The sequence below is a fragment of the Phocoena phocoena genome, chromosome 12 (assembly GCF_963924675.1).
Source record: "Phocoena phocoena chromosome 12, mPhoPho1.1, whole genome shotgun sequence".
In the NCBI taxonomy this organism is placed as follows: domain Eukaryota; kingdom Metazoa; phylum Chordata; class Mammalia; order Artiodactyla; family Phocoenidae; genus Phocoena; species Phocoena phocoena.
The window spans coordinates 24,731,671-24,853,566 of NC_089230.1; the positions used below are offsets into that span (position 1 = coordinate 24,731,671).

The 121,896-nt window shown below is 38.5% G+C and overlaps 2 protein-coding genes across 6 annotated transcripts; one reads left to right on the top strand and one right to left on the bottom strand.

The window, feature by feature from the left end:
* Positions 1-5,437: 5,437 nt before the first annotated feature.
* Positions 5,438-17,418, bottom strand: ABRACL (ABRA C-terminal like). The gene is made up of 3 exons (XM_065889071.1): positions 17,315-17,418; positions 12,308-12,374; positions 5,438-6,023 (listed from the first exon to the last, which is right to left on the bottom strand). The coding sequence occupies exons 2-3, from the start codon at positions 12,366-12,368 to the stop codon at positions 5,839-5,841; spliced, it is 246 nt and encodes an 81-aa protein (XP_065745143.1). The 5' UTR covers positions 12,369-12,374; positions 17,315-17,418; the 3' UTR covers positions 5,438-5,838.
* A 30,775-nt stretch (positions 17,419-48,193) lies between these two features.
* On the top strand, positions 48,194-121,396 carry REPS1 (RALBP1 associated Eps domain containing 1). 5 transcript variants are annotated; one of them, XM_065888507.1, is made up of 20 exons: positions 48,194-48,553; positions 80,029-80,152; positions 81,780-81,976; positions 82,108-82,261; positions 82,818-82,942; positions 83,442-83,604; positions 83,882-83,945; positions 85,095-85,249; positions 96,448-96,569; positions 100,046-100,126; positions 106,552-106,639; positions 107,426-107,527; positions 109,606-109,678; positions 111,007-111,125; positions 111,956-112,020; positions 114,361-114,546; positions 115,717-115,812; positions 117,471-117,619; positions 118,733-118,838; positions 121,136-121,396. In XM_065888507.1, the coding sequence occupies exons 1-20, from the start codon at positions 48,401-48,403 to the stop codon at positions 121,202-121,204; spliced, it is 2,391 nt and encodes a 796-aa protein (XP_065744579.1). In that variant the 5' UTR covers positions 48,194-48,400; the 3' UTR covers positions 121,205-121,396. The 5 variants fall into 5 exon arrangements, with proteins under 5 accessions (XP_065744579.1, XP_065744580.1, XP_065744581.1 ...); XM_065888508.1 differs by having other exon boundaries at positions 109,609-109,678; XM_065888509.1 differs by lacking the exon at positions 100,046-100,126 and having other exon boundaries at positions 48,401-48,553.
* The last annotated feature ends 500 nt before the right edge of the window (positions 121,397-121,896 follow it).

A 121,896-nucleotide genomic window follows, 5' to 3' on the forward strand; every position in this document is an offset into this window, starting at 1 on the left:
CTTAGAATGAAACTGACATCACAGAAGGTGGAGTGGAAAAACAGAAAAAAAGCAGGATCTTGGTGACATCACTGAGTTACTTGATCAAGCTATCCCTGAAGCTCTGCCTCCCTCTCAACATTTCATTACTCTTGACAGGTAGCTGCTCTATGGCCATTTAGACCTAGCCTCAGAAACCACTAGCATCATTTCCACAGCATTCTATTTGCTGAAGCAGTCACAAGCCTGTCTAGATACCAGGGGAGGAAAAGCAGAACTACCACTGGCTCTAAGAACTGAAGTTAGTGAGTAGTAAACCCTGAGGCTCAAATGCAGCCTTTCCTGATATAGGACCTGTGCTTAGTGTACCACAGACTCATTCATAACCTGTGGACAGAACACCCCTTAGGAGCCACAGAGTTATTTCAAGGAGTCCAGGAAACCATATGCACCAAGCATTTTCTGTGGATAAATGATGTATCTTATATATGTAAATAACCGTATTATTATCTTTAAAGTGTAAGTACTGTTCTTACAAGTAATAAAATGTAAACTTATTTAAAAATCTTTGCTGAAATTGTAGCTTTTTGTATTTTATATCTTTTGTATTATGCATTTTGTATTATGTATTTTTTAATCATGAATACTAAATGTACAACTAACCTGTGGAGGAAATATTTTTTATGCTTAAAAGGGGTGGTCATATCTTCCAAATTGAAAGTTACTGCTTTCGTATTCTACTATAAATCACAGAGAATCTCCGAGGAAATGGTTAGAACGTAGACACACTGCCTACCTGATCCACAGGCACATCTAAGGCAGCTCAGCTCACAGACCCTGTCGCAGCAGCTCCAGGCAATGTGCCTTCCCTGCCTGCATTTGCAGCACAGTTGATTGGACCAGGGGTGGGCAGCTGACCCAATCAATCCTTAAACTGGCCAATGACCTATGGGGTGGTCTGGCACCATAAGGACAAACTGTGCTACTCTTTTATATTAAGCATTTTCATTTAGACATACAGACATTCAGCATATGAGACAGCCAGCAGCAAGAACTGACGCTAGTAGATCAAGGTAACGAGGGAGCAAACTAATCCTTAAGTAGAAGCTACCAAGAGAGAAAAGATAGAGGAAGAGAAAGCTATTTGCAAGCAGGAGGAGAATCAAATAGAACGAAGTGGATCCAGGAACACAGCTGAGTGGTGTTGACAGAGAAGCTCTTAGGCAGCCAGGAGTGATTCTTCCCCACAGCTGTCCATTAGAATCGGACTGGGAGATGCTACTTTGTGGAAATGCTTGGGGCCCAACCCGGATTTATTCACTCAGAATCTCTGGAATATTTAGATGTTGAAAAAGCTGCAAAAGCCATTCTGATGCCCCCTGGTTAGGAGTCCCTCACCCCCCAGGAGCCCTGCTGTGGTGCATTTTCCAGTCTCCTATTTCAGTGCGTTACTTTATCTTCCTAATTGCCCTGTATGCGTGCTCATAGTTAAGCCCCGTTACCCAGCGAAGAGCCTCCATTCCCTCCAACCAAAAGTGTCTCACTACAACAGTCACTAAAAGGAGAGCTACAGGGGTAAAAAAAGCTAAGAACCCTTTTGTTGAGGCTGCTAGAGATACACAAAAGCTACAAGAGAGAACTTTTCATATAAAATCGTCTTCCATAAAAAATGTGTTTTTTTCTGATTTCTTATCATAAAAGGCTCCTGAGGAGTGAGTTTTCTTTGAAGAGTTATTTATATCTTTTGTTAAGGAAAAAGAAACTCCAAGATTATCCGACGACAAATAAATTAAAGGTACATGCCTTTCTCTTGACTTTTTCTAGATATACGAGGCTATAAATTAATGAGGTCAACCCCGCGTGCCACACAGAAAAGCAGGCTTGTTCCTTTGCCATCACATGTGTTTGTATTTTGTCTGTTAGTCCATAGGCCTTTTTTCCCCTCATTGTCCGGAACTGTAGGAAGCAACTCAGACACCAGGGAAATCTGGGATGTGAGTGTTTAATTAAGACAAATTCCTCAAATCAACATTTCTGTAACTTATTTTAAAATTGTGCCTCCAGCACACGAAGGAGTGCTTGGATTTTCTATGACGGGAACTTAAGGAAATTTGAGTTTGCACAAGTGGTAACATTAATCAATTTTTCAATTAACAGTCATTCACTCTGAAGACAATAGATTGAAGACAATAGATATAGATTGTTTTGTATAATCTCAGTATACAAAATAGCACTGTTATGGATCTTACAAATTAAAGTTACTTCATAATGAGTGGTACTTATCAAATTATTTCATATAAGTTTTTTTTTTTTACAGTTCTTTGTAATTCACTATTATTAAGACATACACTTAGAATTGTTTCTTCTGTCTTAATGGTTCAAACTAATGTCCCAATCCTTTCCAGCCTCACTCCCAATACTCCTCTTTCCTTCCTTACCTTAAGTTACCTGCCTTTCTCTACCTCTGTAGGCAGAAACAACTCCACCAGTAAAGCCCTTCGGATCATCCTCCTGCTTTAAGGCAAACTTCACTTCATCCCAGTCTACCCCGTAACAAGTTATCATTTTTGCACCTGTATCCCTCTATCATTTACCCAAAGCTTCTTCTATATTTAATACATATTGTGCGAATTATTTGGTTCTCTTTGAGAATAATAATAACCCCTAATGCATAGCACAGTGACTTGAACAAAGTAGTTACTGTACATTTTTGTTGCAAGAATGAAGAAATGTTTGTTTATAATTTCTAATTCCCATCCACCTATAGCCAATGACACTCATTACTGAGATGATTAACCGGAATGCAGTTTATGGCCAAGAAAAAGCATTTTCACTGTGATTCTGGGTCAAAAGAAATCAAATTTATGATTTTGAATTTTAAGACCATGATCCAAATAAGAACTATCTATATATTAAATTGTTACAAAGGAATTGACCATCTTGAATCTAAAGGAAAATACATAAAACTATAGTATGGATGTCAGTAGCAGATAGGAATGCTGTTCTATTAATTTTCTCAAAATAACTAAATAACCCCATGGATATATTTTTTCTGGAATATATTTCTTAAATTCTAAGTCATTATGGGTTTGAAACTTTGAAACTCCATTGGATACTCACCAAGAAGATACTTAACAAAGTGACAAACTAAGTAACTATTTCAACTTCTGAAGATTTTTTAAGGAGGTCTTTGACTATGACGTCAACCTGCTCTCAGAAAAATGCCATCAGACATGTGAGTTTCCCAGATTGCTTTCCTTTAAAAATTGCTTCAGCAGCTGCATAGCACAGGGAGATCAGCTCGGTGCTTTGTGACCGCCTGGGGGGGTGGGATAGAGAGGGTGGGAGAGAGGGAGATGCAAGAGGGAAGAGATATGGGAACATATGTATATATATAACTGATTCATTTTGTTGTAAAGCAGAAACTAACACACCATTGTAAAGCAATTATAAAAAAAAAAAAAAAAATTCCTTCAGTTTCTCAGCCCAGCCCTTCACAAAGCCTGTAGATTGTATGTCTTTTGTGTTTTCTAAATGCCTAATAATTAAAATTTCAACTTAAAGATAATAATAGAGGCAGAATTATGATTATCTATACATATCAAAATTGAGATGAAAATCAATCCTGAACCATAATTCTCAGGTCTCTGTCGATATTACTGAACTTTCACCTGAGTTCCAGAACCAAATCCTCACTTGCTTACTACACATTTGCAGTCCAGATACTCCAAGCTCACCATGTCCAAATGTAACTCTCCCTAAAACCAGCCCTCGCGCTCCACTCAATTTCCCTATCTCTGCTAACACGTTATTCTCTCAGTTACTAAGGCCACACAAGTAGTAGCTTTTGACCATTTCTTCTCATTTATCTTTTGTTTTCTGCCACATATATATTATATGGATTCATCCTCAAAAGATCTCTTGTATCTATATTCAACCTGTGTTGTTCCCATGTACTTAGCATCCTTCCCTTTGGGGAACTATCCCTCTCCTATTTGAGGTGAGGCCGTGAAGCACAGTCTCCTACCCAATCCTCACTCAGAAACAAGTATGTGACCCGGGTCATTCAAGATATCTCATCCCTCTGGCAAATGTTATTGATCAGAGGGGTAGATTTATGCTGCAAGTGGAGCCAATCAGAGTTCCCTTCTTTGAATTCATAATTAATATATAATTCTCTCTCTGCTAGAGTTGCTCATCTAGGAGTAGATGAATTTGCAACTACCTGCAGGCATCTATGCAGGAAACATATTTAGAGTAGAAAGAGAATGAGAATAAACCAAAGAAGTCATTAGAGCTGACATGGAAAGTCAGAGTGTTTAAACAACAGTGTTTGAGCCCCTGGAGCCAGCCATGCCTGAATTCCATCCCATCCCTGGACTTGCCAGTTAGATGAGTCAAATTTCAAAATCCTGACTTGCCCACTTTCTGGCTAGGTAAACTTGGAAAAGCTCTTAACTCTTCTGTGTCTCTCTTACCTCATCTATAATATCTTCCTCACAGGGTTATATGAGGATTAGAATAATAAATGCTTGATAAATGTTAGCAATGACCATGAAGTACCAGTGAATTCTGTTGTTCTTTAGTCTAATTTGAATTGGGGTCCTGTCACGAAAGAAAAGGTACTGGTGACAAAGTTTCAATTTCCTTTAAAATGTGCTTAGACTCCATCCTTCCTCTGCCTTCCCATTATCACCACCCCCATGAGATTCTTGAGCAATGTTTTTGCTGGCTTGTCTGACTACCTCTGCACTCTCCACAGTCCACCCTAGTTACCAGTGGCAGAGCTACCTTCACTAAACATCACTTTCATCATGGAATTTCCCTGCTCCAATTTTTCCCCAGACTCCTCTCCCTGGCTTCCCAGGTTTCACCTTAATTAGCCAGACTGAATCACCTCTCTTCCTAACATTCCAGTCAACCTGACATCCTACCTTTCACAAGATCGTGCCTTGCTAATTCATGTCCCTCTGCCTTACCTTGAATCATCACCCTCACCCAACCCATCTTTTTTCCTCTGGATATAATCAGCTCCAATCCTCAAATTCAGCCTCCTCTATACCTCTATACCTCTATGCCTTTCACTGATCTTATCCTCCTTGAGATTCTGTATCATTTTCAGTTCTGTACTACAAGCTGCAACATGCAATCACGGATAATCCTGTATTATTTCAGGTGGGTCTAACTAATCCAATTAGAAAGTGAAGTTTTTAGGTTACATTTCTGGGGGCACGTCCCCTATCCCAGTGGCAAGCACAATATAGGCATCAAAATTAATATTTTTTGTAGGGCCAAATCGTAACACTAACCATCCCTACTTTTCAAATTCTGTAGTTTTAAGAGAATTTTTCTTCAAATCAAGATAACTTTTACTGCAGTTACCTAATCTTGATGCAAAAACTCGATTCTGAGAGATACATAAATCTCAAATGACAAAATAAGGCAATAAGGCAATTTGAAGAGAGTTACATGTTTTTATTACATAAACATTACATTCATTGTGGGAGCTGGTCTTCAAGTTTGCTTCTTGACTTCATAGAATGTCAAATATCTGTAGAAATTATCTAAGAATGATTTATGAAACAAACACTCTTGCATCCCCACCAAAAAAAGCCTCATTGCCTACATTTTCCAGCCGGATTCCTGAGAAAAAATAATAGGTTTTATTTATTTTACAGTGTAATACATAAGTTTACTTTCAAGATATAAAAAAGAACAGGCTTCTAAAATGAGTCTCCTTTTGTTTATAAAGTTCTATAAAAATACATTAAGTTATGCTAATACGTTTGTCCTTTGATGTAATATTCCAGTTTACCAGAAACAAAAAAACCCACAATAAGCAAAGCTATGCAAGCCACATTAATCTTGCAGCAATATAATGTCCACATCATCATGAACACCTTGCAGAAGTAGCTCTCCTGGGTACGTAATCATCTTCCTTCTTTTTGCAGCTTTGAGAGTTCCTACCAGTGCTTCAAAGAGATTGGCACATTTGTCATCTCGGAAGAGGACCCCAAATTTCACACTTAATTTTCCATCAGCATCTAATTTGAGAAAACACAACGTTAGCCAATGCAAAGTCTGTTTCTTGCCACCATGTGTGGCAGATACACATAACCTTTCATAAACATCTAACTGAAGGTTAACCAAGATTACAGTTTAGCAGTCAACAGTCAGAAATTCAGTGTAACCTCTTGCCAGACTCAAAATGTGATAGAATAAAAGCAATGTGTGGTACATCTCCTAGCTTCAGTGTCATCTGGACAGAGAGTGGAAGAGAACTAAGAAACAGTAATAAAAAGTAAACGTGTGGGACTTCCCTGGAGGTCCAGTGGTTAAGATTCTGTGCTTCTACTGCAGGGGACACAGGTTCGATCCCTGGTCTCCCTAGCCGGGGAACTAAGATCCAGCATGCCACACGGTGTGGCAAAAAAAAAGTGAATGTGTTACAGCACTGCAGTGGACAATTCCTCTCTGTCTAAATTTCGATTTTTTAATTGTTAGCTGTTGAATCGATAAAAATAACAAGTACAAGAGAAACCCCAGATCAGGAACAGTGTTTCTCTAAGTGTGTTCTGAACATGCTCAGAATCCCCAGGGAAGGAGTGGTGACCTTAAAAATGAAGAAATCTTTATTTACCAGAATCCCTAGATTATCTAGTTTGAAGGCCAGTTTTTAGTATAGATGTTAAAAGTTAAGGTAAACACTAAAAAGAAGTGAGCTACCAAGTCATGAAAAACGTGGAGGAACCTTAAATATGTATTACTTAGTGAAAGAAAGCAACCTGAAAAAGTTACATGCTGTATGATTCCAACTATGGGATATTCTGGAAAAGGCAAAACTATGGAAAAAGAGAAAACTAAGTAAAAAGATCAGTGGTTTTCAGTGGTTAGGATACGGGAGAGATGAACAGGCAGAGTACAGAGAATTTTTAAAGCAGTGAAGATACTCTATGATACTATAATGATGGAGACACGTCCTTACGCATTAGTCAACCCACAGAATGTACAATACCAAGAGTGAAATGTGATGTAAACCATGGACTCTGGGTGATAATAATATGTCAATGTAGAGTCATCAACTGTAACAAAGGTACCCCTCTGGTGGGGGATATTAATAATGGGGGAGACTATGTATGTGCGGGGGTCAGAGGGTATATGGAAAATCTCTATACCTTCCTCTCAATTTTATTGCAAATCTAAAACTGTTCTAAAAAAAAGTTTTTTTAAATTAAGGTAAACAAAAGGTGGATCTTTGGCTAAAAGTCAATCAACTGAAGTCTCAAAGGGTAATCTAGGACACCTTCCAACTGTTGGCTGTATCCTTTGATCTACCAGGCTGAACCCTTGACCCAGTCCTATCCTACTGCACTGCTCCAAGTTCTTCCCTCCTAAAGCTGCGCCCCCTGTCAAGTAGATGGCCATCACAGTGAGAAGGGTTCTTGAGTTCCTTCACTCCCCTGCTAGAGCTTATAGCCTGCAGCTTAGTAAACTCCTACTGTGGGTGCAGCCCTGTGCTGGGCACTAGAGGCAGAGAGAAGGAAGTATAGAATCACTTTCTAGCTATCAAAGAAATGGCTTCCATTCCCACAAGGAAATAAACATACAGTAAAACAACAGCACAAAGCAGTACGTGACTGGATGTCAAGAACAAGATGACTGGGCTAGAATGGGAAGGGAAGACTTCATGAAGGGCAGTACCTGTTCTGGACTTTAAAGGGAGTATAACACAGAGCTTTTTAAAAAAACTTGACAGTCCTCAGTTGAAATCCTGGCCATCTGCTAGTTGTTTGGCCTTGAGAACTTTTATGGAAGCTCCCTAAGCCTCAGTTTCCTCATCTGTATAATGGGGATCTTAATACCTCCCACACTGTGAGGTTGGGGACACAGTTCTAAAGCACAAAGCACAGTGCCCAGCACATGCTAAGCACTTGATCGGTGATCATTATTGGTTCAATTATTTTTTATGGATATAACACATTTTATTTATCCATTCATCAGTTAACTTTGGTTCAATTACGAATGAGAGAAATGGGGTATGTGCCATTAGGCACAGGTGAAACAATTAAGTGTCTAGGAGAACAGTAATTAGAGTGGCTAATTTACTGACGCAAGTAAACCATCTAAGAGGAGAAGAAGGAAATAAGTTTGTAAAGGAAAACAGAGAATGCTTGGCCTGGAAAGCAAAGATGCACCTGTTTGATTTCCCCTTTTTTTTTTTTGGCCGCACCTCGTGGCTTGCGGGATCTTAGTTCTCCGACCAGGGATTGAACCTGCGCCCTCGGCAGGAAAGCTCAGCGTTCTAACCACTGGTCCACAGGGAATTCCTGCACCTGTTTGATTTCTTAACTTCTAGCTGCACAACCCTCTGTTTGCAATGAGAATCTTTCACTGATTACAGGAATCAGTGCAGCTGCTGGTAACCTGGCAGGTCCTTCAAGCAATCTGAGTTGCAGTTAGGAGGGTAAAAATACCCCTCACACAGCAAGAATACGGAAGAGCTGAGATTCATTCCCAGAGTCTGACTCCAGGGCACACACTCCTTTTTAAAAAAATAAATTTATTTATTTATTTATTTATGGCTGCATTGGGTCTTCGTGGCTGCGCGCAGGCTTTCTCTAGTTGCGGCGAGTGAGGGCTACTCTCCTTTGTGGTGCGCAGGCTTCTCATTGTGGTGGCTTCTCTTGTTGCGGAGCACGGGCTCTAGGCACGTGGGCTCAGTAGTTGTGGCTCGCAGGCTCTAGAGTGCAGGCTCAGTAGTTGTGGCGCACGGGCTTAGTTGCTCCACGACATGTGGGATCTTCCCGCACCAGGGCTTGAACCCATAGTCCCCTACATTGGCAGGTGGATTCTTAACCACTGCGCTACCAGGGAAGTCCCCCAGAACACACACTCTTAACCACTTCCCAATACACGTGTCCAGTTTATCTGTCTTTTCGATACCTAAAGAGGCCCACAAGGTCTGAGATGGAATTTTGTTTATTTTCCCATCTCCAGCACTTGAGCACAAAGGTAGCACTCAAGAAATATTTGTTAAACAAAGGAGTTTAAATCTCCAAATAATCTTTATCCACTTAATTCTTTTCTACAGGATGAAAAATGAGAGACTTTAAAGAACTTTATTTTAAAAGAAACAGGTAAAACTAAATTCATCCAACTTCGGCTGATACATCATATTTAGATTAGTCTAAATATGATTAATCTAAATCATAATTTAGTTTAGTCAGAATTATTCCAGATACAACATAAATAACCATAAGCTGTCAGTAGATAACATATCTCCATAGATGCTTTCCAACTTAAAAAGTCATCTATTACCAGGAACAGGTAAGTCAAGGAGGCCTAGTGAAGTTGCAATGTTCAAAATATTTTCATCTTTATAGAAGTTAGGATAATTACTTTGTAGTCATCTAGTTTGTAAAGCTGCTCATTTTGAAGTGCAGGTTCAGTTTGCCTTAGCAAATAATAACACTGTGCTAGGGATATAGATGTTAGACTTTTAAATGCAATTGAATCTGATCAATAAACACTAAGCTGACATTGAGAAGGATCTAATAAGAAAACCCGACAAATCTTTGGAAATATATGTTTAATATCTTTAACAATCCAAACAATAGTACTACTCCCAAGAGTGCCAGAGCTCGTCACAGAGCTCAGGAGAAACTGAGAATGTAGAAATGAGGAACACAGGTAGGGGCATCACTATCGAAAATAAGACTCACTGAGGGACTTCCCTGGTGGCGCAGTGGTTAAGAATCGCCTGCCAATTCAGGGGACATAGGTTCGATCCCTGGTCCGGGAAGATCCCACATGCGGTGGAGTAACTAAGCCCACGGGCCACAACTACTGAGCCTGTGCTCTAGATCCCACAAGCCACAACTGCTGAGCCCACATGCCACAACTACTGAAGCCTGAGCGCCTAGAGCGAAGGCAGACTGCCTCTAGAAGCTAGAAAAAAGGCTAGGAAACAGATTCTCTAGAGCTTCCAGAAAGGAATGCACCCTGCCAACACCTTGATTTTAGCCCAGGTGACCTTTATCAGACCCTGCTGTGGTCTGAATGGCTGTGTTCTTCCAAAATTCATATGTGGAAATCCTAACCCCACAAGGTAATGATATTAGTAGATGGGGCCTTTGGGAGGTGCCAAAGTCATAGGGGGTGTAAGGGTGTAAAGGCATGAGTCATAAGGATTAATGTCTTATAAAAGAGGCTGCAAGATTTCATCAGCCATAAAAAAAAGATGAAACCTTGCCATTTGTGACAACATGGATGCACCTTGAGGGTATTATGCTAAGTGAAATAAGTCAGAGAAAGACAAATGCCATGTGATTTCACTCATATGTGGAATATAAAAAACAAACAAACAAAACCCCCAAAATAAATGAACAAACCAAACCAAACAGAAGAGCATGCTGTGTTGTATCACATGAAACTTACACAATTTTATAAACCAATGTTACCACAATGATAGATACATAGATAGATAGATAAAAAGGCTACAAAGAGATTCCTGGTCTCTTTCACCACGAGAAGATACAAGAAGTCTGAGACCTGGAAGAGGACTCCAAGCTGACCATGCTGGCACCCTGATCTCAGACCTCCAGCCTTCAGAACTATGAGCAATTAATTTCTGCTGTTTATAAGCCACACAGTCCAGGGTATTTTGCTATAGCAGCCCAAACAGACTGAGACAGACTCCCAACCTACCTGACCATTAAGATATTAAATGTGGACAAAACTATAACTCAAAAAGATACATGCACCTCTATGATCATAGCAGCACTATTCACAATAGCCAAGACATGGAAGCAACCAAAATGTCCATCGACAGATGAATGGATAAAGAAGATGTGGAACATATATGCAATGGAATACTATTCGGCTATAAAAAAGAATGAGATAACACCATCTGCAGCAACATGGATGGACCTAGAGATTATCATACTAAGTGAAGTAAGTCAGAAAGAGAAAGACAAATACCATATGATAACACTTATATGTAGAATCTAAAATATGACACAAATGAACTTATTTACAAAACAGAAACAGACTCACAGACATAGAGAATAGACTTGTGGTTGCCAAGTGGGAGGGTATATTGGGGGAGGAACGGATTGGGAGTTTGGGGTTAGATGCAAACTGTTGTATATAGAATGGGTAAACAACAAGGTCCTACTGTATAACACAGGGAACTATTTCAATATCCTGTGATAAACCATAATGGAAAAGAATATGAAAAAGAATATATACATACATACATATATATATATATATAAAACTGAATCACTTTGCTGTACAGAAGAAATTAATACAATGTTGTAAATCAACTACACTTCAATAAAACATATTTTTTATAAAAGATATTAAATGTGTTGCTTCATGCACAGTTTGTAGTACTGTTACATCAGCAACAGAAAACTACAGGGGACATTTGATACTAATGGCTTAATGGAATTTTCAAGGTACCTCTTGTTATTTCAAATGATTTGTGATTCATAAGTAGACAGAGCTAGAAGTAAGAAGAATCAAGCTATAATGACAAGCAACTCTTTCAAGGTACTTTTTAAAGTTGTTTTTCACTTATATGATGTAATTTTAAAACTTTGGGTTCCATTATCCCAGTTGTTGCTGAACGTATCTACTGCTCTTAACAATTTTCGAAATGCTCCCCAAACTCTCGTATGTCTGGTCTGAGATGCACGAAATACTTATAGCTACAAGCATAACAGTTGCTTTCATTACAACTTAGGAAAAGGACACTAATACTACCAATTTTACATGTCCCAAATTTCACAATAGCTGCTTATATGCTGCTAGGGGGAAAGCTAACTCCAAAAGAAAACTACCTAAAGGATGGCTTCTTTTAGTTATATACACATAAACACCTGATTACACAAAACTCAAAAACTTGGAGAAAATAAAGACAATTTATTAAAATTTCAATCCGAGTCCCTAGTCATTTGGTAATTTGCAAAATGGTGGCAGGGTAATGCAGAAAAAAATGAATTTTAATATTGTGCCAAATAAAAATGTGAACATGATTTAATTACGAGATTTCAATGCAGCTAGGTTACAGAAGCACAGCAATTATCTTTCCATTCAAAGGATAATGAAATATCTCAACCATTCTTTGTATAAATGACAGTGGCTCTGTGTCTCCAGAAATCACTTCAGGGCTAAGAGCAGCTATCACCTGAGGCTGACAGAAGAGCTGCCATTAACTGTGTCCTGAATCCCTAGGTGATCCCTTCATATGCCTCTAAAAGTTAGTCCTACCTGCTCTAACACAAACTCAGAAGAAATTCTGTATCCATGTTATAATACTTACTTCTTGAACCCAGACGATGAATTTCCTCCACTAAGAGGTTAACTTCGTGATCCACATTCATTGCTGCCTGAGGGAGAAAAAAATAAATGTGTATTACTACAGTTTCTACATTTCATTAAACACACCTTGCAAAATCCAAGGGCCCTTTCTTTTTTTCATGTAGCATTTGTAACTATTAATTTACTGTGGCCCTCTTCCTAAAAATACTTGCATGATGTACCCGGCCTTAGAGTACCTCCATTTCCCCAATTTTATAACTGCCCCTCTGGGCTGACCCTACACAGTCTACCGGGCTGAATGAAGCCTTTCTCCTTGCACCCACTATGAACTCTAAGCCTGTGCTCTGGGCACCAAAAATACAAAGGTGAGTGACACAGGACCTGCCCTCAGAGAACTCACCATCCAGACGCAGAGAAAGGCCTGGAATGAATAGCAATGTGACAAGAAAGCACTCTTTTAGTGGTGGGTCCAAGGCATTAAGGGAACACAAAGGAGGAAGCCACAGAAGTTTTTGTCACTGGGGAGGGGTGGCCAGTAGACAGTTGGGAAAGGATGTTCTAGGCACAGGGAAGAGTATATACAAAAGCACAGAAGCGAAAAACAAAACAAAACTGCAGCACACTTGGAGCAGGCCCTAAGCTAGAAGCTGGTGGTACCAGGATAAACCAACACAATCCCTCCCCTCCGGGAGCCTGCAGTCCAGTAAGGAAGGCGGATCCAGGTGGATCCAAGGCAATTTTAATACCATGGGGTCAGCGCAGTGATGACCTCTGGGTCCCTTCCTCCAGCAGGGCCCAGTGCAACCTGACTGTAATGGAGAGCCTGTGATGAAAACCATTCATCTTTGGATAAGGAGTTCAGGACTAACAGCGGCTGTGAGAATCACCTTGGCTCATGAGGTCCTCCACGGGCTGGGCCCACCATTCCACCATTCCAGCCACCTCAAATCTACCCCCTTGAATCCAGGCTGCAGCTCCACGGGGCTTCTTTTTATTCCTCTAATACCCCTCACTCTCACACCTCCAGCCTTCACATATCCTGTTTCTTCTGCAACCCGGACTCTGGCTATTCCTCTTTCTTGGAGCTAACTTCCATATGTCCAGTCCCAGCTGAGATATAACTTCCTGCAGGAAGCCCTCCCTGAATCCCTGGGGTAGGAGAGCTCTCCCGCGTGTGTTCCCACAGCATGTGCGCCCTCTTCATTTCACTTGATTGGAATGACACTTCTCAGTTTTTATCACTAGACAGTGAGCTCCTCTATGCGGGGATCTGACTGTCATGCTCTCTGCTGGACCACATCTGGCACCAAGAGCAGGAGTTCAATACATAACTGGTTTGCAGACTGGGAAATGATCAAAGACATGAGAAGGGATGGAACCACACCTGTGGGTGTTGTCACCATGGAGCTGCTGATTTATGTGAGGAACGGAGAGGAGCTCTAAGAGGGAGGAAGTGCACTCCGAAAGAAAAGGTAAAGGGGCCTGGCAAACACCTACAGAAAGTGGGAGGAGACAAACACAGCAAGAAATAGGAAAGTGCAGGTAGAGCTGGAGGAGAGAAACCCAACCTTGTTGGATCAAAGAAGTATAGAAGTAAAGGAAGAAGAATGAGTTTCTATAGGAAGGCAGTAATTTACAGTGAAAACAGCAACATGAGGGTTGGAAAGTATGAGCAGCTGGGCAAAAGGAATCAATTCAGTCTGTCTGCAAATCGTAAGTTTTCCAAATCAAATAAAAGAGTGGGATTGTGTGAATGGTTTACGCTGGGGTGATGATTTGGAAGAAACAACTTTATTCAGACAGATTGTAACTACTTCTGGGTAGCTTTGAAAAAACAAGAATGATATCTATGTTTAAATGATATTGATCAAGACCCCAGATTTGCTATCAGCTAATAATAAAAGCACCACTACACTGCTACACTGCTACACTTTTGTGTAAATCTTATAATTTAAGAAGCCTACATTGCAATAAAAGGCAACATCTTAGGTTAATGCATCTACATAAAACCGAATATCAAAAATAATGTGGGAACTTTGTGTTGGTGAAATTATAACATTATATTCAATTCAAGATAGTTTAAGAGAGACACTAAAAAGCTAAAACATACCCAGAGGACACAACTGAAAGACATGCCATGAGAATAATGGTAAGAAAAAAACCTGTTAGTGTCAGTGTGGTGGACAGCTGTTATATCTCCCTGCTCAGCACCCATTCCACCTTCTGGCACCAGCAGTCTAAAGTTTGTTTGGATACAGCCTTTCCTTCCTTACTCTAAACCCATGTATCTTGGGTAGAGCCTCACCCTGGACTCCAGGAGTGGTTCAAAGTCAGAATAATTGGTTTGGGACATAGGATAGGTGATCCCATCCTGAACAATGGGTTCAGCCCATGAATTTTGCCTGAACTACTAGTAAAAAGACACTTTCCTACTGGGTTTTAAGGTATAAGCTCACAGCCCCTATATAAATGGCTACCATGTGAAAAGAGCCTGCCAGGAATAAAGCTGACACAAAGAAAACTCCAGCCACATAAAAATGATTGAGTCTGTATATGACTTTGGACTTTCCAGTTACATGAACCAATCTTTCCTGGTTTGGCTTGGGCTGGTTTGCTTAAGTTTCTGTCACTTGCACTCTAAAGAATCTTCACTTTTAAAGTTAACCTAGAGAAGACCTGCAGCTATTTTTTTAAAAATTAAAGCTCCTTTTAGGCACTTGTGTGAATAGTCTTATTTCGTGTTGCTCTATTGGGTAGGATGGATAGATGGAACAGAAAGGCAGATTTGAAAGCCATATGAGACAAAATTTCTCAAACAATCAAAACAGCCTAACAGTGAATAAAGTTTGCAGTCGTAGTATGGATCTGTGAGGGTTGATGAAGAAATCAGCCCACATTGGACAAAATAGAAAGGGAAATGTCCAAGGGGATTACAGTCCTTTCCAATTCTCAGATGCTTTGATTTCCTCCCACCCTGAATATTTATCTCTTTAACATCGTTTTCCACTCCTTCCACCCCCCCACCAGCCACACACTTCAGACCTAATTCTCCTTTAATAATGAGACTCAAAGAGGAAATCCCGCCCTTAAATAGTGTGAATTCCTGGATCACATTAAGCAGATGTATGTTCATCCAATTTTAAGACAGGAAGACAACCAGAATTTCTTTGTAATTAATTACACCTGAGGCTCCTTATCTGCATTAATTCATGTAAACCTAAGAACGTTACAAAGTAATATTATTTATCCCCATTTTATGGATGATGAAACTGACTCTGAGGGGCTTCCCACGATTAAATGCCGTTTCTACTGCATCATTCTGGCTCTTCTCCTTTTTTAAAAATTTTGTTTTATTTATTTATTTTTTTGCTGGTTATTATGCCAACTGCACTAAATATAACAGTGGGTTGTATTTGTGTGAAATATTACATGCTGAGTGCTTACTAAGGCAGGCACTTACAAAGTAAGAAAGGCTCCTTGCACTGACCCTTCCGAGTGGGAACATAACAGGCTTAGAAACTATTGCTAGCATACGTAATTTGGCATGGTTTACGTCTTTGATTATTTAACGAGGACAAAGGAGTATAAAATACGCTGTTGCACAATCCTTGGAAGGCCCATGACATTTTATAAGGACAGAAGCCTGGGACTGGTGTTAAGCAGTGAGATCAAGAACAATGAGAAGCCATGGGCAGAGCAAGTCTAAGGGAAAGAAAGAGCCCCTCAGTGGGAGGCTCAGGGGAAGGCGATGGCAGATGCTAGTCGGGCCCTCTAATTGAGACAGAATCCAATTAGGCACTGTGCGTGGGAATCACAAAGAAAGCGGAATGTGGGAGCACTGGGCCATCTGGGCCATATGCTGAAATGCTCCACCATCAATATGCGCTTAAGAATATATTTAAGGACTATCATAGCTTTTTTCTTTGAGTGGTTGGTTCCTTTTTTGTTTTGTTTTGTTGGTTTGTTTTTTGGGTTTTTTTTTTTAAGTTTGGAGGCAATACCTAGAAATTTTCTAATGTCAGGGAATAAGCCTACTGGAGTGGGGACATCTTGGAATCAGGAGCCACCTCTCCACCCTGGGGCTGGCCACTGTTTCCCCACCCTCCTTCACAATCCCTGACGAGCAGCTGGTGCGGGTCAAAGAATGACTGGGTTCCTTCCTGCCCCTCGCAGGCGCGCACACACTCCATATTTGGTCATACCTGCACCAAGTTTGGGAGCTGGCCCGGAAGGGGTCCCAAAACCCTGTCCCCAGCGGGCCATCACACGGTCACCACCGGTACCGGTGCAGAGCTGGGGAGCGCGGGGTTCGGCCCCCTGCTCCGGGGCGCACGGCTGGCTCCCGGGCGACCTCCCCAGGAAGAACCGCATTCCGGAAGCCTTTGTCTCCGAGAGTCTCGCGCCAGCGCCGCCTGCCCGCGCTCCCCGGCTGTCGGTGCGCCCCCGGCGCGCCCCGAGAGCGAGCGCCTAAACCGAGCGACGCAAACGGACCCAGCCCGGGGCTCCCCGAGTCGCTGGTGTCCCCTCACTACCACCCACGCCGCACACAGAATCGGGAGCGTACAGATCCGCACCCGCCGCCGGCGCCGCAGAGTCCACTGCCCTGAAGCCACCAGATTCCTCGGGGGAACCTGTCCCCTCACTCCCAGCCCGTCCCCGCTCCGCTCTGCGGAACTGGCTCCCCAAGCGCAAAGCGGACACGTTGCTCCGCGGTAAAAATCTTTAAACGCTGCGGATCTCCCTGCCCTGTCCGCCTCCGGGCGGCAAAACGTCACGTGAGCCGAGGGCGGAAGTCTGCTGCAGAGTTGGGGGGCGCAGGGGCGCGCCCACCCGGTCCCCCGCACCCGCTCAGCCCAAGGTCAGTTATACCCTCCAGGCGTCTTAGCCCCGTCCCGGTCCCGGCTCTCCACCCGCAGCCCACGATCCCCCCGGCTGCTTGGCCTCCACCGGCTACCCCCGTCCATCCTTCATACCTACCTGGCCACATCTTCCCAGGGCAATCACTCACCTCTCCGCCTCCTTTTCTTTTCCGAGAAAACTGGGGCTGCGTCGGTGCGGGGTGGTTATCTTCTTCAACGCACTGGGGAGGAAGAAGCTGAGGAAGGAAGTGACTGAGGCAGAAAAGAGAGGCTGGTGTGCAGGAGGAGGAAGGCTAGCCGGGGGAGGGGGGGAGAGTTTCGGTGCTCAGGAATGCGGCCGCCCACACTCCCAGGGACAAGCCTATGAGGAGGAAACTCAAGAGAGGAGATGCCCGAGACGGGGGCAGACTCCAGACAGGTGGCGGAGCGCTGGAGGCTTCTAGGAAAATGCGCCCAGAGCTTCGATTACCGCCGCCTTTCCCCCACGCCGCTCGGAGCCACGGATCCTCAACCCCAGCATCTGATCCTGGTCGTTGACTTCCTGCCAGGATCTCTCTCCTAACTTAGGAAACAAAGCGTCCCCAGCGTGCTGAATGCTGAGGTCTCCTAGGAGGAACGTAAGCCAGGAGCAGAGGCCTTCAGAAAGCTACAGACGTGACAACAGGATGGTCAGTTTTGCAAAAGAAAATTCATGTTTGAAAACCAATTTGTTCTACTGCGAAGAAACTTTACTTGGACAACGCTAATTATTGGTCCCGGTCAATATAGATTTCTTCCCCTCTTTATTATTTCCTACACGTAACCGCATAATTCAGTCATTCATGCATCCTTTATTTTAGTAACTTGTTTTAATCAGCGTGTGTTTGTGTGTGTGTATGTGTGTGACATGTTTGCTGTACCTGGCGTCCCTTCGAAAAGGAAACCGAGACCCTGCTGAGAGAACTGACCCAAACTATTCTTAGGACAAAGGTTGCACAGATAACTGCCCCCAAATTTCTCCCCCCGCCCCGCCCCACCATAGCTGACTGGATTAAGAGTGGTCATGTGACCCGAGAGACACAGTCCATAAACTGGCCATCACCCTAAGAGGTGACCTGGAACAAACAATCCTCACCAAACCGGGACTCGGATCATTAGATAAGCCAATCAGATTCTCCCCTGGAAATGGAAAGGGGAGAATACAGAGAATGAGCTATCTGACAGGAAGGCTGAAGCTGAGAGGGCTTGAGGCAGAAGTAGAGAAAATGGGCCACCACAAAGCAAACACTGGAGTAAGCAAAAACCAAAGATGAAGTAGAAGGTGGATGGGGGTGGAAGTGGTAGAAGTGCCTCTATGGGAAGCTGAGACCCAGTGGTATATTAAGAACAACAAAGACCTGCTCCCCGGGAAGATATGAGTATCCAGGTCCCTAGGGCTGCACTGGATCCCGCCACTTCCCAAACAGCGTTCTAGTTACCCTTTCACAATAAACACCTATGACTTTGGGTGTGACTTCGAATGAGTCTCTGTTCCCTACCACCAAAAGATTACTCTTCAACAAAGGTCTGATTCGTCAAGGTTTCTCATGTTACATGAAGTTTAAGGTGATCCCACCATCCGTTTGAGGACTAATTTTTTCTCACTAAAAGAAAGCTGAGAGGTAGTATTTTATATCTTTCAAAGTCTACATAATGCAAAAATTATAATTCAAGAAACGATCATATTTAGCAATTCTCTAAGCAGGACCTGGCTATTTTGGTTTGTGGCAGTGACCACAATTCTTCATTCGGATAATATCCAGTGAAATGAATAATCAATTTGTAGTTGCGCCACTTCTTTATAACTAGGTAGTGTTTCACAGTACTTTGCCAATGGGGAAAAAACAAAAGAGAGAGAGAGAGAGAGGGAGAAATCGATTACTTTTAGCAAGTAAAAGTCCCTGTTACTATAAAAATGGATTCACTCTTTTAAAATACTTTGTTTATACATGTTGCACTAAGCGTAACATAAACTTCATGTAATCTACAAAGAATTACAATTCAAGAAAGTTGTTTAGAGTAAAAGAAATATCAAAATCTCGCCAAGTTATATTTTTCATACGTAATTCCTACTCTTTCAGTTTCCATGCAGATTTTTGCCATTATCTTTTCTCGTTCTTTTACCAATATTATCATCATGTAGCTAAGCGATGTGGAATTTTAACCTAAAAAACAGAAAATAAAGTTTAACAGTTAAGAAGTACTTATTAACTATCAAGCATGCACTGGCAACAATGTGCCCAAACTGGAGGGTCAAAGTAGCCTAAAGCATGATCTTTGTCAAAAAGAACTTTCAGCGATGTACATATAAAATTTTAATTTGTGATAAAGAACTTTCAGGGCTTCCCTGGTGGCGCAGTGGTTGAGAGTCCGCCTGCCGATGCAAGGGACACGGGTTTCGGGCCCCGGTCCGGGAAGATCCCACATGCCGCAGAGCGGCTGGGCCCGTGAGCCATGGCCGCTGAGCCTGGGCGTCCGGAGCCTGTGCTCCACAACGGGAGAGGCCACAACAGTGAGAGACCTGAGTACCGCAAAAAAAAAAAAAAAAGTGAAATTAATTTTAATAATATGATTTTATATAATGTTTTCTTTAACCCAGTATATCTAAAATACTATCATTACAACTTGTAGTGAATATTTTAAAATTATTAATTAGATATCATAAACTTTGTTTTGGACTAAATCTTCAAAGTTATTGTGTATTTTACTCTTAGAGTGCATGTCAGATGCTCAATAACTTTATATGGTTAATGACTACTGTATTGGCTGGTGTAGTTACAGATAATTCCAGAATAGAGCATGACATACAGGCTAATAAATTTACTTAAGAAATTACATGTTCCTGGAATGAGGAAAATAATAACACTATATTTAAAGGTTCATTTTTAAAACTATAATTGTCTCTCTTGTAATGAATAGAAAAAAATCTTTGTAAAGGCAGGACAGCAATTCTATCCTGAGTATATACCAATAGAAAAGGTACCTAGATCCACCAAGAGACATGTACAAAATATTCACTGAGTATTCATGGCAGCACTATTTATAATATTTCTAAACTAGAGCCACCCAGATGCCCAGTAACATTAGAATGGATTAATAAATTGTAGCGTGTTCAAAAAATGGAAATTACCCACCGAGGAGAAGGAACAGCCAACAACTACATAGAAGGGTATGGTTAATCTCACAAATACAGTGTGGAGTGAAATAGCCTATTATTCATTTTACATAAAGGTTTAAAAGCAGGCAAAACTAATCAGTGGTGTTAGAAGTTAGGATAGTGGTTATCCTTGTTGGGTGGTGGGGGATAGTAATTGAGATGGGGCATGAGGGGGGCCTTATGGGGTGCTGACAACATTCTGCTTCTTGATCTGTCTACTGGTTACGTGCGTGTTTGACTCTTCAACAAGCTGGCCAATTAAGATAAATTTTTTCTTCCTGTGGCTATGTTCTTTTTACTAACATTTTCTTAAAAATAAAGAAGAGAGGATCTTGACCAAACAAGGCTTATTCCAGAAATATAAGGATTATTCAACAATATTAGGAAACTTTATAATTCCCTATGGCCAATAGTCTCTAATTTTTATCTTATTCTTTAAATGAGGTTTATCATTTGGACCTATCATTCTAGTTCAGACTGTCGTCACCTTGTGCTCGTGTTAATGTTGGTTATTATGGTAATAATAATGATTATTGCGTATCTTGGGCACTAATTTTGGATCCAAGTACAGTACTGCTTGAGTGCTTTGGGTGATATAAAGAAGTAAAAGTAAAATCTGTGCCTTCGAGAAATAATGGAAAAAGAATTATATACCATGAGTAAGTGAACTTTATTTGAGGAATGCAAAGTTGGTTCAACGAATGGAAAGTAATTGATGTAATACACTATATTAATAGAATAAAGGGAAAAGTCCACATCATCATCTCAACAGATGCAGAAAAAGCATTTGACAAAATCCAATACCCTGTCATGATTAAAGACACTCAACAAACTAGGAATAGAAGGGATTTTCTCCAACCTAACAACAAGCACATACAAAAAACTCATAGCTAACCCCACACTCAATGATGAAAGACTGAAAGCATTCCCCCTAAGATCAGGAACAAGACAAGGATGTCTGCTAAGGAATACACAAAAAGAGCTAGCAGAATCAATAACCCAGTTCAGCGAGGTTGCAGGAAATAATATCAGTATACAAAAATCAGTTATATTTCTATTTTTTCTATATACTAGGAATGAACAATCTGAAATTGAAACTAAGAAAACAATTCTATTTACAACAAGATCAAAAGAATAAAATACTTAGGAATAAGTTTAACTAAAGAGGTGCATACACTTGTACAAAATAGTATTGAAAGAAAAAAAATTTTAACCCAAATAAATGGAAAGACATCCTACATTCATAGATTGGAAGGCTTAATATTGTGTAGATGGCAATACTCCACCAAATCAGCGACAGATTCAATGCAGTACCTATCAAATTTCTAACATCGTTTTTGCAGAAATTGACAAACCGATCCTAAAATTCATATGGAAATGAAAGGGATTCAGAATAGCCAAAATAATCTTGAAAAAGAGAATAAAGTTGGAGTATTCATATTCCCTGATTTCAAAGCTTACTACAAAGCTACAGTAAATGGTACTAGCATAAGGATAGACATATAGAAAATGGAATAAAATTGACAGTCCAGTAATAAACCCCCTCATCTATGGTCAATTGATTTTTGACAAGACAGCCAAGGCCATTCAATGGGGAGAGAATGTTTTTTTGTCTGTTTTTTTTTTGTTTTTTGGCCACGCCGTGCAGCATGTGGGATCTTAGTTCCCTGACCAGGGATCAAACCCATGCTCCCTATAGTGGAACCTTGGAGTCTCAACCACTGGACCACCAGGGAAGTCTCAAGAATGATATTTTTAACAAATGGCACTGGGACACTAGTTAACCACAGGAAAATAGCTAACTGGATCCCTATCTCACACCATACACAAAAACTTAAAATGGATCAAAGACCTAAGTGTAATAGCAGAAACTATAAAACTCTTAGAAGAAGACATAAGTGTAAATCTTTATCATCTTGGACTAAGTAACATTTTCTTAGATGTGACACCAAAAGCACAAGCAATCAAAGAAAAAATAAACTGGGTTTCACCAAAATTAAAATGTCAGTGCTTTAAAGGACACCATCCAGAAAGCGAAAATTAACCCACAGAATAGAAGAAAATTTTTGCAAATCATGTCTGACAAAGATCTCACGTCCAGAAAATGTAAAGAACTCTTACAACTCAACTATGAAAAGACTAATAATCTAATTTAAAACTGGGCAAAGAATTTGAATAGATATTTCTCTAAAGGAGATATACAAATGGCCAATAAGCACATGAAAAGATGCTCCACATCATTTGTCACCAGGGAAATGCAAATCAAAAACACAGTAAAATACCACTTCACACCCAGTAGGATGGCTATAATTTTAAAAAAAAGGAAAATAACAAGCGTTAGTGAGGATGCAGGGAAAACAACCCTCAGACAATGCTGGTGGGAGTGTAAAATGAATGGTGCATCCTTTGCGGAAAACAGTTTAGCAGTTCCTCAAAAAATTAAAAATATATTTTAAATTCTTTGACTCAGCATTCTACTCCTAGTCCTATAGACAGGAGTTGTATGTCCAGAGCAGACAAATCCACAGTAAAAAGCAAATGGATTATTGGTGGCTAGATACTAGGGAGAGGAAGGAAAGAGGGCTAATAAGCATGGCGTTCCTTTTTAGCGATGAAAAATACTCTGGAATTAGATAATGAAGAAGATCACACAATCATGTGAATACACTAAAAATCTCTGAATTGTGCAATTTAAAATGGCAAATTTAATGGTATGTGAATTATATTTCAATTAAAAAATTTTTGAAAAAGAAACAATGGAAAGACAAGACTAATAAACAATTAATAATTTTAAAACAAACCAGGGAATTCCCTGGCGGTCCAATGGTTAGGACTCCACGCTTCCATTGCAGGGGGTACAGGTTCAATCCCTGGTCGGGGAACTAAGATCCTGCAAGCCGCAAGGCACAGCCAAAAAACAAAACAAAACAAAACAAAAAAGAGAATAAATGATGCTTTGGCTGAAAAAAAACTGTAGCACAAAAGGGTTGATAGACTGCCCTGGGAAGATGCTGCCTTTTCCCATTGCTCATTTATCCATTCATTCATTCATTCAACAAATATTTATTGAATACCATTATGCGCTAAGATTTACATGTCTCTTTCTCAACAAGCGGTCAAAGAGAACAAACTTCCCATGTGAAAGAGAACCATTCTTTGTCAGCTGAAGAACAGGACTTTTCTAAACTGGTTTATTAGACCATATGTATCACCCTTATTTCCAGGACTTACATTAAGATATTTTTGTTAGTTTATTTTTTTCTCTTTTTTTCCCCTTCCTCCATATCTTTCTCTCTTTCTTTTTTCTCTTCTCTTCTCTAACATGCAAATTAGAAACAATGGAGTTCAACAAAGCTCAGGTAGTATGTCCATCACTCATCTGAAGTGATTTATTCCCTCTTTCCCTCTCCACCCCCTTTTCCTCCCCTCCCCCTCCTTCACTACAGAGTTTCTAGTCTCCACCCCAACATAACTTCGGGTTGCACAAGGCTTTGAGAGTCCAAGGCACAGGCTCTAGCGCCAACACTTCTTGCTCAGCTCACCACTACCAAATGGATGCAGGCTTTCAGTATGTCAATTCCAGATTCTTGAAAGAGAAAATCCAGTTGGGCCAGTTTGGATCGATTATTATCCCAGAATTCAATCTGCTGTGTCCAATACATAGGATTGCCCTTTCTCTACAAAGGAGGTGTGGGAGATGAATCACCCCATAATGTCTACCGTAGACAATAGCAACTCTATAGTACAATAAAAATAAAGCCTTGTACAGTAAGTAACTACTAAAACCCTATTGATAGTTTCATTTTTATTTAAATTAATTGAAATGAAATAGCATTAAAACTTCAGATCCTTAGTCAAGGTAGGCTCAATTCAAATGCTCAATTGCTACAAGTGGTTAATGGCTACTGTATTGGACAACACAGAATATTTCTATTTCCTCAGAAAGTTGTTTTGGACAGAGCTGTTAGAGGTGGTTAAAAAAAATCAACAAAATCTGGAAAATTATTAAGAACCTTAATAAGATAACTACTATTTAGTTTTTGCATTTCTTCCCCCACTCCCAACCCACCAACCAAAAAAATTTACAGATCACCTCTGTTCTAGGCCCCCTACTTTTCTGACAAGCAATCTAAATTCTTACCCGAACGAGGGGCCAAATGCTACATGCAAAGAGCAGCCACGCAGGCAGCTGTGATGATCACAGGGGAGACAGGTATCAAAGTGGGCACCAAGAAATACAATTTCTAGTCCAAATATCCAAGCTGTTGTCCGGGGGGGTGACAGAAGGTCTGGAGTGGAAGGGGTTAATGCCACAGAGCTTGACAGTTCGAGTTAATCAGGCTACACATTAGAATCACCTGCTAACCTCTAAGACACAGTGCCGGGGACCCACCAAAACCAATTAAATCATAATCTCTGGGACATCTGCGTTTTAAGGTCCCGAAGTAATTCTAATGTGCAGTCGAGGTTAAGAACCACCGGTTTGGACAAGTTTTGAAGCCAGCTGCCAGGGAAAGCTTGGGGCAGCACTTGCTCCAAGGAATTCCAAGGGACTTCTGCTGCTTTTCAGCTACAATAGTTCACTGATGTCTTCTTATCCCGCAGCATATAAAGGGTCTGCTCTGGTCTCTGCCCAGGCTCCCTCACTCATGGTGTCTCTGGTAGGGACACTTTCCCAGGATGAGCAGAGGACAATCTGATCCCTAGGCAAGGTAGGGACCCAGCAACATTATCAGATTTGAGGATTGCTTAGGGAAGTCTCTTTTCCCCCAAATAGCTCCTCTACCATCATAATGTATGCCTGAAATTTCAATCCGTATAGATTGCTTTAAAACAGACATTACAAATTCAAATGCTTTTAGAGACAGGCAAATAATAAATGACAGCTGTAGGAATGTTTACCCAATGTTGCTAACTCCTACCATTTTTCAACAGATGACAGAAATCCAGATTTGTAAAATATATATATATATCTCCCATTTTTAAAAAAATGAGGCAATTCATTGAAATGCTTTTAACACACTGTGTAGGCAAAATGAAACTTGTCTGCAGGATGGAAAAGTCCCTTTCCAAAATGCAAATGTCCCTAGAAGTAGCCAACAGACGATTTCCTTTTTCTCAGGTCTCTGTAGGAGCGTTTGTCTCTTTCTACAATCCTGATAAATCCTCTGCTTTATTCACAATTCTTTCCCTCAATTCTGCTGCTTGCTGCGCTTCTGTTTTCTCTTTTTCTCAACATATTTCTTCAAAGAACACTTTAAATTTGCTGCTTCTAGCCCTCACCACCCGCTATGTATTTCACTACTTATAATATGGCTTTTGCCTTCACCTTTTTGCTAAAAGTATCCTCTCTAGTCTAAGGTCACTAATGACTCACGATCGGCAGACACATTTACCTGTCCCCAGCTCTCGTTGCCCTGCAGCTCTCCATAGCACTTGGCATTGTCACCCATCCCCTTAGTCATGATCATTACACAGTAAGGGAGAGTAAGTGGCTTTAGGCTGCTGGAGATCAGAAAGAAGTGGGATCCTCAGAGTGGATCTGAGGGTGCAAACAGGAGGCAGAGGAATGCAGGCAATAGGGTCAACTACGGTCTCCTGGGAGAAAAGTGGTATGCTAAGGCTGAGTTCAAAAGAAGCACGTCTAAAGCAGTTCAGAGTTGGAGGTCTGATCTGGAAGTTTCAGGTCCAAGAGAGAAGATATAAGCCTGTATGCCTAGCACAGAAAACACTAAATAACCATTTACAGAACAGAAGTGGTCTTCACCACATCCCCTCACTATACTCTGGACCCGATGCAGAAACAGAAGCAGATCTTGCCACTGGGTCCAAGACTGGGGATGGAGGGGAGGAATTACAGCCAGAAGCCAGGGCTCAGGCAGAGGAAATCAGGGGTCAGACCCCGCAACATGCATACCTTAAAGCTCTCAGGAGAAAGTTGGTGAATACTGCCATGCTGATGGGCACCCTCTCCTGCGGAGGGAACTTTGGGAGAAGCTGGAGTCAGACAGCCTCAAGTTCCTTTAATCAGCTGTGGGAGAGGAGTGGGAAGACAAGAAAACACTCGCATGTGTGCACAGAAAGGTTGGGAAGGGACAGAGCAGTTCACCAACTCAGACCCTTTCCTGTATCAAGGATGAATAAAGAGCTACCTCGAGGCTTCTCCCATTGCCATTTCTTCCTTCTCTAGATCTTTTTCCTCTCCTGAGACTCTAAACAAAGGAAGAGTTCCCAGCTTGAAACTTGTCACTTTCCCTCTGGTCCATCCTGCCAATGCTTCTCTATACAGAGTTCTCAGATCCCTGAACCCACCCTAGCCTCCCTGGGTCAGAATCTTTAAGGCAGAGAGTTTGTTAGAAATGCAGAATCACAGACTCGCTGAAGCAGAGTTGGCATTACATTCAAGTCTGAGATGCCCTGCTCTGGGCTATCCTTCACCTTACTGTCAGGTTAATTTTCTGAGTACAGCTTTAATCATGTCACACCTGTTAAAAAAGAGACAACAGGCCCCAAATGGAGTCACTTGTGCTAAGCCCCACATCAGCAAACCAAGGCTTAATACTTAACCTAATTGCAGTTACAACCTCTCCCAGGGATGTAGTCTTAACTGGTCAGTATAGAATTTTCTGGTCAGCTCCAATGAGGTAATCTGCCTCCTTCCATCCCCCATAGGTAAGTTACCTAAGCCTGAAACAATCCACTCTTTTCCCCCTTCTGCCTATAAAAGCCTTCCATTTTGTACAACTCCGTGGAGCTCCTTTCTACTTGCTAGATGGGATGATACCTGATTCATGAATCATTCAATAAATCATTCAGTGAAACCAATTAGATCTTTAAAATTTACTCAGTTGAATTTTGGTTTTTTTCACACACCCTTGCTCAAAATCTTCAGGGTTTCCTCGTGGTCCATTAAATAAAGTATATACTTTTTACCATGGCTTTTAAAACCTTCTACAACCCTTACTACCTTCCAGATTCCTGACCCCCCAAAACCATCTGTGAAAACCATGAGTCAGTCAAATTGAACTCCATCCTCTTCCTTCACCTGGTCCAGAGTATGGGGAAGAGGTGGAGATCAGTTTTGTTCTGTAAAAGTTTAGTTAGCACTTTCTGTGTGCTCGGCATACAACCTGTACCTTCTTTCTCCTGGGCCTGAAATCACAAAATCCCCACTTTCTTTTTTTTTTTTTATTTAATTTTATTTATTTTTTATACAGCAGGTTTTTATTATTTATCTATTTTATACATATTAATGTATATATGTCAATCCCTATCTCCCAATTCATCCCACCACCACCCACCCCCCTGCCACTTTCCCCACTTAGTGTCCATACTTTTGTTCTCTACATCTGTGTCTCTATTTCTGCCCTGCAAACTGGTTCATCTGTACCAACCAAATCCCCACTTTCTTGCCTTTGCCTTATTTTCCTCTGCCTGATGAGTCCTTCTTTCCCGCCATGTCTTTGCCTACTGAAATCCAAGGCCAAAGCCGAATGCTGGCTCTTTCACCAAGCCCCACGTATTACCTACAAGGCAGAGGTTACCCAGGCACCCATTGTGGCTCCAGTCCTGTCTGTGTATGTCCTTAGGAAAGGTATTAACCTCTACAAGTCTCAGTTTTCTAATCTAAAAATTAGTGATCCTAAAACCTACTGGCAGGGTTGTTGTAATGAGTAAATAAAATAGGGTCTCTCTCTTTTTTTTAAATACATTTATTTTATTTATTTATTTTTGGCTGCATTGGGTCTTCATTGCTGAGTGCGGGCTCTCTCTAGTTGCGGCGAGCGGGGGCTACTCTTCCTTGCAGTGCGCAGGCTTCTCATTGGAGTGGCTTCTCTTGTTGTGGAGCACGGGCTCTAGGCATGGGGGCTTCAGTAGTTGTAGCACGTGGACTCAGTAGTTGTGGCTCAAGGGCTCTAGAGCGCAGGCTCAGTAGTTGTGGCGTATGGGCTTAGTTGCTCCGTGGCATGTGGGATCTTCCCGGACCCTGGCTCGAACCCGTGTTCCCTGCATTGGCAGGCAGATTCTTAACCACTGCGCCACCAGGGAAGCCCAAAATTGGGTGTCTTTTTGAAGCATCCTTCCTCTTTGCAAAAAAACTTGGGAAATGAATTAATATAGCAACGTGCCCAGCCCTGCGTCTTCTCCTTCATTCCATTCCTCTCTGTCCCCAATGTGTCATATGCCTCTCTTGGGAGTCCTCCAGCACTTTGGACATCTTCTAGGACAGTTATATCATGTCACCTTATGAAATGCAAATATCACCATCATCTTTGAAATCTAATAAAATTAATTCAAGTTTCCTACTTTAATCCTCTAGGAAGTCCAATGCTCTTCTATTTTTGCAATTCTCAGGATGTATGTTCTGCTTTCCACTGGTTCTGAGTTCTCTAGTCCTAATTACATCTCACACTTCGTGAATGTTTAGCCGTTCTACCCGAAGCAGACGTGGAAAAGCTTCGTTTCTTTATTCACCCTTCATACTAACTCCTTCCCCGCTCCTCCCCAAAACTAACCTTTGGCATCTGTGATGAATGTCAGGCTTTACCAAAGGTTTAAGGATGAAGGCAAGGTACATTAAAGCGAAGCAAGCAGTTTATAATGGAATACGAAAGTCTCGTTTACAGGTTCCCTCACAGCCCTGCCTCTGGAATTGCTCGCTGGCCCCCCTCCCCATAGCTCCAGCCTCCCCATCTGCTGCCGGGGCTGTCCTCACATCTCCCAGCTGCTTCCTAAGGCCCTTCTCCGGCACCAAAACCTCTAGTTCGCTTCCTATTGTGCAGAGCAGTTTAGCTTTCCGGTCCAAACTCCAAAGTCTCATTAATGCACTCTGCTGAAAAAAAATCCCTTCCTCTCTGACCCTTGAACAGCTTGGAAGACCTGGCAGAAGCTTTAGAATTTGCCTTTTTCTTCTTTTTTTTTTTTTTGTCTCTCTCTACCACTTACTAATCCCTATGAGTGAAGGTAAGTCTACAGCCATTTGTTTTCTTAGTGATGTGAGTAACAACAACTCTCTCAGGGAGGCAAAAGTTGCTACGGTATATTGTTCTGAATAATACATTTATGTAAATTTGTATGGAACTTGTGCCATAGTCATTTCCTCTTAGTAGACTCTAAAACTCTTGAGGGTGGACAGTGTCTTATTCATTTTGTATCCTTTGCAAAGCTTGGCACCGCGCCTGGCAGGGAGTGGGCACTCAACAATTGTTTAGTTGAATGGACTTAAAGGTTGACTTTCTAACCTCTTGACTCCTCTCAGGGCTATTAAAATGAGAGATTAGATGTGTACACCAAATACCTTAGTCACTGTAGACTGAATATCTTTTTCACCTTCACCAAAATTTAAACAACTTTCTAGGGAAGAGGTAATATTAAAAAAAAAATTAGTATGTAGTGAATACATATAATTACCAGCATCTATATTCTATTTCCATTGCCTTTTTAATGTGAGATTAATGCACCTCCACCCTCAGTATCAATGCCTCTGGACCATATTCAATTGAAATAAGCCACTAAAACATGCAAAAGTTAATTGAACGCATTTTTAATGGGATAGAGTGGCAAGCAATCACGACAATGAAAGTTTCATTGATATCATTTCCAACATGATGTGAATCTTTAAAATTATTTATTTATTTATTTTTATTGACGTATAGTTGATTTACAACATTATATTAGTTTCAGGTGTACAACATAGTGATTCAGTATTTTATAGATTACACTCCATTTACACTCCATTTAAAGTTATTACAAAATGATGGGCTACATTTCCCTGTGCTGTACAGTATATCCTTGTTGCTTATTTATACATATACATTTTATTTTATACATAGTAGTTTGTACCCTTTAATCCCTTACCCCTCTTGCCCCTCCCCCCTTCCCTCTCCCCACTGGTAACCACTAGTTTGTTCTCTATATCCGTCTGTTTCTGTTTTTTTACATATATTAGTTTGTTTTATTTTTTAGATTCCACATACGAGTGATAACGTAGAGTATCTGTCTTCCTCTGTTTGACTTATTTCACTGAGCGTAATACCCTCTAGGTCCATCGCATTGTTGCAGATGGCAGAATTTCATTCTTTTTTCTCTTTTTTTTTTTTTGGCTGCATTGGGTCTTTGTTGCTGCGCACGGGCTTTCTCTAGTTGTGGCGAGCAAGGGCTACTCTTTGTTGTGGTGCGTGGGCTTCTCATTGCAGTGGCGTCTCTTGTTGTGGAGCACAAGCTCTAAGCATGTGGGCTTCAGTAGTTGTGGCACGTGGGCCTTAGAGCACGTGGGCTTCAGTAGTTGTGGCGCATGGGCTCAGTAGTTGTGGCACATGGGCTTAGTTGCTCCATGGCATGTGGGATCCTCCTGGACCAGGGTTCGAACTCGTGTCCCCTGCATTGGCAGGTGGATCCTTAACCACTGCGCCACCAGGGAAGTCCCTCATTCTTTTTTTTGACTGAGTAATATTCCATTGTATATCTATACTAAATCTTCTTTACCCATTCATCTGTTGATGGACACTTAGGTTGCTCCCGTATCTTGGCTAACGTGATGTGAATTTTAAATATTATTAATTGCATGTAAAATTCTTTATAAAAGCTACCTGTTAACTATCAGTTATCAGTATGTATTCACAGTACATATTTTTAACTCCTCAGAGAAAGAGAGGAGAAATGTAGTTTGATGTTTTGTCAACATAAATTGAAAAGATCTATCTACAAGAGTAAATCTTTAAGTCTTTTTGGTAGTTGCTCTATATGTTTAATTAAGGGATAAAACAACAAAAATTTGCTGGGAAGGCACATATACCACATTTTCTTCTTTCTTGGTCTTAACAGTTGGGGGAATTCCCTGGGGTCCAGTTGTTAGGCCTCTGCGCTTCCATTACAGGGGGCACGGTTTTGATCCCTGGTCAGAGAGCTAAGATCCCACAAGCAGCGTGGTGCAGCCAAAAAAAAAAAACTATTTGGAATGTTCTAAATAAGCCATAAGAATTCTTTGATAAATGGAGAGTTTTTCTTCTAGAATTAATTCCAATCTTTTCATTGATTTCTTAGGAACTCAAAACATGGTTTTTATTGCCACAGATTTCCTTAAAATAGCTAATTAGTTCCATGGGCTTACAAAGTCTGATTGAGTTTGGTAGGTTATGTCACTCAAACACTTAGATTTTAATTTAAAAATTCAAAATCCAGTTGTGTCTACCTGGTTTTCTCTTTTGAATAGTTAGGTGGCTTCAGGGTGGTCCTCCAGCTATGCCACATAGCAGGAAGAATGGCTAATAGTAACCAAGTATGTAGAAGATTGTCTTTGAAACATCAGTATTATTACACAGTAAGAACTGCCACTGTACAAAAAGTTAGATGAGTTATCCACCTAGGGGCATCCACAATTTACAAATGGATTGCTGTATTTGCAAAATCAGATTGGTTTTCATAAAGCAGCTTTAATAATCACAGAAATAAAGACAAAACAATGGGGATTATCCTAGAGGTTATCTATTTCCTGGCACATTGATAGGAATTAAAAGCTTATGAGATGTGGGCTTCCTTGGTGGCGCAGTGGTTGAGAGTCTGCTTGCCGATGCAGGGGACATGGGTTCGTGCCCCGGTCCAGGAAGATCCCACATGCCACGGAGCGGCATCCAGAGCCTGTGCTCCGCAATGGGAGAGGCCACAACAGTGAGAGGCCCGCGTACCACAAAAAAAAAAAAAAAAAAAAAAAAGCTTATGAGAGAAAAGATGAGTGGTAATGTTATAGTCATGCAAGACTTTAATACTAATATTTTGTCAGTTCAAAGTTATTTTTGTCATTGGTAATTATAACCATTAAACAAACATTTATTAAATATTTATTTTTAAATATATATATATATATTTTAAAAAGTGTTTATCTAGTACCGACTATGAATTGATAGGTTGCTCTTTCCCCTAACAGGGTTTTTTGGTCTGATATCTAGAACCATTTCCTCTGTTGGGGAAATACCTACAAGACAATTCTTGAGCTGAGATTGTGTAAGTCCCTTATCAAATGCTCTCTTTCAGTACTTTGCAATGATCTTCAGAAGCTTCTGTTTGTAGCTGTTTTTCTGTCCCCCCATGAGTACAGAGGCTCTAATAGCTTGTTAAATGTAGCTTTTATTTTCAACTATTATTTTCAAACCAATTAAAAGTAGAGAGGCCTTACGTACACATGGGGTAGGCAGCCATCACGGTGGTAAAATTTGAGATTAGAAAGCATAATGGTCGCCATACTATGTTTCAAGGCACCTACTTGTATTCCACAGGCAAAGCACTAGAATTTGACCATATTAGGAAGGCCACTTTCTCAACAGTGAGGCATCAGCATTACCTTGTGATGATTCTTGTTTTCAGTTACTGTTAGTCTGCTTTTTAATTATCGAAAGTGTATTATTAAGTATTTTTATGATTCATTATAAATGACTTTTAATTAAGTACATCATTGTTAATTTAGTGTGTATCATTATATCTTTGCATCAGTTTTATTTCAGGTTCATAATTTTCTAATAAGCCACTGCCAAATGACATGTACTTCTGAAAACACCCCAAATTTGCTGTGTGGTAACATTTAATTCATTATATGCACCCAGTGAATCTACGCTATTTAAATAACTTTCATAACACTAAGTTAAGTATAATAATTTACTCTCTTATTTTATAATTTATATATTATTGTCTTAGGATATATTTTATATACCTGTTTTTATGCCTCATAAAGTAAGCTAAATGTTTCAAGCTAGATGTTTACTGTAACTTTTTTATTCTCTCCAATTTTTTATTATCAAACAGTTCTGGGACTTCCCTGATGGTTCAGTGGTATAAAATCCACCTTCTAAGGCAGGGGACGTGGGTTCAATCCCTGGTTGGGGAACTAAGATCCCACATGCCGTGGGGCAACTAAGCCCCTGTGCCACAACTACTGAGCTCGCGCGCTTGAACAAGAGAGCCCTCATGCCACAAACTACAGAGTCCATGAGCCCTGGAGCCTGAGCACCACAACTGGAGAAGAGAAAACCCACACGCCACAACTAGAGAGAAGCCCATGTGCTGCAACTAAGACCCAACACAGCCAAAAAAGGAAATAAATAATAAAAAAATTTTTTAAATAAAAGTTCTTTTTTCACTGGGAAAAAATTGGCCCAGTGAAGCTGTGCACTCATACAACAGTGGTGAAAACATTAAAGCACAGACTTTGGGGCCCAACATGCTGTGGATGAAATCCCACCGCTATCACTTCATGTGTGTGGACTCCATCTCTCTAAGACTTAGATCCTTCGTACGTAAAATAGGAATAATAACACTTTCTTTGTAGAATAATTGTAAGGCTTACCTAGCCCAAAGCAATCATTCAATGAATAGTAATTATTATTATTATGTATGTACAGTGGGAGTAAATGATGGAGTTTGTCTTTCCAGGCCTTGGGAGGCAGATGTGGTCAGAGAATTAAAATCCCACGAGCAGCGCAGTGGGATAAAGCCAGGTAGACTCTTCTGGAATTGATGGGCAGGATCTGTGTGTTACAGCTTAGTTTCAAGATAAGAAAGTGGGTACCATGTCCCTTTTGCTGACTTGCATTTTGTAGGGACCCAGGAAGCTGAAAGAAATTGCCGTGATATCCCAGCAGGAACTTCTGATCTCGCACAGATATGGTAACGCAATTTTCTATTTAGCTTTAAACAAGTTAGTCTGTAATTTAACCTTGTGTGGGTGATGGAAACCCCCTTCCCATCGGTTGGATGAGACATTTCAGGATATGCAAAGGGTTCCTTTCAAACCATATCAGGTGCTCAAAGGGCCGAGTAAAGGTGTGTCTTATGCCCACAGATCTGAGCTCTCATAGTTACCTGATGCAGCGGCTTACCCAGCGCCTGGTTTTAGAGCAGAATAGAAGTTTTTTGGAGCAGAATACAAGTTCTTTCCACCTTTAGAACAGAATAGAAGTTCTTTTTCTGAAATTGCCAGAACGCTACTATGGTTCAGGAAACACGTTTGTGTGATACCTCAAAGGAACCTAATAGGAGGACGTTACAGGTAAGCTTAACTGGAAACAGGGCCGTGGTAACAGTAACCTGGACTTTGTCCTAAGGCTCAGAAACAGGGTCCGAATTTCTCCCTTCCATTTAGTGAGGGGAAAAATAGCCTGATTAGGGCACTGGTCAAGGGGCAGGAGTTGACCAGGGCTCCATGTAGGGTAGGAGACACAGAGGCTGTAGGAGCAGGAAAATTGAGCTCTCCTTGAAGGAAATTCAAAATCATGCATGATAGCCAAATTCCAAAGAACCAAAAGTATTAGGAGCACCAAATCTGGGGTCTAGTATGAAGGTCGAGTTCAGAAAAAAGGCAGAATATAAGCAAGGTGGAATCGAATGTAGTAGAGGGCTGGATAAAGGGAAAGAAATAAATGTTTTTTCCTGAATTTTCTTCTAGAATTGACATTGATAGCTTTCATGGAATGGCTTGCCGTAAGAACTGAAAAGATGTCAGTGGCAAATGAGTGTGTGGGTGCTCACAGCTCAGAGATCAGTTATTATCTGAGCCCAGGCTGATTTTTAACTTCTTTAGTTCCACCCCTAACCAAGTATGGGGGAACCTCCCCTTTCCCCCCATGCCAACTAAGAGTAGAGTTTTACCCTTCTCTCTCAGATGGATGGATATTCGGTGTCTTCACAAGAGCGGAGGGCGGTCTCCTTGGGTAAGCCTGAGTGCGCTCCACTCGCTGGGCAGTACACAGTGCAGACAGAGACAGTGGCTGGTTTGCTCCCTGTTCCTAGACGAGGGGCTTTTCCAGTGAAGTCAGGGGTTCTGAGTTTCACGACTATTGGGTCTTCAGACAGCACCCCTCTTGGTAGTCCTTCCAGCTCACTCTGCTTCTCTTGAGCGGTGGCCTAAAGCCTTCTAGACTGCTTCTCCAAGATCAACCCGCAGGCTCCCAAGGGGCCCTCTGTAAGCCCCTCTCGTTGGAAAATCCCTCCTCTCCTACTTCCCTTTTCCCTCAGAAGCGTTATCTCCCTTCATGACGCCTTTTCTCCTGTGGTGTTTTCACAATAGACCTTGACAAGTTAGAAAGTAATTTGTTAATTAAAACCTGAAAATTTTGCTCTTCTCGAGAGCAGGGAGAGCTTAACTCCAAATCCTCCCTGGAAGTGGGGTGAAATGTTTGCATTCCATCTTTCCAGTGCAGACAAGCAGGGAAAAACAAAGCATTCATAGAAAACAGCCTGAAATGTCACAAGCTACTGCAAAACATTCACGTGAAAGGGGATCAAAGGCCATTAAAGGAGAACCAGACATCCTCAAACTAGGAATAAAGCCAACTTGGGACTCAGAAGTGTTGGGTGAGGGTGGGGAGGTACATAGATATAATGTACAATACAGGGGACAGAAAAGGAATCGTTAGGTAGTATACACATGTCTCCTCCACTGGACTATAAAGTCCTCAATGGCAATGATCGTGTTATTCACCTTTCTGTTCTCAGCATCTAGTAGAATTATTAACACTTAGTAGGTGCTCAATAAATATTTGCTTGAAATGAACTAAACTTACCAAACTATTTATATGACAGATATTTGTAGGTATGAGCAAAGCCCCCAGGATGTCTTAAAAGTTCCACACATCTCAAACTACTCAAACCTTTAGAGGGTTAGAGATACATTGGAACATTAAATGAATGCATATCAATGAAGGTCCGAGAAAAATGAAGAGAAAGACAAATATAAAGGAAATAGGCAGAAAAGTACCTGGATGTAAAATATAAACTAAGTGGTAGTTCTCTTCTTCCAAAGCTCATCACATCAAATAATTTCTTTAAAATAATTCTAGTTAATCTAATTAGAGCAGACTTAGAAACACTGAATATTAGTCTTATTTACAAATAAACCACCTTTTCCTCAAAATGATGAAGGCAACAGGGCAGATATTACAAAACAGAAAATGTCGAGTAAATTCTGGGGTCTGGCAGATTCTCTGTAGAGAATCAGGCATCACTCTCCACTAAGGTTCAGCCTGGTCAACACAAGGATTTGTATTGTGGGAATATTGTTGTTATTTTTTTAATCTATTGCCATTAAGACGCTTAACATTAGTTCTACCCACTTAACAAATTTTCAAGTGTATGATATATTATTGTTATGTGTGCAAACTTTGTTGCAGAGCAGAACACTGGAACTTATTCCTCTTGTGTAACTCTTTCATTTTTGTCTCCTTTTTCTCACTGTCTTTCACTTACCTTGGCCTTCAACATCACCTCTAGTTCCATTCTCCATTTTCCCAGCTCCAAAGACGTAACTGGACATGTCCTTGCTTTAATCTTGTTAACTTTCACGTGTTGTTCTCTATCTATCAAATTACTGATCATCCTCCTGCAGTTCTCTCCTAAAGAGAGCAACAGCAGGTCAACAGCAAAAAATTACATTAAACTTACTTCTCACAACTCCAGGTCTACGTAGGGAAAATTTCCATATATTCTAGGAGTACTCTGTTTCTCTCTCTTAGACCATGTACCACCCTGCATTATAATTACTTGTTTACTCATAGTGAATGTCACCCCCACTGACTTCTTACCTCTTTAAAGGCAAGAAATATTTTCTTGAAATCCTCAAACTGAGCACAGTGCCTGACATGTAGTATGTATTTAATAATTGATGAATGAAGGTTGGGGGAGAGAGAGAAGAAGGAAGCAAAGGACAAAAGGAAGGAAGGAGGAGGAAAACAGTTAATTTGCTAGTGGGAGAATTCTAGTCATAAAAGAGAAGAATATGTATTAAATTTGTGGAAACCAATCATTCATATGCACTCTCACAACGAAATCCCTGTAACTACTCCTCAGCCTGGTCACTTGAAATGACCTGGCTAATTGGGAAGCATATCTTGAGTTGGGGGCAATGGGCCAGTTTAAGTAGCTATTTGTTTTTTTAAAGTTTCCAAATTCTACAAATACAACCATCAACAACAAACATTAGGCCAAACTTACCAAACAAAAGCAAATTTCATTTTGGTTACCAGGCAATTTCAGGGAAACTTTTGGTTTTGATTCCTCAGCTGAATTTCTCTATTTTTTAAATTTCTTTTTGTACACATAATGATTATCTTAATGACTGCTTTCTAGTAAATAATCCTTTGAAAAGTATTCTCTTTGAGTGAATAAACTGGTTTATTGAGTTACTTTGGGAAAATAGTTTTCTGTTCTTAAATCAAAATATTGATCCAGGGAACATGAGCGTTGTGAATCCTGGGATCACTGAGACTGAATCTCAGTGAGTTTATCGACTTCTTGTGGGATTGACCTTTATGAGTTTCTTTATTATATGCTACAGAAAGTAGCATACAGTTAATTTTATAGTTCTTAGCTCAAATAAACTTATTTTGGTAAAATTAGCTTTGCTACTATCCAAACAGTACATTTTCACAATGACAAAAAAAAATTTTTAAGACACTATAAATCTCTTTCAAAATAATCCAAGAAAGTAGTTAAACTTATCTTCTATCTTGAAGCTTAATTGTGTCCTGTCTTTAAAATAGTTACAAAAGGCACATTAAAAAAGATTTATGTCAAAAAACAGATTTATGTCAATTTAAAAATCTTAATGCAATGGATAAATTTTTGAGGAAAAAAAAAGAGTTATTCAACAAGAAAAAGAAAACCTGAAAAGGCCAATAAGCTAGGCAGAAACTAATAAAGTTGGCAAAGAAACACCACCCAAAAATATCAAGTGGTTTTATAGGTGAATTATTCCCATGGTAAATAGAAAAACATTATCTAGTAAATTTGGAGACCTAAACATAATCTTGATAGGAAAGTGGCAACAGCACAATGCCAACAACAGAAAGATGTTAGATTGACTAACAGAGAAATCCAAACTAAAGTAAAGCCCCTGGGAATTCCCTGGCGGTCCAGTGGTTAGGACTCTGGACTTCCACCACAGGGGGTTCAGGTTCGCTGCCTCATTGGGGAACTAATATCCCACAAGCCGCACAGTACAGCCAAAAAAAAAGAAAGATATAAAGTAAAGCCCCTGGTTAGTTGTTTTCATTTTTTGTCATTTATAATATGTATGCTTTAAAAAGGCAGATCATTTTACGTGGCTTATTCATCATAATGAAAAACAGTGGATCCTTCCATCAAAAGGTGGGATATAATTTTCATTTTATTAAATCTGCACTGGCCATCATGACTCACCTATAATCAATAGAATACATTAAAAAGCTGTTGCATAATTTCTGCCTTGATCGCTTGGAATACTTGTTCTTTAGATACTCCCTCCATAAACCCAACCACTATGCTGTAAGAAGTCCAAGCAGATGGAGATGCCATGAGATGCTCCAGGAGGTAGCCCCAAATGAGTTCCCAAATGAGTCAGCATTAATTGCTACCCACATTAGTGAGTCATCTTGGACATCCAGCCCAGTGAAGCCTTCAGATGACCGCACATAGAAGGTACCACAAAAGATATCTGCTTAGCTGAGCCCTTCCCACATCCCTGACCCACAAAATCATGTTTTCTGCTGTTCAGTTTAGGGATAACCTGTTACGCAGCAATAGCTAACCAAATCACCTGCCAATTCTCAATTCTAAGAAGCACCCCTACCCCAAGTTCCTACATGCACCAGTGGAACTACTACAGAAGTCACCAAATGCAGAGACTTAATGATTAGAGGTTAAAGGTTACAAGTGATTTCGTGATACCAGCCTGATGGCCCAAAAGGCCACACTAACTCTGAGATTACCTCAACATAGACTAAGGGACCAGGCCACAGCAGCCACTTTGCAGTAGAACCAGAGGACAGCACAAGGACTCCTGCCTGTAGATTTGAGGCCCCTTCTCTCTCACAGTTAAATCCTGTTAAGCTGATCTCCATCTTCTGTCCTCATATTCCCCCATGACATCTGGGAGGAAAACAGAAAAAAGAGGAAGAAATATGAAAGGCTGAGCATTTAAGTGAGCGAGACTGAATTACTCGTGATTACATTTTAACAGGAAGATTCTGAGATACGATAACTGACAAAATTAAGTTCAACCCCATGCTGATACTAATGAAGATTATAAGTATTAGAGAAAATTAAAAAGCCACATATAGTGCTTAAAATGTTTGATCCCACTACGCGTATATAATCATTAAAGAAAAGAAAAAAGATATGTAGATTTTAAGCACTACATGCTTAGTGACTATAACACTTGTTGAATATACCCAAAGCACTAGACACATCAGTTTTTCTTTGTCCAAAGGGTTTACAGTATAGTAACAACTAGGAGGAAATGGATATTATAGCTGGTAATCATATGTTGTAAATAATTATTTATATCTTAATAAAGGTTATCAGCCCTGGTCATTTGAATTATTTGAACAAAGAACAAGAACAAATATAAACAAACAGATTTTTAATGATCATGTTTGTCCCTGATAATAGCTGCCAGTAGTTAAATACCAGTTAGATAACAACCTTTTATATTCATTCTTTCTTGTTCTTATACTGGCCAAATAAAGCATCCCATTTTACAGAAGACACTGAGACTGAGAGATGTTAAACTTGCCTTAGATTACACAGCTAATTAATAGCCAGAATCAGGCCTCAAACCTATTTTACCTCAAACTAGGATTATCTGTTTTCATTACAACTTGATACCTTCCTATTGCTGTAGCCATTAAGACTTATATTCATTTTCACTTTACTCATTTTTAGTTTTTAAGATTGTACAGAGATAACCTCTAAGCATCCTTGGAAAATGAAATATTGACAACAGCAAAGTATGACACAGGATTAAAATGAAAATACTTCACAAAGCAGAAAACCTCTAGCTCTTAAGCACCATGAAAGGTTATGGAACCCATAACACTGTAAAATGTTTTCATGGCAGAGCAATGGGAGTTAACAGGCACTAATAAAGATTGTAGATGTAGAATTAAAGACAGGTTGCTTTATTTTTGTTAAATTACTGGTTTAAAAAGTTGCAGTTTTGGGCTTCCCTGGTGGAGCAGTGGTTGAGAGTCCGCCTGCCGATTCAGGGGACACGGGTTCGTGTCCCGGTCTGGGAGGATCCCACATGCTGCGGAGCAGCTGGGCCCGTGAGCCATGGCCACTGAGCCTGCGCGTCCGGAGCCTGTGCTCCGCAACAGGAGAGGCCACAACAGTGAGAGGCCTGCGTACCGCAAAAAAAAAAGTTGCAGTTTTTGGAGGTGACCCTGCCCAAATGCAAAAGTTTTGCTTTAGAAAACACTACTAATAAAAAAAAAAGAAAGAAAGAAAAGAAAACACTACTAATGACAAGCAACATGCATTTAGTATTTTTTACAACTACCTCTGCATGCTTCAGTTTTTAAAGAATAGGGAAACCATTCGGACTTTTCTCATTTTAAAAATTTAAAATATTGAAACCACGCTAAATTGAGAAAATGTTTACAAAGGAAACTTAGGGGGAAAACTTCCTTGCATAGAGTAAATGATAAATATTTGTTGGTTTGATTTTTATTTGGAGAAAAGTGCTTTTTCATTTTTGGTTCGTCTTCCCTGAGAACTTTATTTATACAAAGAGTTGATTTATTTTTGCTGTGCCAACAATTTTGTGTGGATTTCCATGCCTTTGCTTCTGATGAACTTCATGCTCATATGAGATCTTACATTTATCTGGCATTTTCTATCTCATTATTAAACCCCAACTGCAACATCTAAAAAAATAATCATTTTATGATTCTCTCCTAGTTAGGTAATGAAAATAGATCCCATTGGTAAGACAGTGTAAGATTGCCTCATGTGGTTTCTGGAGGATACAGTTGTGGTTTTTCACGTTAACCTGATTATATATCATTTATATTGATGACTCCGAAAGAGGAAAATAAATAAGAGTCATATTAAGTTTGAAAAAAAAGGACAACTCTTTTACAAGTACAATCTATAGTTGAGTGAAAAAGACCTGCTACAAAAGATATAACAAAGAAGTAGGCATACAATATCAAATACATGGATGGAATATATATATGTGTGTACATATATATATATAATGCAGGAATAATATATAGTAATATATAATGCATCTATTGATTTTTTTAATTATATGTTTATAATGTATACATAACATATTATTTATAAAATATAATGTGTGTATATATACATATATATACTATATTATAAAATACATCCCTTTACTTGATATTGTATGCCTATCTTTTTGTGTGGCTTTTAAATAAATGATGTCAAGAAAAATATTCATCCAAATGTTAATAGAGGTTGCCTGTGGATGGCAGAATTCAAGGTAATTTTTTTTCTTTGTTCTTTTTTGAGTTATTTTGTTTTTACAGAGAGTGTGTATATTTTTATAAAAATAATAGATTTTTCAAAAATAAAAACCAGGAATTTTGATTAGAGGTAAGAAACTATATTCCATTCCAAACTCTACGTCAATCAAACAAGAAGCACACATTGAATATCCCATGTGTCCAACCTATAGATACCGTGTTGTTTTTTGCAACTCCAAGTCTTTCTCCACGAGTTCCACAGCTAATTCAACAGCCACTTCTCTTAGCAATTCACCATCATCACATCTTCCCACAGTATCATTCTTGGTTTCCACAGAAACAAAAACCATCTTTCTGTTTTCTTAATTTGTTTATGTAATGTTTAATCCAATTATAACAATTACAATATTAAGTGCAACAGGTTGGTAAGCACTCACTAAGTCACTTAATAGGAGCAGAAGTATGTGAATGGTTGAGATCAGGTTCCCCAGGAAACACACTGAAATGAAGATTTGCATACAAGAATCCCTTGATAACTCTTGTCAGGAATAGCACCTGTACGAAGTGAAAAAGGCCCATAATTGGGCAGAGGGACAACTGCAATGAGGTAACAACAGAGGCCCCCTCCAATCCCTGGAAGAGATCTGGAACTGAGATGGCTCTTCAGAGTTGCTCCTAAACAGTTCAAGGACCTTTAGTCTCCTTTATCCACTGGCCAGTAACTGGATGTGGGCTGCCCTTGGGGCAGGGGTGTAACCTGGGTGAGGCAAGTTCCTTCTCGCAAGGACAATTCCTGGCAAGGGATTCCACTGTGGGCCCCTGACAGTTCAACGTTCTCAACAGCTGGAAAAATGGGTGAGGTGGGCAGTGATCTGGGTAGTTCACAGCAACCACATGGTCCACACTCACACCACTCAGATCCACTTGCTTCATATAATATAGTACCTGATATGGAAACAACTCCCCCAGGACCCACCCTGATGGGTCTCATTTCCTGGGAAATTTCACAAAAAGAATGTGAGTGAACTATATCTGCCACAATAGCAGCTCATTTCAAGGCCGCCTCTGACACTTATTGTTCCTTCTCTACTTCAATAGACTGAGAAGCGGAGAAGAGTAATGAGAAGCAGAATATCTCCTCACCCTCTGCTAACACCTTTGTTGCTCTAGGTGGCTTGCCTTTTGGGGTGACACAGCCCCTCATCCCCGAATGGTCTGAGTGCCTTTGTCACCATGCCCTTCTCAATCTGTGGCAGTTATACTTGTCCATTTACCATCAAAACTAAACAGGGGAGACCAATACACCCCAGTGGATCTTCTGGGTGTGAAACATATTCCTTCTTGCCTCAATTGTGTAAAGTAAGTACTATTACCTCCTGATGAGTAGGTTCAATACTCTCCAGTATGTTCTTTTATTCCCTACTGATCTATTGGCACAAGGAGCCCCAAGTGACAGAACATCATTCGTGGCATAAAGTTTAATGGGACTAATAATAACTAACTAATAATAAGCCTCCTAGAGGAAGCAATCCCATGTGAGAAACAGGACATTCAGATGCTCAAAACCTAGGGTTGAAAACCATAATTTAAAAAGACACACGCACCCCGATGTTCATTGCAGCACTATTTACAATAGCCAGGTCATGGAAGCAACCTAAATGCCCATCGACAGACGAATGGATAAAGAAGATGTGGTACATATACACGATGGAATATTACTCAACCATAAAAAGGAACAAAACTGGGTCATTTGTAGAGACGTCGATGGACCTAGAGACTGTCATACAGAGTGAAGTAAGTCAGAAAGAGAAAAACAAATATCATATATTAACACATATACATGGAACCTAGAAGAATGGTACAGATGAACTGGTTTGCAGGGCAGAAATAGAGACACAGATGTAGAGAACAGATGTATGGACACCAAGAGGGGAAAGCGGCAGGGGGTGGTGGTGGTGGTGTGATGAATTTGGCAATTGGGATTGACATGTATACACTAATATGTATATAATAGATAACTAATAAGAACCTGCTGTAAAAAAAATAAATAAAATCAAAAAATAAAAACAACCTAGGTTTGAGGGGATGGGAAACTCCCCCAAGTGGGTCACGGAGGGCAAAGGTAAATGGGGCCAGTTTTACTTCCATCCCTTGGTTCTTTGTCCCATATTGTCTACCTATTGGAGACAGAGTAACATACAGGATCGTTAATTTAGGGTGCTTCTGCATCCTGGAGTATGGGGTCCCGTCTTCACAGGATATCATCTCCACGCTGACACATCAGCTGCACCTTCAAAAGGCCATTCTATACTCTCTGAAGTCAGCAGCTTCTGGATGGTGCGGAATGTGAGTTTAGTGGGTTATGGTTATGTGTCCACTAATGCACTTCTATTGCTGCAAGGAGGGCCTCTTTGTCTGAAGTCATGTTATGCAGATTACAAGTTGGAGATAAAAACAGTCTTAAACACTTAGATGGCTAAAGCCCTGTGAACAGGAAAGCAAACTTATGCCCAGGATACATTTGATTCCTATAAAGATAAATCAACTTGTCACCAAACGCATGACTGGTCTCCTCGAGGGATGATGTTACATCAGGAATTGAACTTGGTGTTGAGCTGACACCCAGGTGAGCTGAGCTGAACTCAAGCGTTGCTGGCAGGTTGGACATTTGGCCTTGGTAAGTGGAAGCTGTGATGTGGGGCTCATATATACTTTCCATTGCTGCCACAATAGCTACTCAGTTCCTGAGCCAATGTGCCAACACTGGGGTGGCTGCTTGCAGAGGCTGCCTGACATCATCTGGCCAGGTTGTTTTGTCTACTTATGCCTCCTCCATAGTGGATGCTTTCTGGTGGGTCTGAACACGTGATGCAAAGATAGTCACACTTCATGCCCCTTCCCATAGGTTCAACCACATGATTTCCTCCCAGACTTCCTCTTCCTTAATTTTCCAAACTGCTTCCTACCAAGTCCCTGCCCTACCAGCCCAAGCATTTGTCACTGTCCGTGGGTTTACTGTGTATTCTTACCTTGGGTCACCTCTCTGACATTAAGTGAATGACCAGGTGCACCAACAGAAACTCTCTCCAATGGCTTTCCCCTCACTAACATCTTTCAGGGCCACCCCTGAGTTGGACTTAAACCAAATTTTAACAATTATGTTCAGCAAAAGTGAATAAAAAGGCAAGCCACAGACTCTAGAAAATACTTGCAAATCATGTATCTGACAAAGAGCTTGTACCAAAAATGTATAAAGGATTTTCAAAACTCAACGATAAAAAAAGCAAATAATCCAATAAAAAATAGGAAAAGTTTTGAATAGATATTTTACCAAAGAAGATATTCGGATGGCAAATATGCACATGAAAAGGTGCTCAACACCATCAGTCTCTGGGGGAATGGAAATTCAAATCACAGTGAGATACCACTGCACACCCATTAGAATGGTTTGTGAGGATGTAGAGAAACTAAAATTCTATACATTGGTGGTGGGAATGCAAAATGGTACAGCCATTTTGGAAATCAGTTTGGTAGGTTTTTTTTTGTTTTTTTTTTGTAGTTTCTTTTAAAGTTGAACATTTAGTTACCATATGACCCAACAATCCCTCTCCTAGATATTTACCCAAGGGAAAAAAAATGAACGCTTAAGTTTGCAGAAAAACCTGTACACACATATTTATAGCATCTTTATTAATAGTCACCCAAAATTTAGAAGCAACCCAAATATCCTTCAACTAGTGAATGGATGAACAAACTATAATCATCCATACAATAGGATACCATTTAACAATAAAAAAATGAACCACTATACAAGGAAGATCATGGAGGAATCTCAAATGCATTATACTGTGTGAAAAAAATTCAGATTCAAAATGCTGATTATCGTGTAATTCCATTTACATGACATCCTGGAAAAAGCAAAAGTACAGAAACAGAAAATAAATCGGTGGTTGCCAGGGGCTGAGGGTAGAGGGCAAGAGTAGTACAAAGGGGAAGCCCAGAGGAATTTTAGGGGAGAGTCACAGAATGTTTTTGGTGGTGGTTACATGACCGTTATGCATTTGTCAAAACTCACAGAACTGTATACCAGAAACTACGAATTTTACTGCATTTAATTTATTTTAAAAACTTCATTAGAGGTTTCCAGTTTAAAACAGTTGATATTTGCTAGCAGTAACCGACTATTTGATCTTACCTGAAGACCAGTATCTTTAAATTTGTAGCTATATAATATAGCCCAGCTGTTTTAAAATAAATTTCTCATAATGTCACTTTTTAAAACTGATATATCTAGAAACATATAGGAAAGAAATTAGAATTGGTCTCAAAGGGCCTGTTAAATCATTTTTTCCCCTTTGTACGTGAAAGTATAAATTTAAGTAACGGATATAGAGAAAAATCCCTTTCATTTGTGAAACTGTCAAGCCCTCCAGCACCAAGGCAACCCAGTACCTGGCTGGGGGGTGGAGAATGTCCCCCCTTCGTGCAAGACTTTCTGGTTTTTCAAGTGTGTGTATGTTTGGAGGGACTTTAAGCAGATACAGTCCTCCTTATAAGCACTGACGTTCAGGACTCCCCCACCCCCCATAAAAGATTGTATGTCAATTGTATCTCAGTGTTACAAATGTAAACAAATATACATGTTAATGCCAGGTAGTGAAAAGTGTTATAAAGAAAAATAATTCAGATAAGGGGACAGAGCGTGGTAGTGGGGCTATTTTAGGTCAGGTGTTGAGAGAAGGTCCCTCTCTCAGTACGTGATATGTGTACAGGGACCTGAGGTGTGGGAGAACAAGCCATGCAAAGGTTTGTGGGAAGAGTATTTCAGGTGGCAGGAGCAAAGGCCCTGGGGCAGGAAAGAGCTTCAAGGCCTAGGAAAGGTGGTGGAGAAAAATATGCTGAAGATGATTGTAAGCCAGTGCCTACCTCATGTGCTCCTCCCTATTACACCTTTGGAAAACAGGCCATCTGTGGGTCTCTGGTAGGTGTCCTGTAGGGACATGTGAGGTACTGCTATGGCAAATTTAAAGTTTTAGAGATAGAGAAACTTGAGATTAATGGCATGTTATATATGTAAGTGTACAAAGTGCTACTATTCAAATACAGCTCCACAAACCCTCTTCCTTTTTAAAAAAAGAAAAGTAATGCAGTGCCTATAACTGTGTGCATATTAATATCCCATTGAAGCCTGGAGTAAAATGAATAAATATTGACATTAAACAGCATACATAAAGACTATAAATAGTCTCATGTGAGTTGAGTTGAGATTTTGCCTCCAAATGAAACAGGGCAGGTTTTGCTGACAAAGTGTTACAAAGAACCCTTTGGATTTTCAGTGCTCTTTGAATTTTGGAATTCCAGATACAAGATTTTGGACCTATAATATTACTTTCCTTTTATGGGTCATTTGTAAGATCAGCACTCTGGGGAGTAACCTGTAGCAGACAAAATAAAAACCCAAACTGAAAAATCTGTCTAATTCTGCCCTAGCTGTTTTCGAAATATTTCCTATTTGCTAAGGATAAACTGTTGTTAAGATATTCTATCTGAGATATCTTGCGAATCACTTCTCAGATAGGTGCAGAATAGTGCGACCTCATGATTTTCATAAAGGAGGAAATTGGGGGTGCCAGGAGTGAGCCCCTGTGGTCTGTCCACAGCCTAAACAGCTTTATAGAGCTGATGCTATATATTTATAGCACTAAGTTCCTATTGATCAGAACCACCTTGTACAAAGAGAAAAACTTTGCCAGCTCTTCCCCCTATTCAACAACTTTGTTTCTCAGGTAAACACGGCTTGGAGCAAGAGTGGGAGTTAGGTCTCAGTGGTTGGTGTCTGATGAGAGTTCTCAGATGGGCTGGATGTTCATAGCCCTTCAGAGCACAAAGAAATATTGAATTAATCCTCAGTAACATCTGACCTCAAAACGGTACGACGGATACAGTAATAACCTGAACAATGTTCCCCTTTCACGTAATGTTTATTAACCGTTTAGTGCCAGAAGCTTTGAAACAATCCAAACTACAGTCGGTTTCTAAGTTCTCCTGGTCTGAATGGGCGGCGTGCTGTTCCCCACCCCGGTCTCCGCTCCCGGGGGTCCCAGCTCTTCCCGCAGGGCGCCAAGGGCGGCTCGGCCCTCCGCCGCGGGACCCCGGCCACCAGGGGGCGCTGCAGCCCCCTCTCCAGGGAGCGGCCGAGCCAGCCCGGTGGGTGTTTCTCTCTCCCTCTCGCGCTCTCTCCTCCTGGCCTCACATCCGGGTCTGGAGCGCGGCAGCCGCTGTCAGTGTTGGTGCGGTCGCGTCGGGGGCCGGGCCGGGGCGCAGTAAATGGCGGCGGAGGGAGGCGGAGCGGCGGCCGCGCTCAGCCTGGAGCCCCCGAAACTTTAGGAGCCCCACAACTTTTCCGGGAAGTGCTGCCTCTCCGGGGGCGTGGACGGAAGGGGCAGGCGAGGCGGGAAGTCTGGGGGGAAGCGGCGGGGAGCCGGGGAGACTCGAACCCGCGGCGGGGGCGGTGGCGGAGTCCGCACGGGCCTCGCGCCGCCGCGGCCCCCGCCTCCTTCCCCGCGCCCTCCCCGCGGCCGCCGAGGCGGAGCCTCTTAGGCGGCGGCGCGCCGAGCCCAGTCGGGCCCCCTCCCCGCGACCTCCGGGCCCTGTGGCTCGGACGCCCCCGGCGCGCGCGCGCGCGCGCGAGGCCGGGGCTCCCCGCCGCTTCTGGGGCCAAGGAGGAGGCGGCCGGGCGGCGCGCAGTCCCCGCCGTTCCGGCGTCGCGGGGCCGGGCCCCGGGTGTTGCATGCGGGGCGGGGTGGCTGTGAGCGGAGGCGAAGATGGAAGGTTTAACGCTGAGCGATGCGGAGCAGAAATACTACTCGGATCTCTTCTCCTACTGCGACAGCGAGAGCACCAAGAAGGTGGCGGCCCACGGGCGGGTGCTGGAGCTGTTCCGGGCCGCACAGCTGCCTAACGACGTGGTCCACCAGGTAACGCCGCCGCCGTCCCCGTCCGCCGCGTCCGGGGGGTCGGCCGGCCGCCGAGGTGTCGCTTCCCGGCGGCTCGGGCCTCCAGCCGCCAGCCTCCTCGAGGTGGGAGTGGGCGCCGTTTCCAGAAGGGCCGGAGGTGGGCAGGTTTCCCTGGGTTTCTCCGCTGCGGACCGGGGCCGCAGGTGCCCGGAAGGCCTGGACTCGCGAGGGGAAGGGGGTCGCTCTTCGAGGACAAAAGTCATTCAAAGATACGATGGGGGTGGGGTTGGGGGGGGTCTGTGTATTATCTCTGGAGAGCGTAAGTCCTGTATCTCTCGGCTGCCCCTCAGAATGTGTTTTTCAACACTGGAAGAGCAACTTCAGATGAAAGATCTTGGATTGTTAACCATGTCTTTGAATCCTAGATCCTGGTACCTACTTTTATATATTTTAAGGAAGCTCAATTCTTAGGGAGATTAAAAAATTAGAACTTTTAGCTAGTAGTTTGCAAGTAGCTATGAAAAGAACTTTATAGGATGCGTGGCTGATGTAAACTGGATAGTTTTTCGATTGGCATTCGATAGCACTTGGTGGAATTTGTGGATTGGGTTGGGAGGTAAGTATTGAGCAACTGGAAGTCAAAGGTGCATATTTGCCTCAATCTGTAGCCCTAGAGGAGCAAGCAGAGTAAGTTTTAAGCTTTCTTCATCACATCTGCTTTTAAAATAGAAGGCTTCCTGGAAGTTCTCTCTAATATATGTGGTGAGCATTGATGTTACTCTGTGTTTAATGATGCAAAGCTGCTAGTGGAGAGTCTGTCTAAACAACATATCAGGAACAGGTTTTAAGCTTCATCTTTATGGTGATCCAAGCCAGTTATCCAGATCTCCAGAACTTAGAGCCACGTGCATAGGTATGATGTAGTGCACTGCAGAGAGCCCTGAATGAGGACTTTTCACACCTGGGTCCTTGACCGCACTCTGTTAACCCCCAGTGTGGCTTTGGGCCAAGCGCTCTCAACTCTTCAAGCGTAAGTGTGCTTCTAACAAAAATTCTGGGAAATATAAAAATGTCCCCAGGGCCTCTGTTTTAGAAGTTACCTGTGCACCAGCTATGACTAAATTGAATGAGTTCTCTCTTTTCGCATAATCTTGTTTGTTTTACGTTGCTTTTTAAAAATTTTGAGAGGAAAAGTTCGGTGTCTTACATACCAACAGCTAGGAGTCTCATATTCATTCTGCTGAAAACAAAGTAAGTATTTTACGCTCTGCTGGCCACATACAGTCTCTTTATGTATATTCTTTGTTTTCATTCTTACAGCCCTTTAAAAATGTAAAAATCATTCTTAGCTCAAGGGCATACAAAACGGGGTCCGCGGCTGTGCGGGTACTCTACGCTCCCCGTATGGCTTTGGAGTTAACATTTATAGGAGTAGGTCTGGTCAGAACATGCTCATTAATGATTCTGCTCTTTTTGTAGAAATACTTTCAAGTCATTAAAAAAACTGAAATTAAGGGGAAACCTCCCGTGTTCTATTTGGCTTATTATGTCTGGGGTGGGGGGAGCTGAAATAAACTGACTTTCATATTTTTAAGAGTGCATGTTGTTAAAAAAAAAAAAAAAGAGTGCATGAAGACTTTAAGACTTTATGTTATTCAGGATGCAAATTAGCATTAATTAACCTTTGCTTAAAATATGTTTAATCCAATCCAAGTTATTTTCATGTTGTGCTCAATTTTATTAACACTCAAAACGTAAATTTCTGTTGCCTTTTTGTATAAAGAGAGAACTTAAATAGCGTAAATAGTCAAGGATTCAGTTACACGTTGGAAACTGGGAACTCCCTGAAGCAGAAGCAGAATTCTTATAGCTTTCTGGGTATTTTGCAGGCAGTTAACTTAAAAATTGGCCTAACACATAAAATGTGGAACAAAAGAGGAATATGGACAATTCCCTTATGGAAGTTCAGCATTGTCTGAAAACACAGCCCTCCCTTGCTTCCTAAGCGGGAAGCATTTGGGGCAACTCACGCGTAATGTTTAGTTTTTACTTAGCACTGGGCGAGGCATTGCAGGGCATCAAAACAGGAGTAAGAAGTTCTCAAGGACCTTGTAAACTACAGGAATACACATGTGTAACATAAAGCAATGTGAATGCCCTAAGAGAGGATAAAGGAGGGTATGAGCAGGAAAGGCCTCTTGACTTAATTCAGGTAGACCTTATATTAGTGTGGAGGGATGAAGAGGACTTCCAGGCTGAGAAAAAACACGACCAAAGATGGAAAGTGTGGGAACGAGCCTTTGCAAGGACTAGCAGATAGATAGGTTTTGCTGAAGCTAGAGTATGTTTTGGGGATACTGGAACGTAGAGTCAGAAAGAGACCACGGTAGGAAAGATTCTAAAGAACAGGCAGATTTCATATTTCAGTAGGCAGTGGAGACTCAATGATAGTTTTCTTTGTTTGTTTTGTTTTTGTTTTCTTTTTTTTTGTGGTACGCGGGCCTCTCACTGTTGTGGCCTCTCGGGACCAGCCGCTCTGCGGCATGTGGGATCTTCCCGGACCGGGGTACGAACCCGTGAACCCGTGTCCCCTGCATCGGCAGGCGGACTTCCAACCGCTGCACCACCAGGGAAGCCCCAATGATAGTTTTTGACTTTGAGTGAAGGAGAGAGTAGAGGGTAGGGAAGGAGGCTCGAGCAGTGATCCGGAATGGATGCTAGGTACTGGGCACCCAAATCAGGGTGACAGCAGTAGAACAGAAAGGAGGGGCTGGATGAACAGGTCTGTGTTATTGAAGGGCTGCTGGGTAGCCACAATGTGAGGTGCTTTGTGGGATAATGTTTCATTGAGACCAGATTATCAAGGCTGGGTGGAGAGCTTTGAACTAATTGTGAAGGTGGCAGGGAGCTGTAGATTTAAGAGAACTGACTTGTAAAAGCAGTGCTTTAGGAGGCATTTAGAAGATCAGAGCGTCTGGAAGTAGAGGAAAGAAACTGGAGACAAATTTGGGGACTGATTGTCTCGCACATACTGGGCTATGGGACTCAAATGTGGGAGTGGGGGACACTGTGGGGAGCGTGATTCTGCCCCTCAGGAGGCATTTGGAGACGGTTTTGCTTGTTGTAACTCAGGGAGAGGGAGCAGTTCTACTGGCCTCTAGTAGGTAGAAGCAGGAGCGCTGCTAAAACAGCCTGCAATGCACAGAACAGCCCCTACAGCAAACAATCACCTGCCCCAAAACGTCAGCAGTGCTGAGATTCAGAAAACCTGATGTGGACTCTTGTGGTGACAGTGGGACAGAAAATGAGGCTTCAAAATCTCATAAAGAGATTATGAAGGTAGACTTGATGGGCTTGGGTTGTCTGGTGATATTTTGATGAGAGAAGAGTAGGGCAAGTGTTACTGTCTGTTGGACACCACTCACAATTAGAAAAGAGGCAGGAAGAGGGCCTCATTTTAAAAAGTTGATAATGAGTTTGATTTCAGGCATTTTGAGACGGCAGTGCAAATCTCCAGGGGATAGTTGGAAATGTGTGATTTGTCCACCCTGAGTGCCGGTTATTACAGTGAAATTCATATGTTTGGGGTCTCTCCTCTTTATCACCTGAGTATCTTGGAGGTAGAGGCCAGACGGCTTCTCACACGGTAGGCATGCATTTATACATCAGGGCTTTGACTGATGTGGTAGTTTTCAGCATTTGTTAATAAAAGTCATGAGAAGGCTGAGTCATCTGGGGGAATGAGTATAGGGGACAAAGCACAGAGGGCCCAGAACTGAAGGAGGAAGGAGCTGGCGTTTATTGAGTGCCTGTTATGTTCTTTTACTGGGCAGATCATTTTCATGCAGGAGCTCACTTGATCCTTGTAAGAACCCTGAGAAGTGAGGAGTATTCTTGTTTATTAACTAGGAACTTGATAGGCAGAGAAGTTAAATAACTGGTTAGTTGTATACACTGATGTGTATAAAAATTGATGACTAATAAGAACCTACTGTATAAAAAAGTAAATAAAATTCAAAAATTCAAAACAAAACAAACAAAAATGACTAGTTAGTGAATAGAGTACTTCTCCTTTACCATTATTTCTTGCCACCTCTCAGCTCTTTCCTGCTTTTCACTGTTCATGTGATTGGTTTGCCCATAGTTCTTATGAAGAGTAGAGACTTAAAATTATTTGATTTTGAGTTATATGTGGATTTCTTCCTTTGCAAAATAAATAATTTTATGTATGATGATGTCTGGAAACACAGCCACTTACGAGAAATAGGAAGATTCTTGTAGTTGGTATCCTGAGTTTTACATTGCTACAACTGTCAAACATCTTGAGAAACGTTCATTACACTTGTTTTGGAGTACCAGAGTAAAACCTGTTCTGAGTTTAAGAGTTTGTTTTGGGGAGACAGTGTGTTAATAGCTAAAGCGAGTGAGCTAAAGCTTTATAGAATTATGCTCCACATCAGAGAGGAACAGGACGAGGGGGAGAAAAATCTGGTTCGTAGGATTTAGTCATGAGGAATTTTGCTGTCTGCTGAGCGAGAAGATATTCAGTGGCTTAAAAATAATCTTCTTCAGAATTATTTTGTTTTTTAAACATTAGGGAAGGTATGCTATTTACCACACTAATCAGTATGCTTTTCTAGCTTTTACTTAAAATTTCATCTTTGGGAAAAGCTTTAAAACTTCATACAGACTTTGAATGAATAATAGCTTGATAAAAGGTTCTAGTACTAACTGTTCTTTTATTGAAGATTATAAGCAATGCATCCTATAAACGAGGCTGAGAAAATCTTTCAGTTCATTTGTGTTGAGCAATATCTTGGTAGAATATTTGAATAACACGTTAGTTTAATGGAGGAAAGGTGATGACAATGAAACATAAACCATTTTGTCTCTTGAAATTTGTTCAATTATGTGATCTACTCATTAGAGATAGGATTAGAATAGAGAAGCAGAGCCTCATTTATGCATTGAAAGTTACAAACTTAATACTTAATGAAATAAATGTCAGGTTTGTTGTTCTGGAGTAGTGATTTTGTCTGTTTGTTTGTAATCACTAAAAAAATTATAACAAACTATAAAAATAATCTTACCTTGAACAGACACTTTACTATACACAGTTGAAAAACATACTGTTTGTGAAAGAAGTCATACTTCATTGCTCTCTGTAGTGTCATATTTACTTAAAATTTTTTTCTTTCCTATATCATAATGTACTTTTAGTCTTCTGGCCAGAGTTAGAGTCTTAGTATCTTGAGAATTCGAGCTAGGCATTTTGACAGAGCTCTAAAAGAGTGTGAGAAGTTGATGTAAGGAGAACTAAACATGGAAGGCAAGTTCCAGCCCTGACCTTGAACAAATCACTTTAATGCCTGGATTTTAGTTCTCACCATGGAAATGATTGAATTGGGGTTTTCAAAGGAGAGGTTACAGTGTAGGGATGGCCACTCTGTCCAGCCACATCCTCGAGAAAGTAGCCACACAGACTTGAAATTAGTTGATATGCTATTTTGAAAGTGGAATTGATTTCTTTTACACACTTTGGGAGATTTGAAGAGGAGAATCTTGCCTAGAATGCTGAAGTGAGTATATATATAAGAGGGAACTGATGAAAGTGTTTTAATGTCCGTGGTACTTAGTTCTTCACAGTGTCTGGCCAGTGGAAATTTGAAATGGGTAAGACTTGGCATTTCTGATGTTTTCCCTGATACATGTTTCATTTTCTGTAGCCTTTCCTGTGATAGATGCATCTTGATTTGTCATTTCCCTCTGCCTCTATGTAAGGAATTTATGGTTGATGGGTTGCGTATATAGGCATGACATAAAAATCAGGTTGTAATAATTTTGCTTCAGAAATCTTTTCTTTAAGTTCATACCATATACCAAATTTTATTGCAGTTTGATAAATTATAGGACTTAAAAGTCTTAAAACCACATCTCTTCATTTTGTTTTAAGAGTTGACTCTGGAATTTGAGCCTCTTTTGTTAAATGATGAAGACACAATTTATTAGACTGTATTTCCATCTAACCTCTTTTTTGGTTGTGGATTCCTTTGAGATTCCTGTTGCACACCTAAGTGTCCATCGACAGATGAACGGATAAAGAAGATATGGCACATATATACAATGGAATATTACTCAGCCATAAAAAGAAACGAAATTGAGTTATTTGTAGTGAGGCAGGTGGACCTAGAGTCTGTCATACAGAGTGAAGTAAGTCAGAAAGAGAAAAACAAATAACCTATGCTAACACATATATATGGAATCTAAAAAAAAAAAATGGTTATGAAGAACCTAGGGGCAGGACAGGAATAAAGACGCAGACAGAGAATGGACTTGAGGACGCAGGGAGGGGGAAGGGTAAGTTGGGACGAAGTGAGAGAGTGGCACGGACATATATACACTACCAAATGTAAAATAGATAGCTAGTGGGAAGCAGCCGCATAGCACAGGGAGATCAGCTCGGTGTTTTGTGTCCACCTAGAGGGGTGGGATAGGGAGGATGGGAGGGAGACACAAGAGGGAGGAGATATGGGGATATATATATATATATGTATAGCTGATTCACTTTGTTATACAGCAGCAACTAACCACTGCAAAGCAATTATACTCCAATAAAGATGTTAAAAAAAAGAGAGAGAGATTCCTGTTGCACATGCTGGACATCTGCTTAGAAAACATAGTTACACAAAAATTTGCATATAATTCGAGATAGCCAGCCTTCCCCCAACCTAGTCAAGCTCATCCCATGGACCTCTACATTAAGACAGTTTTAAGGAAGAGCAGGCAGACCTGGGAAAGCTGAACATAGGTCTTTCTTAAGTCAGTTTTGTATATTTTCAGGAAATATTTCTTCATGGCTACTATTTATACTCAGGGTGTGTATGCAGTGGTGAAAACTCAGAAATCTTCCCTGCCTTCATGGATTATAACTTGTGGTAATGTTAAAAACGAAAAGAACTGTATTAATGGGGAATCATGGGAGGCTATGTGGACCTACTTAGGTATAAGGGAAGGCCTCTCTGAGGAGACGGGGACGTGGTAAGGGAGTGAGAATGAGATGTTTCACATAGAAGGAATGAGCACTCAAAGGGCCTGAAGAGCATGTGAAGAGCTCTGTGTGTTTGAGGAGATGAAAAGCTGGAGCATTATGGACAAGAGGGGAGAATGGCAGGGGCCACATGCTGCAGGGCCTTGTACACAGGGATAAAGAGTTTGGGTTATGAAAGACTGAAAGTTTCTATTCAGGGGAGTGGCAGCATCCAGAGTATATTTATCAAAGGTTACCCTGCTGTGTAGAGAAGAGAACATTGGGGCAAGCAGAAACAGGTTGGCCACTGGATATGCAGTAGTTCAGGTAGGAGACCATGGTGGCTTACGTTAGTGATGCGGTAGGTGGAGAGGAGTGGACATATTTGAGATATTTGTAGGTGGTAGAAATAGGAGGATGTGATAATGGATTGGATATGGAATATAACCGGGGGAAACATCCAGGGATGTTGCCGGAAGTCACCATTATTGGATGCCTGGAAGACGAATGGGTTTTTCAGGGTTTTTTGTTTTATTTGGGTGGAAGGTAATGGTGAATTTGGGAGTTTTCTTTTATCAATCGTAAGTTCTCAGAAGCCTGTGAGATTGTTAAGAAGGCCTCTGTCAGAGAGGATCATCAAATCTTGAGGAACTCAGAGATATTTGGCTTGGAGATGTCAGTTTGAAGCTTATCAGTGTGTTAGTGATATTCAAAGCCATGCAAATAGGTGAAATCACTGAAGAAGAGACTATAGGGAGGAGAGAAGGATTGGTTAGAAATAGAAACCTGAGGAACACAGCACATTTCTAAGTTGGGTAAACTGGAAGCCCTCTAGGAAGGAAGCTAGGAAGGGCAGCCCGAGTGGTTGTAGGGAAATTGGGAATATATATTGGATCATGTCGTGGATACCAAGTAATGCAAGTATTTGAAGAAAGGGATACTTAACTATTGAGTTTGGCTGAGAGGTTGAGAAGATATGGGCAGAAATATGGCTGTTGGATTTGGCAACCTAAAGGTCATCAGTGACCATAATGAGCCAGTGTCATAGACTGGTAGAGGTGGAAGCCAGATTTGAGTGACTTGAGGGATACACAGTGGCCCAGGAACTAGAAATTGGGTTTAAAGAAGTTAAAGGAAACAGACATGGGGCCAAAGCAGAAGTATGAGGATGTGAAGGAAGTCTTTGATTTTTTGAGTATATAAGAAATATTGCAGCATGGTTTTAGTTGTTAGGATTACTAAGGGAAGGAAGGAAGATGAGGAGAGAAGTCCTTGAGAAAGCAAGAATGGTCTAGGATCCTGATGGCACAGGACAGCAGTTCTTTGATAGGAAACGGATAACTTCCACAATTTCAAAAGGAGGAGAGAAAGGGAAAAAATAATCTAGTCACAGTAGCATCAAAAAGAATAAGATACTTAGGAATAAACTTAACAAAAAAAGAGCACCAAGATGTTTATATTACAAAGCGTTGCTGAGAGAAATTAAGTACGGTTTGTTTGTTTTCTGGCTGCACCGTGCAGCCTGTGGTACCCTAGTTCCCCGACCAGAGATTGAACCCAGGCCCTCGGCAGCGAGAGCGTGGAGTCCCAACCCCTGGACCACCAGGGAATTCCCCTAAATAAAGATTTTTTTTTTTAAATAAATGGATATATAGTCTGTATTCATAGATTGGAAGATAGAATGTTAAGATGGCAGTTCCCCAAATTGATCTATAGATTCAGTAAAATACCTGTCAAAATTCCAGTAGACTCTTGTAGAAATTGTCAAGCTGATCCTAAAATTTATAAGGAACTGCAGAGGATCTAGAATAGCCAAAGCATTTTTGAAAACAAAATAGGAGACTTACCCTGTCTAATTTTAAAACTTATCTACAGCGATCAAGACAGTGTGATTGGCATAAGGATAACCATTATAGGTCAGTGGAACAGAATTGAAAGTCCAGAAATTAACCCTTATATTTATGATCACCTGGTTTTTGAAAAAGTGCCAGAACAGTTCAATGGGGAAGGGATAGTCTTTTCAACAAATGGTGCTGGGACAGTTGGATGTTTGTATGTTTAAAAAAATGGATTTAGGGCTTCCCTGGTGGCGCAGTGGTTGAGAGTCCGCCTGCCGATGCAGGGGACATGGGTTTGTGCCCCGGTCCGGGAAGATCCCACATGCCGCGGAGCGGCTGGGCCCGTGAGCCATGGCCGCTGGGCCTGCGCATCCGGAGCCTGTGTGCTCCGCAACGGGAGAGGCCACAACAGTGAGAGGCCCGCACACTGCAAAAAAAAAAAAAAGGATTTAGACATACTGTTTTATATACTTCACACCGTACATGAAATTATCTCAAAATAAATCATAGACTTTGTAATTGGAAAACCTAAAGCTATAAAAATTCTAAATATTACATAGGAGAAAATCTTTGTGACCCTGTGTTAGGCAGAGTTCTTAGATATGGCACCAAATGCATGGATCATTAAAAAACTGATAAATTGGACTTCTTTAATGAAGTTTTAGAACTTTTTACACTTCAGAAGATACTTAAGAATAAAAAGACAAGCCACAGACTCTCAGAAAATATTTGAATATTACAAACTTGGTAAAGGTCTTTAATCTAGAATATATAAAGAAATCTTACAACTCAGTTATGCAGAAAAAAACCCAATTAAAAAATGGGCAAAAGACTTTAATAGGTATTTCACCAAAGAAGATATTGTAAATGGCCAATAAGCATATGAAATGATGTTCAACATCATTAGTCATTAAGGAAATGCAAGTTAAATCACAATGATATATTGTAACACACCCACTTAAACAGCTGTAATTTAAAACTGACATTACCTATTACTGGTATTGTGGAGAAACTGGAATCCTATACACTGCTCTTGGAAAGGTAAATGGTACAGCCATTTTGGAAAAGTTTGGCTTTTTCTTAAAAAGTTAAACATATGCTTACCATACAAACCAGCAGTTCCGCGCTTAGGAATCTATCCAACAGAAACGAAGATGTGTGCACAGAAAGAATTGTAAATGTCCATTTTAGCAGTATTATTCACAATAGTCAAAAATTGGAAAGCAATCCAAATGTCCCTCAAATGGTGATAAAATATGGTATATCCATACAGTGGAATACTATTCTATAATAAGGAGGAACAAATTACTGGTAAATGCTACAACAAAGATGAATATCAGAAACCTGATAAGTGACAGAAGCCAAACAGAAAAGAGTACGTATTGTGTGGTTGCATTTATATCAAATGTCTAGAAAAGGCAAATCTATACAGAAAACAGAACAGTGGATACCTGAGGCCAGGGCAGGAGTGGAAACACTCTGGAGGAAAATTTTGGGGGTGATGTGATGGAAAAGTTCTAAGATTGGATTGTAGTGATGATGCACAACTCTATAAATTTTCTTAAAGCTCAGTGAATTGTACACTTACGGTTGAATTTTGTGATGTATAAATTATACCTCAGAGCTGTAAATTAAAACTTTAATAATTTGGAGAGTGAGGGGAATGCATGAAATAGTCATCTTGGAGAATGCGCAGGTGAGTGTGGTAGAGAATAAAGGACTCTGTGCTGTTTATATAATTTTAATTACAAAACCTCAGTGTAACTTAATGTAATCTGGCATTTGGTTACGCATTTGTGTTTTGAATATCATATGAAAGGTGATATATCAATAGATATTATGTATGGAAGAGATTGCCATATGAAGATTCATTACAACTGGGTATAAATAAGTACATTATTTAATAGATTAAGAAGGGGTTGAAAAAATTGTGATTTGGAATAATGGAAATATATATATATTTTTGAAGATTTAATATTTTTATTTATTTTGGCTGCGTTGGGTCTTTGTTGCTGTGTGTGGGCTCTCTCTAGTTGCGGCGAGCGGGGGCTACTCTTCGTTGCGGTGCGCGGGCTTCTTCTCGCAGTGGCTTCTCTTGTTGCGGAGCACGGGCTCTAGGCGCGTGGGTTTCAGTAGTTGTGGCGCACGGGCTCTAGAGCGCAGGCTCAGTAGTTGTGGCTCATGGGCTTAGTTGCTCCACGGCATGGGGGATCTAAGCAAACCTGGGATTGAACCCATGTTCCTTGCACTGGCAGGCGATTCTTATCTACTGCGCCACCAGAGAAGTCCCTATATATTAATGTGCTCCTTTGGATAAAAAAAAGCGGCTAAGAGTGCTGATCTAGAAGTGATTATTGCTTCTTGTCTGTGGATTATGTAAAATGTTGTATGTGGAAATAGGAATATCTGTGTCCTTACGAAAAGAAATTATCGTCTAGAAACTATTCAAGAGTATTTTTGATTTTTCTTGTCTCATTTGTGACTAGAAGGATCAGAGGTTTGACTGCTTAAACTACAGTGTTTATTGGTATTGTATGTTATTAATAGTTGAGTTAGAAGAATTCATATTTTTTCTAAAGCACTTAATTATATTTCATAGAAAAGTATTTACTTACAACACCCTTGTAATTTTCTGCGTCAGCAAGTATTGAGTATGGTCAAAATTGCATAGACTTAGGAATGTGACAGTTCTAGATTTGAATCTCCACCTCAGTGCTTATTAACTTTCTTGCTCTGAGCAAGTAACTTAATTAACCCCCTTTGAAGACTCCCATTTCCTCATATGTAGGCTGAGGATGATACCAAATCCAAAAGTTTCGTAATACCACAGTGAAGTAACATGTAAACCTAGTGTAGTGCCTGGCTCTTAGAGGGTGATCAGAGAAGTTTCGTTCACTCGAGCTCTGCTCTATTAAGGAAAATTCATAATTTGTAGGATCTGGGCTTTAATGGTAGTAAAAATCTCCCCATTGTTCTTCAAACCTAGCTTTACACGTTTTGTTGCATTGAACTTACTACACTGCCCTCAATCCTTTGATCCTATCAATAATGCTTTGTGTTTCTCCCTTTCATGGTGTAATTAGAGGATTTTTACTCCTGAAGTGAAGTTTACCACCAAAATACTAAAATAAAGGATAATTCTGAGGTTCTGAGCCTACTTGGCTTGCAGAATGATGATAACCATTAATGGAAATAAAGAAGTGAGGAGGGGGGGCCTAGTTTAGTTGAAGGCAATGTGCTGAATTCGGATGTGCTGAGTGAGCACATCCATGTCATGTTCAGTCCATCTGGGCAGCAAGGTTTAGTGGGCATTTGAAAGCTTGAGAGCAGCAGCTGGGTGGCTTTAGAAGCTTGTGCAGACTTGGTGGTGGTTCCTGAATGAGGCTATTCAATAGAAATGAGGGATGCAAACTTAACTTAGTGTATTTGAAATGTCCTTTCAGAGTAGATGGTAAATTGCACCTTTGTTTAGAGATTTAGGTATTCTCACTTACGGCTTCAGAAATTTTCTGAAACTCTCTTGAGACTGTTAGGAAGGCAGGGTGGATGAGGAAGTGTAACGTCTCTTTACCTGAACTTAGTCCAGCCTCCAAAGAATTGAACCATGGTTGTTAAACCCAAAAGGCATTTGCACATTTAAAGTAAGAGGTCTTAGCTGTTTGCAAGCAACCTCCAAGGCAAAGAAATTGCATTTAGCTGAGGAATGCGCCTCAGAGCTAGAACAGACTAGCCTACCCTTTCCCATCAGCATCTCATTGCAGCTTTGTGCTTCTCATTTAACACAAGATCTCTTTTCATCTTTATAAGTCTGACAGATATTGTTATCCCCATTTAATTAATAAGAAATTGAATGCTCTCATGATCCTCAACAATTAGTAGATGTGTGGGAAAATTCCTTGAGGGTGAGTTATCCTGGAGCATTGCTGTACCATTTCTTCAGGGATGGTTCTGTTGAATTCTGCTTTCCATATATTCAGAGTACTTTCTTCTATTTAATATCTTACAATTACATCATTCATTAATTCAACAAATATTATTAAACATCTATTATGCATCAGGGTATGCACCAGCGGCATGGAGTATGCAGAGGTGAATGGAAGAGACATGGTTCCTGCTCTTCTGGAAAACTTAAATCTTTCTCCTAAGCTCCAAGAACCTAGCAGGGGGTCACTGTTCCTATCTGGTCACAACTATATCTCTGGCACATTGTTCGTAGTTAACATTTGTTGAGTGTTGAATGAGTGATCATGGATTTATCCTTTTTTTCCCCCCAAATATATGTGCTTGTCACTAGCTTGAATATATATTGCACCCAATTCAAATAATAATAGTAATAATAAATGCTGGTGTACTGCCTACTGTATGTCAGGTACTGTTTGCACCCCTTTACAAATATTAATTTGTGAAGTGGGTACAGTTTACTATCCCTGCTTTTAAAATGAAGATAAAGAAAGGACAAGTAGCTTATTACAAGGTCACACAGCTCGAAAATGGTAGAGCTTAGATTTAAGTAGTCCTTTTCTTAACCACTTTGCTCTACTTCCTAAATATTATATGATTAAATACTTATTATCCCACTTCCATGCTCATATCTTTACCGTCTACTGTATCTCTCAATATTCTAAATTCCCCAATTTCTTCTTTAGAGTTACTTAACATTTACAGATCACGCTGAGGTCCTCACACCAGCTTGTGGAGTGCCTGTACTGCTGTGAGTCTTGTTAGGTTCTAAGAGTTATTATAACAAGTCCGGTTTATCCATGTCTTTCAGCAGCGTGTCTTGGGATAGTTTTGTAAATAAAACTTAAAAATAGGTCCTTCTGCTACATTTACTTAGATGCCATTGTTTATTTTTGGTAGTTTGCTGAGTAAATTAATAATTTTATTGAAATAAAGGGATAAAATTTTAAACTGTTTTTATATAGAATACAAATAACACTCTACAACACAAATAACATTCTAAAAGATGGCTAAACAGAATACTTTTATCCGCCAAGGCCAACTTAGTCAGTGTCTCCTCTAGGAAATCTAGATAACATTAATTTGTTTGACTTTATGAGGACCTGCTTCTCCAGAGGACTGAAACTTAGGAGAGGGTCCTTGGTAACCTGGTTTGGCTCTCCTTAGCATAGGAGTGGCAGTTTACGCCATAGGTATAAATAAGATCAGCCAGGATGAACTTGTGGAGTTAAAGGAAGGAGAGAGCAAAAGGAAGCCTGAGGTAGTAGCTGCCTGAGGCATTGGAGGGAAAGCAGAGAAACAAAGAAAGGAAGGAGAGTTGTGGAAAGAGTCATCTGTCATGTGCTACCAAACTCAATATTGGGTTTCATGGAGGCATGAGTGGAAGTCGGATTGCTTCCTGACAAGTTGGTACATTACTCTTTCAAAAATGTGTTCTAATTTAGACTTTGAACTAATTCATACTTGGTTTTTCTTTTACATTCTCTACGCTGTTACTGAGGTTTTATTTATTCAGTATTTTTCCTTAGGATCCAGAGCATATCCTTCTCTTGATGAGTTTTCTATATTGAGATATTTGCAAACTAACTCATTTTTTATAGTCCTTTAGTTTCCTTCAAAAATTTTATCCCAGATGTGATAAAAAAATCTGAATCATCAAGGAAAATCTTGATGTTCATAAAAGACAATGTTGTACTGTTTTCATGGAATTAGAAAGAAAACGGAAAACCCCGAATGAAGTTTTTGGCCAAACCAATGGTTTGACATCCTGCTTCTTTGAACTTTCCCCTAATCCTCTCTACCAGATAACCCCCTTTCTGTAATCTTCCCATACTGTTGTATATGTTTGTACTTGTATGTACAACTTCTAGCTTCCTGTTCGTGTATGTTTGTTATCCTTGATAGGTGACAGGCAGTTTGAAGGCAAGCGTTAGCTTATTCTTGTTTTCCTCAGATCACTCTGCTTATGCTAGGCACCCAGATCTTATTGGACTGGTTAATTGGTGCTGCAGGGCTTCACTCTTCATCAGTACCTTGATGGGTACTAGCCTAACCTCGTCATTTTGTCATACCACTTAAAAAATTCCAAACGACAGGGAATGAGCCTTTTTGAACAATATGGAGCCTCTGAGACCTGATTATATAGATCTTTCAGTTAGACTGTGAATAAGCCAGTTAATATTAATACTTTTGAAGTTGTTCAGGTGGCTTTAGTCAGATATGGTGAGCATGCATATTAATAACTGTTCTTTAAACCATTGTACCTCAAGGATGTTCTTTTAATTTTTTATTTTTAAAGATACCATAGTTTACTTTAGTAATAAACTCACATGAGATTCTCTGCCTTTCGGAAGTATAATTTCTAATTCTTGAACATGACAATGAGCAAATAGTGGTAGATAAGTAATCTAAATAAGGAAACAGGTCAGTAGTTTCTCATTTAATTTAGTTGACTCTTTTGGAGGAAAGCATAGCATTCTCGTAAAATGCATGGCAATAGGGAGAGCATATCAAATCTGAGCAGTCATGCTTACCCAGCTTTAAAAGTTATCTACCAACTCACTCCCACTTCTCACAATCTTGTTTCTGATTATTCTTCTAACGTGGACTTTGTGTTCTAGCAGATCTGTTTTCTGTTTCTCACAGTTACTTGTTAGGTTTTTTTTCCTCATCATGTTAACTTTCTTCATCTGCGGTACCCTCCCCCGGCTTCCATCCTCCCCCTTTTATTAAAAACGTGCCTTAGTTTTTATATGTTTGGAAATGTCATTTGAACAACCTTACCTTCTCTCTGACTCTCATTTGCCTCCTGCCTATCCTTCTGTATGTGTTCTGCACTGTTACTGCTTTTTGTTCGTTTATGTCATTGCTTGACTGCTTTTCCAGGATATTTACATCCCAACAATATTATAAGTAAATATTATAAGTAAACCGTAAATAACATTCAGGTTTCTTTTCTTTCATGACCTCATGATTATCTAGAGCAGCAAAAGCACATAGTAGATGTTTATAAAACAGAGCTAACTATTTAGGGAAGCCAGTTGCTTAGCTCTGCTATTGCTGTGCATATATGGATGTGATTGGGGTGACGAATTAAGGCACTTCTGGGGTCCTCACCCAGGAAAGTAAAAAGTGCGGGTGGTGAAGCTTGCAGCCTTGGATGTTCCACTGCTAGTGCTATGGGTACTCTCTCCCCACCCCAGTCAGTATTCTGGGCATGAGAAGAGAAGGAGGCAGCAAGAACAGGAACAAATAGCACAGAATTCTCGGAGTTTTGACTTTGCAGCTTTGCTGACCAACATTGCCAGTTCCCTCTCCTTCCCTTTCAGAATGCTTTTTTCCCTATTCTTTTTTTTTTTTTTAATAGCAGAATGTAAGAAGTTTAAAAGAAACAAAATAGGAATTTATTGGCAACTAAAATAAATCATGGTGGAATCTTGGCACTGTTGCTTATATTTTCTTTATAAAATATAATAAAGCACAGCTTCTGTCCAGTTCCAGTGTACCTGGCTGAAAGGAGAAGACCACAAATCCATTTAGAGGGAGGGTGCTGGGTACACTCACATGATATCACACAGCGATTGCACATTCCCTAACACAGGCCATTGAGATTTGTGTCATGTCAGAATTACAGATTATACTACTTGTCACGGTCAATGTAAATCTCACAGGAATAGTAGAAACTACTGATGTTAACCTTTGAAATCTAAGAGCTGTATTCTGTGCCTGCCTTCAGGAAGCTGAGGATTTAATAACCAGAGGAAAGGAATTTATAGTTAGGTTTTCTATTACTACCCACAATTTAAAACTTGTAGAGATAGAAATCTTTTACTTCCCTAATCACATTTCTGTAGATTACCCCTAAGACTTGTTTCTGGAGTGAATCCAAACTTGTGTTTCTCACACTTAACAAAGGGAAAAAACAGAATTGTCAAAGTTACTAATTGTATTGTATAATGGTTATTTTCTAATAGTGTTCCTTTTTGCTTCCTGTGTTATTTGACTGTACACCCATCTATCTGCCTTCCTATTTTTCTTTTACTGCCAAGTAACAAATGACCCAGATTTCTTCTCTGCTGTCTGTACTAGTAGCCTGACTTTTTTCTGTTCCTCCTACCCTACCCTACCCCTTAAAAAAAAAAAAAGAAAAAAAAAGATATTCTTAAGGTTCACCTTTATCCTAGCCACCAAGTCCAGTAATATTTTCTTAGGTTTCATTCTGTTTTATCATCTCCCTTGTAATTGATACTGAATTAATTCTTGGTGGATATTATCTCTTCTTTTTGTTCTCTGTGATGCTAAATTATTATGTTATTTTATATCTTTAAGCATCCTGTCTTCCTACTGTGTCTTTCTCTTGTGTAGAGTCGGCTTTGACCCCTTTTCTTACATTCAGCCTACAAAGTCCTTGAGATTTTCTTTCTCTGAAAAATCTCAGTCAATCATCCTTTTCTGTCCTTTGCATTAATTATTTTCTGAGCTCTATGTTATTGCTACACTACTGCAGTAGCCTCCTAAGTCTTAACTAGGTTTTCTGTAATTGCTAAAGAACAAAAAAGCGAATTTCTAAAAACTTGTATGATACTCTTCAGAAGTGCTCAGTAAAGATTAGTCTGGCATTTAGAACCCTCTCCATCTAGTTTGGTCCAGTTTACTACCTAACCACACTACAATCCCTACTTTGACCTGTTGGCACCCCCCCCAGTTCGAATGTCCATCTTGACTTACCCAACAACCTGTCCATTCTTTAACATCCAGGTTAGGCTTTTTTTTTTTTTTTTTTTCCCTAACAAATATTTCCAACCCATAGTAACTTCTCTCTAATTCTTACAGAAACAAGTATTAATTACATAGCACCTGCTATGGGTCAGGTATTGAACTATTTGGCATATGTTTAATTTTAAACTTAGAGAATATATATTATTTCCATTTTATAACTGAGAAACCTGGGGCTCCAGAGGCTACATGCTTGACATAAGCTGGAATTCAGATCCAGCTCCATCAGATGGCAAAACTTGTGTTCAAAACACCAACCATTTCAGTGTATAAGATTACAGCCTTATATGATAGCTTATCTTTGTCATTTGTATGTTATGTTTTCAGCTAGGTTAGAAGTTTCTTAAGAATAGGGGATGTGTGTTAAAACTTTACATGCCTCCTAGGGCCTACTGTGTACTTTGAACATTGTGCGTACTTAAGAGGGGAGCATTTTGCTGAGGCTGAGGCATTTCTGTGGTGCTACTAATTATAACAGTGTGCCTACGTTTCTTGTTAGAGCATTCTCTAAAATGTTACGAGTGCAAGAAAGACTGCAGACATGGCTGCATACTGAATTAAAGGGAGGCAGTAGAGCAGCCTTATGATTTGTTTCCCAAAGTGTGGGCTATGTACCCAACAAATGCGAAAGCACATAGTGAGCTATTCCTTTTGAATTGTTTTTCAAATCTGATTAAGGAGAAAGTTTCGGTTTGTTACTTGTAAGTTTTTAACACCTTTCTAACACAGGTAACTCTCTTAATAAAGAACAGGTTTTTTTGCAGACAGTGGTATTTTGGCTGAAATTAAATGACAGTTTTGTTTTCATTGAATGTATTACTGTTTTTGTTATTTTCTATTTATCTCAGGTGATACTTAATTTCCATTTATATAGTGATACATTTTCCTTCTAAAATAAATTTATTAAGTTTTTAAAGTGTCTTGATTTAAAGAAGAAATATTAAGAACATAATAGCACAAGTGGCCCATAGACATGGCAGAGCTTGTGATGGTGGTATGCAAGAATCTGAAGTTTGGGAAACGCATAATGGAAAAAGCCAGGCTTTGGAGTTTCTCAGAGTTGGGTTCATGTCTTGGCCCTGCTGATTTCTAGTCTGTGACCTTGGGCAAGGACTTTCTCTTTGCCTCACTGTTTTGATTTATAAAATGAATGTAACAATGCTTCTTAAATTGTTTGAGGATTGTCTTAAATAAGTACTGGTATACCACTCAATAAATAGTAGCTTTTTCATCATCAATTTTGATAATTTGTTGTTTATTTCCTCATTTGGTCAACTAAAACTCTTTAATAGAATTTTAAAGATGCAGTTGAATTCTTAGTATTTTTGACCCTCAAGCAAGTATTTCACTGCCCTGGGCCTTAGTTTCTCTGGGCATTAGTTTTTTCATCTGCATATTGAGAATAACTTAGCACCTGTATAGGATTGTTTTGGGGACTAAATGAATTTGTAAGATAAGTAGAATACTACGGTGCCTGATATTTGGAGTAGTGCTATATAGCTATTAGTTATTACTATTATTATTTCCTTAGAAAGGATGTAGCTTTTTGGAAGAGCCTGAGGCTATCTTTCCTTTGTTCTTACCATCCTGAGTTGGGGATGGAAGGTGTTTTGTGATATTTGATATGTTCATTAAGATTTACTGAGTGTAAAGCATCTTGGTACTAGCATCATTGTAAACCAGCAAGGGAAAAAAAAAAAAAAAAAAAAAAAAACCAGCAAGGGAGAATAAGGAGGTCTTCAGCAAAACTACTCTGAGCCACCACCCAGTTATTACAGCATGCAGTTAAAGAAACTCAAAGGAAGACACATAAGCCCCGAAGGACTGAGGGGGTCTGATGTTGAATCATCATGAACTTCTGTATGTTATAGCATTTTCTAACTGAGTAAAATGCCATGGAACATTTGATATTGATATGTATACTTTATCAGCATTTTTTAAAGGCAGTACCATGGGTTCATATTAGTTGAATGGTTATATTTAGTACTATTTTTGTTCTTCAATTTTTATCTATTTTCTAAGATACACCTGGTTTCAGGACAAGTAGTGTTTGTTTTTTATTCTGTGTATTATGTTCCTAAATGTCGGTTATAAAACAGATGTGGTAAGCCAAGTCATTTTCCTATTTTTCTTGAGTAATTATACTGGTTCTCTTCCTATAAAAGGGAAAATTGACCTTAAGGCATAATAAAAAACTAGAGTCCAGAAAGTTTTTTGTTATCAAATATTTAATACAAAAATATGATAAAACACTCATTTACAAAGTGAAAGTACCGATGCTTGAATTTCACACCAGATATCTTTCCTTTGGAGGCAGATTTACAGAACAAAGTTTAGCAAGTGACTTAATTATTCCTACTTAAATCCCCAACACAGTGAAATTAATTCCTTATATTTTTTGCTCATCATAACAATTCATATTTAAATATGTATTTAAATATGTATCATTTTTAAAAGGGGGCACGTAACTAATCTATGTTTGGTACTTTGGCAGAAATAGATTTTTGAAAATCAGATGTTTTCAGAGGATAGTTTGTGTTGTGGTTACAGACTTCATATAAAATTTTCATTCAGAGAAATAATATTTTCACTAGAAGGGATCTTAGAGGTAGAATCTAACATTTGCCTTTTATTTACAAGGAAACAAAACATATTATGTAACTTACCTATATTCACATAGCAAACAGTTATCAAAACTTGATTCTGTGACCTAGTCATCAAAACTAACAACTCTTGTTTTATGATGTAACATAGTAGAACTCTGGTATAGCACAGCTTATTATATGAATTTACCACTGGGAAAATGCGATTGCTATGAAATAATGTAGTGGTTAAGTGCATGGGTTTCAATCCAAGTTCTGTTGTTTGCTGTGTGTCCTTGAGCAAGCTCACCAGCATATCAGTTTTCTGTTTTGAAAGAAGTACCTACCTCATAAGGTTGTTAGGATGATTATGTTAGTTAATATGTTACTGAGCTTGGAACAGTGCTTGACACATTGTATATACACCATCAGTGTTAACTACCATCACAATCATCATTATTGTCATCCTCACCCTTTAATAACCTTCAATAGCCCATAGCACGGGTTAGAACATTATCCTAAGAGTGGGATAAATGGGTTTCTCTTTATCACAAGTAATAGAGGGACTTACCTGGTGCCGCAGTGGTTAAGAATCAGCCTGTCAGTGCAGGGGACACGGCTTCAAGACCTGGTCCGGGAAGATCCCACATGCCGCGGAGCAACTAAGCCCGTGTGCCATAACTACTGAGCTGGCACGCCACAACTACTGGAGCCTGTGCTCTGCAACAAGAGAAGCCACTGCAATGAGGAGCCTGCGCACTGCAACGAAGAGTAGCACCCATCCCCCCCAGCTCGTTGCAACTAGAGAAAGCCCACGCGCAGCAACAAAGACCCAACGCAGCCAAATATAAATAAATAAATTTGTAAACAAACAAAACAAGTAATAGATATTTTCCAGGCCTGTGTTTTACTGACAACTGGCCAATGATAGAGAAATATGTACAAGAAATTACATCACAACTGCTTAACCCTGTTCACTCTAACTCTACTCACTGAGTGCAGACACTTTAGAGCTCCACTCTATTCTGTGTACTTAGGGAAAGTCATGGGCTTCCAGTCCTCCCAGTAAAGGAGCTGGAGTGGTAACATAGTGCAGTAGGGAAGAACATGCCCTGGAATCCTCCGCTTCCCCATTTCCTTTAACCATGGTGGGTTACTTTACCTCTATCCTTTAGTTCTCTTATCTGTAAAATAGCAGTAAAAGTCTCTGTCTTTCAGGGATGAAAGTTTCTGTTATGAAGACTAAATGAGCTAATTTATAAGGTGCTTAGAATGATGCCCAGCCCATGTTTATATGTTTAACTTTTATTATTATTTTAAAAATTTTGATAAACTAGAGTTGCTGTGGCTCTAGAATAGTCAGTTAAGTCTCCATGTAAGAAAACAGAGGGGCTTGATTACTAGTACTGGTTTCTGAAAAATGTTACTCTTTAAATTAAGATTAATATTCAATATGACATATTGTAAGGGAACATGTTTTAAGTGTTGGCTTTTCCTGTAACCTTCTGCCTTCTGTTGGTTAAATGGAATCATTTATCTTTAAAGGTGTTTTGGAAAGGCAAGTTATAAGTCTGTCTTTGCTTGAAACAATCCTGGCTTATGCCTCTTGTCCAGGCATATTTATAAATAGTACTCCCTTTCACTCTTGCAAATGTCTCAGGTTGGATGTAAATTTTATGGTCACCCTAAGTATAGTTTATTGGCCAGATTGATTTTGCTAGATTATCTCCATGTCTCAATAATATTTTCTAAAGGCAAACACTACTACTTTAAGCCTAAGTTTTAGATGGTTTGTGGGATTTTTCAAATCACTTTTGTATTTTTATTGTTTTTATCCTTTCTTACCTTTAATCTATATTTCAGTTTTTTAAAAGTTTTTTTGGTTAAGTCGGTAATACAAAAAATTATTTTAATTGGACATGGAGACTTGAACTACCAATAAACTTTATAGGTAGTCATATAATTTTTCATATTAGAATCTTTACATTTGAGGCTGTCAGAAGTGTTTTATTTCTTTAGACAACTAATGACTGTGATACTGATTATAAGCAATAAAATATTTATTGGTCTGTATGTACTACTCTTATCATAGTTGACTGTCAAAAGGAGTGTATATTGCCCAAAGCGAGTAAAATTATAGAATTAGGAATCAGATATATTGCTAAGAGGAATCTTTTTAATTACCTGTACCATTCAGAAGTTCAAGTCAAGAACTTCATAAACTTTTAAAATCTACATCTGTCCTCTTTTTGTTTTTTAACCTCTGTCCTCTTTTATAGTAATTAACTCAATATATTTTTTTTAATTTTTAAATTAAAAAAATTTATTTATTTACTTTTATTTTTGGCTGCCTTGGGTCTTTGTTGCTGCACACAGGCTTTTCTCTAGTTGCAGCGAGTGGGGGCTACTCTTCATTGCGGTTCGCGGGCTTCTCATTGGGTGGCTTCTCTTTTTGCAGAGCACGGGCTCTAGGTGCATGGGCTTCAGTAGTTGTGGCACTCAGGCTCAGTAATTGTGGCATGCAGGCTCAGTAGTTGTGACGCATGGGCTTAGTTGCTCCGCGGCATGTGGGATCTTCCCTGACCAGGGCTCGAACCCGTATCCCCTGCATTGGCAGGCGGATTCTTAACCACTGCACCACCAGGGAAGTCCCTCAGTATATTCTTTATGGTTCCTTGTTTTAGCGGGTAGAATGAAATCTGCCTTCCAGTATTAAGCTTCTAAGTCCTGTAGCAGTTATCTGTATTGTTATAGTATGTTCTTTGATGAATTGCTGTGATAATATTAGTAAGGGAAAAAGAACTTGTATAATATATTTGAACTTTTTTCTGCTGAAAAGTTATAGGAGACATTTGTAGTTTTTCTTTACACTGAAAAATATACCTTTTGCAGATACTTGTAGTGTAGAAAGGGGATTATTACTTATTTAGTACTTATCTGATATTTCCATCCCTGATATATAGTAAGGGCGCAAGAAAATTCTGATATTGCTATTTAGCTACAGTATTTGACAAATTTTATACATATCTTATTTTTGAGGTGGTCTGCAGAATAATCTGTGCCATTTGTCAGCAATGTATAGATGGTTTTCTTCGTTCTTTCTGAGGACATACCGTTGAGGAAAGACTTGGAGAACTCATCCTTAACTGAGATAGGAAAGTGGTTGAAATGTGACATGGAAGTTATGCATGAGGGTATGAGTGAAAGGAAGAAAAGAATCAAGAGAATACCTGTTTATTTACCTAAGTGTTAGGATAAAATCATAGCAGGAGAAAGCAAAGAAGCCATGTGGTTTTGAACTGTAGGCTTGTAATCAGAAATCATTTGAGGGCTTCCCTGGTGGCGCAGTGGTTGAGAGTCCACCTGCCGATGCAGGGGACACGGGTTCGTGCCCCGGTCCGGGAAGATCCCACATGCTGCGGAGAGGCTGGGCCCGTGAGCCATGGCCCCTGAGCCTGCGCGTCCAGAGCCTGTGCTCCGCAACGGGAGAGGCCACAACAGTGAGAGACCCGCGTACCGCAAAAAAAAAAAAAAAAAAAATCAGTTGAGTTGTATAAGCAAAGCAAAAAGCATTAAAGGTTTTGGATAAGAAAGTAATATAGTAAAAGTGAGATTAGATATTTGCCCCAGTGCAACTAAGTATCTCAAAGGGGTTGGTAAGATTGCATTTCACTTCAGACCTGATAAGTTTAGTAGGAAATTGGTGGTGGAGTTGGTCACAGAGTGATAGCTAGAGTCGTTTAGGAATGCAAACATGCTTCATGAATCCAGTAGTGGATGAGTTACCCACTTTGTTGGACTATGCTAAGTATTTAAATTAAATTGTTTTTGTAACAGAGGAAAATACTAGAGATTAATATGTCCACATAGCTTGTAAACAGGTGAAACATGCTTTGTGTTGACAGCAGTATTTGAAAGGGAATTAAGTCATGTTGGAATGATTGGGCTTTGATGTATGCCCTTATCTTCTTTGCCACTGACTTTTTTTTTCTTGACCTTTTCTACTTGCCACAGTGTACTGCAGCAAAGATGCATGGATGGATCATGTGTAATCCAAACTACATTGGACAATGCAAACTATGTTTATTATTAGAAAATGTTTCACTTTTAAAGGAATGGTAAAAATGATCTTTCCTAGTAAGAAAGATTTAATTCAAATGAAGACTAACAGAATGAATTCGGTAAATCAGGAGGATGTGGGCACCATGGGAGAGCAATTCTCTTCAGCACAAAGTGGCAAAATACAGTGCCAGATCTTTCGGGGGGTTCCAGTATGACTAAGTCATGGTCTCTGCCCACAAGGAGTTTAATGGAGGGAGGAGGTGTCAGGAGTGTGCAGTGTGGTTAACCTAATTACACAGGTAACTCAAGTAACTCAAATGGTAGAAGCTGGAGTACTAGTACAAAGAAAGAAAAAGTCACTTGCATATGGAGTAGAAAGGATAGCAAATGTTACAGGAAGGAGGAGCCTGTTATGATGGGTTGTGAAGAAAGGGTATAATTTTAATAGGCAGACATAGGTTAGAGAGTGATCTGGTGAGAGAGAAAAGCAAAAATATGGAGATAGGTGAGCCCAGTCTCTAGATTGACTGAAGTAAGACTAGAAAAGCAGTTTGGGACGACTTTACAGAGAGTCTTGAGTGCTAGACTTATGAGTTTGTTCTTTAAATATAATATACATTATTCAGAGCTATACTTTAGGTTTGTTAATCTGGTAGTCTGTATAGGAGTAGAAGGAGACTGCAGCAAAGTTGATTCAAAAATATTTCATTCATTCATGTATCCAACCAACAAATGTATATAGGTACTGTAAATCAGGAGTTGTTCTAAGTGGTGGGAATATAAGAGATCTTCTCTGTTCTTTGGAAGCTCATTCTTTTGGGAGATGTTGACAATAAATAACAGTAGGGTACTCAGAGGAAGGATTGCACTTTGAGCTGAGGTCTGAATGACCGAGGAAGTAGCCAAGCAAAGATCTGAGGGGCAAACTGCGGATACGGCAAGTGCAAAGTCCTTGAAGTGGGAGCAGTCTTGACTTTTTGAAGGAAGGGAGGAAGAGGTGTTTTAGAGTTCTTGTATTAGTTATACTGTGGGTGTGTGTAAGGACTGGACCTGACACTCTAGGGAAGGATGAAATAATGCATTTTCTTTTAATTAATTTCCCTTGGTTATTCTTCAGTTGTCTCAGTACTTTGAGTCACTTGCTAGATAACAAGATCTTATATAAAGCCATTGTATAATGATTCATTAATGACCTGAATTAATGACCTGAGAATAATTTGGGGGGGCTTCCAGAGTCTCAGCTGAAACACTCTAGGACCATTATATGAGTAGGATAGGTTAATATATAATAATACCTGTATATATGGTTATCTTTCATGAAACTTGGTCTCACTTTTTTCTACCCTGCTTGCTAGAGGACCTGAAGGAGCATTATTGTAGTTTTTGCCATTTATTTTATGCCATTTTTCTAGTAACTATAGAATACCCTCTGAGACAGAATATGTAGATATGTGGTCTAGGTGTTTTAGTTGATCTGCATATTTTAAAAAATTATCTGAATCCACATTAGCATTTAAAAATGAGAACAATATCATAGAATATTCCAGATTTCCAGCTTTACAGAAGTCTGAAGATGGCATCATTTGACAGATGTTCTTCTATAGCAGCAGTTAGCTAGAGCTGAATAGCAGCTGCTCTTGTCACACCTGCTCACCTTACCTCACTACATCCCCCATCTGGCCAGTTTCACTGATTTATGGTATACTTGCTTGCGCCTGTAGACATTGTGTTTTCAGTAGCTGCTCTAGAGCAGGGAGTATGTAGCATTGACATCAAAGCAAGAGGTCCTTCTATCACTACCATATAGAGAGTGTGCTCTATAATAGCATTTCTCAGAGTTTGATCTGCAGAGCCCTGGTCTGATATTTTCATAATAATACTAATATGTTATTCCTCCCTGCTCCCCCGCCTTTTTTTTTTTTATCCTGTGTTGACCTTTGCATTGGTAATGCAAAAGAAGTGGTGGGTAAAACTGACTCCTTAGCACAAATCAATGCAGTGTCACCAAACTGTAATAGTATTGTATTCTTTACTGCCATACAAGAAAGAAACCAATTTCACTGAAGAATGTTCTATGTAGGAAAAAAAACCCTGATTTTATTAAATCTTCACCCTTGAGCGTATATCTTTTTAGTATTTTGTGTGATGCAGTGGGAAGTATGCATAAAGCACATTTGCTGCATACTGAAGAATGATGGTTGTCTTGAGGAAAAGTACTTATTTTATTGTTTGAGTTGTGAGCTGTACTGACTTTTTTTTTTTTTTATGGAGCACCATTTTTCTTGAAGGAACAGCTTACTTGGGTATTGGGCAAAGATTTTCTTGAAAATGAAGGAAGTATGACTGTCACTTAAGGGAAAACAACTAATGCTATTTGTTACTAATGATATAAAATTTGAGCTTTCTGGCAAAAATCAGGATTTTCGAAAACTTAGCTGCAACCATGTGTTTGACTGCTTCCCAGTATTTAATGACTTTTCTGATGAGACCAGTGGTGATATTAACAAATGTAATTTAAAAAAATATTTTGTAAATAAAATGTGTCAACATTAGGAAGATCTGCATGACTATGAACCAGTAGTTTACATATGACCAAAGCAGGATGCAGTGCACCAGATACACCAATGGATTTTTTTTTTTTTTTTTTTTTTTTTTTTTTGCGGTACACGGGCCTCTCACTGTTGTGGCCTCTCCCATTGCGGAGCACAGGCTCCGGACGCGCAGGCTCAGCGGCCATGGCTCACGGGCCTAGCCGCTCCGCAGCATGTGGGATCTTCCCGGACCGGGGCACGAACCCGCGTCCCCTGCATCGGCAGGCGGACTCTCAACCACTGCGCCACCAGGGAAGCCCACCAATGGATTTTTAATGTAAGAGTAAGCAAAAGAGTTTATTAATATGGCTTTGGATTCTATATTGCAGCTAACCTTTAAGCAACTACCACTTGTAGAGGTTTGGTATGGTATCAAAAAATGATAACAGATTTATCTGAAAAGGCTATTTAAATTGCCCTCTGTTGGGACTTCCCTGGTGGCACAGTGGTTAAGAATCCACCTGCCAGGGCTTCCCTGGTGGCGCAGTGGTTGAGAGTCCTCCTGCCGATGCAGGGGACACAGGTTCGTGCCCCGGTCCAGGAGGATCCCACATGCCGCGGAGTGGCTAGGCCCGTGAGCCATGGCTACTGAACCTGCGTGTCCGGAGCCTGTGCTCCGCAACGGGAGAGGCCACAACAGTGAGACGCTTGCGTACCGCAAAAAAAAAAAAAAAATCCACCTGCCAACGCAGGGGACACGGGTTCAGTCCCTGGTCCGGGAAGATTCCACATGCCGTGGAGCAACTAAGGCTGTGTGCCACAACTACTGCCTGAGCACCTAGAGCCCATGCTCCACAACAAGAAGCCACCGCCACAAGAAGCCCGCACAGCGCAACGAAGAGTAACCCTTGCCACAACTAGAGAAAGCCTGCACATGGCAACGAAGACCCACGGCAGCCAAAAATAAATAAATAAAAAATTTAAAAAACTCCTTTGTCTTGCAACACATACCTGTGTGAAGTGAGTGTCTTTAAACAAAGCAACATATTGCAGTGAATCAAATACAGAAGCAGATATTAATCTTCTCATAAGCTGGACATTAAGGAAATTTGTATATATATAAAACAATGTACTCTCAATTTTTTATTTTGGAAAAAAGTTATTTTCATAAAATTTTATGTTACGTGTGATAGGATTATTCTTGTGTTTAAATGAATTCATAGGTGCATGTTTTTTTAATTTCCCAATTTAAATTCTAATATGGTAAATATCAATAAATACAAGCCACAAAAACAAACGCTTTGAGGGAGTCCTCTTTAGTTTTTTTAAGCATGTATAAGGAGGGATCCTGATACCAAAAAGTTTGAATATCACTGCTCTGGGCTCTTAAACAACATTGATTCCCAAAGTGTGTTATACAGAGCATCTGATCTATGGACCACTAGTTCTAAAGCATTTTAATAGATACTAAACCAAATAGAAGTTTGTTTCTAGGCTGTAGGATTTTTTAGTGCCTCTTATGAACTAAAAATGCATTGTAAAGTCACCAAGGGGGCTATAATATATGTTTATTAACTACAGAGCATTTAACTTGACTGGTGTTCTTTGGAATACATTTTGGAACTACTGCCCCATAAACATGCCATGTTGAGAGTTCTGTTTAGCTATGCCTTGGAGGCACCTGGGAAGAGAGGCTTTGGACTCAGACTAATCTGGCTTTGAACCCTGACTGCCACCTACTAACCTCAGTTTCCTTTCCTATGAACTGGGGATAATGGTAGCCAACATTAGAGGAGTGTTCTGAGCGTTAAGTGGGACAACAAGTAAACAGTCTTCCTAATAATAGGTATTCAGTGTAATTGTTCCCTGTTTTCCTCTAATTTCTCTAGTAAACCTGAGTCTCCATTACAAGTTATTCCCATGTCGGTAAAGCTGATGAGTCACAGAGAGGTGTGGGGACATGTCTAACAAGTTAATGGAACAATAAAAGTTAGACTGACTTGGGAGCCAGCGTTGTGCATGTAGGTAGACCAAACTTCCTGGGCTTTTAAGCCAGCAAAAACAGTCAGCTTGTCCATTGACCCAGTCCAACTTAAATTAAAGAATGTTTATAAAAATGAAAGCAATGGAGTCACCTTCTCAATTTTAACTTGATAGTGACTATAAAGGGAGGGTCTTACTTTCTATTATATTTTATTAAACATTCATAAAATTTCATTTTGGAGAGAATTTTGACAGTTTGGAGAGAATTTTGACAGTGATGATGTATTGATTCTTAGTATTATGTATAGTTTCAATATATTCCTCATTCCACTTTTTTGCATTTTTCTACTTTATAATTCAGCTCGTAGATTGAAGCTGAAATTCTCAAATAACTTCCATATACCTTTCTTGTTGTTAGAATTCCCTGTACCTCATGTTCTGAGCATAGGATTAAAGAGCCTTCCTAGTGCATTTAAACTACTCTTTCATTGTCACTTTGTACTAGGCACTCAACTTTTAGGACTTACTGAGGGTACTTGCTCTGAGGCAGCTGACATTATTCTAGGAAAAGGACAGTGGACAGCATGTCTTGGTAGAAGATTAAAAGCATGACTTTGAATTATAGCTCTGCCCTTTTTTGAGCCCTCTGGCCTTAGTTACTTGGCCAGTCTGATTCTCTTTCTTCTCCTGTAAAATCATAAAAATAGCAATTCTACTCCATTATTTTTAGGATTAGATGGGAACACCATGAGTATTTAGCACTGTGCTTAGCATTGTGTGCACTCAGTAAATGTTAGCCCTCTCCCCAACATGTCCATATTTTGTGTATCAGAAGTAAAAAATGATGCTTGTGTACATTTTGCTCATTGGAGAGCTCTTCGAGTTATTATTAAAGAACTGTTTATTCTTGTTTTCTACAGTATTATAAGGTTGATTCCTTTTCTAAGCCATGACATACAAGGTAGAAAGGCAATGACTAGAAAGACTGCTGATAGAGCAAAAATACTACCTTGGCAAAAAGGAAAAAGTCACAAATCATTAAGAACAGAACAAAACAAAAACTCTTAATAGTGTTATTCCATTAGGTGAAAGGAAAAAAACCCACTTTTTCTTAAGCACCCCGAATACATATGTTATCTTCCAGCAGTTGTATAATTTTATGCTTTACATTTAGATCTGTGATCCATTTTGAGTTAATTTTTGTAAAGGGACTAGGTGTACTTTTTTGGGCATTCATTCTGCTTTGTGTTCTCTTAGCTTACTGGATCAGTGGTTCAGTTTCTGACATTAATTTGGGGGAAACTTTTAGTTATTATTGTTTCAAGTAAATCATCTGTTCTTTTTATTCTCCTTCTTGTCTTCTTATTACATGTATGTCATACCTTTTGTAGTTGTCCCACAGTTTTCAAATATTCTGTTCTGTTTTTTCCTCTTAGTTTTAGAGGTCTTACTGAGATCCTCAAGCTTGAAGATTATTTCCTCAGCCATGTCCAGTCTACTAATAAGCCCATCAAAGGCATTCTTTGTTTTATAGTGTTTTAGATATCTAGCTTTTTTGGAGAGGAGGGGGGGTTTCTTAGGATTTCCATTTCTTTGCTTATATTGCCTATTCTGTTCTTGTATAGTGTCTACTTTATCCTTTAGAGCCCTTCACGTATTAATCATAGTTCTAAATTCCTGGCCTGATAATTCCAACATCACTGCCCCTTAGTGGCAGAACAGCAACTTCCTCCTGTGCTGATTATTCATAGCAAAAATGACTATTTTTTCCTTGTGCAAGTAAACAAATGGTTATTGTTATTGTGATATGTTGCTGAACCATTGATAGTTGCTTTTTTGCAATTCTAGTAAATACTTCTGATTTAGTACCACAGCGTCTCAGGTACCTTAATCTTCCTTTGAGTGTTTTGGGAAAAAGAAAATAGAAAAAATATGTTCCCTTTGTACAAGAAGTTGAATTTTTTGAGAAGCTGAGACAAGGATACTTAGTGCTTGTTTTAAGATTACTTTATGATGTCTGTATAGTAGATGTTACTCCACCTTTGGGGATTATAATTTAATCTTGTAATTCAAAATTCTCTTTTCTAGTCTGATACTTGTAGTAGCCAGTCGAGAAATACTTGTTGAGTGACTAGAATGATCCTTGAAAGCCTTCATGCTTTAAAAAAAAAAGCAAAAATTGTTTTAAAGAAAAGTAGTATAACCACATTAAATATAATCTGGAAAATAAGAGGGAAAAAAAACATACTGTTAATCTCACCTAACAAATTTGTTAGTAGAATTTTTATATATCTGTTTGTTTTAAAAGTTCTGTTTATGTAGTTAAAATTATGCCTCCTGCCTTTTCCCACTTAGTATGTCATTTTATGACTTACTTTAAATGGCTGCTTAATAATCTATTAGTTGCAGAAACTTTTGGCCCTATTGTATGCACAGTGCTTATGAAGAAGAGTAGATGGTACATTTGTTTCTAAAAGATGTGATTTTTAATAAAATGTAGTTACTTATCACATGAATTTTAATACATAGGAGAGTGATAACCCTCTTATTGTAAGGTCAGTGCCTTTTTATTTTCAAACATTTAAACCTGAAACTTGAGGAAGTTGGTTGTCAGTTGAGAGTAATATACCATATGTCAGCTATGTATTTTGGAGAAGTGATAAACAGAAGTTAGATAGCTGCTTATGTGGAGAATTATTGTCATAATTCTTAATGTTAACATTGTGTTCTTTTATAGATTATGGAGCTTTGTGGTGCAACTAGACTTGGTTATTTTGGAAGAAGTCAGTTCTATATTGCTTTGAAACTTGTAGCTGTTGCCCAGTCTGGCTTCCCTTTAAGAGTGGAAAGTATAAATACAGGTAAATATGGAATATATTAGTAACTGAAATGAAGATGAACTTCTAATCACAAATGAAGTAAAGTCAGAACTGTTGAGTCTTTCTGATGTTTCAGTGGCATTTGTGACGTTGAGTTAGTGTCATGTCTTTTACTACCATGCTCTTTTCATTTGTTAATATTAGAAAAATATGTCTGTCTTAACTCTGTTATGGCATATATGTACTTCATACATATTTGATGGTAATATAAAAACTTTTAAAATGGTGATTTTTAAAAATTAATTTACTAAAAATTGCTTAGAATTTAGATGAATAATTTTATCAAGGTAAATGATGAATTATAGTGCCCATCTTCATATATGCTTTCCTTATATTCTTTTCTACTAAGTAAGTATAAAACAACATTATACTTTGTGTTTCCCTGTTTGGAAAAGCCATGAAAGCTCCATTTGAAATTAGAAAGTATTAGTTAACCAAAACTTTGATTGAAAGACACAGTATTAAAAATATTGGCAGACTAAAACCCAAATATAAGCATCTAACCACCTTACAAATGTCACCTAGGATAATTTGTTTTTCTGTTATTTGGAGGCTCATTGATGCCGAAGTAGATGGAAATTCTATAACGGTAGGCACTTAAATGCAGAGTTCTTTGGTTTTCATAGGAAAGGCGGGCAAGAGAAAACTTGAGGTTTTCTCTGATGTTAGAATTTTTATAACATAGTTTTCAGTACCAGCTCAGTTTATTAGTCATCCAGAGGTTTTCATTGTGGAGCTCTGGTTTGCCACATATCATTGTTCTAGAGTTGAGAGTTTACATTCTTTCCAGGTAATTTTGAATTCCTTTACATAAATGCTGAATAAACAATGTTTTCCCTTCTTAATGTGGAGATTCTAAAGAGAAATTCTGGTAATCATGGTGGAGGGAAGTACACTTTCCTCTAAAAATGGTTTTGGTGCTGTATTGTTCTAGTCTAAAAGTGTGCAGAGAAATTCTCAGTCTTTTATCCTCTTTTCTACTTAAAACTGAATGTAGAATATTTGCCTGTAGGAGTGTCATAAGCTAGACTGAAGTGGGTGGGTATAACTGACGCCTTGTTCTGTGTCCTTGGTAGGTGAACAGTAAGTTGTTTTCAGGAATTTCTGCAATGAAAATGTCTAGATTAATCTAGTCTCAAACTTAGTGACATATTCTTATTTTGCTTAGAGCTCTAACATCTTCCTTTAGGGAACCAGTGTGAGTAGAAACAGCCTAGGCTTCGGGGTCCGATTCACCTGGGTGGAAATCCTAACTGTCAATGACCTTGGTATCTTGGAGTCTCAGTTTCTTTCTCTGTAAAATGGGGTTGATAATGGTTATGAGACGAGATAGATACAAAGTACAAGCATAGGGCCAGACATGCAATGAACATTTAATACAGCTTAACTCCTTAAGGACAGTTCGGTGTTACTTCTTTCTAGTTTAAAGTTTCCCTAAACAATCTAAGAGAGATGATCTGAATTTTGTAGAGGTAAACATTTTATGCCTGTTGTTTCTGTATCAGTTTTTGCAAAAATTCTTTCTAATGTCAAATTCATCTCTTATTTCAGTTTTTCATGTGTATACCTTTTTTTATTTTGAAGTAATAATTATTTTTGTGGTTAACAGTAAAGGACCTTCCTCTGCCAAGATTTGTTGCTTCGAAGAATGAACAGGAATCTCGTCATGCAGCCTCATATTCTTCAGATTCTGAAAATCAAGGGTCTTATTCTGGTGTAATTCCCCCACCACCGGGCAGGGGGCAAGTGAAAAAGGGATCCACAAGCCATGATACTGGCCAGCCTCGTACATCTGCAGATCAGCAGGTAAGCACGTGCATGTAAATGCTATCAGTTGATGTCCTGTGCTAATGCTTACACTGAAACATTTATTGAGTGCCTTAGTAATGAAAATGTTACCTTAAAATTTAAATTTTAAAGTAATGATGTTTTTCTAGGAACCTGTATCCCCAGTAGTTTCGCCACAGCAGTCTCCACCAACTTCTCCACACACATGGAGGAAGCACAGCCGCCATCCCAGTGGAGGAAACAGTGAGAGGCCTCTTGCAGGACCTGGGCCATTTTGGTCTCCCTTTGGTGAAGCACAGTCAGGTATTTAGAAATTTTTTTAAAGTAACATTTATTAAGGGCTGTAAACTGAAGAAAACTTGATAATGTTCCTTTAAGAGTTGCCTCCAAGTCAATTTTTAATTATATGTTAAGTGCCTTAAAGAGAAGCAAAAGCCAGCTGTGAAAGTTTCTAAGTAGATATATCACTTTGCAGAGTGGTAATTGCATTTATTTATATCTGTGATGCTTAGACAAAAGTTTACTGGGATCAGATTCTCTGAAGAGTAAAATGAATAAATAAATACTCCTAGGGATACATTCCTAAGTATAGATTATATTAGTGAAGGGAAGTACACTTTGTTGTAAAAATGATTCTGCTGCTATATTGCTTATTACAGCAATAAATTGGTTATACCAAATGAGGTATAATTTTAAATTGACAGAGAAGATTCCATTTTGGAAATTGTTAACATTTCTTCAAAGTTAGCATTTAAAAGAAAACTTGTATATGTGTGTGGTGATTTGTTATCATTAAAAACCTTGTAACTATTTTTTTCCTCCAAAAATGAGTCAGCATGTTTACCCATTCTGCTTTTAGGTTCTTCTGCTGGTGATGCAGTATGGTCAGGGCATTCTCCACCTCCACCTCAAGAAAATTGGGTCAGTTTTGCAGATACTCCACCAACCAGTACTCTTTTAACCATGCATCCTGCTTCTGTCCAGGTGTGACATTTTATTGGTATTGCATTTTTATTTGCTTCATTCAGAGTATTGCTGCAGTCATTGTTTTCATATTTTGCTGTTGCAAATTTTATAAATGCAAGTTCACTCTTTTACAAAAAAACCAGAACTCTGTGCGTTTTCTTCAAGTCTGTTTTCATTGGAATGTTTCACTGAAAGTTTTGGCTGATTTTCTTGCTAATTCCATAGTGAAGCTTTGAAAGGTTTCTGCATCTAGGAATATATTTGCTTGGCTTTCTTAGCACATTTTACATAACTTTCTGTTGCTTACATATTGCTGTCGTTCTACACATTTATATAATCATTGTGCGAAAACGTTTAATAACCTATATAACAAATATGTGGTTTGCTGATGTTTGTGAAGACTTACTTTTTAAACATCCACAAAAAGTTTTACTTTCAAAGATAAGTAACCTAGCGATCTTGGTCCATGTAATCATATAGATAGATGCTGTACTGAGGAAAAAATGTTTCATTACAGGACCAGACAACAGTACGAACTGTAGCATCAGCTACAACTGCCAATGAAATTCGTAGGCAATCCAGTAGTTATGACGATCCCTGGAAAATAACAGATGAACAAAGACAGTATTATGTAAATCAATTTAAAACCATTCAGCCTGATCTAAACGGATTTATTCCAGGTGAGTTGTTAAAAACAGAAGTTCTTCTAGATGGATAGGACAATCTCAATTTCATAATCTCAAAAACATGGTTTTATTGGTCAGAGATTATAAAGGATAAATTAATTCTCAAATTGCCTAAAAACTTTATAATCGCTGGAAACCAAAAACATGGCATGTACACATGTTACGGTTACCTTTTTCTCAGTGACAAAAGTCTTAAGACTCTTACCTCACATTTTATTCTTGGAGCTGTAAGTTCAGAATAACATTAAACAACACTGTTTTAATATTTCAGGATCTGCAGCTAAAGAGTTTTTTACAAAATCAAAACTTCCTATTCTTGAACTTTCTCATATTTGGTAAGTGTGGTATATCATTAGTTGGGTAATGTGGGTTGTTTCAGAGGAGTTTATAGCAGGTAGATTTTTGAACTTTAAAAAATAAACTATTAGAGTAACCTTTTCAGGAATATTCTCAAAGAACCCAGTATTACCTTATAATAGCCAGCTTCTCTCTCACTCTTTAGAAAAGAAATAAGTGATAACACTGTAGTAGTTCTTTAAAATGGGTTATAAAAATTCTTTAAGCTGTATCACCTATTTCTTGTTGAAAGCATAATGTGTGGAATAAAAGCTAGCCTTTTGCTCATACATGGTTATGTTTATCACATTTGTTTTTTAACAAGTTTAGTAAGTCCTATACCAAGGCGTGATCTTAAGGACATGCTTAGCTGCCATTTAAATATAGACTGAGACTCAGGATAGCTGCTGTGTAGTTGAAATTAGCCATTAAAACACAAATTACAATCACAAATTATTTTTTAAAAACACTTATTGGATAAACAAATGTTATTTCTACTGTATATCAGTGTATTTCTTTACATTCTAAATTATTTTGTTATTAAGGTTTTTAGAGGCATAGGATGCTATGGTAGGAAGTAGGTAGATAATGCCTAAAACCAAAAAATCAAGAACTAGCAATATATGCATGCTATTTATGTAGTTTAAGGTAATGAATGAAAAATGGTTGCATCTGCAACCAGAAAATCGACATCACGGTGGGGCTGCTCATTCTTTGTATCAAGTCTTGTAATTCTATTGGATGCCTTAAAGTGCATACATGTAGAAGTTTGATAACAGTAAAAATAGTTTTTAAAAATTTCAGTGACTTACTAACTAAGGCTAGCTTTAACTAAATCCTGTTACTAAAAATGCATATGGGGTAAAGGTCATTTTTTGGTGATTTTATTTATTGGGACTGTTTCTTCAGCATTTTATTATGAGAATTTAAGGCATACAGAAAAGTTTAAAGAATTGTTCCTTCAACACCCATATGCCCGCTGCCTACAGTTAACAGTTTGCTATATTTGTTTTATTACATATCTTTCCATCTATGGAATTTTAAAAATTATAGATTGCAATTTTCTGGGAAAGGATTTCTCTCCTTTTTGAGACCTAAAGGGAGTCAAAGCAGAATATGATGATATTAATAATAAGTTTTTCTTCTAGGGAACTCTCAGACTTTGATAAAGATGGAGCCTTGACACTGGATGAGTTTTGTGCTGCTTTTCATCTGGTAGTTGCTAGGAAGAATGGCTACGACTTACCGGAAAAACTCCCTGAAAGCTTAATGCCCAAACTGATTGATTTGGAAGATTCAGCAGGTAAGACCGGGAGCTGAAGAGACCTGACTGCATGCCTTAATAAACATAACACTTGATTCTTAAAGCAAAATAAAGATAGACGTTAAAACTTAGTTTAAGAGCATAAACATTTCATCAGAAGCACGTAGATTTGCCATCAGAATAGGATGTACAGGCTGAACCTGGATTAATGGCTTGGCTTATTTAGTAAACTTTAAATAAAGAGATAAAGAATACATGCCACTATTTCACCTTACACTAGTGACTTGCAGAGATCTGAAGAGCATTTCATAGTATCTTGTTACTTTGCTGCCTTTAATTGCATTATAAATTGTCTGAAGTGGGTAAAGTAGCTTATCTTCATTATCAACATTTTTCCATTTAATGCATCTTAATTTGTTGAAGGGAATGCCTGGTTTATCCTTAGACCTCTGCAGTCGCAAGCATTTTCCTTTAAAAAGCCCACTTCTTTTCTTCAGACTCTAAAGAAATCTGGGAAATTTGTATTTGATTGTAGATAGTGCTTTTTTAAAAATGTTTACAAGAATGCTTTTATAAGTGCTCATACTTACTGGTAGCTTTCTTTAAAAGGAAATAAGACTACAGGGGGTAAAAAATGAGTACTCTTTCCTTACATTCTGAATGAATAAGAGGAAATTAATGCTAAATTATTAATGCACCTAATTAAAACTAAATTATTGTCTACAATTTTTCTATCTAAATTCTCTTGTATTTTATGTTGGAAGGAATTTTATGCTTTTAAAAAGAGAAGATAGAACGAAATTTGGCTCTTAAAAGGGCAACGTCTGTTTAACTCAGAAACGCAAGTCATCTGACTTCACTGTCTAAATTTTACGGAAAGAACCATATACATGTCATTACTGTCAGGAAGAGAACAGTCTCCTTGGAGTTAAGAATCTGAGTGTGCTTCTAGTTTTGCTACTTAACTCTGTGACCTTCCTTGGGCAAGTTCTAACCATTTACTCTTATTTTTTCCTTCTGTTTCTCCACCTGAAATGTGGATTTGATGCCATTCATATTTTAAGACCTGAATTGTATCCTGACCTTTTATCAACCAATAGGTTGATTAAATAATTTACTGTTGATTTCAGTTTTTTAGAAACATTATCCTGTGAGAATCCTAGGATTTGCCTAATCATTTCAGGTAGTTATTTGGCGTCAGTTACCCTCTAACTTGAGCTGAAAGCGAAGCGTTTTTGTCAGATAATTTTGCTTCACAGTTCTTTGGTTTACCTAATTAGGAAATAAACAAAAATCACTTCTTTATTTAGCTTTTTGCTAGTAGGCAAAAGGGAAGCAATTTTGATAGCTACAGACTTGCTGCATCATTGATTTATAAATTGGGCTCGTATGTAGAGTTTTTTTATGACTTTAATTTTTTAAAAACTGATAGCATACTAATACAAGAAATAAGTCAAGCTTATTCTGTTTTATGTCATTTTCTAGAGACTTGTCTGATCTTGTCATCTGTTGGATTCAGATAGGTGAATCTGACTTTTGCATGTAGTCAGTAGAGTCTTTGTTTTCTTTCTTTAATTTAAATAAAGTGTGGTTCTTTGTCATGTTGATCTACTGACGGAATTTTAAGGCCCATGATGCAAGTTCTTTCCTGGGCATTTGTCTTTTTACACCTGTTAGATTTGTTTAGCAAAGAGACACTCTGGTTTTTTGCCTGCATGTCTCTATACACTATTGCTTTAACTATAATTTTAAAGGTGTCAAAGACTCAGTTTTTTCCAATTCTAACATAATATTATATGGTTTCCAGTCAAATTTATTGTGAACATTTTGACCACACAATATTAGATTAAAATCTGCTTTGCCTACTCATAAATGATAAATTTGGAGTTCTATTTTGAGGTGGGAAGAACCATTTAATCTTCTTTCTCCTACCTATCATAAGCCTGAGATTCATGACACAAAGTCCTTTGAATATAGAAATTGTCCTGTGACACTGTGATTCAATCAGTATCCTTAAAAACCATTTTTAAATAGCTGTGTTTTTAGATGTTCCCAGTTACAGGAGGCACACCCAAACACTTTCTTTTGGCTGACCTGAGAACTTATCATAAATGTTCCTTCTGTGGAGACTTAGTGCCTTACAGGCAAAGGTGGTTTCTGTCTTCTCTGATCTTGCACAGCATATCCTGTGTGCTGTTCATTATGGCACACGTTATGCTGAATCCTCTTCTTTTTTATCCTCTTTCTGCCACTACACTGTGAGCGCCTTAAAAAAATAGGAAATGTACCATATTCATTGTAGTATCCTCAGGACCTAGCACTTGCAGGCATGGACTAAGTAGCTTAGTAAATAATTATTGAGTAAATTATGCTAAATATGTGCCCTTTTTAAAGTAGGGTTTTTTCCTTAACATTTCTGTCTTTGGAAAAACAGTCATTTGTTTTAACTTTATGATGTTGGGGCATATTAAAATATTAGCTCCACAAGTATTCTATATTTACAATTTAAGTAACTCTTACAGAAAAATAGATGATGAATAATGATGACTTGAGTTACAGTTGCTTGAAGTAACAAGCTAAGCTTTCTGTAGGCATGCAAACACAGGTGGGATATATATGTATTTTTTCCAAAGTCATTTGATTAGATTTATAGGATTAAATATACCAGATAAAACAGAACAACCAAGGACCAGAGGTAGAGGTACTTGTGTAGACCTGAATTAAAATATTTAACATTGAACATCACTGAATTTGACAGCTGGAGTAAATAACTTTCGTTGTCTTATAAAAGAAAACATACAAGAATTCATCTGTGGAAGCTTTCTGAAGCTGAATTCAAGAAAGAATGGTAATCTTCTAGGAATAGCTATCTTCTTTTTTTCTAAATTTTTAAAATTTTTATTGGAGTATAGTTGACTTACAATATTGTGTTAGTTTCAGGTGTACAGCAAAGTGAATCAGTTATACATAGACATATATCCACTCTTTTTTTTTAGATTCTTTTTCCATATAGGTCATTACAGAGTATTGAGTGGAGTTCCCTGTGCTATTCAGTAGGTACTTATTGGTTATCTATTTTATATATAGTAGTGTGTATATGTCAATCCCAATCTCCCAATTTATCCCTCCCCCCTCTTAGGAATGGTTATCTTCTATTAAAAAAAGATTAAGGTGAACTGCTAGCCTACCACAATTGTATCTTAAAGAAAAAAAAAAAAAAACACATTGAGTTATTATACATTTTAAACTCAGTCTCCACCTCTTAAACTCAATTTCCAAAGAATCATCTTTGTAGCACAGTTTCAATTTTACGTATATTTTTTGGCGATTATTTGGTCAGTCTCTCTTAAACTAGATTAGAGGTTCCTGGGCAGATAGTAGCCAGATTGGTCTTGTTCATCATGTTTAAGCACCTAGCAGGGTGCAAACTGAGTACACATAAGTAGGCGTTCGCATTTTTGAAATGACTAAGTTGGCTGAACCACTTGTTTAAAACTGTTTCCTGTCTTCACACCACACTGCTCATATGAGCACCTCAGTAGTATCTGCTTGAGATGCTCAGAGAGGTAAAGGAATTTGTTCACTATTCTGTGTCCTCCTCCATAATCGCTGCTTTGTACAGTAAACTTGAGCATGTGTTTAATTGTTGTTGGTATGGTGCATAGATAGCATAGGTCCCCAAGCTCCTAGTGGTACTTTTAACATGAATATTTTTAAAAGCCAGACTTTTTATTTATGAGTCGTTTACCAAAAATACATACTTGAGACTAGCTTGATGTGAATTTATCAATGTTAATAGTTTCTCTTGTGTTCACACACAAAATTTTAACATATAAAAGCCTGTAGAAGTAACACATGCAGCTATCTGTTTTTACACAAGTGCATTCACACTGTACATCCTTGATTTTTTTCTAATAATGTTGTACATCTCTACACTTTGTTACATATAGAGCTGTCACATTCTTTATCATAATTTGTGAATGTTCCTTAATTCAACCAGTTTCTTATTGATGGAATTTTCGGGTAGTTTCCTGGCTTTACTTTTAAATTGGTGTTGCAAAAAAAAAGATACATATATTTTTGTTTTGTACAGAGAACCTCGAATCTTTGTTTTGGAAAACTTACTCTCCAAGTGCCTTTAGTTGCAGAGGAAAATGAAAATAGGCACTAATATTCATCATTAACTTTACACCTAAGGAATTAATTCTCAAGCCCCCCACCCCATATATGTATACATTCTTAACACTCGTGTCATTTCTTTTCAGATAGTGGGGTATTGGAGGTGATGAATCAGTACAATTGTAAATATTGGCAAAGGTGCACCATTTAGTGAAACTGGACAAAATAACTAAACTCCTCAAATTCCTGGCAAAAACAGTGACAAACAAGGCTAGCTAATACTTGAAGGAGAAAACCTCTGCAAGAATGACACAATAGGGGCTTTAAAAGATGATGGTTTAAATATCAGTGGATTCAGTAAGAGTCCTTGGGTATATTTAATGATACCATTAATTATTTTTTGCAGAAATGAGCTTTTTTCTTTATGATTGTGTTGCGAAAGTCAAAATGAAGTGAAGGATGTCTGTCTTGCTCTGTTAGGACGAGAACTCCATGGAAATAAATGGGAGCCTTGTCTTCTTGCTCAATACTGTATCTTTGTTTGCTATATTTACTTATAGGCCCTCAGTAAATGTTCACTGACTGAATTCATGCTTTGATTAATTTTGCCACCAAATTTCGCCCAAAATCTTTAACATCTTTTATGGTTTGTTCTTTATACTCATTTTCTGTGTAAGTCTTGAAGAAAACGCCCCAGTTTAGTTGTTTTTTCTCTTTATGAAATTTTAGTCCTTATTTTAAGTGGATTAACTTTAAATGGGCTTTTTCCATTTTTAGCTATACTTAGATAATGGAAACCTCCTGTATATCTGTGGGTAATATTCTTTGAAGTATAATAGCTGAGCCAAATGGTATTTGCTATAAAATGTTGATCAGTACTGCAAAAAAAGAAAAAAGGGCAACAGATGCAATTTAATTAGTATTTGGGGTAAGTGTTTTATTGTTTTCAAACCTTGTTAGACATGTTTTTACATTCATTTTTTAAAAATCTTTGGCTTTAATTCAAAACTAATAGACTTCTACATAGTCCTTCTTAAAATCTGCTTACTGAGTAAATTTCCATTTTGTGGAATATTGGGGAGAAGTGGAATTACTTTTGGAAATAGAACTTAGTTTTTCGATCCATGTAATATCATTCAAGGCAAACAAAGCATATCTTAAATTAAGTCTTTAATTTCTTTCTGCATATGCATTGCTTATGCCTGTCTTTTAAGTGTGAATGAAAAAGGTGCTATTTATAGGGGGTTTTTTTAAACTTAAAATTTATCCACACCTGTTTTTTTAAAATTTTAAATGTTTTTTTCTTGTACAAATAATATTCACATCTCAAATAAATAAAAGATATAGTTACTTTTTGCTTAGATGAAGCTGATAAATGAAATTAAAACCTTGAACCTACATGATTGAAGAATTCTTCCTAGATTTGTTTTGCTACTTGAAAAGAAAGTAAGTTTTAAACCATAAGACTTTAGGGAGTGTATATATTTCTATTAGATTGATAATAGCTGGCAGTCATTTTGAAGCAGTTTTTTAGTGTATTGAGTATAATACTAGGAAAATGAGAGAAATTTGGGGTGGGTAGATTATAAACCTAGAATGAAACTGAAACAGGTTCTTTCTCTTTAAGAAAGAGGTTGTTCAGCAGGTACACTGAACTGAACTGAATCTGGGAACTTTTTAGGGTCTGTGGAGCCTAGAAGGATGAAAACTACTGACAGTGTTTTTATTTTCTAGTGCGATCCTGAAAATAAGGTTTGCACTTTTCATATTATCATTACTAACTTTTTTTTTTTTTTTTTTTTTTTTTTGCGGTACGCGGGCCTCTCACTGTTGTGGCCTCTCCCGTTGCGGAGCACAGGCTCCAGACGCGCAGGCTCAGCGGCCATGGCTCACGGGCCCAGCCGCTCCGTGGCATGTGGGATCTTCCCGGACCGGGGCACGAACCCGTGTCCCCTGCATCGGCAGGCGGACTCTCAACCACTGCGCCACCAGGGAAGCCCTATCATTACTAACTTTTAAATGTAGATTGACAGTACATCAGTATGATCACACTGGGTTGTGCCTTCCAGGCACACTTTTATACATGGAAATACTTTTTGCATAAAAGCCCTTTTGGGGTTTATTTTAACAAATAATTTAGGCTCATGCTCTTCTTTTTCAGCCCTGATGCTCTGATGATGTCAGGGGCAGAGCAGAACCCTCAGGAGGGAGGCAGGGTTGACACAGTGTTCCAGCAGGAGGCTAGGTTGGAACACTGCATCAGGTAAGAGTAAAATTACACCCCTGCCTCCGTAAGGATACAGTCTTAAAGACTAACTTTTGTGGGCGGCTATGAAACTCTTTGTAGGAGTATTTATAAGGAGCCAAGTTGAAGGAAGTGTAGTTTATTTACAGACCTAATGCCTTTTCCCAGACTCATGACTGTTAGTTTCTAGAACATAGGTAATTTGCTCCTTTTCTACTGCCATTTGTTGTACTATATATGAAGTTAGAAAAGAAGCAATGTGTAATTTTGCTAATTTATTCCATAGATAATTTTTGAATTTTCTAGGACAGTGATTTTTTTCAAACTTTCTCATCTTAGGGACCCCTTTACATTCTTAAAATTTTTTGTGGACCCCCAAAAAGGCTTTCTTTTTGTAGATTACATCTGTCAATAGTAACCCTATTAGAAGTTAAAACTGAAACATTTTTTAAAAATACTTACTGCTTTATTTTAAAATAACAAGAGTATACCCCTTACATATTAGCATAGGTATTTTTAGGAAAATAACCGTATTCTCCAAAATAAAAAAATTGTGGAAAAGGTGGCATTGTTTTACACTTATGCTAATCTCTTTCATATTTGGTTTAAGAAGACAGCTTAGAATCTCAACTAGCTGCATTCTGCTTTCAATCTGATGAGTGTGTTACTTTGTTTGAGGTATATCAGGTGTTGGCACACCAAGCCCTGAGGCCAGATCCAGTCTGCTGACTGTTTTTGTATAACCTGCAAGCAAAGAGTGGTTTTTGTTTTCAAAAAAGAATAATATTTATTACACATGAAAATATATGAAATTTGAATTTCAGCATCCATAAATAAAAATTTATTGGAACATGGCCAAGCCCATTCCTTTGTGAATTACCTATAGCTGCTTTTGACAGCAGCACAGTTGAGTGGTTGCAGCAGAGACCTTATAGCCTGCAAAGCTTAAAATATTTAGGATTTTGCCAATCCTCAGTACATGAAGAAAATTTGGCCTCACGTAGTAAAAGGGAGGACTATTTTCAGATAATTTTGGATATTCTTTGGTATTGCACCAAAACTCAACAAATGGTAATTTCTTAAAGGTTAATTGCAGTGCAAAAGCTGAAACCATATTAATGAATTGTTTGTACTGTTACATAGATCTGTCTTGAACTTTGAATGAATCTTTTACCCATGCACGGCTTTGTAACATAATGCGCTGATTATTTGTAAAATATCGGTTCATTGAGTTGTACAGCTTTTTCAAACGTTGGGACATTTTATTATAAAATATCAAAAAGTGTGTTTGTTAATATCACAACCTATCTTATCAAGGAAGTACTGGGAAGCTCTTGAGCTTATAGACATGGATATACATTTTCCAAAATTCTAATCTTCACTTAAAAGCTCAAACTTTGTCATTAGTAACAAATACTGAAAATTGTTTTTTTCCTTGAAGGGACAGGGTCACTTAATCCATTTTCAAGAAAATCCCTGCCTAATAGCCATGTCTGAATAATTACAGTTTATCACCTGTTCTTTCAAGAATAATAGTGGCCTATTCAGCTGACATCTGAATCACACTGAGACAACCGTTGCACTTTAATATGGAGAAGTGCTTCACATTTGTTTCCCATTTTACCACAGAATATTTTAAAAATGTGTTTCCAGGGGTGAGATTTAATAAAATTAATAATTTTTACTGCTTAATTGTGAACATCCTTCGGTGAAATTGTCATGCATATTTATTGATTTATTTATTTTTACATATTTTAACTGGAATGCATGGTGGTAAAGAATACAATGACTGCTATATTGTAGCAGTAATCACTATATATTTAGGTGCCACTGCCTTGATTCTTGCTAATAAGCTAGCAGTTTTACCCACCATTGCTTTTGCACCGTCAGTGCATATGCGAACACAGAGAAAAAGCATTATTACTATTACAAAATAATTTTGATGTTTTAGACCCCCCTAACAGTGTCATGGGGACTCCCAGGAGTCCACGGTTTGCAGTTTAAGAACTGCTACTGTAGGAAAATAACTGTATTGGAATGACTATGAAGTATAATTATTTGGGTGAATAACACTTCAGTTCTTAGCCTCAAGGGGCTGGACCCACTGCAGCTTGGTACTAGTGAATCAAAGAGGTACCCAGAATCCATCCCAAACCTGAACTTCCTGCAGTGGGGATGGTGTACATTCTCGCCCTAAATTTGTCAGTAGAAGACTAACAGGAGAACAGAGGTCCAGGCAAGTCAAATCAGGGCCCCAGTTTGCCTTAAGGTGACATTTGAAACTTAAATAATAATGCAGTATGACTTTTAAATAGGTTCTTTTGAAAATTAATCATCCTATAGTTAATACTATTTTTATTCTATTTTTCCTTTCTTTAATATCTGCTTTGGGAGATCTTTTAAAGACGCTTCTTCATTCACCATCCTTCTGACAGAGTTTCACTTCCGGTAAACTATCAAATCTATAGCTATTATCCTTCTTTCTTTAACTCCCTTTCCTTTTGTTTTGTTTTAATTTAATAAATTTATTTTATATTTAATTTTGGCTGCGTTGGGTCTTCGTTGTTGCACACAGGCTTTTCTCTAGTTGTGGCGAGCAGGGGTTACTCTTTGTTGCGGTGCACGGGCTTCTCATTGCGGTGGCTTCTCTTGTTGCGGAGCACAGGCTCTAGGCGCGCGGGCTTCAGTAGTTGTGGCACGTGGGCTCGGTAGTTGTGGCTCGCGGGCTCTAGAGCGCAGGCTCAGTAGTTGTGGCGCACGGGCTTAGCTGCTCTGCAGCATGTGGGATCTTCCCGGACCAGGGCTCGAACCCATGTCTCCTGATCTCCAGTGACATATGTGGTCTCCCTGCATCCCTCGTCCATCCTCTCCCACATTTGCCAAAGTAGGCTGTCATACTGCTCTGATGTAGAGTTCACTAGAAGCATCTTGCTGGTGAGGTCCAGCTCCAGTTTGCCGTCGAGCGCCTTGCCGTCCTTGCTGCAGTCCAAGTTGAAGCTGCTGTGGAGCCGGGCAGCAATCACGCCCGGAGAGCTGGGCTCGGGGGCGAACATAGAGGCCGTGACCGGCGAGTCCATCTGGGAGCGACTCTGCTCTGCCACCATCTTTAATAACTTAGGCTAATTCATCTCCCTGTGTTACCATAGGAAAAAAAGTCCATGATTTTTGTTCACACTGAAAACCACATGCTATTTCCATGAGGAATTTGCTGCTACTATTTATTATAAATAATTTTTTCATTAGTTTTTCTCTAAGAGCATTGTGTTAAGAGGTCTTCATAGAACATTATATAAAGCATTTCTGCCTCTTATTTGTTCTATATCACTTTGGCACTTTTACTGAGAAAGAGATAGAATTAAGAAAGAAATAGCAAGAATGCTTGATCTTAGAAAACAAAAATTTATCAAAATATGATGCTGGACTACAAATTAGAACTTGCAGTGTGATATGACTATAAAGAAATAATGTCAGGGTGAGTAAAAGGGAGGTATTTTGAGATAGTCATGTAACAGAATAGGTGAAGAAAATTTTTGAGACTTCTTCAGAGTATCAATAGTTAATTTTGGTTCTAGAAAAATAATGGTAAAGGAGAATGAATTTAAATGAAGAAGAACACACAAAAGTAACTCATTCAATAAATATTTGAGTGCCTAATATGTGGTAGGTCCTGTGTTAGGCACTAAAATGTGAAGGATTTACTTATGAGTAGATTGGAAGGTTAAAACCTATACATTGCTAAGTTGTTATATGGCTGTCTATATAGGAATCTGAAGTATAGTACTAACATTTAATGGCAAATGTCTTTCTTTCTGATGGAGAAACTCAGGTGCTATTTATTTTATTCAACTTGCCCATGGTCAAACAATGAGATAGTGACAGATATTAGAGTCATATTTTTGATACAGGTTCTAAACAGATTAGGTACTCCCCATTAATTTGGCAATCAATGTGATTTTCAGGCTGGGATTATATTCAAAGCCATGTAAAATTTGGGAAGATTGGAATGAGAATTTAGTTACCATTAAATTCCTTCTGTTTTTAAATTACAATTTGAGAGCTTGGAGAAGCCTTAACTAATTAAAAGTAGAACATGATATCACATAATACTTTAAAAACCACTTCGAAATCCTGTCATGGATTTGTAGCTCTCTCAGTTAAGTCTGTAAATGCTAGTGAGCCTAACGATAAAAGTTTGTTTCGTGTGGGCTCATTGACTTTGCTTTTTGCTCATGCTTGGGCTCTTTCTCTCCTTTTGCTGTCTGCCTTGAAAATATATGCTGCTTCTTGGTAACAAAGAAGACTTGTAGAGAAAATTCGAGAGAATTAGTGTAAATCAGCAGTTCCCAAAGTATATGCCAAGGGAATATTGAGGGATTTTTATCTGATAAAAAAAGGTTTATATTTGGGAAAAACTGATTTAAACATGACAAGTCTTTGATATACAAATGTGCGTGGGGACACTCCAACAGGGAATTTTAGTATTCCCAGATTTATTTGAATAGAAAACCTAATTTTTAAAAAGATCTTACTGATTGATATTCCATGGAATACACTTTGGGAACTGGTACAAATCCATCCCTACTAGATTCAAAGTATGTGCCCTATTGCATTGCTACGTACAACACTCTTTTTCTACTTATTTCTAACTAGATTTTATTTTCATGGAAAACTCTGGTTTCAGGTAGACAGTAAGTTGCAGGAATAAGTATTGCCTGATTGTCTGATTGTTAAGATGTTTGTTTTGGGAACGTGAGAAAAGGAAATTCAGATTATAAATTACTACTTGTGAAAACCTTCTGTTAGGTTTTTATGAGTAAATATTCCTAAACTAAAATATATTGTTTATAGAGAATTTCTCTTTTTTAAATTGCAGACGTTGGGGATCAGCCAGGTGAGGTAGGTTATTCAGGCTCTCCTGCAGAAGCACCTCCAAGCAAGTCTCCATCTATGCCGTCACTAAACCAGACTTGGCCTGAGCTGAATCAGAGCAGTGAGGTTAGCAAAGCTTCCCTTTTCTCTCACTAACATTCACTTTTTTAAGGTAAGAAGTTCCGAGCAGGGTAATTTCAGCATATAGCTCTTTCAGCATGCGTGCATAGTTGAGGGACCATATCAAATGTGACTGTGATAGATATTTGTAATTATATGACTCTGAGGTTTTCAAAGTACTTTTTCATATGTATATACTATCATTTAGTTTCCACCATTCATTCCTACTAAATCTCTGTGGGTTAGATGGGGCAGATGCATGAACTTAACAGCCGAAAGGGTAAATGTCTTGGACAAGATATCTTACAGCCAGTAAGTGACAAGGGCTGAGATTTGAACACAGGTCCTTTGGACGTTCAGTCAGCTAGCATACCTGCTGTGTCACACTGCCGTCTCATTCCTGTAAGCAAGGCCTGCGATAATAGATTTGGAATCTTAGCATTGGAAGTGATATGAGAAGCCACTAAACCAGCTTTCCACATGAAAAAAGTATTTTCTACATTCCAGGCTATTCATAGTAATTTATTTTATTTAATACAAAATGGAATGATTTAACCCTATTAAATGCAGTGGTTAAAGACCATGTTATATAAGACCAAGCCCAGCGTGGAAAACAGAATTTGAGAACCACCCTCCATTACTTTGGAACTCCATTATACAAAACAATAAAAGTAGGGCCACTATGATTAGAATAAGGGAAGAGGACCTGAGGCCCTGCCTCCACAAAGCACCCTCTGAGGCCCCTCTGTTAAATCTTCATGCTCTGTAGAACTTCAATTGAAAACCACTGCTCAGCCTGTTAGAGCACTTTTCTTTGTGAACAAGTTATATTTTTTTTCCTTACAGTCTTTTGTATCACTTTTAGATAGTGCTTGAAGCTTCTGTGCTTTCTGTGTCTTTTAAAGCCAGAAAAATACTGGGTTTAAGAGACACTAGTTAATTTTGGACAGCTGAAAAACAAGAGAAGTAACTGGCAGGTTTAAAGTACTTTGCTGCTGCTTTATGACATAATCACAGATACCTGCTTCTGAGACATTATATCGTCATGCTGTCAGATATAAAACCATTTATATAAGTGTTTTTCTGGAGGGAAGATTTAAGCCTTGAAAGAATTTGCTAGTAGAGGCTTTATGGAGAATAGGCTCAGTGTTCTTGAAACCACTGTTCTTTGCTGCCTTTATTCATTTCTGTCATTTTTTTAAAAAAGCAGTATCAGATTAAAAGATTATTTTTACTGATATCTGTTCATAAATAAAAGCAACTCTTTCTAAAGCATGTCAGTTCAAAAGCCCATCTTCATTCCAAGTAAAACTCACATGTGATCATTAAAGACTAGCAATGGAAATCCCTTTCAAATCTGATTTAAGCAGTTGCATTTTCCCTTCTTAAATATTCTTACCAAGTTTCATTTTGTGGTGTTTGCTAATAAGGACATGAATGTCATAATTGGTTTTTTGCACTATGTGTGGAAAATCAAAATGTTACTAAAACTAACATTGATTTTTGACACATTTTAATAATATTTTTTAAAATTTACTTAGGATATGGAAATTATATTTTAATTTCTACCTCAAAGCACTAATATTCTTTCAACAAATATTTATTCAGCATTTGCAGATATGGATGAGGCACTTTAGGGGATAACACTAATAATAATCCGTAACACATATTGAGCACTTGTGATGTGCCCGTTCTGTTCAGAAAGCTCTTTACATATATTAACTCTTTACATCCTGACAACAATCCTGTGACATAGGCATTATTAATCTCACGTTACAGATGGTACAGCTGGAACGCAGGGAGGTTAGATAACTTGCCTGAGGGTGTGCAGCGTAACTAGGATTCCAGTCGTCTGGTTCCGGAGCCTGTGCTCTTAACCATTATACTAAAGTTACAAAGATAAGAGTGTCTCTCTGCTCTCCAGCTAGCTTACATACAGTCTTGTAAAATCAAGTAAAATCTCATGCCACCAAATAGGTAGACAGATGTCTTCTTTTTGGAAAAAAGATTCTGCATCTCAACTTTTCTCCATAGTTAGATAATTAGGATTTTAAAAATTCCTTCTGTACCTATGCAACAATAATTATTGAAGAAACTAATTATATTAACAAATATTGGTAAGTCACTTCCCTGAAGTGATGTCCCTTGATAAAAGTGAATCACTGTGGATTTTCTTTATTCAGGAAACACGCTGAATGCATCTCTTATTTCTTAGTATATCTTAATTTTATGATTTTAAAACTAATCTTTAGGGAAAGCTGTTGAATGATTGCATTAGCCATTTCTGTAGATAATTTTTATAAATGTGTTCATTGGCTAACATTTAGTTTCTACATGTCTTCTCAAATTCAATATTACTATTTTAAATAGTAAGTCGAACTTTGAAGCATAAAAATGTATACTTTTCTATACTGAATTATAAAAAGAGGATTTTGGTTAATGGAGTAGGTGTGTCTGTGTGTAAACATTCATGTGTATATATTGTATATGTGCAGATGTTTTTCCTTCTTCAGAGTATAACTGGTAATTCTTAAGAATCAAATTTTAATGATAATTTTAATATGATTTTGATATAAAATCCTATACTGTTTATTACTAAGATCTTCAAATGGAATTTACTAAAATTAATAATCACTTATCACTCCACCTAATTTGAGGTATGATATTTGTGTACCTCTTTTAGAAGAGTAGTATTTCATATCAAAATACATCTTCTATATATAACACATACTCAGTTGCTTGATTTGCTCTCATTGTGGCCGCATTCTGATTTTTCTAGCATGGGGTTGGAGGTGGGTGCCTGATTGGCAGTTTTGTCTTGTGGTCTGGCATGGCCCTGTTCATAATGCTGATTACAGGGGTTGACTTGCTACAGATTGACATAAGCTCAAACTTACATTAATTCCAGAATTCTTTGCATTTTATCTCAATTATATTTTATTAAATATCTGTACATATGTACAGAATATGTGCACATACATAATAGAATCATCTTTCAGGGGTCGCACTGGCAAGTCGCACTGACTTGCTTTGTTTTGACCAAAACTTTGATACTCAGAATTCATTAGTACCACCAAATCAGTGCATTAACATTTGGATTTTAAAAGAAGGATTTGAAGTTATTCTTTCTCTAGTCAAGACAAACCCCTTTATATTTTTCTTTTGTCACCATTTATACCACTTAGACTCTGTTCCTTTATTGTGTTTTGAGTTGAATTCTGTAAGGCTTTGAATCTCTCCCATAGAGATTGCAATAAATTGTTACTGTACATTTGATCGTGAAGCTGCTCACTTTACATTACAAGATGACCCAGCATAGATAGCGTAGAATGTTTATGGAAAAACAGAACTTACGGAATTTTGTCAGGCCTACGAAACACAACTTGCAGTGCAACCTCTGAATTACTTTGCTAAATCTTCTCCGGTGATCTTTTACTCCATCTTTCTCATCATGCTGACTTGTCTCTCCTCTGTCTGTTCAGCAGTGGGAGACATTTAGTGAACGCTCTTCAAGCTCACAAACTCTGACCCAATTTGATTCTAACATTGCACCAGCTGATCCTGTAAGTCAATCACTTAGCTTGCTTGTTTGAAATTAATTTTATTAACCCAAATTTTCATTCATTATGGTTTTTAGCTGATATGCATGATTCAGTGGAGTGCTTAGAGGGAAATGGTGGCAGGCTTTTCAATTTTTGTGTGTTTAATGGTGGAAAGAACTTTTTTTTTTTTTTACCATTCTTTGTATTTTCTAGTTATTTTAATGAGAGAAATCTATGTTTTTAAAATCTGATACATGTGTCTAAAGGAGCATTTTGTGACAGTTGATTTAGTTGACCTTGTTTTCATTTGCTAATTGAGTGTATGTTTTATTAAACATATACTGCTTATTGCAGTGTTATGACAGTAAATACTATTTTATTTGTATGCTTACACATCATGTAACATGTGCTATGTATATAAACATGCAGTGTCATCTTTTATTTTAACAGTCCAGATGGTACAGCTTTGACTTAATTAGTACGTTGAGTCCTGTTACAGGAGAATCAAGTTCAGCAAAACAATAGTGCTGTTGGTCAAAGATTCCAGTTGTGCAGAGGAGGCTCTGTCTTGTCTTCCTGTGGTTCACTGTGTTGCTTTGAAAATGCTACAAAGTTCACATCCTGATTTAAACAATAAATTCTGTCCCATAGATTGAACTTCATATATGCCCCACCCGTCCCTCAAGTTATTTGAAAACTTCTATACTGTAGCTGTTACAGTCTTCTCACTGTTCATTCCTGCTTTTTCTTTTATTTTTCATTGTTTCCTATAAAGAGAAGGACATGCTAATAAGTACCTTTCAAAAAGAAAAGAGGAAGTAAGTAGGAAGGGAAGAAGAGTGTAAAGGTAGGATTTTTAAAAATGAATTCAGTGAAAAGAATTGGAGAAAGTGACACAAGGCATTCTTTCTAGATGTTTCTGACCAAAGATAGCCAGCATTTATTAATTAAATGTTAAAATAGTCTTGTTATTTAATATGGATTTGGGAGAAGTGGCATTTAAAGATAATAGTACCTCTTCAACATTTTAAATTAATGGCTCTTTGGTGTGTTTTATAATTTTAAAGAATTTATATCTGTTTGAAATATAGAGAATGCTGTTATATTGAATTCAAACATGATGTATGGAAGTGTTTTAAGTGTCTATTTTATAATCTATTCATTATTCAGGGGCCAATTAATATGTAGATTATCTGAGCCTTTGGCCTTCTCTTTCCTTACTACTTTAAGGACATTAATCTTTGCTTTTAGTCTCTGAAAAATGGGAGAGAAATAAAAAGGCAGCACTTAACAATTTTGACTGCTTATTAGCAGCAGTAATTAAAGTTTCTTGGGAAGTGACATGTGCTATAAGCTAAAAGAAAGTTTTACTTTAGCTCTGAGTTTCATTTCTCCATATTATTCTTATCTCCTACTTACAGAGTCAAGTTAATTTTATTTAAAGTACTTAATAAAAGTATTTTACAGGGGAAGATGTAGCAGTAGAGACTCTTTTATTCTCTAACCCTTAAGAGATATTCAGAGTAATAATTCATAGTATTATGATCTTTGTCAGGCCAGAAAAGAACATTAAATATAAAAATCTAGAACTCAGAGGCAAACTAAATTGACTCATGACTGGCAGGAAATGCAGGGAAATAGTTGACTTAATAACAGTGATATTCTTGTAACTTTTTGGAAATAATATCCAAATTTGTGAATTCCAGCTCTAGTGTTTAAATGATATGGCATAATTCTTTCTTTTGTTATTTCTAGTATGGCAGGAGGCTCTAGGAAAGAAAGTTTTAAATGGTTAATTGACATTTTAAACTTGAGTTTAGGCCTCTAAATTTGATAAAGTTGGCAGTCTTAAATATTTATAATCTGGTACCTAGAAACATCTTTTTTCTTTTACGCTGGCAAACTATAATCTCACTGTAAACTTTCAATTAGTACAATGCCCTGCTTTCAGTGAGGGTCTGAGTTTCTTAACCTTCATTTAATTCTTACCTGACATGTTACCAGTCTACAGAACACAGCCTGTGGCCACATTCCCAAATGATCCTTTGCAAGGTTTATATAAATAAGGATTATAAGTAAGTAAATAAGGTCCATTCAGATTAAAAGAGACTCACATAGGAGAAAAAGAACACTACAGTTCTGATATGAATTTGACATACCTTACAGTGTCAGAAACACTTAATGGAATAATATTTTAAAGCCAAATTTTGATAAGTAGATACTGCTCAATAAAGTTTGTCTGTGAAGGACTCCACACTGCTCTGTAGCACTTAGAGACAGCCGTCACCCAGGGCAGTGACCTCACGTGCAAACTAAGATGGTTAATTATTAGGCTCCCAGAATTGTTATGAAACTGAGTTTCTGATATCTCATTTCCAGCAATCTGATTACTTTTGTTGAACTGCTTATTCTGGTAGAATGTGTTTCCACCAGGAAATTCTAGACTGACGAGAAGTGCAGTGCACTGGTCTCTGCCGTGACTATCTCTGACCTTGAGTGCCGTAGAATGTTGGACTCACTCAGGGTAGGAAAAGGGAGTTCATTTGATCACTGATTATGCCCAGCCAACTCAGTTGGTTTGGTGGAGCCCCCTTCCAGGTGCCTGTGTTATTCTCTAGGAATACCAAGATGTCAAAAAACAAGTCCAGTCTTAAGTAGACCACAGCTTAATCATTATAAACTGATGGTTGTAATATAGCTGACTTTGATAATTATCATATGTACCCGTGAACAAAACTGTGGGCAGAGAACTGTGGGCTAACTCAGCCCAGTGTGTTTGGGCAAGTTTTCACAAAAGAGGGTATGTTTGTATGATGAGTTTCGAATGAATTGGCAGAAGTGGACAAGGGCATTGCAAGAAGAAGGTCACGAGCAGCAGGAATTCAGTGCAGTGAGAGTGCAGGGTAGACACGTATAGGGGAGTGATGGGGAGCTGAAGAGTGTGGCTGAAACCTGACTGGGAAGATCTTTGTTTCCTAGACCAAGGATCTGAACTTAACTGGGAGCTAACAAGAAGTACCATGATAAGATGGGGGCACCAAAGAGGTAGCTGGGGAAGATCGTTCAGGCAACAATGTGAAGGACTGATGGGATCAAGAGAGAGTGAACAAACACATGAAAGAATGCTCAACATCATTAATCATTAGAGAAATGCAAATCAAAACTACAATGAGGTATCATCTCACACCAGTCAGAATGGCCATCATCAAAAAATCTACAAACAAGAAATGCTGGAGAGGGTGTGGAGTAAAGGGAACACTCTTGCACTGCTGGTGGGAATGTAAATTGATACAGCCACTGTGGAGAACAGTATGGAGGTTCCTTAAAAAAAAACTACAAATAGAGCTACCATATGACCTAGCAATCCCACTACTGGGCATATACCCTGAGAAAACCATAATTCAAAAAGAGTCATGTACCAAAATGTTCATTACAGCTCTATTTACAATAGCCCGGAGATGGAAACAACCTAAGTGCCCATCATCGGATGAATGGATAAAGAAGATGTGGCATATATATACAATGGAATATTACTCAGCCATAAAAAGAAATGAAATTGAGCTATTTGTAATGAGGTGGATAGACCTAGAGTCTGTCACACAGAGTGAAGTAAGTCAGAAAGACACATACCGTATGCTAACACATACATATGGAATTTAAGGGAAAAAAATGTCATGAAGAACCTAGGGGTAAGACAGGAATAAAGACACAGACCTACTAGAGAATGGACTTGAGGACACGGGGAGGGGGAAGGGTAAGCTGGGACGAAGTGAGAGAGTGGCATGGACATATATACACTACCAAACGTAAAGTAGATAGCTAGTGGGAAGCAGCCTCATAGTACAGGGAGATCAGCTCGGTGCTTTGTGACCACCTAGAGGGGTGGGATAGGGAGGGTGGGAGGGAGATGAAAGAGGGAGGAGATACGGGGTTATGTGTATATGTATAGCTGGTTCACTTTGTTATAAAGGAGAAACTAACACACCATTGTAAAGCAATTATACTCCAATAAAGATGTAAAAAAAAAAGAGAGTGAGATGATGAGCACCTGAACGAAGTGACACAGGAATAGCAAGTAGACAGGGCTGGTTTCAGACAGACAGGATAGTAAGATTTAAGCCAAGTAGAAAATGTAGATATTTGAGCACAATAGAATATTCAGTAAAGTACGAAGATGTATAAAATCAAGTACCTAAATATATGATACAAATGTGCCGTGAGTGTTTAGGAATGGGTTTCCTAAAGGCTTTGGGTGATTTGGATAGTTAGAAGAAAGTGAGCAGAGCTTGCCAGTCAGTCTCTTTACTTTTTTCTCTGTTTTTAAATATGGGGATGCTAATTTGGAGCAGAGAAAGTGTTACTTTGGCATCTTGTGCTCAGGACCCAGAGACTTACAGGCATTTATGGTTCTTCATCTGGGTGTTGAAATGCTTAACGTCAAAGCTCTTTCTTCTGCTGCGCATCACAGTCACAGACCGAGCTTCTGATCACTAGTCTGAGGTTGGGCCTGGTCATCTATGTTAAAGCTCTTCCAGGAATTGCCTTGTCCTACTAGTAGCAGGATCCACTGGATTAAAGCTGTTGCAGGCTCATAGCAACAATTAGTTATATGACTGAAGTATGCAATAGGAACTTGATTTGCTGGTACAGAAACTTAGGCAAATTATTTAGAGAATGAATAGAACATTCATGATTTTCTTTTTGGGGGGTCATTATTGTGACTTCCCTTTATTGTACTGGAAATATATGAAAAGGCTACATAATATATCTGTTACAAATTTTATAAATATGACTGTGTACATATACACAGAATATATATTAGATCAATATTATGAGTTAAAGCATCTAATAAGTTTTCCTTGCTTGTTTTTTCTTAGTGTGCTTTGGGTTTGGAATAAGCATGAATCTATCATGCTTTCTCCTCTAATATTGCCTTAGAATGTTAAAATCTGATTCTCAGCAGTTATTTCTGCTATTAAAATTGTAAGTTAAGAAAATAGTAGTTATTCTTAAAGCCATGTTTTTCATAACCATAAACATAACAAACAACATCTTGAATGTATTGTTAATAATTTCCTGAGTATGACTCATTCTTATGTGAGAAATCTAAACTTTTATCCATCTATTATGTTTATGTTTTATAACTGTAACTTTAGAGTTGTAGGGGAAATGTGAGTTCAGGTTTATTAAGTAGTACATAACCCTGTCCAGAATCTCACTGGTGTAGGGACAGGAAATTACTGTAAATGGATTTATCTGTATAATTGCAGTAAAGAATTCATTTGTTATAAATGGGTTGAATTTAGAGATTATGCAAATAAGCCAAGGAGACCTGTCAAACAGGAGATGGTATGCTAGAACTTGCAGAGGTGTGGTGTTAATACTGTCACCAAAACAGTGTCCAACTTAAATTGAAAGGTCATTATCCTTCACACTAAATTATAAATTTAAACTGATTACTAGATATTTGAAATTTAAGTATCTCAAGTTCAGTCTTTAGCAGCAGCACATACAAAATATGAGCTAGTAGAAGGGGCTGAACTCCTGTAGGCATGTTTTTTAGCTGGTCTGTTGCTGTTAAGCCAAATGCTTGATCCCGTTCTAATTCCTCCCCTGCACGTCTCAGCTCCCAGGGCCAGGCCTCCCTGGCTACCCAGATGCACCTTTCTCTCTTCCTTCCCTTTTGGAGAGGCTGCCATACATTGCCTTATACTCTTTTCAGAAGTTTATTCTGTCAGTTCCTTTACTCCTCTAACTAGACTTGCCGCTCATGCCTTATGTTGAGAATTATCAGATGTAATATAGTCATGAAAAAATTTAAGGAAAGTATTAATGTTACAGTAGGAGTGTTACTTATCCTAACTCTTAAAAAAATGGGTTCCTTTTGTGGAAGTTTTATGCATGAATTTTAAACAGTTCTGTAGAACTAATCTATAGAAAGTATGTATCATGCCTACTGTTACAATATGACAGGCATCTCATTAACTTTGTTTTATATATGAAAAAGTAAAGTGTCAGATTTTTTGAGCAGTTTAGTGAAAATGAATTCAATCTTTTACTTAGTCTTTGGGTTCTCATGAAATAGTTCCTTTTAACCTCAAAGGTTCAGATTTGTATAATTTCATCAGATCATTTCACACTTTGCCTTTGAATATTGTCTTGAATTGTATTTTTATAAGATCAGTTTTCTTCTCAAATCTTTAATCACTCAAAGTTAAAATGTACTTTTTATAAAACAAATCAAATTATTAGGCATATACAGAAAACCTGACTTTTTAAAATATAATTCTGGAACTTTTATTTAAAAAATTAATTTTCATGCTTGCCTTAGTGTGAATGAGGAACTCTGTCTACCGGTTTTTGAAGTGTTTTTACTTTTGGTTATTTCAGGGTACCTGCTTGGCATTTTTAATACAAATTCTGTATTTCCTCCCATTTGTCTGTAGGATACTGCTATTGTTCATCCAGTTCCCATTCGTATGACTCCAAGCAAAATCCACATGCAGGAAATGGAACTTAAAAGGACTGGCAGTGGTAAGGAAGCTGTTGCTGGGTTGTGTCTTAGTTTAAGAGGTTATATTTTAGATTAGCATCAAACCAGAATACACAGGTAATCATTCTGAGTTCAGGTTTCTTTTGTTAATCGCTTATTTTTTTAACATAGTACTTTTTCTGCAATTATATTTGTACTGTGTGTGTGTGCTTGTATATTTTTTAAAATTTATATTACAGTTTTAAAAGCAAATTACTGAATTTAATTTATAAAGTTTTTAAATAAGGACATTTGGAAAACGTGACTTTTCTGATACCCTGTGGGTTTTTATGATCATTCTTGTGAATTTACATTTAAAGTATGTTCAGTTTTTAACCGAAGAGGTGTATGTTAAAGTGAATCTTGACTTTGAAATAGTATATTTTGCTTTAACTCTTGAAGTTTCTCCTCATTTTAGATTAAATGTTTTAGTTAGGGTCTCTCACAGATAGATTTGTTTTCTATGTAAGTCAACAACATAAATTACTTATTTTACAGTCATTTGTGTGGTGTTTTATTTAACTTATTGCCCTACAGGGATAAAATTAACAAAGTATGAACATGCAGATTGACTTTTTCATTATAAAGTATCTTCTGTTGTGGCAGAAAACAAAATTCTATATAAACAGGTTTATGTTTGTCCTATTAAATATTATTTTGTCTTACATTTCATGGATTTACTTGCTACTTCTTTGGAGTATTGAAACAAAGTCTTGTACTCTGAGGTTTATGAATTTATTAATTCAGATACCTATATCTTGTATTTTTACCTATTAATTCTCTCCTAGATCATACTAATCCCACTAGCCCATTACTTGTGAAAACATCTGACCTTTCAGAAGAAAATAAGATAAATTCATCAGTAAAATTTGCTTCTGGAAATACTGTAGGTAAGTGAAAGGTAGAATTACATCTTCCATTTGAGGTTTATTAAGTCTGGACTTAGAGTCTGAATAATTCAAATATATAACCATTTAATATTATCTTCACTGGATAATGCAGAGAATAGTCAGTCCTTTTAAACACCCTACCCTCTGTATGAATAAATGGTTGCCCATTGCCACTAAACCTTCTTCAAGGCAGGCCTCCTGTTTGCCATCCCTCTCAACTAGCCAGATTTTGTACATTGTCTCTTTCCCACTAGCTCCTTTCTTTCTGTCTCACAAGAAATTGTGTATATATTCATTCATTCAGCCAATGTTAATGGAATACTATGTGCCAGGCTCTGTTCTAGACGCAGGATTCAGCAGTAAACAAAACAAAACAAAAAAATCTTTGCCCTTTTGGAGTTTACATTCTGTAGGGAAGGTAACTGAAAAAAAGGACTCATATCTTAGGAGATAATTAACACTCTGGATAAAAATTAAGTTGTGAAAGGGGAGAGGTAGTGACATTTTAAATAAGGTGATCAAAGAAGGCCTTACAAAAGATGACATTTGAGTTAAAACTTGAAGGAGACGAGGAATTGGGCTGTGTGAATATCTGAAGGAAGGATGTTTAAGGCACAAGGAACAGCCAATATGAAGCCCTGGTTTAGGGAAGATGCCTTATTTACTGGGAACAGCAAGCAAATGCCCGAAATAGAACTAGTTAGTAAATTTGGCAGGTAGAGGTAGCAAGTGGGAGAATAGTAACTGGGGAGCAGTGTAAGACTGACTTGTACTGAGAAAGATGAAAAGCCATTTAGAAGGGTTTTGAATGGAGAAGTGACATAATCTGACCTTCCTTTTTTAGCAGGACTATTCTGGCTGCTGTATTGGGAATAGGCCAGAAGAAGGCAAGAGTTCAAACAGGGAAAGACCGTTTTAGGAAACAGTTATAACAATACAGGCAAGAGAAGATGATGGCTTGGCCTAGGGTGGTAGCAGTAGAAGTGCTGAGAAGTGGTCAGATTCTGGTTAGATTTTGGTAGGAAAAGACCACAGGATTTGCTTGAATGTCAAGGGGTGGGGGTGGGCAGTCATGGGTGGTTCAAGGGATCTTAGCAACTGGGAATTGACAGAGTCTGTGATAGGAGAAGGTTTGTGTGGGGGGTGGGGGAGTTGGAGTTCAGGTTTGGACATGATAAGTTTGAGATGCCTATTAGAACATCCAAATGGAAATTCGTTAATTTTAGCATCCTTCTTGTACCAATTAAGTAAACTTCTCAGTGATTTGACAAGAAAAAGGAAAGGGATACATTTTGAAATGAAACTAAACCAAATAACCAGTCCCTTCAATTTATCACTCTTGAAAGGTATGAGTAGTATTTCTTCAAATTATCCCTAGAGTTTCTATTTTAAAACTTCTTTACTGTTTCACAACTCTTAGTCTCTTCTGGGATTCTCTTCTCCTTCATAAGACTTTGAGGAAATTGAAAATGATATTACCTCAGGTGAAAAATTGGTACCCTCTGGTTAATTTCATAAATTTTATTATTGTCTAAGCACATTTTATTCCCTTGTCAAATTTTTAAAAATTTTACATTAACAGTTTTTAAGTTAGCTTTTTTACTTAAGATATTTCTAATTTATTCTTTAAAAATGAATTTTTTCATTACAAAAGTTATTCACACTTGTAGAAATGTAATAAATAAAAATATGAAAATTACTTGTAATCTCACTATTCTGCGAGTGACCGTGATTAGCATTCCTTGTCAACCTTAATCCTCATTCTGTGCATGTTATATTCTTATATGAAATGAAACTGTAATATATGTACTGTTTTCTATCCTCCTTCCATGTAACTTATTTTGAATATTTCTCTGTTATTAAATAATAACTTTTTTAGATTGTAACTTGTTCGCTGTGCATAGTATTGTGTTGTGTAAATAGTCCATGATTTATTTGATTTATACCTAATTTTTTACAGTTAGTAATACTATGATGAAATGTTAACGTGTTAGCCAATCTTTGAATATCTCTGATTTGAAACAATAATTCAGTTATATAAATGATTATTATTAAATAGGATATATCCCATTTATCAGCAGATGGTTACAGTAGTTCAGACTCTTTTACTTCGGATCCAGAACAGATTGGGAACAATGTAGCTCATCAAAGGTTAGTGTTTCTGTCAATAAAAAGTATAATTAAAATATCTTGTTAACGTTTTAATATTTAAAATTATTTAAAACCAAGTATAAGTTAGTTTTCTCTATTCTTCAGTTCTGCACTTCTCTAAAGGCTGTTAGGTTACCTACTGATTTATGTAAAAGGGAAATGATTTTGATTCTTTCCAACTTTAATAGGAAAACAAAAGGAACCGTTATGTCTTCATGGTATTCTGTGGAAGGTTTAAAATGAGCTGATAATTTCTTGGCAGTAGTGGTTGAATACAGTCCTTTTTGTAGCTCATCAGTGAGAGTCTATTTAAGTAAGAAATGTGCAGATTTCCTTTCATAGCCTTATGGGCAAGTACCAAAAGAATTCAGTGTTTTAAAATGTCATCTGGAAGCACAGCCCAGTGTTGGACTACCTACCCACCCTGAAGATCTGCATTATATATATAACGTCTCAGGCACAAACAAAAAAAGGTGTGGGGTAGGGTGAGGGTAGCAAGGGCTCTGTCTACAAGGGCTTCACCGTCCACTCAGAACTGTGCACAGGACAGAAGCATCTTTCTCCCCCGCTTTTCACGCATTGTAAGAGCCTTTTGCCACACTCCTGGAGGATATATGGAGGGAGTGGTAATATAGAATCTCTGAAGAGCTCACACAGTCAAAAGGCTGCCTTTTCATATATCTTAGAGTTCTCAGCCAGTTTGGATTTTAGTCTACTTTTTATTCCTAATAGTGAGGATCAGATTGCTAAAGTCCATGAGACTCTTTTCAGAATACATAGAAGACTTTGGTGGCCAGTAAGTGAATCTCGAGAGAGGGTTGAGCATGAGGATAAATAATCACCTCTAAAATGAGAGGGCCTGTGGTAACACAGGAATGGGCATCTCACATAGTGGAGCCACATTCTACCTCCGCTTACCAAACTTTAAATAAGTTGAAAGCTAACCATATCTGAAAGTAGAGTTTCTCTTTTTTGAAAATAGCTTTTCAGACTAATATTATCTTTAAATGAATGGAAAAACATTACACTAGGTTAGAAGTCTACCTTGAATTCATGTTAATAACTAACTTTCTTTTTAAATTTTTTGAAATTTTGTTGAATGTATAATTATACTTTATAAAGAAGACTCTTTGCTATATTAAATACCTACTTGTGAGTGCACATAATAAACAGCACTGTTTGTTCGTTGTAATACTCGTCTGTCCTCTGGAGAAAATGTCTCACCAGTAAGACCCTTTGCTGCTTAGCTGAGTTTGAATGCTTAAGAAGAAAAAAGAAAAGCTCCAATGTCAGTAGCATGACCAATTGTAACGGGGCGAATTTTGCAGGTCTCATTCAGGAATGTCGCCTGATAACACTGCACCACCACCTCCCCCTCCAAGGCCTCAGCCCTCTCATTCTAGATCATCGTCTTTAGATATGAATCGGACCTTTTCAGTCACCACAGGTAGGGGTTAGAGAACCATAATATATATTAAATATATTAAGCTAAAGATACACAATATTTTCTCTTATTTTTTGATATTTATATGAAGAAAAATTTTGAATTGAAAAAGTATCAAATGAGAGGGAATTTTTTTTCTTAATGACTACCTAAATTGAGTTCAAATGATAACGATGGGAACCTGAGAGATGCCACAAGAGATTTTAAAAGAACCATGTGGAGGTATCAAGGAGGTAAAGCTAATAGGTCTTAAATTACATGACAAAAGAGAAAGAAGAGTCATAACTTACTCAAAGGTTTCAGTTTTTATATGACCGGTCGTATTGTTATCACGCTGGTGGAAATAGAAAAGTTAGGACGGAGCGTGATGATGTTCTGTTTTTGATATTATGCGTTTGAAATGATGAGAAAAAAAAGAAATAATCAACAGGCCAATTGGACTTGTGGATTAGGGAAGATTGATGTATTATTTGAGAATCATTTACATAGAATTAATAGACTGAAGTGTTAAATGAGAGAAAATTTGGAAGTCTTCGTATTTGATAGCTAAAGAGCAATCAGAAATATGGGAAGAAAACCGAGAATGTATAGTGTTACGGAAATAGGGAGGAGCAAGACAAGAGTGCCACATGCAGCAGAGCAAGAGAGATGAGGTCTGAGAAGAGGCCATGAGGCCTGACCACATCTAGACAGCTTTACAAGTTATATGTGGCTTCCAGTACCATATGTGGTATTGGAAATCTTTTATCATTTGATTGCATTCATTCAGCCTGTCTGTTCTATTAGCAAAGTAATTATATATTTACAAAAAGAAGACTTGTGTGTTCATACAGGACAGCAACAGGCTGGAGTTGTTGCCCAACCTCCTGCAGTGCCTCCAAGACCACAGCCCTCACAGGTAATTCTCCTAGGTATTCACTACTAAGCATCAGTTTTTATAGTCCCCTTAGTCAACTTGTCTGTTAGGTCTTTGATTCTATTCTAGAATTATTCTGAAGATCAGGAATTACATAATTGTCATTCTTAATGTGCACTTATTAATAATTCAGGGAAGGGGACTTCCCTGGTGACGCAGTGGTTAAGAATCCACCTGCCAATGCAGGGGACACAGGTTCAAGCCCCGGTCCAGGAAGATCCCACATGCTGCGGAGCACCTAAGCCCGTGCGCCACAACTACTGAAGCCTGTGCGACTAGAGCCCGTGCTCCGCAACACGAGAAGCCACCGCAAAAAGGAGCCCGCACACCACAATGAAGAGTAGCCCCTGCTCGCTGCAACTAGAGAAAGCCCGAGCGTAGCAACAAAGACACAACGCAGCCAAAAATAAATAAATACATTTATTAAAAAAATAATAATTCAGGGAAGCTAGGTCTTATTTTAGAAGATAAGGATTCCAATAATGATTTATTGTTTGAAAGAAGCTCAGAAGTGAACCAAATGATAATGTCTTGACAAAGGAGGGTTTAGAGGAAAGAGCCATGGACTGGGAGATATGAGGTGTCCACGTTATGTCCTGGATCTAACAGTGACTCAGAGTAACCTCCCTGCATCTCCCTGGATTTGTTACTGCGTCAGTGAAGGAAGTGTCAGATGACTTCTGCAACCCTCCTGCCAGGTCGAAGTTGTTTGCATCTGCATAAAACTGTTATGTTCCAGGATAGATTCTGGAATATAGCTTAGTTTTATGTGACTGACTGGCTACCTTTTACATGAATGAGTTCGGTTGATTTTTCTGAGTTAGATTCTTATAATGAAGTTGCTTATTTGCAGTTAAAAAGATGGTTTCCTAATCATCAAAGACACTGAAATTTGAATATTCCAGTATTTATTTTATCTAAAGTGCCAACAAAAATGCTTTTACTGTGTTAAGCTGTGAAACCCAGTGAGTTGGTCTCTTTGACTCAAGAACCAGTCTAGTGCAAGAGACAGAACTGTAAACAACAATTATAATAAAAGTGCTGCAGTAGACATATTTATAAAATACTTCGGCACAGCTTTTCTAGCTGGTAAAGTCAGGGATCACATTGAAAAGGTCTAAGTAAAATGAAGTAAGTTAGACTTAAGCAGAGACTTGAAAGATAAAATGGTATTTCTTGGGGAGAGGGCATTACAACCAGAAGGAATGGCATAGAGGTGTAAGGTGAGTCTGGCATATTCTTCAAGGAAAAACCATTGAGTTCAGTACAACTAGAGTCATGGGAAAGGAAATTAAAGAGGTGGAAAAGGGGCAGAGCATCTCCTATGTCATACTAAGAAGGTGGAATTTTTCTTATAGGATATAGAGAATTTTTAAAGGGACTTTTTAAAAAGACTTCAGATTTATTCCTGTAGCATCCTGTACTTACTTCCCTTGTCATAAAACTCCTCACACAGTATTTTAAACCCTTGTTTATTTATCTCTTGTCCTGCACTAGGCTTTATTAGGGGATGGGCCTTACTTGTTTATTCGCTATTATATCCATAGTGCTTGGCCAAAAGTAGATACTCAATAAATTTATTTTTCAATTGAAGACTTTAGAAGATTTGATCTGGCAAAGGAGTGGAGGACAAATTGAAGAAACGTGCACTGGAGTGTCAGAGAGTAGCTAGAGCACGGGTTTTCACACTTCAAAAATAACAATCTTTGGGCTTCCCTGGTGGCACAGTGGTTGAGAGTCCGCCTGCCGATGCAGGGGATGCGGGTTCGTGCCCCGGTCCGGGAAGATCCCACATGCCGTGGAGCGGCTGGGCCCGTGAGCCATGGCTGCTGAGCCTGCGCGTCCGGAGCCTGTGCTCCGCAACGGGAGAAGCCACAACAGTGAGAGGCCCGCGTACCGCAAAAAAAAAAAAAAAAAAATTTAAAAAAATTTTCTTTAGAAACAAATGGAACATTTAAAAAAAATAGCTTTTTTAAAGAATGAACAATTATGCAGTAGCCCGATTAAGAAAAAAATAGATGCATGGGGAGAATCAGAGATTAGGGCCAGAACTTCCCCTCTCCTGTGATGCCCTTTCTTTGCAATAAGAATTTTGTAGAAGTATCTTTTGTATTGGAGGTTTGTCATCTTAATTTTTTTAGTGTCTTAGCATTTCACTTAAGGTATTTTAGAGCTAAATGTTACTGTACCTCACCTCCCTGAATTTTCAGCTAGTAAAAAGAGCATCCTTATAATAAATTTTCAGAGAAAAAGAAGGCTACTCTCTGACACTGATAACACCAATAAAATGTCTGTTCCTCTATATCCTAAACCCTCATATAGGCTGCTGGTCCCGTCGTGCATCGCCCGGTGGATGCCGATGGCCTAATAACTCACACTAGTACCTCACCTCAGCAGATACCAGAACAACCAAATTTTGCAGATTTCAGCCAATTTGAAGTATTTGCTGCATCAAATGTAAATGAAGAACAAGATGATGAAGCCGAGAAGCATCCAGAGGTCTTGCCGGTCAGTTTTCAAGGGCTTATCTAATTTTCTGCTGGGAATCTTCTCATATCATGCTCAGAGGAACCCCTAAAAGAGCAAATAATAGAAGGGACATCAGCGAGTAAAATATCTGCTGCTGCTTCTTTTAGAGGATTTATATTCCCTAGGTCAGTGCTTCTCAATTTCTTATTGGCCTCAGATACCTGCTGGTTGCATAAAATGCTTAATAAGAATCAAAATCTGGGTGAGGGGTAGCTGTCACATGAAAAGACACAAACACAACCATCTGGTCTTGGCTAAAACACTGTTCTGGGAGTTGTACCTTAATGCTAAACATCTCGTGTGAGTTGGTGAATATTTCTGTATAATAAGAGGCTATGGTTACCATAGCTACACTCAGTTTGTATGAGACTAAGTCACTTTATGGGGGGTTGCATCTTACCGCTAAGCATTTGATTGTGTGATTTGGTGGAGATTGTATGAGAGGAAGTCACGTTAGTTAGACTTAACAGACTACAGGATGTCGAAATTTAATCTTTGCAGACAGTGTTCTGGGAGACTCTTTAGTTCTAGCAGCAAGAACTTCTCTAGGGATCCCTGTCTTCGCTAAGTGTAAATGTGGAGTTGGAGGGAACAGGGGAATTCTGAAGTCCATTCTGATTGTTTCAGTTTATACTGATCTTCTGTTAATACATCCAAAAATCTGATTGTTTGACTGGCGTAATTTAGACAAAGTGTTCTTATAGGTCTGAACCATGGAAGGTTTTCTACTAGCCACTTCTTCAATCCTGCAACTTTCTGCCTGGCCTGGGGCTACTAGGGAAATGGGCTGCACCTCCAGGAAGGCAGGGTGGGCCTAAGGGGAGTGCAGGTGTGTACAGGGTACTGGTACTTACTCGCCTGGAATGGACGCTTCCCCTCCCCCAACCAAAGAACTTCCCAGACAGTGCTGCACCCTCAGCCGCCCCCCACCCCCTCAGAGATTTATTACCTCCCCTCTCTGCCCTTTAGTAGTAGAGAATGATCATTTTATAAGGTATTCTCAAATTCCCTCTCATCTTCATCTCACGTTTCTTATTGTTAGAATGAATATTTTATAAACATTTAACTCTCTGATTTGTTACATGTATATTTATTCATATATGTATATTACTTATATATAATTTGTGACAATAATATATTCATCTCTAGGTTGAAAAAGCTTCTGATCCTGCAAGTTCTCTTCGAGTTGCCAAAACAGATAGTAAAATTGAAGAAAAGACAGCTGCTAGCGCTCCCGCCAATGTGGTATACAGAAGTCTTTTTAAATATTGATCATTTTATGCATATGAAAAGTTATATGAGATAATTTGAAAATCTTAGAAATAAAGTTCGAGATGATCTAACTCATTCCACTGCCTTTAACTGTAATATGCCTAGTCCATCTCAGAACACAGTCCACCTAGAGATAGAGATGATAGCCTATCATTTGTATTAATGCATGCCACAGGTTCTCAAATCTTATGTGCTTATTACAGTCTTTCAAACATATAAAGTAGAACTTCCTTATTTGTCATATTCAGTTTCTCTTATTGCAGTTATGAGTATAATAGGGAAAAATTATCAACCCTTTAAGGTTAATGTTATACTCTGTGCTCTTTTTCTTTAACTGTCTTAGGAATGATTTTTTTTCCCAAAAATTTATTATGAAAAATTTTAAACATACAGAAAGGTTGAAAGAATTTTACATTGTATATTAGTAAACCCACACCTTGATTATACCATTAGTATTTACTGTACTTTTTCTTCCAGTGTTATTGAGATGTAATTGACACACAACACTGTATAAGTTTAAGGAGTACAGCATAAAGATGTGACTTACTTACGTCATGAAATGACTGTCACAATATGTTTAGTGAATGGTCTTCATTTCACATAAATACAAAATTAAAGAAATAGAAAATATATATTTTTCCTTGTGTTAATATACTTGCTTTATATCTCCATCCTTCTCTCTAACTATATCAGTCCTTTTTATCTGTTGCTTGCATTTCAAAGTAAATTACAGATATCAGGACACTTCCCCTTGAGAAAAAAATTTTGGTAACTTTTTCTTGTCATCATTAAGACATTCCCAGTAGTCATGAAAACAGTGAGTGTTTCTGAAAGTGCTTAAATTCTACTTTCTGGACACTTTAATTTTTACTACATTTAGTAGTTCTGTGATTTTTTTAATAGTGAATTTTATTTTTGTCAGTTAATGGCAATAAATTAAAAATAGCACTTAACCAAAGAGATGGCATTTGGCTCTTGTTTTTATTTATTAACAGGTCAAATCAGGTTGTGGTAAATACCAGAATACCATATTTGATTCTGCTGAGGACACATTCACAGTTACCAATAAAATGTCCACTCATTTTCAAAAACTATAATTATTGTGCATCTTAGTTATGGATTTTTAAAGAATTACCTAGTTTTCCACTTCTTTATAAATTGTTTTATTCATTAAGATAATATGTCTTAGGATTTTTGAGTAGGAAAGCCTATGGAGATAATGGATGCATATTTCTGGAGACTCCCTTTTATAGTTATTGAACAGGTATATATCGAGTGTATCATATTTATGTTAAAACTGAATATGATAGCTTTGAGTCACAGAATTCGGGCCTCAAGGAGCTTATTATGTCACCCTATAAAAAAATTTGTCTAGTAAGTACATTTACAATTGTAGTGTCACTAGGAACGTTCTTTCCCATTGCAGTTTAAGTCAGTTGTTGCCACAAATATATAAATTGTTTCAAAGTAGGACAGGTGACTCTTAATTTTTGGAGAATGAATGGCTTAACAAAACCATATGATGTTGGCAAAGTGCTAACTGTGAATGTCTTCAAGAAATTATGAATGGAATTCATAATTATCATTATGATATAATCATAATCATTATGAATGGAATTCTTGTCTCCTAGAGCAAAGGCACAACACCTCTTGCTCCACCACCTAAACCTGTTCGAAGGAGATTAAAATCAGAAGATGAATTAAGGCCAGAAGTTGATGAACATACACAAAAGACAGGTGTCCTAGCTGCTGTTCTTGCATCACAACCTTCTATTCCTAGGTAATCAAAGCCATTCCTAAACACATGTAACTACTAGAAACAAAAAGCACAGCAATTAAAAATATCAAACTGAAAGGAATTATGGTCAGACTAGTCCTGTAGGTGAGCGTAGGCTTTCAGTGCTCCTCTTTGAGAGTCTTCTCATTTTTGAGCGGGTAGAATATTCTTCCCACTTTTTTCCCTTCTATTATTAAGTTCAATTCCAATTCCATTTTTACACTCTATTGCAAATCCTGGAGCAGACTTTAAAAATTATAGTGCAGAGGGACTTCTGTGCTGGCGCAGTGGTTAAGAATGCGCCTGCCAACGCGGAGGACACGAGTTCAATCCCTGGTCTGGGAAGATCCCACATGCCGCGGAGCAACTAACCCCGTGCGCCACAACTACTGAGCCTTCGCTCTAGAGCCGCGAGCCACAACTACTGAAGCCTGCGTACGTAGAGCCTGTGGTCCGCAATAGGGGAAGCCACTGCACTGAGAAGCCCATGCACCACAACGAAGTGTAGCCCCCGCTCACTGCAAGCAGAGAAAGCCCAGGCACAGCAACGAAGACCCAACGCAGCCAAAAATAAAATATAATAAAATTTTTTTTTTTTAATCTTAACCTTTAAAAGAAATTACAGTGCACAGTAACACTGATGTTTTAACTGTGGTAGTTCTAGACCAGGGATTGGCAGACAAGGGCTCTGGGCCAAAGTCAGCCCATGGCCTGTTTTTGTAAGGCCCAGGAGGTAAGAATGGGATTTTACATTTTTGTAAAAGAGAGGAGAAAAAGAAAAGATACCAAAAAAAGAAGAACATTCAGCACAAATGGTATGGCCCGCAAAGCTTAAAATACTTAACTGTCTGACCATTTACAGAAAATGTTTGCTGATGCTTGCTCTAGACTGACTTAAACTCAGGTGATTGTACAGAATAATCATTAAAACAACAACTACAATAATTAAGCCTCTGAAGCTTAGATACTTTTGGTGGAGCATTAAAACTGAGCAAGTGAGGTTGAGCTATGCTAACAAGGCAAAGATGCTTCCTCTGCGTTCTGGGTTTAGAGATCAGGGAAGAATGGAGAGAATTTAAAGATAAAAAATGAAGGTAATTTTTTTTATCTTCTCAGGTCTGTTGGAAAAGATAAGAAAGCTATTCAGGCGTCAATTAGACGCAATAAGGAAACCAACACAGTTTTGGCCAGATTGAATAGTGAATTGCAGCAACAATTAAAGGTAATGTAGTTTCTGAATCTTTATTTGGGAAGTTCCATGGACTCAGAGCCTCTTAGTGTTGAACTGGAACTTGGAGGAGATCCAGCAATTCTTAGCTAGTATGAAACTTTACACATAGCAAGAGAAGTGTAGATCTGAAGTGTTTTATATGCCTTTGAGTCCTTTAATAGTAAAAAGAATTTCCTGTACTGTATTCTGGTATGATTGCCTTATCCTACATGTATATAAGGCATCATATTCCTAAAATGTTTAACTTTCATAATGAGACCCAAGAGCAGAAATGTTGTGACCTCGGATACCTCCAGTATCACATGTGTGGCTCTCTACACTCTAATTCTAAAATGATTTGAGTATTGTTAATTTACCCTTTTATCAAAGACAACTCAGATTCTATTAAAATGACTTAAACAGGTCTAAAGATGAGGGATGGGGGCAATTTAGATCATCTCTAAAGTAGAAAAGACAAGTCTTAAATAGAAATGGTGCTTAGCGCCAGTGTGTACTCCTGTCATCTGTACTTGAGAGGAATGAGTTTGTTTTTCTTACTACTAACCATGATTTCTTTGAATCCCTACAAAAAAAGCTAACAGCCAGAATCATTTATGACTCATCAACATTATTAAGCATTCATGTCTTACAAACCAGTGGTTCTCAAACCTTAATGTATATATGCTTAATTAGGGGTCATGTTAAAATGAAAATTTTGATTTATATCAGGTATGGAGTGGGACCTGAGAATTCTGCAATTTCTAATAAGCTTCCAGGTGCTGAAGTTGCTGCTGGACTTTTGGCTCCACTTTGAGTAGCAAGGTTGTAAACCACAAGGATGAGGAAAGAGTCCATTGAAATGTAAAATGAATACAGAGTTATTGAGTCCCATAACATTCTTTTCATATTCCTTATGTAGCCTTTATCACATTGTCCATATCTATGGCACATTTGTCTCTCTGTCCTAGTAAAACTGAACTTGTTGAGGGTAAACCATAATCATTTCTGTTTAGGGTGACCATATAATGTTCAAACCAAGGTACATTTTTTTTTTTTTTTCTGGCTGCGTCGGTCTTAGTTGCAGCACGCAGAATCTTTTGTAGCAGCGTGCGGGTACTTCGCTTTGTTGTGGTGCACAGACTTCTCTAGTTGTAGCGTGTGGGCTCCAGAGCACATGGGCTCTGTAGTTGTGGCGCGTGGGCTCTCTAGTTGCGGCACACGGGCTTAATTGCCCCGCAGCATGTGGGATCTTAGTTTCCCAACCAGGGATCGAACCAGTGTCCCCTGCACTGCAAGACGGAGTCTTAACCACTGGACCACCAGGGAAGTCCCCAAACCAAGGTACTTTTGAGAGAAAAGAGAGAGATGTGTTAATAGGCCAGGACATCAGAGATAAACTGAGACTGTCCTAGATAGATTTGTAGCTATCTTGTCTCTGTCCCCAAAACCTTGCACATGTTAGGCATTTGATAAATGTATGTTAAAGGAATAATATTCTTGTATAACTCTCTGATCAAAGAAGATATTCATAGCTGTTCTATGATTATGAATTTGGTCCACTGTAAAGGAAGAATGTAAAACTCATGACAAGCTTGCTAGTACCATACCTCGAAGATGAAAGTTTTATTAATGCATGATTTTCTGAAGAACTAAGGAAAATCATAGCAACATGTATATAGGAGCTATTTTAAAAATCACTTTTCTCATTATCTCTGAGGACAGAAAATAGGAAGTATGGTACCAAATAGGAAGAGATCATCCTGGTTAAAACACTATTCTATTAGTATGATAGAGAAAAAGAAAAAAGGAAAATGGATGAATTAGAAGTTGTGGGCTATCTGAAAAGTCTGCTCAAAATCAACAGTAATTAGAAATTCTGATTACAAAATACATTTATTCATTGTGAAACTGAAACTCAAAAGGTGGTTCAGGAGTTGTTATGACCAGATGTAATCACCAGGGGAAAGAATCTGTGTTAACTGATTCATCTACGGTTACTACAGGGGTAGGCGTTATGCAAAATTCATGCATCAGTAACTATCATTTGCAAATATTGGCTTTTCTGATAATGAAACAAACAACATTTTATTGCCCTGACTTAAGAAATAAAGATTTAATTAAGATCACATTTTAACATTACATACATATAAAGAAACTACATTTCTAAAGTAAAATATCCTTTTAAAATATGAAGTTGTCCTTCCTCTTCTTAACAAATTTAAATTGTTTTACTGAATGCAGAGCTGTTGTTAGATGTGCCTTCATTTTTATACATGTTGAAACGTAACTTGGCTTTGCATCTTTTTCAGGATGTTCTTGAGGAGAGAATTTCCCTGGAAGTTCAACTGGAACAGCTTCGACCATTCTCTCACCTATAAGCCAATTGCCGTTAACTGTGAACATACCCATTTTTAAGCGGTTTTGGGTTCAAAGCCAATTTGGAGACCCAAACGTTCAGCTCACTGCTTAATTCAACATTAAATTTTATGATTCTGTTTCGCCATATGTGTTCACCATTGTATTTAAGTACCTTTTATTTTTTAATTGCAACAATAAAAGGGTCAGGATGACTTCGTGGAGGGTATGTTGTGTTTGTTGGCACAGCCCACCCTTGTTGCTCCGTAGCGTTAGGAGTACATCCATAACATTGGTCCATTATACTTACGTGGCCAGAACCGCTCACTGCTTGGATTTACAGAACGGGCTTCTCATTTACACCTCGAGCACAGACTCAGAAATATTTACAAAAGGAGACAAAATTAAATAAACTGTCAGTTTGTCTTTAGGTTTAGTACTTAACATAAAGAATCCAAAAATCTTTAAGATGCGTTTCCTATTTAATTTTTGATTTGAAAGAACTATATGGTATAAGGCATTCGTTAACCATAAGCTCTGCCATAATTAACATTCTTCAAGAGTCACATGGTACTTGCAGACTTTTCCACATCAACTTGGGGGCAGATTTTGTTTTCCTTGTGAAAATTTGATCAGTTTCACCTGTGACTTAAACTTGCTTGTGTGTGAGATTTTAATTCCACAGCAGTCATGTAAACTTACAAATTAACTGTGA

Excerpts from the sequence above, each read along its gene's own strand:
- REPS1 (XM_065888507.1), top strand. The coding sequence starts at position 48,401 with ATGGAAGGTTTAACGCTGAGCGATGCGGAGCAGAAATACTACTCGGAT. Across the intron at positions 83,605-83,881 it reads TCTAAACGGATTTATTCCAG|GATCTGCAGCTAAAGAGTTT; the intron begins GTGAGTTGTTAA and ends TTAATATTTCAG. Across the intron at positions 109,679-111,006 it reads AACAATGTAGCTCATCAAAG|GTCTCATTCAGGAATGTCGC; the intron begins GTTAGTGTTTCT and ends CGAATTTTGCAG.
- ABRACL (XM_065889071.1), bottom strand. The coding sequence starts at position 12,368 with ATGAATGTGGATCACGAAGTTAACCTCTTAGTGGAGGAAATTCATCGT. Across the intron at positions 6,024-12,307 it reads TCATCGTCTGGGTTCAAGAA|ATGCTGATGGAAAATTAAGT; the intron begins GTAAGTATTATA and ends TTCTCAAATTAG.